The sequence below is a fragment of the Chenopodium quinoa genome, unplaced genomic scaffold, assembly GCF_001683475.1.
Source record: "Chenopodium quinoa cultivar QQ74 unplaced genomic scaffold, ASM168347v1, whole genome shotgun sequence".
Classification (NCBI taxonomy): domain Eukaryota; kingdom Viridiplantae; phylum Streptophyta; class Magnoliopsida; order Caryophyllales; family Amaranthaceae; genus Chenopodium; species Chenopodium quinoa.
Window position 1 is genome coordinate 1,988,067 of NW_018742879.1, and position 127,592 is coordinate 2,115,658.

General features: G+C 32.7%; 12 protein-coding genes, 1 long non-coding RNA gene and 1 other non-coding gene across 15 annotated transcripts; 8 read left to right on the forward strand and 6 right to left on the reverse strand.

The window, feature by feature from the left end:
• Window positions 1-9,618: 9,618 nt before the first annotated feature.
• On the reverse strand, window positions 9,619-13,844 carry LOC110726431 (uncharacterized endoplasmic reticulum membrane protein C16E8.02-like). The gene is made up of 4 exons (XM_021905910.1): window positions 13,262-13,844; window positions 10,426-10,488; window positions 10,278-10,349; window positions 9,619-9,979 (listed from the first exon to the last, which is right to left on the reverse strand). Exons 1-4 carry the CDS (start codon window positions 13,559-13,561, stop codon window positions 9,863-9,865), a joined length of 552 nt encoding a protein of 183 aa, XP_021761602.1. The 5' UTR covers window positions 13,562-13,844; the 3' UTR covers window positions 9,619-9,862.
• An 87-nt stretch (window positions 13,845-13,931) lies between these two features.
• TRNAI-AAU lies at window positions 13,932-14,005 on the reverse strand. Its single transcript has one exon. It is a non-coding gene; the product is annotated as a tRNA-Ile (tRNA).
• A 647-nt stretch (window positions 14,006-14,652) lies between these two features.
• LOC110726430 (photosynthetic NDH subunit of subcomplex B 4, chloroplastic-like) lies at window positions 14,653-19,047 on the forward strand. The gene is made up of 6 exons (XM_021905909.1): window positions 14,653-14,981; window positions 15,067-15,114; window positions 15,231-15,384; window positions 15,521-15,576; window positions 15,803-15,874; window positions 18,741-19,047. The coding sequence occupies exons 1-6, from the start codon at window positions 14,871-14,873 to the stop codon at window positions 18,867-18,869; spliced, it is 570 nt and encodes a 189-aa protein (XP_021761601.1). The 5' UTR covers window positions 14,653-14,870; the 3' UTR covers window positions 18,870-19,047.
• Window positions 19,048-25,138: 6,091 nt separating this feature from the next.
• On the forward strand, window positions 25,139-34,359 carry LOC110726432 (glutelin type-A 3-like). Its single transcript, XM_021905912.1, has 3 exons — window positions 25,139-25,456; window positions 33,073-33,793; window positions 34,003-34,359. Exons 1-3 carry the CDS (start codon window positions 25,255-25,257, stop codon window positions 34,151-34,153), a joined length of 1,074 nt encoding a protein of 357 aa, XP_021761604.1. The 5' UTR covers window positions 25,139-25,254; the 3' UTR covers window positions 34,154-34,359.
• A 1,924-nt stretch (window positions 34,360-36,283) lies between these two features.
• On the reverse strand, window positions 36,284-39,060 carry LOC110726433 (UDP-glycosyltransferase 86A1-like). The gene is made up of 2 exons (XM_021905913.1): window positions 38,291-39,060; window positions 36,284-37,315 (listed from the first exon to the last, which is right to left on the reverse strand). Exons 1-2 carry the CDS (start codon window positions 38,835-38,837, stop codon window positions 36,432-36,434), a joined length of 1,431 nt encoding a protein of 476 aa, XP_021761605.1. The 5' UTR covers window positions 38,838-39,060; the 3' UTR covers window positions 36,284-36,431.
• Window positions 39,061-44,645: 5,585 nt separating this feature from the next.
• On the forward strand, window positions 44,646-46,599 carry LOC110726434 (thioredoxin-like 1-2, chloroplastic). Its single transcript, XM_021905914.1, has 4 exons — window positions 44,646-45,295; window positions 45,417-45,599; window positions 45,791-45,955; window positions 46,072-46,599. The coding sequence occupies exons 1-4, from the start codon at window positions 45,074-45,076 to the stop codon at window positions 46,309-46,311; spliced, it is 810 nt and encodes a 269-aa protein (XP_021761606.1). The 5' UTR covers window positions 44,646-45,073; the 3' UTR covers window positions 46,312-46,599.
• A 9,452-nt stretch (window positions 46,600-56,051) lies between these two features.
• Window positions 56,052-60,190, forward strand: LOC110726435 (histidine biosynthesis bifunctional protein hisIE, chloroplastic-like). The gene is made up of 6 exons (XM_021905915.1): window positions 56,052-56,249; window positions 56,768-56,933; window positions 58,789-59,034; window positions 59,121-59,216; window positions 59,323-59,474; window positions 59,687-60,190. The coding sequence occupies exons 2-6, from the start codon at window positions 56,775-56,777 to the stop codon at window positions 59,877-59,879; spliced, it is 846 nt and encodes a 281-aa protein (XP_021761607.1). The 5' UTR covers window positions 56,052-56,249; window positions 56,768-56,774; the 3' UTR covers window positions 59,880-60,190.
• A 1,777-nt stretch (window positions 60,191-61,967) lies between these two features.
• On the forward strand, window positions 61,968-62,594 carry LOC110726292 (uncharacterized mitochondrial protein AtMg00310-like). Its single transcript, XM_021905743.1, has one exon. It carries the CDS (start codon window positions 61,968-61,970, stop codon window positions 62,592-62,594), a length of 627 nt encoding a protein of 208 aa, XP_021761435.1.
• A 3,310-nt stretch (window positions 62,595-65,904) lies between these two features.
• On the forward strand, window positions 65,905-70,076 carry LOC110726436. The gene is made up of 2 exons (XR_002512369.1): window positions 65,905-66,312; window positions 67,928-70,076. It is a non-coding gene; the product is annotated as an uncharacterized LOC110726436 (long non-coding RNA).
• Window positions 70,077-88,027: 17,951 nt separating this feature from the next.
• On the reverse strand, window positions 88,028-88,636 carry LOC110726293. The gene has a single exon (XM_021905745.1). It carries the CDS (start codon window positions 88,634-88,636, stop codon window positions 88,028-88,030), a length of 609 nt encoding a protein of 202 aa, XP_021761437.1.
• A 360-nt stretch (window positions 88,637-88,996) lies between these two features.
• Window positions 88,997-91,984, reverse strand: LOC110726294. The gene is made up of 5 exons (XM_021905746.1): window positions 90,703-91,984; window positions 90,199-90,548; window positions 89,545-89,976; window positions 89,189-89,472; window positions 88,997-89,126 (listed from the first exon to the last, which is right to left on the reverse strand). Exons 1-5 carry the CDS (start codon window positions 91,982-91,984, stop codon window positions 88,997-88,999), a joined length of 2,478 nt encoding a protein of 825 aa, XP_021761438.1.
• Window positions 91,985-97,111: 5,127 nt separating this feature from the next.
• LOC110726437 (expansin-A10-like) lies at window positions 97,112-99,592 on the forward strand. Its single transcript, XM_021905916.1, has 3 exons — window positions 97,112-97,450; window positions 97,828-98,140; window positions 99,256-99,592. The coding sequence occupies exons 1-3, from the start codon at window positions 97,312-97,314 to the stop codon at window positions 99,557-99,559; spliced, it is 756 nt and encodes a 251-aa protein (XP_021761608.1). The 5' UTR covers window positions 97,112-97,311; the 3' UTR covers window positions 99,560-99,592.
• A 9,043-nt stretch (window positions 99,593-108,635) lies between these two features.
• Window positions 108,636-110,604, forward strand: LOC110726440 (chlorophyll a-b binding protein 4, chloroplastic-like). The gene is made up of 3 exons (XM_021905919.1): window positions 108,636-109,002; window positions 109,601-110,016; window positions 110,280-110,604. Exons 1-3 carry the CDS (start codon window positions 108,788-108,790, stop codon window positions 110,414-110,416), a joined length of 768 nt encoding a protein of 255 aa, XP_021761611.1. The 5' UTR covers window positions 108,636-108,787; the 3' UTR covers window positions 110,417-110,604.
• Window positions 110,605-110,937: 333 nt separating this feature from the next.
• LOC110726438 (agamous-like MADS-box protein AGL65) lies at window positions 110,938-117,304 on the reverse strand. 2 transcript variants are annotated; one of them, XM_021905918.1, is made up of 12 exons: window positions 116,349-117,304; window positions 115,801-116,061; window positions 115,273-115,332; window positions 115,166-115,184; window positions 114,994-115,058; window positions 114,896-114,911; window positions 114,753-114,814; window positions 114,014-114,110; window positions 113,437-113,484; window positions 113,209-113,336; window positions 112,613-112,994; window positions 110,938-111,396 (listed from the first exon to the last, which is right to left on the reverse strand). In XM_021905918.1, exons 2-12 carry the CDS (start codon window positions 115,983-115,985, stop codon window positions 111,385-111,387), a joined length of 1,074 nt encoding a protein of 357 aa, XP_021761610.1. In that variant the 5' UTR covers window positions 115,986-116,061; window positions 116,349-117,304; the 3' UTR covers window positions 110,938-111,384. The 2 variants fall into 2 exon arrangements, with proteins under 2 accessions (XP_021761610.1, XP_021761609.1); XM_021905917.1 differs by lacking the exon at window positions 110,938-111,396 and having other exon boundaries at window positions 111,405-112,994.
• Between the last annotated feature and the right edge of the window lie 10,288 nt (window positions 117,305-127,592).

The window sequence follows — 127,592 nt, forward strand, 5'->3', positions numbered from 1 at the left end:
GGGTTATAGATTTGAAGCCAGTCACTCTACACTGTGATAATCAGTTAGTATTACATATAGCCAGAAATACAGTGTTTCATGAGAGGACAAAACACATCGAGATTGACTGCCATTTTACTCGAGATAAAATCCTGGAAGGGCTTATACAGTTGACTTATCTACCTACCCAGCATCAACTTGCTGATGTATTCACAAAGCCTATTTCTTATGCTCAGTTTAAGGATTTGTTGTCCAAGTTGGGATTGTGTAAAGATCCCACCTTGAGGGGGGTTGTTAGGCCCTGTTTAGTTCACCTTATCTTTGCTTATCTGAACTTATCTGATTTGGTCTGGTCTGATTTGATCTTATCTGATCTGGTCTGATCTGATCTGATCTGATCTGGTCTGATTTGATCTGATCTGATCTTATTATCTGATTTGACCAAACTTTGACCTTAAGTGTACGATAATATGTAAGGCAAAAATATATCAAGTGGGATCTTGTTAGATTCGTAATAATGTGTATTTGATTAATATGTAATTTTCATAATTTTTTTTCATTACGAAATTAAGGACATTTAGAGATAAAAAATTGCACATAAAACGATGATCTAATCTGAACTTATTTTTTCTGATCTGATCTGATCTGAACTTATTTTTTCTGAAATAAGTAAAAATAAGTTAAACTAAACAAGGCCTTAGTGCATGATAGCTGAGTTGGTAGCTTGTTGCCACGATAGCATTAGTTTGTTATAACTAATTGCATTTTGTTGTAACGGAATTTAGAAGGTTCTAGTTCCTTGCTTATGTTATAAATAGGCTTAGCTCTTGTAAGATTATTCATTCACAAAGTATCTTGCAATAAATCTCTCTAAATCTATTTAGCTTGTTCTTCGTTTTTCTTTCAAAGTTTTCCATAAATTCACTCTTTCAACAAGCAAAGGTGTAACCTAATGATAGGGATTTGACCTAAAAAATACGGAGTAGTTTTAGAATTTTGATGTTCGTATGCATTGTGTGTATCAAGTGTTAATGAGCTTAGTTAGTTAAAGTGTTAGGGGGTGGTATTCAAAACCTGAATTCAAATTTTGTCTACATCACTTGCCCTTGCGGTTCCCTTTAAATAAAAATAAAAATAAAAAATAAAAAAATAAAAAAAAAATAAGAAAGAAAAAAATGTTATAAATTTAGAAACAAAAAATATAAAACTCGTATAAGTACTACGTATTATATTCATTTATTTTCTTTCTAGAATTATATAGATGTAACATTTTGGGTACACCTACTTTGTACTATTATAAACGTAATATATGTAATATACCCTTATACTTGTGTACGTGGTTCAATTGGAATTCGCATATAATAGCTGATATATATGATAGATCTTGGTTTAGTCCTCCACCCTAATCAAATTGATATAAAACCATAAAAGGAAATTATTGGAAAAAATAGATTTCTGTTATAAAATAGAGTTATGTGTGTCTATTATATCTTTGTAACTCTCTGGCTTTATTACTTCCTTTGTAACCCCCTTATGTTTTTACTACCTTAATCCTTCACATAATGACGTCTTTACATTTTCTTTGAGAAGTTACTACTCACGTCTATATATATGTATGGGCATGACCTAATGAAGAATGGACATAGGATAAAAATAACTCTATAGATCTTTCTTTTACTCTTCCTCTAATTTCATGTATTATAACAATTTCGTGACAATTTGATAAATTGTTGCCATGAAATGTGCAAGACTTTTAGGTTGCTAAGTGAAACTATGACATTAATTTTCGTATAGACTTTATGATTTTATTTTGCACGAATGTACGACATTTGTTATAATTCATTAATCCCCCAAATATGTCATACTAGTATTTATTAGTCTAGTGGCAATATTCTAGATGACATTCTACCGAATATTTGAAGGATCGTATGTATTGGTTAAGTTTTGGAAAATGTGAAGTATTTGTTGGATCTTGGTTTGAAATTTTAATGAGCTGAGAAAGCTAGCTAGGCTCGAGTAGGGGTGAACACCGGTCCAGATTCGGACCGGAACCGAATTGGACCGGTTTACGCGGAATGGTAATAAACCTGAATCTTCCGGTCCGGGTATTTACCTGAATCTTCCGGTCCGGTTCAGGTCCGACTTCCGGTCCGGGTATTATATGTACACCCCTAGGCTCGAGAAACTCATGAACAAACTCAAAATTTTATTTACTTTATTTTAGTACATGATATATATAGCTCTAACTTATCATAATAGTAAAATTTAAATAATAATATTGACAACAGAGTAATGACAAATATAACCCTAGTTTATCATTTTATATTTTATATTGAAATTAATTATAATTTTGAAATTGTGTTGATTGAATCTTATTATTGTAATCAGAACTTGAAATTTTAAGCTCAACAAAGATTGGGATTTGGCTCGAATTTGAATGTAAGTTTCACATAGCTTAATCTAAGTGTCAACTCACTTAATTATCACCCCTAATTTTGGCCCATGCCATACATAGTAAGCCTTTCTTTGTTGCCATGAAATTCCACCACTCAAACTAGTTTGGTAGCTTTTGAAGATTTTTTCACCCTTAAATGCTAAAAGGTACGGTGTATTATCTAGTAGCAATTTTATGACTTATGAGGATCGAGGTATGACTTTAAATTCGAAGGTTCTCTGTGGAAGGTTTCATAGGATTGTATATATATTTGTATTTCTTTAGAATAGAACGAAGTCTAATACAGGCCAAGTGAAAAAGACTTATATGAAGACATAATTTGTAATGTCCTTATAAATCATTCAAATAATAAATAAAATAATTAAAAAATACATTACTTTATTGAATGCGTGTATAGAAAACACTAGTACTCCATATATGATATTGGATAGGCTGTCAAAAAATTGAATGCTGAACACTGAAAATCTAACCAACTCTCACCAACACTAGCTTATCAAGCTATTAGTATAATCTTCAATTGGAAAATTAAAATAAACTTGTTAATAATTTTGGATAATGAATTAAAAATTTCAAAAATTATTCTGTGTTTAGGTGTAAAAAGAAAAAACAAAATCAAAATTTGATGAGATTATGGTGACGTAATATATATATATTGTGATCCAATTTTCAGCTTCATGGTTAATATAATTAAATATAAACCATCATTTTCATGCCTTGTACTGATCCACGTGTGGCTGCTGACAAAAAAAAAAAAAAAAAGGAGAAATTAAGACATGATCAATTGCATCTTAATTACTCCGTAATAGTTATATTTGTTGGTGCTGGCTTTAATTTGTAATAATAATAATTGAATTTTCATATTATTTAATATTTATCTATTTAATATTTGGAAGCGGCTGCCAAGAAAATGATTGTTTTTCATTTATAAAAAATGGAAAAAGAAAATAATTGTCTTGGTATTTTCTAATAGAACAAATTAAACATATCTTAAGGTTATTATCATATAAACCTTATCTAAATCTACTTTTGATTTCATGACTTGTGAAACTTTAAAAAATAACATAAATAGATCAAAGAAAAGACAAAACTGGGGAGTATAAATTGCGTATAAAATTCACGGACCAATCAGGACAATTATATTGATAATTCTCGATGAAATCTAGTTTTAAACTACGCTTATTACGAAAAGAAGATTGAATAGAGGAATAAAAAACTAAACCCTAGTTGCCTCTCTCTTTTTTCTCTCTAGGTTCTTCAAAATAAGTGTTTTATAGGTTGGAGAAATTTGGCTATTTTCGAACTTTTTCCTTTAGTTTCTTTATGTTTTTGCTATTGAATTCAATAAAAGTACACTATTTGAAAGTATTAAGTACCATTATAGTGGGTTTGAGTGTAGTAAGTGCTCCTATGATGGGTTTTGTTTCAATTTTTTTTATAGTTTAGTATGGTGCAAGTTGTTTCATGGGTAAAAATTTTGTGCGGGATCGAAAAAGAGGTTAGTCCTTTGATTACAATCAGATGAATCAGACGAAAATTTTCTTCAGGATTACAATAGATCAATAAACCCCCTCGTCAAACAAGGCTACATATCACAACGATATGAAAAAGGGTATGAAGAATATACGATTTGCAACAACGATCGTAACTCTGCTGAAAGGATCTTTTTATTTGATTCAATTGTCATGTTTTTATTAGATTTAAATCTCTTTGTAGATGTCGTATGACTTTTTATTTATGAATCATTTATTACAATTTATAAACCTTAAATTTTTGTCTTTTCTCGACTTTTTAAAATAAGTTTCAAAAAAAAAAAAAAAAAAAAGTCAAGTTAAGCAAAAAGTAAGCTTTAGCGTTAAAAAGAAAAATAAATAAATAAATAAAATAAAATTGTTAGCCAAAGTAAATCAAATTCATAAAAAACATTGAAGTGAACAAAAAATTACCTTAATCATTCCCAATTCAAATTACATGATACGGAGTACATATATAGAGATGCATGTTTAATGTTTATGGGCTCAAGTGCTTTAAAATCTTTAGAATATGATTTGATTACACACATACAAGACCCCCCAAAATTAGTACATGTGGTCCATCCTTTCAACTAAATTTACACGAGCACACCATAATAATTCTTTATTATTGATAAAGAATGATTTCTACCATAGGAACGAATTCATGAGTGGTGCAATAATTATGGTGTATATAATCTAATTATGACTAATATGAAGTACATATTTTCTATCAACTAGTTTGGTCTTAACTCTAAACTTATTCACATTTTTAAACTGATTATGTTAGAACCTATCTTATTAAACAATTTTTGTAAAATAAATTATGGATTTGTGAAAAAATTTTCCCTACATACGTTCAAAATTCTATATTCATCTATCTCACCTAAGTGAATTGGTTTCGAAAGTATTTGGCCATTTCTTGGCCACTTTCACTTTCACTTTCCTAACTCATCCATTGACTGGCAATTCATCTTCATGCATTTAGAACCGTCGTCCCTAGAGAATGCACTCTAGACCGCTTGTGCTTGCCATTCTATCTCATCCTAGATGTTCAAACCTTGAAGAGAAAGACGAGTAAAAAGTCTCAAATGATTAAGTATCCATGAGATAGTTTTGCTTATCATGATATTATTCTATAAAACGAGCCAATATTGTTCAAACCTAGGAATTAATCGTACTTATGTGAAGGTTGCATGTTTCATACGCGTTCCCTCCACAAGATAGACTAAGGGCACCATTCGGGATACTCTTGGAATGCGCCAATTCATCATACTTTCTTCTTTTTTTAATATTGCACCATAAGGGTTGGACACAAAAATTTTTGATAGTGGGAAAAAGGAAGATATTGCACCATAAGGGTTGGACACAAAATTTTTTGATAGTGGGAAAAAGGAAGAGAAAGAAAGGTACAAGTACAAAATTGCCTATGTGATTATAAACATAAACTAAAGAATTAAGTGTTAAAAGGTAAGGGTATATAGGGTAATTGAAGTGTGAATACAAATATTTGCTTTTCTAAAATAGGTGCAATATTGTGAAACTTTCTTAAAAGACAAGTGGTGCAATATTTAAAAAACGAGGGAAGTACAAGTTTTATTTTCCTATCAAAGAAAGTTATCAACAAAATAATATAAATTAAAATAACCTGATTCAAGATTTAAAAGACTTTATCGTGATCCAAATAGAAATAACAAACAATTCGTTAGAAATTTAAACAATCCTAAGTTGAAGAACACAATTAAGAATTAGCTTCTAACGCATATTATAGGATGCAAATTGCTAACCAATGAAGAAAAGTAGAAAGAGTTTGTAAACAATTGAATTTAATTAAGGGAAAGAAGGCCCAACTTGGCCAACCGTGAAAAGCCCATCCATTGAATATATCAACTTGGGCCCATATAGCTCAATTCAACCCCGATTTATTCATTTCAATTGAACCTAAATTCCATTTGAAGTTACATATTTTATAATTCAAGGTTTTTTTTTTTTTTTTTGACAAAGGATACAAAAAGATTACATATGAATACTAAAGCAAAAAAAATTAACCACAGCTTCTCCAGCAATTTGATGAGCTTGATGAACACGCTGACGATCCGCCTTGTGTATACTACAATACTAAAAGGTTGAGCCAAGTTATTTAATCTTTCGAATGAGCCAAAGATAAGCAACGTTACCATGACCTTCTCCCGAAGGGTAACAAGATTATAGAAATCAGTAAAAACTGTGAGGGAATGAAATCCTCAATCAAAAGCCTACTGTAACCCATACATGCATGCCAATGCCTCTGCATATAAAGCTGAAGTACAAACCCCGAAGTTACTTCCGTCAATGATCTGATCATCCAACGGGTCACCATTATCCAAGCATCATCCCATCCCAGCTTGTTTAGAATCTAGCTTTCAACCAAGATCCATCTATTTGTAGAGAAAGTAAAGCACTCCCTTGGGTACCCATTCCAAGTTGAGCTATGTAAAAACCAGGCGGAGGAGAGGCACCACCATCACCCCTAGCAGCACAAGGGGTGTTTGCAGAAGCATATGTGTTGACAAAGACTATATGTGAGTCCATAACCTCCGCGAACTGTGAATCAAACGGTCGAGAAGCACTAGAATCCTTAAAGAGTCTGGAATTCCAACATAACCAAAGACTCCAAAGCGTACCGACGAAGGTACCTAAGCGAATACTAGAAGGCCCATCCTGACTAATAAAAAGTCAGATATAATCTTGAATCCAATCTGAGAGAGAAATGTCTCCATTAAATTTTGAGCGGATACCAAGGCATCCACCCCTCTAAACTGTTCGTGCACTACAACACATTCTGAAAAGATGTTGTAAATCCTTTGGTTATGAACCACAAAGGTCACAGAACACATCTTGAATCGAAACAACTCTGTGATGTAGTTCCACCTTAACTGCAAGAGCACGATGTAGCAGTTTCAATAAAAACAACTTTCATTTCGGTTGTAACTGGAAAGACCAAAGAGATGTTGTCAACTTCCACTAGTTGACTGCTCTATCAGAGTCCCACCCTATTGTTTGAGGATGGATGAAAAAACTGACAGTATGATCTGCAATATCCCAAGTTTGAAATCATGAATGCTACCATTGACCCAATTAGCCGCCAGAGTAGACCGCCCATTTTCTAATTTTCCAATTGTTTTTTATAAAGTTATATGTTTATAATTCAACTATTACTGATTTTCTGATATTTTTATTACGTGCCATTATAGTACTAATTACATATTTTATAAACAAAATATAATAAAACTAATTTTCGCTTAGTAAAACTAATTTTATTAATTAAAAGTTATTTTAAAAAAAACTGTTTTATTCAAGTGGAAGAGAACATTAATTTCAGCTTTCTTTAACGAGTAATTGTCAAAATTAAAATAACTAAATCGATCATTAAATTTATAGTTATTCAACCTATGGGTAATTCACTGAAAATAATGTCTTGAGAAAATGATGATCCCCAACTATTAAAGAACCACTGGGTTCATTCATAAACTAGGAAGAAAATCATACTTCATATTTAATTAGATCTTGAGAGATTTACAAGAAATAATAACTAATCTAGATATAAAGACCTAATTGGTAAGACAATTCTGATTTAAGTTATTGATCCTCATTTGTTAAAGATCCAAAAGGATTTTGCATATTTAACAAGATCATGAGAGACATACTAGTATCTAGTAAGTACTATAAGTAGCCAATAGCTTAAACAATTTGCTCACAACTCAATCTATCATTTGATAAATAAATTCTCCATCTTCTAAATTTCTAATTATAATTACAAAAAAGTATCCAAACAATGGCCGGAAAGATATTATATATCCCTCTCATGTTACTGCTACAAGTTATTTTGTTTTGTGGTAAGTGTTTTATTCTTTCTTTACGTAAAAAATATCATTTGTAATCACTCAAAATTTCGGGTCTATTACATGTAATTTTTTTTTAATCAATTCCAATCCAAAATATATATCGATTTACATTTTTTTTATTTGCATGAAAATATATTATAAATGCTCACTCTTACATAATGTATATAGTGCAAAATCTATTATCATTTATATGTTAATTAATTAATTTCGTGCTGTATTTAATTAAAAATAATTAGTACTTTTACCTGCAGGAATTAGTGCTAGTGCTAGTGCTGATGCTGAAAGTTCAAGTGATGATCCTCAGCATATTGGAGCAAAATGCCTACTATTGGGAGGTTGTACCCATGATAATTGTTCGACAAAGTGTGGGGGAATCATCGCACATTGCTTTACCCATTCACTTTGTTGCTGTATATAATATACTATACCTTAGTTGTACCAAACACATACTCCGTACTACATTTGAATAAAGAACTAGTATTTGGCCGGGTTCGGGTAACACCCTGAGTCATTACATTTAATATATAACTCAATCTTCTTGTAATTAAATTTGTTTTTTTTGTATTACTTTCTCGGTTTCTTTTTAGATGACACAATCAACTTAGGCACACATTTAAAGGAGAGAAAAGATTTGCTAAAACAAGTGGGTAGACCATGTGTTTAGCTTATTTAATGAAGTTTGTAGTCAAATCAATTAAAAATAAACTTTCAACTAAAAATATAGGTAGTATCATTCATCACGTATTAACTTTTTTTTTTTTTTTCAAAAGCGATGACACATTTTGGTGGTAAGACATTTAGTGTTGGAATTAGATGTTATACGTTTGGATTTTGTATGGACGATATCGTTGACGATATGGAATGAGAAACAAAGGTAGGAGAGTGTCATGTGGCATTGACACGTAGACATCCTTTATTTGAATGCTTTTCGATATCTAGGTTAGTACTCATGCGATGCACAATTTTAAACAAAATACGAATAAATATAGATGAAGGTAATTAAAATACAAAATATCAAATACAAATGAAATTGATTTGGAAAGTGTTGCAATAAACATGCATAGAAAAGTTTAGCTCCTCCGGTTTTTTGGTTTTTTTTTTTTTTTTTTTTTTTTTTTTTTTGCACCACTTGTCTTTTATGAAAATTTTACAAATATTTCACCATATTCATTTTAGGAAACAAAATATCTCTGTTCACATGCAAACACCCAATATACTCTTACTTTTACAACTGATTCTTTCGTTTATGTTTACATCACATAGATAATTTTGTATTTTTCCCTCCCGATCTCTTCATTTGTTTCCCACTATCAAAAAAATGTAGCCAACCTCTATCGTACAATAATAAAAAGAACAAAGAACGTATGATAAATGTACTCCATATTTTGGAGATGAAAACACAAAGGATTTGTTAACCTTTCAAGAATGGATTTACTCAAGGGAGAAAGACAGCAAAAAGAAGAAAAAGACCCAACTTGGTCAGCGCTATAACAGCCCATTCATTGAACATATCAACTTGGGCCCATATCAATTCAAAGTTTCAAACCCTATTTACTTGACTTAAATCTATTATCTATATACTACATCTGAAGTTCTGAACACGTCTTAATAAGGTTAATCCAATTTTTGTTTGTAATTTAAATTTGTAATTCGATTTGTGAATAAATCAAAGACAAGTAGAGAACTAATTATGAATTAATGCAACCATTTGTAAGTATTTATCACGGTAGTATTGCCATTTTAACTGAACTTTAGTAAAGAACAAAATATGAACATTTTTTCTAATCATGAATTAGGAAACAAATTAATTAAGTAAAAGTAGTACATGGTACTCATATAGTCAGATTTACTTAATCAGGTTAACAGTGTCTTGATTGCAGCAAATAAAATTAGTGTTTCAAAACTCTTAGATTTCAATACTTTACATTTTCTAGCCATTTATTTTTTGTTCTCAGAACAATTAGAATATACATTCGTGTATAAAAGACGATCACTTAGATTTATTGCACTCAGATAATTGTGAATACTCATGACCCTTAAGATGATTTCTTATGTTTCTTCTCTTGCCATTCTTTAATTTCAGCATCGACCATAACTTTCACCTTGTCAAAAAATCCTGGATATGGTTCGTACCCGAAGAAATGATGAAGGGCCTGCGAGATAAATATAATATTCTTAGTTCTCTGTATGCAGATCTTTTACAAGGTAAATCAACTTATCCACTAATACTACAAAGAAAATCCACATCATGTGAGCTAAAACAGTCTTACAGATTAACAGCAAATTTGGTTCACAGTTAATGGAGGCGAGGAAGCGGGAGGAAAAGTGACAATGGAGGTTAGGAAAAGTGACGCAAGGAGAAAGGAGGTAAGGGGAGGGGAGTGAGCTTTCATTTTCTTTCCTAATTAATATTTCGAAACACACATTAAAAGGGTTTTTATGAATGCTCACCTCAAGTAGCACAAAGAAAGGAGCCATCAAGAAGGCTTGTATGAGATTATCCAGAAGAGCAGGTGCTCGTTTCTGTCAAAAATGAAAACACGATTGTTAAGCAACAATAGTTTGATCAGAATCTAATCAGGATATCCGAGATGATCACCTCAAAGACTCCATGACCAAGGAACTGTGCAGTCCAACAAACCAATTGAGCTACCAAAACAACCTGCCAAGGTGAACAAAGGAAGCTAAATCCCAAGGAGCAAAAAATATTAAATTAAGCTAACCCCTTTTAAAGAAAAACGTTTTGGATGGGAATCAGAACATGGATATTGTTTGTGCTGTCAAAATAAAAGAAACACCAGTGTTCAGGCCATGTATAACAGTATTTTCAGCGTGCGTGCAACACTAACAATGTACAGGGAAACTTGTAAGGAAGCATAGTTCTGTTGACTCTTGATATACTTCTAAAGAATCCTGTACATGCAAAGTGACAATGCAGCTATGCAGATGGATGCAAAGGAGTAAAAGATACATCAGAGTTTCAAGGTAAAATGTGTGTTATACAATAGTGCAATTTCAGAAGATGACGTGCAATTTGTTCAGTGTAAATAGGATTATGGCCCTATAGAGTATAGACTTGCCTTAATAAATTCATTTTAGGAGAAAAAAAATTAAGATATGCTCAAACGAGTTTAGAGAAGTTGAGATAAGCTCAAATAAGTTCCAATAAAGGCTACCCAAATCCTATTCACTACTACAAAATGCTCAGATTAGTTCCAATAAGTTCAGAAGAGTGAAATTAGGTGGCAAGAACGCACCCTAACAATAGGAAGATAATTTGTGATGGCATATCTAGGTCAATATGCAACTTCAGTGGTATGTGGTTATACATTGATCTCCTTCATACAAAGAGTAAGATTAAGATAAGTTACAAAATGTTGAGATTGGTTCCATTTAGCACAGATGAGTGAAATAAGAAATAATAAAACACCCTAACAATTAACAAGAAAACATGTGACAACACAACTTGTAGGTCAGTGTAAAGCTTAAATATGCAGCTATTCATTGATCATAGAAAGAGTAAGATCAAAGAAAGTTGCAATATTCAAAGTTGTATGCTACAAAAAGTGCAAATGTCATCTTACTAACATTCTAATATTATGTTATGTATTCATTAAAACATTCAAAACTAGCGGCATAAACTTGAATACTATCATCAAATAAAAACAAAAAAAATAATTTGCTTGCTGACTCTGCTCCCTTGCATTGAAAACTCTAGGCATAGTAAACATGTCCATAGGAACAAACTCATTCCATACCGCAAGACTACAACTAACATGATATTTCCTATGTTTTGCAACTATCACAATTCACAAGGGATTATAATATACGCAGAGGAAAAGAAAATTGGCAATCAAAAAGAACGTTACTAGTGTTTAGTCAAAACACATCTGTGCTGCCTAAGAAAACTTTGGCACATGAGATGCTCTATATAACCTACCTCGATTACTAAATAGGATGAATAGCAAGGGATGTGCACTATCAAACAAAACCAACCAAGATTACAAAAATATTTTTAAAAAATAAATGTATCTTTAATTCTTTATGATTTTGGCATTGAGGGTTACCAGAGCTATGTAGCCGAATTGATGGGACCTTTGAATTTGTTTCTCTCCAACACAGATCAGTCACACAAATTTATTGATGTGATGCAATACATGAAAGACATTGCCCTTCATAGAATTGAGGAGTTCAAGGATCTATGTTAAGAAATAAGTTGGTCCTATCAGATTAGGTGTTCAGTGATTGAATAGCTCATACATTTCCATCTACTTCTACATGATTCTTTGTTGTTCCCAAGCTATATGTCTTTCGACTTATACAATTGCTTTTCAACCCTCGGGAAAGAACAATAATCAGGAATCATGCAAAAGCTACTACAACCACAATGGTGCTGTTTGTCCCTATAAAAAGATGAGGATGGCAGTTCTGTACTTATGTTTATGAATTTGGTATTCAGCGTGTAGTGTCAAAGGCTAATTAATTCTCCAAAAGCTCAGTGTATAACACATTAAGTTCTCCATACTGATTCAATATTTTCAGCACTTTAAATTTCAATAATGTTGGGAATGCAACTATGTACATGAACCCCCTCAAAATAGCCTACAAATAACATGCCAAAAATGCAAGGAAATAATAACTTGGGGATGTTGCTCCTTAGCCATATAGATATGCAAGAGATTGACACATCTAAAGAAGAGAAAACCACCCGTTCTATTAGTTTGCTTTCGCATCAATAAGAAGAGTTTTCATTATCAAAATCATATAAACCTTTTAACTACATTGCCCTCAAATAAATGAACCCCGCACCCCCCCACCCACCCAACAACAACAAGCCTTAGTCCCAAAGCAATTTGGGGTCGCCTAACTTGAGTTGTCATAAGGAAAAAGAGGGAAGGGAAGGAAGAGTAGGGGAGCTGGGGAGGGAGAAAGTGACCTTTGATTTTCCTTCCAAATCTCTCCAACAATAAAGGCATTTAGTTTATTAAAAGGGAAAGGAAAATGGATCCGCCTAATTCCCCTCTCCCTTCCTTGCATTAGATATCCAAACAAAGGATGATGCAACTCTCCTTTTCTCTTCTCTTCCTTTGCCTCCATTTCTCTCTATCCAAAGTTCCAAATATAATGTTACAAAAACTAGTCCCATCAATAAAAAAAACACCAATGGCCTACAAACCATAGTTACAAGTTGAGAGGTCAAGATATTCACAAACCTATTCCCACCAATAGAAAACACAAGTAGTCTAAAAACCATAGTATATTAATGAAAGAAACCCTAATTTGATTTCAGCCTTGAACCACAATAAACATAAAACCCTAGGTTCACAATCCAAAGGCGATAGATCACAAGTCACAACCTAACCAAGATTTATGAAAATCGCCCCAACAAATTCAACTAACATTAATTTAAAAGAAGAATTAATTTGAAAAATTACCTTCCAAGTCAAAGAAAACCCTAGCTGAGTAGAACAAGCAGAAGCTCCAACCCAACAGAGGAAACAGAGAATAGCAGCCAAAAACCCTGCTTTTTTTTCCATACCCACATAAAATACAGCATATATTATAGTGAAAAATAGTGCAAAATTAGGGAAAAATAACGTGGGTACAAAGTATAGTAGCATAAGCCCAGTATAAAAAATTGGCCAAACAAACAGCATATGAATAAAAATATTAACTGGGTTGCTATGATATGCAGCATAAAATGCAAAGTTCTTTTCTAGATCAAATAAGTCCATTTTCTATGGAACAATTTTCTTCAAAAATGGAAACTTTCACTTCAAAAATCGAAGCTTTGGATGAAAAATCGAAACTTTTTCTTCAAAAATTGAAGCTTTAGGATGAACTACTGAAGAGGAATGGAATTTAATAGAAAAAATTAGTTTGCAGGAAAATTAAATTAGGTAATTTTGGTAGTTGGAAATTCTTTGTGATGGCGTGAACTTTGCGGTTAACGTGACCAGTACAATTTACAAGTCTCCTGCTAAAATACGCCACTGGTTCAGCAAAACTTGGTTTTTTTGTTTTTGTATTCTTTTTTTTTTTTTTTTTTTTTTTTTTTTATAAATTGCAAAAAATAGAAAAAGGATTTTGAGAAAACAAAAATTATGGCCCATGCAGGGATCGAACCTGCGACCTTCGCGTTATTAGCACGACGCTCTAACCAGCTGAGCTAATGGGCCATTTGATGATAATCTATGTCCTTGGTTTATTTGACTAATCTAGTTTCTCAATAGATGTTACAAGTACTACGCATATATTTTTTGAAGAAGAAGAAACGTAACGTATATATTTATGTGTATTGATTATTTATATCTTTGATTATATATTTTCATAGAAATGAACCTCATGCAATTTTTTATTTTTTATTTATTTATATATTTTTTCTTCTAATTTTGGGGAAGTTAATGTTAGGAGCTAATTTTACAAAACATCCTAATATTTATTGCAAATGCCCGTAAAATACATCTATTGTGATAAACTAAAAACCCCTTGTACGTTGATTCGATAATTAGGGGAATTCATTAACCTTCATAAAGCGAGATTCTTGTAAATTTGATAGTTATTAATTATTATGGCATTTTTCTTATTTGTCTTGTAAACATGTCGATTATAAGGGTCAAGCAAGCATATGCATACATACTTGTGAGCATTTAAGTTTACACGTATATATACATGCCTTAATATTTTCTACTAATTTACTAGTTTAAGGGCGAAAAAAAAAAAAAGTAGTCTTGACTTTACTATAATTAAAATTATGCGGAGTATGTTTTCTAATGCGGAAAATAAATAATTTGGATAGTTTAGGTTTAATTAGGGTTATTTGAGAGAAATCATAAATAAAAACGATAGGGAATTGACATCATTTATCAACTTAATTACCCTCCAAGAAGAAGAAAAACATGAGTGGAAGAGATTGCCTTATCCAATCCCTCCCATGGAAAAAAAAAAAAAAAAAAAAAAAAAAAAAAAAAAAAAAAAAACAACAACAGAAAAGTATTACACATTTCAACACCAAAGTAAACATCTTTATTATTTCTGAAAAAAATGGTAGAGGCTGTCATGAGTTTCACCTTATCCAAGCCCATATCTCTTCACTGTTCTTCACTCCACCCACTAAATTCAAACACAATTAACAATAATTCTGCTAGATTGCTGGTAACTTAATCATATCATCACCCTCTTTGTAAAATAACTCTTAATTACCATCATTAATTAACACCTATTTATGTTTAATTTGCAGCTTAAACAATGTTCAACCTCCAAATTTGGCAATGGGCTATGTCACCAGGTAATCATAGATGTCAATTTATATATACTTGTATAAAGATTTGAACTTTAATTATTTTATATTTTGATTATAAATTAATCTAATTAATTGCATATTATATTTTAATTTGAATTAAGGTTGAAAAAAGTGGAAGAGGCTATGTTGGAAAAGTAAATGCTTTGCCAGACTTGCCTTTAATGGCAGTTTTAGTTCAGCATGCTGAAGGACAAAGAGACCTCATAACTCACAAATCAATTTGGCACTTAAGCGATAATGCCATTAAAAATGTTTGTAAGTACTATAGGTTATATTAATTCACTTGCTCAATTTAATTTTTTAATTTTTTATATACTCTTGCTCAATGTTAACTTAATCTAATTTTCTTATTTCTAATAACATAATGTTTGAATTTTGTTTTGGATGCTAGACACTTTTTATATCATGTTCACTTGTTGGGGATGTTGTTTCTTTGGAGCTACAAAAGTAAGTACTTTCTAGATTTCTTTATCCCATAGGCAATTTTACTTTAATGATTAGGAGTTATGACACGAAATAAAATCAAGAATGGATAAATTACATGTAACATTTAAAGCTTAGGTCATATTCTGTTCGATATGTAAAATGGGGATCTAATGTAGACACGTGTTGACACCAGCCATTTATTGTTTGTTGATTATGATCATGTGGAGTTGTGGACTCATGTGTGCAGGATCCATACTATGATTCGGAGCAATACAGGGGAGATGGAGGCGATGGAACGGGGCACTGGGTCTATGAGAAGGTAACATATATTCTCATTTCGGTTTTTTTTTTTAATTATTATTTTACATTACCATGGTTTAGGTTCTTGTCTAGAATAACTTAGTAATTGATTATACAGTATACACATTGAAAGAATAACTTAGTACTTCAGTAGTCTGAATTATTTTCTTAATCCTTCAAATTAAGGTTGTGTTCTACTCAATTTTTTAAATAAAGTAATTTTTTTTTTTTTTTAAAATATAAGTTCAAATACATTCATAAGTTTAGACATAATTTTGTCAACTAAGCTCAATTCAGATAATTACTAAATTATTAAGATACTTTTTCATTTTATTGAAATTGCAACCCTTACAATTGGCACAATATGTATAGACAAATGGTCAAAAGGTAATAGATAACTAGGATTGCTAAATGTATGTGTGGTCCAATACTCCAACGACATCAAATTGCAAGGTGAACCCTTTCGCGCAATTTGCAAATTGTGAATTCAAAATTGTGGTATAGATTAAATTTTGGCCATATAGAATTTTGCAACGTTATATGTGCGATTTCAAATAATTAGAAATCATACTTAGCCAAAAAAAAATTCGCATTGAATGTGGTTTAAGGCTCAACTACAAATCGTATTAGACCATAAATTATTTTTAAAAGATAACAAGTTAACAATTGATTTTAAAATTAAACACAAATCACAAACCACATCTATCATGTAATTAAACCACAAACCTTGCATTGAATGTGGTTTAAGGCTCAACTACAAACCATATTAGACCATAAATTATTTTTAAAAGATAACAAGTTAAAAATTGAATTTAGGATTAAACACAAACCACATCTATCATGTAATTAAACCTTACCATACCAAATCGTATATTATGATGTGGTTTGCTTTTTTAGGGGTTTTTAAGAGGATCTATTTGGTTTTTGATTTGGATGTCCAAGTTCAATCGACCATAAACATCCATATGCCCTAGAGACAACAAGTGGGTTGATCATCAAATAATTAAAGACAAATAAAGTAGGTATATTTTACTACGTAAGAAGAATTGAGAAGGAGATAGAAAACAAATTAAATATGTCTTTAAGTACGCGAGTATGAGTAAAGTGAAGAAGTTACTCCGTATTATGATAGAAATTACGTACATTTAAAAAAAACTGCAATTTCTTTGAAACATTTCAATATATATTAATACATAATAATTTCCGAGCCATGCTCGGTTCATAAAATTAATTGTAAATGAAATTCAAATATAAAAGTCTCAGCTCTTGAATTTTGTAAGTCAAATTTCAAGCATAACAATACAAAATTAAATAATAAAAGCTTCTATGCAAATTAATAAGTAAAGTTTCGAAGGGAAATTTCCCTCCAAAAAAAAAAAACTCTGCTTTAGTGGGTGTGTGTGAGGAAAAATTGATTCTAAGAATTCCACCTTTAACCGATTCGCTGCTAATAATCCCACCTTTGGGGGGTATTCTCTTCTAATGGTCCCTTATGACCAGTACTTGTTGTTTGGGTAGTTTTTTTTTTTTTTTTTTTTTTTTTTAAATTCCTTGGCCACGCATCAGTGCATCACCCCCCCTTCCCCAACCAATCCCTCTTCATTTGCAACCACCATCACCAACAACGGCAATTAACCCAAATCATCCCCTCATATCACGCAATCCCTTTGCCTTCGCTGCTCCTTGCTAACTCACTAACAGTCACGCCACCAGCATCCTTTTCACCAGTAAGCCACCACCCGCGCAATTCAGCCATCTCGCAATCCCTGCACTCCAATCCACCACCAATCAACAACAATTCGACCTCCAAATCATTGCAATCAGCAATTCGGCCACCAACAACTTCAATTGATGCTCCAATTTGAAGACCCAAGATGCGCCTTTGTTGGGGTGGGGATTTTCGTGGTGGGGAGGGCTGGGGTGGCGTTTTTAAGGGGTTAGGCAAGGTTGGGGTTGGCCGTTTCGGGGTGTGGGAAGGCTGAAATGAATCGATTTGGGGTGAGGATAGGTTGGGGTGGGGTGTTTCGACGGTGCGGGTGGCCGGGATAGGTTGTTTTAGGGGTGAGCGTGGCTGGAGTTTTGTGTTTCGGTGGTGGGGGTGGTTGGGGCGGGTTGTTTCAGGGATGGGCATGGCTGGCTCTGGTGTTTCAGGATCGTGGGTGAGAGTGGTTGGTTGCAGGGGGAGGGGTGGGTTGCCTAGCCGGGAAAAATGGAAGAAGGAGGGGAAAACGATAAGGAAGAAGGAAAAAGAAAAAAAAAATAATTTTTTTACAAAAAATTTCTTTTAAAAGAAATATAAAAAATATTTCGACGAATCACAAAGTGACACGTGGCATGTTAACCCATTATACCGGTTACCAACAGGTTAGGGACCATTAGAAGAGAATGCCCCCTAAAGGTGGGATTATTAGCAGCGAACCCGCCAAAGGTAGGATTATTAGAATCAATTTTTCCTAAATATTAATTAAGTGTTGTAATTTTAGTTAAACAGACAAAAAAATTAGATAATTTCAGATAACTATACGACTTGAAAATGACAAGTATGGTTTCATATCCAGGATACATATTTTTCACATCAAAATTGCATCCTATACCATAAATCATTTGGTTTTACGTGGTATTTTTGTGTGCCTATTAAAGTTGTACAAATCACATGCGAGTTCTTCCCACACAAACACATACGTACTTCATATTAATAGAGCATGACTAATACAGTAATAAGCAAGCACCAATGAGAGCGATCTCAATACTTATTCGCTGTACTTTGATTCATCAAAAATTCAAAATAGTTAAGGTGAGATGAGCCTCTTCAAAGGATGTAATAACTAAAAGTAGTATGAACTAATTAATTGTTGGCATGCATGTTATAATGTTTGAAAATGCAGCAAGAAGACATAGAAGAATCTGCAAGAGCGGCTTTATGGCGCGAGGAGCTAATTGAAGAAATTGAACAAAAAGTTGGTGGCTTGCGAGAGTTGGAGGATGCTGGTCGCAAAGAAGAGCTTCTTAAATGATATAATCATTGATTTATACATACAGTACTCATTAACAAATCATTTGTGCATAGTTTATCCTTTTTATTTCCTTGTGTTAGTTGAGACGAACACTACAAGAGGGGGGTGAATTGTATGTGAGTTCATATTGACTACTTTTGCGGAATTAAAACAGAATATAAAGGAACTTAGCAATGCACACAAGATTTTACGAGAAAACCTTCCAGGACCTAACTGGAAGTAAAACCTCGACCCTTCAAGGGATTTCAAACACCAAAACAATTCACTATAATAGGGCAAACTCTCCTAGTTACAACCTATTATAATCAGACCTTTACTCACAAGTTCCTGACCGAACTTGCTACTCGATAGGACCCTATCCTACCTAATCTAAATCCCAGACTTAGATTCTACTCGACACTCCTAAATGTCTATTCACTCAGCTTCAATCTAGAAGCCTACAATCTGTATGCAATAAGCTAAACACTCACCCAAACCAAAACAATACAAACTCTTTGACTCTAATATGTGATAGGAAAGCTACACATGGAATTCGAAACTAATATGACAAAGTTTAGACTTGGCAAATTTACACTTAAAAGGTCTCTTTAGATTCTTCACGCATAAACTCGCAAGTTGTGTAAATTATGAACTCTAATTTATATACAAGAAGTACTCGTATGTAAAGTAGGGTTTTCAAAAAGATAGAAATTATAAAACTACCATTTTCATAAAACATGTTTTTATGTAAATCATTTGTAAAGAAAATCTTTTTAGAAAACTTATCAAAGATATAATTTATAAAAAGAATGATATTTTATAAAACCGGATTTTACACAACAAAATCTTTAGAAAATCTTTTCATAAATTAAAACTTAGCTTTTATAAACTTTCCATTTATAAAGTTTGCCAAGCTTTGTCACGTTTCTAATAAATTCTATGCATAAAACTTTCCTAACATATTTACAACAATCCTTAGAAAATAAACTTAACATAAACTTATATTCTAGCAGGATTGTCTCGTCAATTGCTATAGGTTAAGGATAATTGGGCTTCACGCAGTCCAGGATTGAGTTCCTTCTGTCCTTCACTCTCCAGCTCCTTGCTGGAACTTCGCAGACCAAGTTCTTATGGAACTTGCTGTCTTCAACGCAGACCAAGTCAATCTTCTTAACTTGCTGTCAAATCCTTGTTAGGGAACTTCTCTTTATGTTCCTGTTTAGGGAATTCAGTTAGTTCCACTGAGGAACTCTTCTTCTACTTTCTTTAACTTTCCTTGGAGTCTCCTTGTGTCTTCATAATCAGATTACTCTTCCACTTCCAAAGTCAACTTCACCTGTTCTAGTTACAACATATAGAGAGAAATCACATTATTTGAAGTTTGTTTTTATTCATCATCATCAAAACTCTTAAGCTTCAATATCTTGTATAAATAAAATCATGTTAATTACATACGTATATAAAATTACATATGGCATCAAAGTGCTTATTCATTTATGTTCGCATCAACTTGATTTATTATATGGGCTGATAAGAGTATTGAGTATAGGATAGAGGTGATCAAAGTTAGCCCGGCCCGATTTTGGGCGGGTTTTGGGCGGGATTTTTTTGGCCCGAAATTGGGTTGGGCCCGGCCCGGTCCGAAAATTTAATTTTTTTGGGCGGGTTTGGGAATGCGTTTTTATGTAGATTTAGTTGATTTTTTAGGCCCGACCCGAAAATTTAATTTTTTTGGGCGGGTTTGGGTATGCGTTTTTATGCATATTTAGTTGAGTTTTTAGGCCCGGCCCGAAAAGCCCGCACAACCCGACCATTTTGGGCGGATTTGGGCACAAAAATTCCGGTCCAAGAAGTGGGCATAATTTTTTAGCTTTGGACCGGCCCGGCCGCCCAATAATTAGCTCTAGTATAGGACTATAGGAGGGAAAGCTGTCAACCTCGAGATCATTGGTACTAAACATAGCGTAAATTCTACAGTAGTTTATACTACTAAGAAATATTTCATATATCGGTACTATCTTACCAACTAAGTAAAATTTAGTATCAATGAAGATAAATTTACAAGCTAGCTAGAGGCACATTATTTTTATTTGAAACAAATCAATTCATTAATAAAAAGTCATATGACATCTACAAATGAAATCTGAATTTACAAGTACATAAAATTGAATCAAATAAGGGTTTTCGTCATCAAAGTTATGATCGTTGAATAGATCTTGTAATGTGGTACATCTCTCGCTTACATCACTGGAATATACACCCTTTTTGGAGAGACGGTCTAATAATTTGTTGTAGCCATAAGGATGATTTTTATCCGATTCACTTAGCTTGAACTAACGTATTTGAAAATTTGACAATCGTTGCAATTCTGGGTAAATCTTTACCAACGAACTGATAATAGAACACGTTTTTCCTTTGCCTTATTTACTATTTTAATTCTAGAGTATTTTTCTATACATTTAATTACTACTTGCTGATAGTTTATTCTTCCCAATTATTGATTGACTCAACTATTATAATTAAGAGTAGTATTCCAATATATAGTCCAAATTTTTCTATGCATGGGATCAGCCTTAATTGAATTACTCTAAATTTACCCGATTTTTACTTATTTGAACTTATTTGATCTTATCTGAACTTATCTAAAGTTACCTGAATTTATCTAAACTTACTTATTAGACCTTATTAAAACTTATTTTATTTAGTTGTAATTTGAACTTGGACAAACCCTTATTAAAACTTATTTTTCTTGAACTGAATTTATCAGAACTTATTACACCTAAAATAAGTGAAAATAAGGTGAACAGAATAAGCCCTACCATACATAGTTAAAAAGATTAATTAGGTATTTGTTTTTGTTAGCTTAGGTGTATGTGTGACTGCCTATATCATCATACAAAAACTTAATCACCATGGTTTTTATTAGGGCTGCGCAAAACTACCCGAAAAACCAAAAACCCAAAAACCCGATCCATAAACGTTCTAAAATTTAGGATACCCGATCCGATAATTGTAACGTTCGGATACCCGTTCCGATAATTTGTTATCGAGTATGGTTATGGGTATCATTTTAAAATTAACGGTTACCCGAACCGATCCGATAAGTAATTTATTATTTTTTTTTTCCCTACTTAAATCTATTTTTCCAAAATCTAAACTCTTACTCTACTTCATAATCACTTTATAATATCAATGATTAGTAATATTATTAATAATTTGGTCAAGATCATGTGGTATTGTTGTTAATTAGTGTTAAATGATATCATAATAACTACATTATTAAGTTTAATTATCATTATTGGATATCTTATTGGGTACCCGATAACCGATCCGAAAATCCGGGTACCCGAATTTATTAGTTCAGTTTATGGATATCACTTTAGTGATATTGGTTATCGGTTACCCGAACCGTTAGTACTAACGGTACGGGTACCCGTCCCATGCTCACCCCTAGTTTTTATAGCCTATCAAACATGATATTATGTCATGAACCAAACACACACACATACAAACAGTGTTGAGGGATTACGACCCTATTTAATTATTTTGTAAGCACGAACAATTCGGGTTAGTGTTGAAAACCCAACACGAGTCAAATCAACTAAGAAAAATGATGACCAATTTTATGTATCAATAATGATTAAATTTTTTAATGAGCTAATTTTTTTAAAAAAATTCTAAAATTTTAACAATACGACACGTATTGGACATGGAAAAGTGTGTCAGTATCAAGGGTTCTGATATATTTGATTAAATGAGTCAATCGATACGACACGACATATCTAGTCTAATGGGTCATGTAAGTGTTATATCTCCTATATTTCGTCTATCTTTAAACACGAAGACGATATGACACAGTAATATTGAATAATTGATAACAACGTGATAAAATTCACATATATATAGTACCCTGTACCCCTCAATAATAAAAACAGAAAAGACCGATCAAGTCCAAATCGGATTATCCTCAATGCTCCCATAAGGCCAAATGGTTTATTTATTGTCGTTGAAAACTATAATACAACAATTTTGTTCTGTTAGGCAAAGGTTACGTATACACTCAGACTAGGGGGCGGGTGTTCAAAAATAGATCCAGGCCACACGACACTGACCGAACTGGACCAAAAAGTAATTTATTGCGTATAAAACATAAAAAATGGTAAAAATAGAGATTAATTGTGTAAATTGTTAAAAAAAATCTAATTAGACCCGATTATTTCACCTAATTTTTGCTGAATTGAAGTTATTTTTACCGAACTGAAATTATGTTTGCTGAACTGAAATTATTTTTACTGAATTGCTATTATATTTCTTCTTTAAGTTTACTGATTTTTACTGAACTGAAATTATTTTTTTACTGAACTGAAATTATTTTTGTTGAACTGAACTTATTTTTACTGAATTGAAATTATTTTTACTGAATTGAAATTATTTTTACTGAATATTATTTTTTTAAGGTGACGTGAACAGGGCCTTAGTGTGATAAAAAGAATGGATGAAGTATTAAATGTATGGAGTAGTTACTTGTAAAAAAAACAGTAAATAAGGAAAAATTAATACTAAAAAAAGGGGAAAGAATATAGAATTTTTTTATAATACGGATGATTCTATGATAGTCATCTTTAAAATGACTACTATTATATTAATTTTTTATTAGCTGATTTTAATTTATTTTTTAATGTTAAAATTTACATAAATCATGTATCTAAATTTTTAAATCTATTGATTAATTTTGAAATAATTTTTGAATTATTTTTATAATTTTCCTAATTAATTTTCAAATATTCTGTTTTTATTAACACCGAAATTAAAAAATAATTCATAAATTTATTTTTAAAATATAAAAAAAATTAAAACAAAATATTAACATATGAATCAACATTTATAATTAATTTTGACATAAAAACTAAATTAAAAATCAACCAATAATAAATTTGTATAATGGTAGTAACTTTAAGGATGACTACTATAGATTTTTATCTTCTTAAAAGGAATTTAGCTTAATAATTACTCTAATTATTTTATTTTTTTTGGTGTTCTCGGATTCACCCTTTGGGCTAATCTAAATTCGAGGATCAGTTCTGGGTGCTTAGGTTCCAGTCCTCTCCCAATTGTTGTTGCGAGGGCTCGAACACGCGGTCCTCCCTATCAAGTGTAGCCCCAATCACCACTACACCAACAATCATTTGTTATAATTACTCTAATTATGAATGACAATATAACAATTGTCCATTAGTACTTTATTACTCCCTCTGTTTTTTTAATAAGCTAAAGTTGGATTTGCACATTTGTCGAGACACAACTTTGACCATTAATATCTTTAATTAGAGGTTAGTAAAAATTATGAAAAAAATAATTTATAAAATTAGACATTATAACAAATTCAACAACAAATTATATGATCATATCTATATATTATATATTGGTAAGAAAATTAAGTCAATGATGACCTATGAATAGTGGAATTTCCAACTCTAGCTTAAAAAAAAAATGGAGGGAGTACTTGTATACCTCATGTTAGTGTAGTATTGTACCAGCATAAGATCTTAAAGTACCAATAAGCTTATTGGTATTCTTAGACTATATGTTGGTACAATCATTGTACCATCGTGAGGTTTTAATAGAGAGTTGTTATTGTCATTAATGACGAGGGTAATTATAAATTTAAACAGCCTCTATTCTCATCCAATCATAGTCTTTTTTTTTTTTTTTTTTTTTTTTTTGTGCACGGTTTCGATTTTTGTCAATCCTCTTCTTACCCAAAATTATTACTCTAGTATAAGAATTAGGTAGAAAATATAATAACTTTTATCAATGCTTGCTAGAAAATTCAATAACACAAATCGAACACGAAAATAGCAGATTCTTGTTAAGGGTCTTTATTCAATCTAAAGAATAAATTGATGATTGAAGCCTATAATTGAATTGGTTTATAGACTCTGGTAGACACATGTAATTGAATTGGTCAACACAACACGCACGCACAATTATTAAATGGATTGTGTTAGTGTTGAGGTTTGCCAGCCTATTTAACTTCAAACGCATAAACAAACACGACACCACACACATGCCAACTCTCGTTAAACTAATTCATTGACATGTATATCAAATTTGACATTGTATCAATTATTTTGAGTCAACAAATGATTGGATCACCCATAACTAGACACCTAGTCCATCCCCTTACACGCGGCTATAATATATGTGGCTTTATTATTTCCATGCTTTCCATGCCACTATATAAGTGGCCCACTATAAGATTTCCATGCCACTATATATATATGGCTAATGGCTTGCAAATAGAGAATACCATATCGATATATGTATACTTACATTAAAAGCTAACACAAAAATAATTTATTTTTTTTTAAAAAAAAGTTGAATCCTTTTTGTTTTTCATTCAAATATGGAAAATATGAGCTTGATGCCAGTAGAGTTGCACCAAAAGCTGACCGATGGAGAAGGGGGAAGCTACTATGCATGGAACGACGTCGTATTCCCCTTTCTAGGTGCAGGGCAGGTTAGTGGTGGTAAGCTTATAATGAAGCCTCGTGGGTTTGTTGTCCCTCATTATTCTAATTGTAGTAAGATTGGTTATGTTATTCAAGGTATGTAATAATTTTATTTAATCACTCTCATCGTTCTTTTGCCTACTTCTATATTACTTCCTCCGTTTTAGTAATATTGCAACAACTGGACTTTTACACTATTCATCATGCTTGTTTGACCACAAATTATGATTTATACGTAAAGTAAAATATAGTCATGTGAGGTCTTATTAGATTTGTCTCGTAAAATTCTTTCACTATATCAACTTTTTATAATTTTACTCTTATATAATTATAGATAATTAACATATAAAATGTGTTTTTGGATGTATAATTTCATCCTTGTTGCAATATTTGTGAAACAGCGGAAGTAAATCTTTCATACTGTTTGATTATTTCATTTGAATACATCTATAATTTTTGTTTCTATTTGTTTTTGTTGTTGTTGTGATTTATTATATGATTCTAGCTATTTTTTTATACTACTCATTATTATTAAGTAGTGTTTAGGGGTGACAAACGGATCAGGTCAGGTTCGTGTTCGGGTTACCTACTTTTGGGTCAGCTAAACCGCAACCCGTACCTGATCCATTTAAGTTTTCGGGTTGAAAACCCCAACCCAAAAATGACCTGATTTGACCTGATTTTTTTAAAAAAAAATTTAATTTTTCCTTTGGACCTGAATAACCTGATTTTTTTAGCCTGATTTTGAGTTTTTGACTACTTAACAGTTAACAAAACCTAATTTTTATTTTTACCTAATGTTTTCAAACATGATTTTCAAACTTAAAGTTTTCAAGAAAACCAAATAAAGTATAACAAGTCTAAATGCCTAATTATCTCTTACATACCAAAATAAAGTCTTAACAAATTACAAACCACAATTAAAAAGAATAAATGTTTTTAAATAAACTTCATAGTCTTCATGAGTCAAACAATGTTTGAAGAAGCATTTGGACTCTCATCTAAGTGTTTAAGTTCGGGCGAGGTATGTGGTGTGTCATCATTGTCCCCCACCTTAAGCTTCATAACTGATCCACATAGCATTTCCATTTCAGGATCCATATTTGCTACAAGAAAAAAGATAGCAAATTACAATCAATAATATATGACATGTACTAAAAATAAAAGTTAGAAGTATTGTATTACTTCATTACTTGTATATTAAATCATTTATTACCTTCCCCAAAGTCCCAATCCCCTAAGCAAATGATAGCCTCCACCGTTTCTGATTTTAAAGAACTTCTATAACAATCAAGCACCCGACTTCCAGTAATAAAAGTTGATTCGGAGTCCATGGTTGATATGGGGACAGCAAGAAGATCCTTAGCAATTTTAGCTAATGTAGGATAACGGACCGAACAAGTTCTCCAATAAGACAAAATATCAAGGTTGGTGCCTCGATGGATAAGTGGCTCCTCATAATACATATCAATTTCAGATTTGATTGCCACACTTGATTGCTCCATAGAGAAACTATCAAAATCCTATATACCAAGATTAGATTACATGAGTAGCATACTAGCATGACACAAAAAAAATCAGAAAATAAAAATCAGATTATAATACAATAAATTTAGATTATATGAATATCAGATTATTATCAAGACATGCAATCAACATCTATAACTTCTATAATTTATGATTTTCATATAATAATCTTAATTCTCAAGTATAAGGGAACAATCGAACAAGTCACAAGTGTTTACCGTCATATAATCGTCACAAGCTTCATTAGCGGCATCGGAAGCATTAGTAGTGGGAATAGCTTTGCTTGATAAAGAATAAGAGGAGTCATAAGCCTCGTACAACCCCGTAGAGCATCCTTAACCTTAGAGAACTCAAGCTCATATTCAACACTATGATGACCATATATCCTCACGTAACCCTAATTGACACATTGCAACTTATATCGTGGATCCAACACCACAACAACATCCATAAATGTATTGTGACCAATATTTTCCAAATTTCTCATACATCTTACAAGCCATTCTTTGCATAAAAAGATCTGAACTTTTCATTTCATTTTGTAACAACAACTTAACCTGCAAGACTCTATAAAAGTAGAGATTGGAAGTTGGATATTTGGTCCCGGAAAAGGCAAGTGTGACATCATGAAAAACTTTCAAAAACTTGCATATTTTCTCTACTCTACCCCATTCTGGACAATGCACATAATTGCCATCAACTTTTTGAAAATGAATTAAAGCTTTTTTAAAATACAAAGCACAATCAAGCATCATGTAAGTTGAATTCCATCTAGTAGAAATATCTTGTTGTAAACTTCTAGTAGGGATTTAATTTCAACATATGATACACAACTTAAAAACCTTTGTTTCCTAGCTTGTGAACTCTTACAATACTTGGCACTCTCTCTAATCTTATACACAGCCTCATCAATCTCTTTTAAACCATCTTGAACAATTAAATTAAGAATGTGAACGCAACACCTTACTTGAAAAAATTCCCCACCACTAATCAACTCAAGTTCCCCTTTTAGATTTTCAGCAAAAACAACATTTGAAGAAGCATTATCTAATGTAATTAAAAAGATATTTTTCTGAATACCCCATTCCTTTAACAAACCATACACATGATCACATAAATGAATTCTTGTATGGGGAGGACTAATGTAAGAAAAGTTCAAGATCTTTTTTTGCAAACACCAAGACTTATCAACATAATGAACTGTTAATGAAATATAACCATCGGTGGTTATAGAAGTCCAACAATCAGAAGTCAATGCAATTCTACTACAAGTTGAGCCCAAAACCGCTTTTATTTTCTCTTTCTCTCTTTTATACATCATAAGCACATCAGATTTGATAGTATTTCGAGTGACAGGTTTGAAATCAGGATGCAAATAATTAAAACATCTCCTAAAACCCTTGAACTCTACAAACTGAAATGGCATATCATGCTCCACAATAGCAAGAGAAAATAATTCACAGAAATAATCAGCATCAAAATCAGGCAATCTATTTCCTAAACTAGAGGATGTTTTCTCTAATATCATTTGACCAACATCCCTAAAAGACCTTCGTTTACAATTTTTCAAATGACGATGAAGATTCCTAGTTCCATTCTTACTATCAGCATTAAAACGTAAACCACACTTTTTACATTTGCAAATAAGATTACCATTTTCATCAGGCTCGTCTAAAAACTCAAAATGCACCCAAACACTAGAAGAAAGCCGACGTTGACGTTTCTTACCAATAAGAATCACATGAGGTTTATCAGAAGAATTTTTCTGGTTTTTACCCTTTCCTTTGTCTTTTATTGTAGAGTCAATCTCCTCCTCTTCCCCGGAAGAAAGTTGTTGAACATGGATGTCCATAATTACTGCCAAAAATTACAACAAAATAAAACATTTAAAACAAGACAAAAATTGATCTAGTAGTAATTAGTGAATGACTAGTAATACAAATATACAATAATTACATTCTCACAAACTTGCAAAATATACTACATAAATAAAGTAATAAACTACAGAAATGAACAACATGAAAAAATATGCTCACAAATTGTACGCACTATAAATTAAACAACAAGTCAACGACAACAAGTTACCAGGAACATAAATGCAACATAAAGTATATGAAAAATAATATAAATTAAACATATAATCAGAAATTATATGAACAAGAACAACAATATAAATTAAAAATTACATGAACAACAATATAAATCAAAAATTATATGAACAACAATATAAATCAGAACTAAAAATCAAAAAATAAAGACATGCAGAATACCCTTTCCCGTAAAAAAAATAAAATAAAACAAATCAACAATAAAAATTAACAACAAAAATTTTAGGCATATTAAGATTATTATCAAGCAAGAACAACAACAAAAATCAAATACAAAAACTGTATTTAAAAAATAAAAAAAAAATCACCATAACCTGGCCCCGAAGCAGTTACAATGCGTTCCAAAGAAGCTTGAAGGCCCATATCAAAAGAAATCTGGGCCGCTGTAAAAAGACGAGGAGGACAAGTGTGCATAGAAAAGTAGAGTTTTGAAACCCCAGTACACGCACGAAGTAGTAACAACTTACGTTGGGGATCATCAAGCTTAGCAACAGCATCCATTAGCACAATGGTCTTCGACATTCTCTGGAAAACAAGCTCATCACAGAAAGAGGAATCCGCACTGATAGGACCACCAAGCAATTTAACACCATGTACAGGACGAGCAATATTTGGAGGAAAGACTACGTAGGTTATTATTATTATTATTATTATTATTATTACTATTATTATTATTATGACAAATTTAAAGCCTCGGGAACTTTTTTAGAAAATATAATTTTATTTAAGTTCATGTAATGCTTAATAAATTCAGATAAGATAAGTTCAAGAAAAATAGGTTCAAATAATGGCATGGTTATCAATTTCAATATAGAACCGTAGAACTAAAGATTAGCATTTTCGACCATATTGAATAAGATAAGTTCATATAAATAAAAATTAGCAAAACAGTAAATAATACTTTCTTTTTTTTGCAGGAAGCAAATAATACTCGCATATACCCTTTTTGCCAAATTATCACCGCTAGTAAAGTCGTAGCAGTATAGCACCATTAATTTAGCGGTCTAGTATACCACCCAATAGGCCAATAATGCACAAGCTAAATAAGACCAAATGGATCATCCTCTTTCATTTTTGTTGAGACGTTATTGAAGAGGATTTAAAAAGTTTGAGTTACCTACTATAAATAATATTTGGAAAATTATACTATACTCTCTAAATATTTATTTACTTATTTACTCTCATTAATGTTAATTGTCTCTTTTTTGAACTCTTAAAAATAACGTGCAGACATTTATATCCCTTTTTATATAGTTTCACTCATTAATCCTATCAACAACTAAAATTATAACATAACACTAAATCGAAAAAATTTTGAGGACATTACTAGCTAAGCCATGCACATCGCGCACGTTAGCCTCCCTAATAATTAAAAGAATATGAATATCAACTTTCTTAATTAGTACGGAGTACTAGAGTAGTATAATCCTAGACATGGTACAAGAACTCTAGAAGTCTAGTTAGTGATCGATCAAGTATATGAGTACTATGCAATACCAAGCAGAGCTTGGTCTAGTGGTTAAAGTTTGCATTTCCTAACCACGAGGTTGTGGGATCAAATCCCCACTAGAGGCAATTTGGGGTGGGAATTCCCTTATCCCCCCCCCCCCCAAACTCCCTAAGTGCCTAACCCGCTAATTCGTGTCGGGTGGACCTGTGAGAGGTTCTGGCCCAATAAGGCCCTTCTCCTTACTAACCAAAAAACAATAAATTGTACGAGTACTATGTACTCCGATCCATATAACTTATAAGAGAATATTGTCGTTTGACAAAAGCTAACGAACGCCCCGAGTGCATTGAAATAAGACAACTAAAAGTAGAAATATAAAATCAAAATGAACATTAATTACACTGATCGGTGCGTGATTTTGGCATGCATTCCCAAATTAGTACCACTTTACGAAGAATTTTAAATGCTTATCTTACGCCCACGCCCCGGGGACGTTCATTAGCAAGATCCTTGAAGATTTTATTTATTTTATTTTTTGCATTATCAAACAGTGTTCCATAACTACATGCGGTACATGAACATTGCAGCCTTGCTAGGGTTTACATCGTTATAATATCCCACTGCACATAATAGTCGACTCCTTTACAATACGCACAACAAAATAAAAGGTTCTGGGCAACTAACAAATTCATCGCCCATACTTCATTTAACAAATTAAACGGATCGTACATCATTCGACTCCCACAATAAATGGTCGATATACTTGTAAAATTTAAGGAACAGAGTTGCGAATAATATTTTACGTCATTTGCATTGTTTAGGTTTTATTATACCGTGTATATTCTAAAATAGAAATATATTGAAGGTTTCAAATTCAATCAATTTTGGAATATTATTGGTCATATAAACTCAGGACGAAAGAGACATGTAATGATGTAAATAATTAAAAGCGCATTATACAAGAGGGAAGGGCCTTCATTCCGTTGAAACAAGAATAAGGCTATGTATCTTCGTTGGAATCATTGTTGAACAACAAAGTTTTATTTTTGAAAAAAAGACTTTCACTACGGAAATGTGCACAATGCGCGGTAGTGCTGCCGTGGTCCTTGAGAAATCCTTTAGGATACCGCAATGTAGAAAAGAGAGGACAATTGAAGGAATATTGATGAAAGTATAAACGAATTTTTTGAGTTTTAACCGCAAAAATAACTACTACTCGTACTTATGAGTAATGAGTCAATTCATGGCGTGGATTAACTTAGTTGGTTAAAACATGTTGATATTGAGACTAATCTAACTAGATTTTATTTACTCCGTATTAAGCATTTCCTTCTTGAACCTTTTCCTTTAAGCGCACCCTCCTCTTTCTAATGGACCTGCTCCACTGGAAATGACTAAGGTGAGGGAGGAAAGATCAAAGTACCGTAATGGGATGATTCTAACCTTATATTGGACCAGCATGTGTAAAGACTAAAAAAGGCTTGGCCACCCATAACCCATGATATTCATTTCTTTTAGAATTATTTGTTAGAAATTACTTAATAAAACACAAATTTTGTGTAAAACTACTAAATGAAAAAAATGTTGTAGGAAACTACCTAATTAATAAAAGGTAAAGGTAAAATGTTGTAAGTTCCGAAAGGTGTTTGAGGTGGATCAACGCCAAAAACTTAGGTCAACGGTGGAAATCCGACCGGATGTATTATCTTACAACTTTTTTACCTTTTACTCGTATTAGGTAGTTTCTTACAACATTTTTTTTAATTCGATAGTTTACCACAAAATTTGGGTTTTAGTGGGTAGTTTCTTCCAAAACAAAAATTAAAAATAAATTAAATAAATAAATAAATTTTTATACAATGCAAATATTTGATATTTTATTTTTACTCAATGTAAAAGATATACGAAGTAATTAACATAATAAGAGCACAAACAAAGGAGGCTTTTACTTATTTGCATTTTGCACCACAAAATAAATAAATAAAAAATAAATAAGAAGTTATGAGCTGAAAAAGTGCTGAACCCTCTTAGACATTACAGTAATACAAGTAGTAGTTAATTTTTAGCTTATTTAGAATTCTAATTCTAATTATGTAAGTTGTATAATGTATGTCAAAGCTAAGTACTCTCTCCGTCCCATATTATAGTTCCTGTTTTCCTATTTAGGAGACCCAAAATGTTGTTCCTATATGTATTTTTGGATAGTATGTAAAGATTATTATATCCTCATTTTTTTAACTTTATTCATTGAACTTTCTAATTAACCTGTAAATTATCCACTTGTCTTGTACTTTTTTCCATTTTCTCTCTCTAACTTTTGTCTATTATTGTACCTTTTATTTTTTCCCTCTTAAATTATCCACTTGTCTTATACTTTTGTCTAGCTTTTTCCACTTTTAATGTACTTCATCTACAAACTCCTCCCATTTTTTAAATACTGTGAAAAAACACAAAAAAACTATATATTGAGACGAAGGGAGTAGTAGATTAAATACGTTAATATTAGGAAATATCATATTTATGATACTTAAGGTGGCAAATTAATAAAAAAAAAAATTACATCTAGTGTAATCTATTTTAGATAGTACGAGTAGATAATGTATTGATCAATGTGATCCATTGCACAGGTTCAAATGGGGTAGCTGGTTTAATGTACCCCGAGTCTAAGGAAGAGAAGGTAGTCAAGCTCGAAAAAGGAGATACAATAGTTGTACCAAGTGGTGTTGTTTCATGGTGGTTCAACGCCGGAAATGATGAACTCAAAATCATATACTTAGGTGAAACACATAACGCTATCAACCCAGGTAACTTCACTTACGGCTCACTAGCCGGAGCTATCGGAATTTTAAAGGGTTTTTCAAACAAAACTATAGCCAATGCTTATGGCATTAGCAATGAACAAGCGAACGAACTAGTTAATACCCAAAAAGAAGCATTGATCTTGAAGCTTGAACAAGGGTTGACCATGCCTAAACCATCCAACTATGATTTGACCAAAGAATTCGACGAGGGTATACCGCATTTTCAAGTTAAAAAGGGGGGCTCTATAAGATTTTTGACAAGTGAAAAGCAATCTACACTTGAAGGAATCAAGCTTTGTGGTAAGCTTTTGAAGCTTGATCCAAATGCTATGTTTGGACCAATTTACTATGCACAAGATTCAGGGGTTGAGCTAAGTTATGTTACTAAAGGAAGTGGTTGGGTTCAAATTGTGGGATTAAATGGACAAATTGCATTGGACACCAAATTAGAGGCTGGTCAGTTGTTTGCTGTCCCAAAGTTTTATGTGGTTGCGGTTGGTGCTGGTGAGGAAGGAATCGAATGTTTCTCCATTGTGACAACTTCCAAGTAAGATTATGTTTTCCTCGCTTTACATATATACGTTCTAGTTGCAACGATTAGTTTTTCTTCAACAAAAATAAATTAAGTTCGGTAAAAATATATCTTTGTGAATAATAGCACGTAACATTTTTTATTTCTCGATGTAAATTAAAACACATTAAGAAGCCCTTATCACAAGTTGCGTAACAATATCTTTGTGATTGTTGATGATGCAGGCCTATACTCGCTCAAATAGCTGGGAACATGTCATTTTGGAAAACCATGTCTCCTCAAGTACTACAAGCTTCTCTCAATGTTAGTCCCAAGTTCTGCGAATTGGTCATGGACAAGATTGAGAACACAACCATCATTATGCCACCAAATTGAGAGTTTTATTCGAGAATGAACCCTCCATGAGTAATTGAGTATGCTATGAATATGACTTAGCTTGTATGAGAATCATCTAAATAAACTATCAATATAATGAGTATGAGCTTGCTTCTCCTAAGGTTCTTAATTAGGAATGATGCACCAAGACATGGATATGAAAATCATTTAAATAATTTTACCGTTTTTTGTAATTCTCAAATAAATATTATCGTCCATCTATTCTCAAATAAAAAAACATGATCTAAATAATATATCATCATTATTTGTTTTTGTCAATGTTAATAAGCTACATGATTTATTTCCTTTCAAAAAAAAAAAGCTACATGATTTATTTTATTTATAATATGTTTTAATTTTTCTATTCAATTATTTAATAGTACTTATAAAGTATATTTTATTCACAAACTATTGGGTGTGGCAATTTCGATCTATTCAATTATTTAATAATACTAATAAAGTATATTTTATTCACAAACTATTGGGTGTGGCATGCAGTTTCTATTCTATTATTTAATACTACTAATAAAGTATATTTTATTCACAAACTATTGGGTGCGGCAGTTCGCACCCAATAGTTCGTGCGGCGAGAAGGTAGCGGCAGCGGCACTCCATCCTTCCACCACCTGCAAAATCAAACACATTGAACCACAATCCAGATCTACATCCCCAAAATCCCCAAATAATACTAAGAAAAAACGAAATCCTCAAAATCAAAATAAATCACAAATTAAAACAAATAAATAACCCTAAATCAAAGAAAAAAAGAAAAAAAAAACCTTTACAATTGGAGGTCCTAATGGCGCGGCGTCAGTGGTTGGTGGGTTCGGCTGGAGTTGTGGTGGTTGGTGGTGCGGTGGGATCGGTGGGGTGGGGTGGCGTGAGGATTGGTGAGTGGGGTTTTAGTGAACCGCCATTGAAGTGGAGGAGAGAGAGTGGTGAAGGAGATGAGGAGGAGGCGCCATTGACGGGTGTTTGGAGAAGGTGGAGTTTGGTTTGATTTTTGTTTGTTTTTTGTAATGGAATAGCTTATACTTTATTTTTTTGTTGTTAATGAGCATATCAGCCAAGAGGAGAGAGAAGGAAATGAAAGTATATTGTATGTTGTTAATCATATTAGCCAATAAATGACGCATATCAGCCAATTGATGTCTGATATCAGTCAACATTAAGGACATATCAGACATTAATAAAAACATATCAGCCAACAAAAGGAATATATCAGCCAACAAAAGATACATATCAGCCAACAAGAGAAATATATCAGCCAACAAAAGGTACTTATCAGCCAACAAAAGGATGAAATTAAATCAACCAACAAAATGAAACATATAAGCCAATAATTAAAATATACATATCAGCCAACAAAATAAAGATATCAGCCAAGTAAAGAAACATATCAGCCAACTGATGTTTGATAGCAGCCAACAAAAGGAACATATGAAAAATTAAAAAAAAAAAAAATAAATAAAAAATAAAAACATATCAGCCAACAAAAGGAATATATTAGCCAACACAAAAACCATATTAGCCAACACATGAAACATATCGGCCAACAAGTGAACTATATCAGCCAAGCCTGCCGCACACAAATTTTCGTGCGGCAGTCCGCACCCAATACCTTCTCTATTTTACTAACTTAAATTAGCCTAGTAAAAGAGAGAAAAGGAGAGAAAATGCAATCGATTGATGATTTATTTCTTAATAGTTTAGGTTCATGAAATGATTAAATTTCCAAGAACATATATGGAAAATTGCTTCTTATGTATATAGGCAATTTATTTGGTATGTACAATGTAAATTTCCTAGGGTATAATTTAGGGGCATCGTGCGGTGAAATCTAATTTTTTGTATTTTTGTGGGTGTTTAAATAAAATAGACGAAAAAACAGGTGGTTATTACAAGAAGGTGTTTTGAAGGGTGGTAAAATACAATTAATCCTATTAATAATTCACTCTAAATTGTAAGGGTAATAGTAATAAGCAACTAACTATCATCGATAGTTGATACATTCAAAGCAAAATTTCTTATTGACACGAGAAAAATTGGTCGTTAAAGGAAAAATATACGTAAATCATTAGAGAAACATATACATAGTAAAATGTAAGAGAAAACAAACATCATAAAACATCGAAGAAAAAATATTAGGAACATTAATTAATACAAAACAAAGGAAGTACAACTAAACACAACCTTAAGATACAACAACAATAAACCGAATTCAGTTACATTGAAATACAAACAAGCTACATGGCCAACAATTTCTTCATCTACTAAATTAAATCAATTGTTCAATAAATAAATCTATATTTTTGCTTGAAGATCCATCAGCTTCTAATGCATTTCCTAATATTTTCCTTATGACATCAATATTTTCCCTCAACTCGTCTCTTTTTTCTTTACTCATAAATATCTTAATTTGTGATGCAATCTCCATCCTTTTTAAAGGTTGTTTGTTGCCAAAATTAATCCCAACCTTCCAATCATCAACCACTAATTTCCGATTAGTAAATTGATCAGTAAATATTGGAAAACACAATGTCGGAATTTTATACCATATACTTTCTAACACAGAATTCCACCCACAATGTGTTAGGAACCCACCAATGGCCGGATGAGATAAAACCACGATTTGGTTGGTCCAAGGAACAATGATCCCACGACCACTAATGACTTCCTCGAACCCAACGGGCAATAGATCAGCCTCGTGAAGCACTGTACGTGGGCGAAGCACCCAAACAAAATCAACATTGCTTTCAATAAGACCATAAGCAATTTCCATAACATCATCTTTTGAGATATTAGCAATGCTACCAAATGACACGTACAAAACTGAACCATTAGGCTTGGGCCCTAGCCATTCTAAGCAACTAGACTCGGTCCACAGACTTGTTGGCACGGCATGGTCCGGTGACACGGGTGGAAAAATTGGGCCAACCGCGTAAAATGGCATGAGTGCTTGTAGGGCTGAGATAGTGTCCAACTCGAGCTCTTGCACGGTGTTACAAAGCACATAGTCTGCTTGTCTAACATCTTGGTATGCTTGAAAAATTAGCTTATGCATGTTTGTTGAGACGTCTTTATCTTGGAGATATGACATTAGGTCATGTGGTTCAATGGATTGTACTCCTGGTATGTAATCAATTGGATCCTTCCGAGTATCTAGTTGTCATTGTTGGCAAAAAAAAGTTGAAATATCAATTTATGTGGTGGTAGTAGTAGTTAGTCCTATTCTCAATTTTTGGTAACATTTGAAATTAGAGGAAAAAGATATTGTACAATAACCATTTTAGAGAGTAGACACCACATAGTAAGGACGTATGCTAGTTTGAGACGAGTAATCCTTCTCATAATTGCTTTATAATAACGAATTTGACGAAGTACTCACGCTAACAGGAAACATTTTTCTTCTACGAAACTCATGCTAATAAAATAATTTATTGTTAAACATGTTTAGCTAAGAGTAGTCTTATAGTGCACAGATGATTTTACAACGGTCATTTGAAAAATGACTATCATATTATTTTAATGATATATAATATGATCGGTTCATTTTTTCACGTTATAAAATTGCCATAATTAGTCTTATAATATCTACAATGTAAATATAATTTTTGAAAATTTTAGTCCAACATAAAATAAATATTTTTTGAAATACTATAAAATAAGAATAAAAACTACATAAATGAAACTAAAAATTTGATAAATCATAAAAATGTTGATAATACTAATTAATACCATTAATAAAGTAATATAATTATTTATTTGGAAAAAAAATATGTTAATTACAACTATATAATCATTAAAACATTATGGTAGTCATATTTCAAACGATTAGTATAAAATTTTCATATAGTGCACTGTGTGCACATGAGTGGGGACACAATGCATCGAAAAAGTTTATTTTCTGTGAGGACAATTATTGGTCCTTGATGCACATTTCATGATAATATATTCCACCTAATTTGGGTTTGGATTGTTAAATAATCCGAAAAATTATCCTTTCAAAAAACAATCATGCAAAAATTGCAAAAAAAATTAAGCAACGCATGTATATAATTAGATAGAGATAAAAAAAATTAAAAAAAAAATAAAAAAAAAAAAAAGAATTCCCGTCAAAAAAAAAAAAAGGGTTACCTGGGCAATCAAAGTGGCCATGCTGTTTAAGTAGATTAACATGATAATAAAGATTGAAAACCAAAGCAGGCTCAGTCCAAAACGAAGCCAACCGAAGCCCAAACTTCTTAGCAATCTTAGAGGCCCAAGGATAAAATGTGTCAATAATTAACACATCAACTTTGGGCTTTGACTTTAACACTACCTCCTCAATTTCCTTCTCCACTTGGTCAAACATGCCACCATCCAAGTACCACCCTACGAACTCCTCCAACTTACCCGTACGATCAAATTCCAAGGGCAGCCCATCGGAAAACACCCGATATCGGATGTCAACCGCATTGGGCCCTTGTCGTACTCGAGAAAATATATTAATATGGGAGTCTACGCAGGGACGGGCTCGAGTTATATCTTGGTGAAGGAATTCAAAGGTTAAGAAAGTGATAGTGAAGTTTTTTGATGAAGCAAGTTTTAGTGACAAATTGACTGCTGGATTTATGTGACCTTGTAGTGGTAGAGGGAAGATTATTGCATGATGTTTTTTAACATTAGTGTTTTTTGCTTCCATATTTTATTTTTTTTTGGGAGTGTTTTTGTGGCTGAAATTATAAGTGATGGAAGATTTAAGATACGATTAGTTAGCAAATTTGAAGATATATATAGAAGAAATATTAGCCGTTTCTTTATTTTTTTTACTGTTTACTTTTTAAGAGTGAAAGCTAAAGAGTATATTAGGCCCTGTTCTTTAGAGCTGCTTTGCTTTACTCTGGATTAAAAATAATAATTAATAATATCTTTAAAATAAATAATTAATATAACAATAATAATAATAATACTTAATAATTCACAATAAAAATTATTAATATTTATAATAATATTAATTAATAATAATTTATAACAATTTCTAAATATATATTAATCATAATAATAACACATAATATTTTTTCCCGAGGGAATAATAATACTTCATATTTAACAATAATACTAAAATATTATTTTATTCGGATGCATACGCTTGGCATACCAATCATTCAACATGATGCGAATATAGAAGTAGCAGATTCAACTATGTTTGCACAATGGCGCAAAGATAGTACGGCCAAAGTGCAACACCGTATAGTACGCCGAATTTGGAGGGCTAATCGATCGGAAAGCGACAATGAAGGTGATGACAATGTAGATCAAAGCGACAATGAGGATGATGAAAGTGAAGATCATATGGAAGTAGATGGTTAATTCACCACGATATTAAACTCTTATCTAATTATGTTCCTATTTTGATATGTAGTTGTAATAATTTGAAGATGTTAAACTATTGTCTTTTATCTTTCTACTATTAACATATATTAAAGATGGTACACATCTATTTATGTTTTTATTCACCTAAATCAATGATATGCACTTAATAATAATAATAATAATAATAATAATAATAATAATAAAAATAGTATTACCGAAATTTACTCTGCTATGTCAGAAGCTCAAATAACAGGGTCTTTGATCATTGGCAAATACTTGTACTATATTATGATGAAAACATTAGAAAAAGCTTACTTGTAGTCTTGTATATGTTGGGAAATGTCACTAACGGTTAGGTAAGGTTCACGTGATCTCAATTTTCAATACGTTTGGTTTAATTTGTTTGTCTTTTCTTACTCCTTCCTTCTTCAAATAGAAGTTTCATTTATCTTTTACCATTTTGTTTTAGAATATTGAAAAATATACTATATTAAAGAGTACCTCCTTTTTATATTATGTGTGACAATGTATTAGTACGAACTGCTAGGCAAAAGGAGAGGTAGTGATAGTGTAAAAGTCAAAACGAGTCAAGTAAAAAAGAACGGAGGAAGTATTGTCTAAGCTAACTAATTGTCAATGTCGCTTACCAATCATTTGTGTGGTATGATTAACTTCATTTATTCATAAAGATAACACCGTTTTGCCAAAAGTAACCCAAATTCATTATATGAGGAATATCAATTAACTAATTTACCCAAAAAAAAAAAAAGTAATCTCATTTGTTCATTCAAGTAATCCTTATTATTTAGTTTTGACTAATAAATTAATAATTTCACTTATCTATGAGAGTAACCCACTAACCCTATTTTTCAATTGGAGTGTAACCTACACCCTTTAAAATAATCCCATTTTCTCATCATTATAAACCTTATTACGGAGTATTTAATTATACCTTATGTGTGAAGTAGTCACACCATGTGGCTAGCATATAAGTATTATCTAAAAAAAGATAAAATAGGATAAAAACAAAAAGACCTAACAGAGATAAAAAAATAAAAAAATAAAAAAATAAAAAGAAGAAGAAGGTGATCATTGGGCGGGCCGAGGCCAAAGCCTTAAAAATTAGCCCATCAAGTTGGGCCGGTCCAAAGTGCGGGGCGAAAATGCTTGCCCAAACCCGGAATTTTTGACTGGGCCAAGCAAAAAAAAACAACTAAAAATGTGTAAAATGCATGTCCAAGGCCCTTCTAAAAAAATTAATTTCAGGGCGGGCCGAACCTTTCATGGCCATAACCTGCCCAAAATCAGGCCGGGTCGAGCCGGGCCTATGTTGATCAGGTCTAAGATGAAAAGATTACCAAGGCAATCAAAGTGGCAATGTTGCTTTAGTAGATGAATGTGGTAACATAGATTGAAAACCAAAGTACGTAGGTTCAAGGTGCGTTTTATTTCCTTGATTTCTACTTATTTGAACTTATTTATCTTTTTTATTTTTTAAGTTCTTAACTTAGCAAAACTTTTAGTTGTGAAATTTAGCTTGGGTAACCCTTACTATTTTCTATTTGTGAAAAATAAAAAATACGGAGTAAAAAAAATGAATTGATCAGGGCCACAGTCCAAAAAGAAGCCAATCAAAGCCCAAACTTCTTAGCATTCTTAGAGGCCACATGGAAAATAAGTAACATATCACATTTGGGGTTTGAGTTCAACATTATCTCCTCAAATTTCTCCACTTGATCAAACATACCAGATACCACTACCCTACGTACTTGTCCACCTTACTCGTTTGATCAAACTCCAAAAGCAGCCCATCATGTAACATACGATACTGGATGTCAAGCCCATTGGGCCTATCATGGGCTAGAGAAAAGATATGATCCTGTGAGTGGTGACTCTATGCTCGTTGCCGTTGGTGAAGGAACTCAAAAGGTCAAGTAGGTGATAGTAGGGGTGAGCATAACAGGGTATCAGTTAAATTTTCTGGAAGCGGAATTAGAACCTGTTGTAATAGGTTTTGGTTCTGGTTCGGTTCCTCAAAATGAGAATCAAAACCTGTTTAACAGGTTCCTGAAAAATAGGAACCGGAACCTGCAAGTTCAGGTTCCGGTTTTGATTCATGGTACCTCGTCTTTTACTATATTTCGTACTTTTTGGGTCATAAATTTATAATTCTTACAGTTTGCAAATACAACAAACCAAAAATAGTTGTTTACCAAATTTAATACTGCTCCCACTGGCCCAAGTTACTTACAACATTTTGACTGGACACGCTTGTCGATGCACATGTTTGACCGTCAATATCTTTTATTTTAAACTTATATAAGCTATAAAAAAATTATAATAAGAAACTATACATTAAAATAGACCTAACAACATCTTACATTATTACATTGGCTTTCACATAATAGTTAAAAAAGATGGTCAAAGTGAGATTTGTGAATAGTGCAAAAAGTCAAAATGTTGCGAGTAATTTGGGACGGAGGGAGTACATACTAGGGTATATAGTTATAACAATTAATTTTATTTATATTTAGTAAAATTGGGCTTAAATTGATATATGATTTGGGTTTAAGTAATAATGTTATTAGGTTACATGGTACCCTATAGGTTTCCATTCCTAAAAAATCGAAAACCTGAACCAGAACCTGTTGCAGCAGGAAGCAGGTTCTCTATTTTATTACCCCAAACTGAAACCTCTTGTACAGGTTCCGACTACGACTATTTCTAACAAGTTCCGATTCAGATTACCCTGAATTTTTGCTCACCCGTAGTTGATAGGGACTCATAGGGTATTTTGTTAATAAAAATACCTATACTTCAAATTGGAGGGCTGATCAAAAACAATTGGCATCAATAAACTACCTAGACTTAAATCAAGGGGCGTTCACCATGCACGCATTTTAATGCTGCTTTAGCAATTATGTACTTCCATCTTATCTTTGCCAAAATCAAACTCTCATTTTGTTACCACCACAAACATGTCTTATCTTACTTCATTATTTCATCTGTTTCTTCCAAATCCTATTCATACTTTCGTAGCGTGTAAGTGTGTTATATTCGTTGTATAAATCACTTACTGTACTTTGTTGCTAAAAAATGTCACAAAGATAAGAAATGTAAATTTCCGATATTTCTTAATTTAAGCGAGTCTAATTATTAAATTGGAGTGTGTTATATTAGCTATATATTTCCTCCGTTCCTAATTAGATGACACGTTTCTTTTATCACGTTTGTCAACGCACAATTTTAACGATTTATATCTCCCATTATCAACATTGTAAAATTATAAAAAGTGAATATTAAAAAAATATATATTAAGGCGATTCAAACAAGATCTCACATGATAATATTTTATCGTAGCTACAAATCACAAAAGCTAGTCAAAGTGTTGTTTGTGAATAGTGCAAAAGTCAAACCGTGTCATCTAAAAAGGAACGGAGGAAATATATAATTTACATATTTTGAACTAGTTAGCCATGGTCACTTAATAATTAGACTTACTTAGATTAAGATTAAAATTTCACTCGTAAACTATGAAATTACTCACTTAACCCTAATTGTTCTACCTTTGTTATTTTTGTATTTCTCCCCGATAAATATTATTGGGAAAGTCAACAATTTACAAAAACCCTTATGAAAAAAAAAAAACAGAGTGCACCACGGGCCGCGTTTTATGTACATGGGAGTGTCGTTTTGTTCTGGGTGTACCATGCTCATGGTACACCCGGATGTACGGATCAGGCATTATAGAATTAGAATTAACTAACATTGTAAATATATAGACACATAAAGAAATTGTATGTATAGATTTTGATTTTTTTTTTTTTTTTTTTTAGTCTTTATTTTTCCTTTGGTTTTAGTCATCCAAGTAATTCATTTTTCCATTCATATGAACCTAGCCAACCAAAATGATTGGGAAATGATTTTTTTTTTTTTTTTTTGGTGTTCCACCAGGTTCACCCTTTGCGCTAATTTGGATTCTGGGCTCAGTTTTGGGTAGTTAGGTTCCACTCCCCTCCCAATTGTTGTTGCGGGGAATCGAACACGCGGTCCTCCTTACCAAGTGTAGCCCCAATAACCACTACACCAACAGCCTATTGGTATTGAGAAATGATTTAAGCACAACAAAAAATTGATATTGGCACATGCCACGTGAGAAAGAGCATTGAAATTTATGCTCTCACAATGAGTGTGCCAAAATCAATTTTGGTGTGCTTAAATTATTTTCTAAATAAGTGACAAGTTGGTTTTATTTTCTTCTCAACCAAACAATCACTAAAATGTGTTTAGTTAAACGAGAGTGACAATCAAACCCTAAAGCACATATTAGTAGTTTAGTGCGTACTGGTTGATCACTACTTATGAGTGTCTCCACAAGAGGCCAAGATAGAATTTTGTGATGTCAATTTAATTGCTTAAATTCTTGCAAAATAGCCATATAATATTTTAATTATGGAGTGAAATAGGACACGTAAGTACATTACTAAGCGATCACCTTGCACATTATATATTGCGATCGACACTAAAGTATAGTAAGCCATTAAAGCTCTATCTCCTCATCTTATTTTCAATTATTTTCTCAGAAAATAATGGAAAATAAATTTAAGTTGGGAAATTCTCAAATAAGTCCCATTAAAATCTCCTAAAATATATTACTCGTAATAAGGTTCAAGGTCCAACAAGTCCAATAAAGTTTGACTCACCTGGTGCTATTATATGTGGTTGAAAATAAATACTCCGTAATATTCTTTTTACCCATATTTTTTATAAACTCCAGAAGAATCGAAACTATAAATTAGAAAATTGAAATAATATTACAAAATGATCCCAAAAAAAACCAAATCATTGGTGTACAATTTTCCTCAAGACATAAAAAATTGCATGATACACAAAATCTACATTCAACAGTACCTTAAAAAGAGGATCAGATAAAAAAGAAATGGATAGAATTACTCTACTCGTGTCCATTTTATCGAAACCCAATTATTTTTTTTTCGAAACTGACATCTATCCAAGTCAGCCACACGCACTTTCAGCCCTTCTATGCCATCAACTTTCTCAAATAGCTGCCAAAAACTCCTCTAAATAAATAAAAACATCAACCTAATTTTTTTAAAAAAAATTTCCACATAATATCTTACTCATAAATTAGTTGTCATCTTTATTATCATCATTCATATCCTCAATTATTAATATTTTTATTTTTTTTTCCAAAAAAAAAACTTGGATAAGCCTATACTTATACCCACCAACTTTTGGACCCCTTCTTCATCTTCAACCTTCAAAATTTCTCTCTTTTGCTTACTTTGACACTTTCTACCACAAAATTTGAATTGAATTTTTTTTTTTCTACCTAATCTCTTTTTAATTTTTCTGATCTTTGAAATTTGAAGGTTGGAAAAAAAAGTCAAAAAAAAGTTTAAGAGAACTTTAATTTGTTCGATTCTAGCACTTTTTGATCCAAAAGTTGAAGTGGGTCTAACTTTAAAAGACCACAAAACCCCATAAAAAAAATACCCAACCTTTTATTTTTCTTACATTCTTAAAAAAAAAATAAAATAAAAAATGGCATCTTCTTCTTGTTCTTTGAAACATGGAATCTCTGTTTCTGGGTTTATTGAAAAAACCATTGTTAAACCCAAAACCACTGAACAATTCCCTCAAAATTATGACTTTAAAACCACCCAACAACAATTTCCAGATTTGAACTGCCAATTTCTGGGACAATCCCTTATTGTCTCAGATCAGAAGAATTTACCAATCTCAACTACCAAATTCTCTGTTCAGGTATTCATATTCCCCTGTTTTAAATGTTGAGGTGAAATTTTTGTAATTTAAGATAATGGGTTTTTATTAATTTGAAATTAGGATTAATGGGTGTTTTTTTATTTTTGTGAATTAATTTCAGGCACAAGCATCATATTGTGTGAGCAAAGCAATGAGATGGTGGGAAAAGACATTGAAGCCTAATATGATAGAGATCCGTTCAGCTCAACACCTTGATGATGAACTTAAGAATGCTTTTGATAATCTTGTTATTGTTGATTTTTATTCTCCTGGTTGTGGTGGTTGCAAGTCCCTTCATCCCAAGGTACTTTATTCATTTATATTCGTCAGACTACCTCCGTTTCTAAATGTTCTTAGCGTTAACGTTTACGGTTAATACGGACTGTGGTGTGTCACCAAGTATTAAAAGGACTTTTAGGAATGGATAATGTATTTGCTTAATCATTCATGATAATTATTGATAAAAAATGTTAATTGTGTTGTTAATTTTTTCAGATTTGTCAGCTGGCTGAGTCAAACCCAGATGCAATTTTCCTGAAGGTCAATTATGAGGAGCTGAAACCAATGTGCCATGCTTTGAATATACATGTTTTGCCCTTTTTTAGGTTTTACCGTGGTGCAGAAGGCCGTGTTTGTAGCTTCAGTTGTACAATATCAACAGTAAGACATTTTAACCCTTGTTAATTTAATTACTTTAATTGAATTTATTTGATTGGGAGTTTTTTAATTTATTGGTTTTATGTTACTAATTAATTGCAAATGCTATTAATTTGCAGATTAAGAAGTTTAAAGATGCATTAGCAAAACACAATACAGAAAGAAGTTGTAGCCTGGGAGAAGCTAAGGGGCTAGAGGAATCTGAGATGATTAAATTGGCATCAATGGGTCAATTATCCCTCGATTCGCGTGTACCGACATCGATTAAGGATGGATTATTAGAAGAATTGATGTTAGAGAAGATGGATTTCTCTAACTCAAAGAATGTGACTGCAAATAATGCAATGTTGGTTAGCTGATTTAGGTTAACATGAAATGTTGTTAGCCTAAAGTTTATTTCTTTAGTTTAGGGACGTAAATATTTAATTTGGTGGGTTTGATACAAGGTTAAGGGGGGTTCTGGGTTTTTTTTTTTTAATTAATCCCTTGTTAATTTTAGATTGATTGAAATTATGTCATTTTTTATAATGTAATTTATGATCTGGATGAAATGGGAAAAAAAAAATTCAGATCCCCAAGATCATACAGTATTTCAGATACCAGACTGTCTTAATCCCTAACCAACTCTTGGTTGATGATTACTGCCATACTTCATGATTTTTGGATAATGCATTTTCCATACTTTTTCCCTTATCCGTTTTCAATGATGTACATCAGTTTAAGGGTCCATCTAAAGCATGGAAAAGTTGGTGCAATAATAATAATAATAATAATAATAATAATAATAATAATAATAATAATAATACGGAGTAATATAAGTTTGACATAGAACGTAACAACATAATTTAGTGAAGAAAGCACATTAAGATGAGGCAAGTCCTAACGTAATTTAGTGAAGAAAGCACATTAAGATGAGGTAAGTCCTAACGTAATTTAGTGAAGAAAGCACACCAAGATGGGGTAAGTTCTAACGTAATTTAATGAAGAAAGCACACCAAGATGAGACTAAGTCCTAAAATCACTCCACTGTAGATGTTTTAAGAGAATAATATAGTGTTAAGGTCGAATTCGATTTAACTAACAAGGATTAAAATGCGATGCCGAATTGAAATAAGTACTTTGTCATTTGTAATTATGGTAGTTGCTGTCTTGCTGAGTATATATGGCACATTGGCACATGATATACTAATTATAAAGTGGCTGTTCCCGAGTGGATACTACTTACTATTGGCGTTTTCTTGAAAAATAAGTGATTTCCTCTTACCCTTTCGAAAATCTTTAGTATAGAGTTGAATACAATTATACAAGTCTACAAGAGAATAACATTAGTGCCTAAAATAAAATAAGAGAATGGTATCATAGAAGATTTGAAGCACCTTCACAAACAAGTGGCAGAAGTAGATCGACAAATCTATTCTTGTAGTGTCTTAAGAGTTATGACAGAATACTCCTTCAATATACTTCGTCTTTATTTATTTATTTTTAATATATATAATTGATAATCGATTTAACATTAACTAAACTTTAATACGGAGTAACAAAATGATAACAAAATGTAATACAATGTTTTTTTAAAAAAGAATTGTGCAAAAGGATTATAAATATTGTACGTACTACGTATCTATTATTTCATCGGATATTAAAAAAATTTCCAATAATTTATACTTCTATATATCATAATTATAGTGATTCTATTACATTTCAAAATATATATTTTTTTATTATTAAAGCAATCACGAAACAAGTCTTAAAATAATTTGAGCTGTTGATTGATCGCATGCATGGAAATGTGTGTATTTGTTTATATCATCTTATAATGAACCCTTTACAAAAATTCTGAAGTAGTCGAGTCACTTGTTATACTCCCTCCATCCCTAAATATAATTCTCATTTAATTTATTTGGGTCAAGCTTTGAAAACTTTTACCATAAATTCCCGTTATTTTATAAAAGATTATATGTTCATGTGAGATCTTGTTAAATCTGTCACATTGTATATTTTATTAATATCAAGTTTTTATAAATTTTACGCATATGAAAATAGGGATATAAACATTTTAAAACACGTCTTGAAAACTTTGACCATAAATTCCCGTTAATTTATAAGAGATTATATGTTCATGTGAGATCTTGTTGGATTCGTCACGTTGTATATTTTATATCAAATTTTTATAAATTTTACACATGAAAATAGATATATAGACGTTTTAAGACACGTCTTAGAGACCGTAAAAAGTTAAACGAAAACTATATTTAGGGACGAAGGCCAGAGGAAGTATGTATTATAGGCTTCTAGAAAAGTAGGCAATACTCATGACTTCATGAGTCATGGTCTAATGGATCCTCATGTTTCATATATACAAGTAGTTCATCAGATTCAAACATTTAAGAGTGTGTTTGGTAAGTGGGAATTAAGGGTGGGATTGGGAATTTTAATCCCAATCTACGGTAATTCCCATGTTTGGTTCATCGGAATGGGAAAATAAAGGAGGAAGGGGAATGGGAATGGGAATAAAATGCTTCTATTCCCATCATTTTATTACCTAGGGGGAGTAGGTAATAGAGATGAGAATTGAAAACAAGTAATGAATTGACTAAAATGCCATTAATGAAATAGAAAATGGAATGATTTTTGCAAGTGTGTTTTCGTAATTGTAAAATGTTATTTCCTATCTATTCCCATCTCTTTCCAAACAAGACATTGGACATATTTTTATGAATTCCCACCTTCTAACTCCCATTCCCATTTTCATTCCTATCCTATAATCTCCAAATTCTCATTTCCACTTGTCAAACACCCCATAAGTAGTTTTTAGCCTTGAGCGTTATCTCAAGTTTTTACATGAACCACAATTATTGTGACCTTAAACTTATCTATCTTAATTTTTTTTAATTAATTTTTCTTTACAATATTATTAATATTACATAATTGTTCAACGTTAAAATAATAATGTTCAAGACTTATGGTGATCATATATGTTACACTTTTTTTAAAAAGGAAAATATATGTTACATCTCGTATTATTTATTACTATAGATAAATATGAACGACTTTGAATGGGTTAAAGAGAATGTCATGTGACAAATATTTTTTTTTTTTTTTTTTTTGTAAAGATGTGACAAATAAAGTTTTAATATACTATTATAAATAGATTTAATTTACATTTTACTGTTCTATCCTATGTACTAAAAATAAAGAATTTAAGTACACTAATAGTAAATATTTTAAGTATAATACGTAGAAGAAACATGTTCACATACACACAGGTTTTTTTTTTTTTTTCTTTTTTCTTTTTAAGGAAGTAAGAAACATGGAGTAAAGAGGTACAACAACGTAAAAAGATTCTAATTAATATTTCCAAATACCCTAAATAATAAGAGTTTTTATTAAGCATGAAATGAAATGACAATCTTAATGTACTAGATATTTAGACTTTGATTATGGTTAACAAGTGTATGTAGATCAAATTAACACATAAAAGAACCTTTTATAGAACGTTTAAAATGAGATATAAATCAAGCATCCAATGCATTATGCATAAAGAATTATATAGGCTTTATTTGGCAAATGGCAGTTGGTTGTTGGCGGTTGATTGGTTCACTTGACTTGTTTGACCAGCTGCAATATTTGGCTATTTATAATGGCTTTTGAAATTGGTTGTTTAAGCTGACTATTTATAAAAGTGTTAGGTAAATTTAGTTGGTGGCTGTTGACTGTTTAATAGATAATTTGTGAGCCAACAAGTCAAAAGCCAACAAAAAAAAGCTACTCATAGCAACTTTTTATTTTGGCTTAAAAGCCAGTTTTTTCGCTGAATAAAAAGTCAATTACCAAACACTTTTTTATTTGCTATTTGACCACATAGAAAAAGCAAAAGCTAAAAGTTAACCAAAAAGCCATTTACCAAACATGAACATAGTGAGGAATAATGCAACAAGTAGTCCAAATATGAGGCTGCCTATAACTCTGAAAGATCACCGACTACCTAACACTATACGTCAATGTTCCAAATATTGACTGCGTTGGCCGTTGAGGGAATCAAAGCTTGGTCGACATGAATTATCATGATGAATAAAATGGAAAGATGCATTGCATGGACCGCCTTTTTGTTTCAATCTTTCTTTAAAAATTGAATCTAATATTTTTCACATTTAAAACTTCCTCTGTTTTTCAGTTGTACACTTCCCTATTTAGAAAATTGTTAATTAATTGCAACACTTTTTATTTTTGATCGTAAACCAAAAAAAAAAAAATATCGAATAAATTGAAATCAATTCATGTACAAGTAGATTTTTGCCCTTCGGATGCGTAGCAAGTGGTATACACCCTACTCCAATTTGACAAATAACATAAGACAAGTGGGATCACGTAAAAAAGGGATTAACATAAGTTTTTGGTGTACAAAGAGTCATAAAAGATATTTATATGTAGATAGGATTTGACCTCAAGTCTTAGATTTCACTCTCAAAATTTTAACTAACTAAGCTAGTTGGCATCTACAAAATAGAGTATATTAATGTATTATTTATATTATATGCAGACTATTAAATTAATTAAAGATTTGAATGGTATTTAAGACCTGAAATCAAATATCATCTATTGGTATTGATCTGCAATCTGCGAATGACAAAGATTAACGATAACAAAAACAAAACAAAAAAATTTAAAACTATCATCAATCATGTATAGCCCAAACCCACGTGCTTTGAGCATTTTAATGAAAGAGAGCGAGTGAGGACAAAGTTATGTAGCAGAGAGATGCGGCGGTTTGCTAGGGTTGTTCTTAGATAAATCCAATAGAACATAGATTATTTTGGGGTTCATATTCTGGATATATTTTATCCTTTCTTATAATTCTTATTCGTATTAAGACACTGAAACCACTTAATTACATAATTATGATTTGGCTTTCGAATCATTGCGATGGATTAGGAAATCAAGAATCCTCCATTGCATGTCGTCACACTCTCCACATTTTTTTTTTTTTTTTTTTTTTTTTTTTGTGTCGAAGGCTTCCACTTGATTTATCTCATTTATTGTATATTTTGTTTTTTAAAAGAATCACAAATTCTTATATGTGGCTGACCAAACCGTGTGACTAGTAATTATGGGGTTACTTCGTTAGTGTTATAGGGGTTGTTTCGTCAAGGTTATAAGGGTTATTGGTCAATGTTACAAGGGTTACTCGGTCAGTATTACAACGATTATTCAGTCAGTGTTATAGAGGTTACTTTGTTCTTTTACAAATGGTCACATGGCGTGACCAGCCGCACACAGTACAAGATGCGGTAGAAAGAAATTTATTGGACCTTGATTGAAATACATTCGGGTGCGTGCAAGGTACACTCAATGGTATTTTTGCCTCATTATTTATTTATTTATTGTATCAAATGAGCAAAAACACACCATTGGATACACCTACCTCTATGTGCACCTGGGTGTATATGGTTTTGGACCTTGTTGGTTTAACTAAATAAATTAATTAAGCCGAATTGGTTGCAAATAGAGTAATAACCTAATACTTTCCTTGTTTATCAATGCGACAATGTATGCATGTATTATTTTGACTTTTTTATACGAAGTATATTGTATATATTGTATATAACTAGATGAAACCAGTGCGATGCACGGTTTGTTTGTGTTTTTTTTAAAACAAATATTTTTTGTATGTATGTGATAAAATTTGTTATTTTATTCATTATACATAAAATATCATTTAATATTTTTATTAAAATAAATTGTGAATTTCCTTTCATTCGTTATATATTTAGATAAAATTCCTAATATCAAAAGATAAAATTTTATATTTAATTAATTTAAACTATAAAATCTCATTTGCCAATTTTGCTTATGTGGCATTTGAATTATTTAATTCTAAAAGAAATTACAAATCTCTTATTTAATTGGCTATAACTAACATTTATATTCCTACATGGCGCGTTAAGAAAATTTAATCCTATGTGGCTCTCTAAAAACTCGGAAAAAAACTCTCCTTTATATATATATATATATATATATATATATATATATATATATATATATATATATACTAGTTTTGTGCCCGCGCGATGCCCAAAATGTTAATAAAATTTTACGATAAACTTTTTGGTTTGAATGTTAAATACGGTCCTATAATCCTTTTTGATAATGTAGAATTTTTTTTTTGAAAGAAATAATGCAGAATATTTAAACATACAATATCATATTGTTTATTTATATAATAGTTTAATTTTTGTAGTTTTATTTGTAAATAGATATCCATGTTATTATTGGCTTGAAATTATTTTTATTGAACTTAAATTATTTTTACTGAATTGAAAGCAGTTTTAGCAAACTAAAATTATATTTACTGATTAGAACTTATTTTTACATATTCTCTATTTTTTTAAAATAATTAAATATATTATAAATGAATCTTATTTTAAAGAACTTTTTAAAACGAATTTAATGATTAAAATAGAATCTAGTTATAGGATATTTATTAAAAGTTATGATAAAATTTGTATATATGAAATATTAGAATTATATTGATAATAAAACTCCATACAATATTTTATCTTAAAAAATCTATCCAAAATTCGTTTGCTTAGCATTATATGTGTCACAGTAATACCTATTTGTTGCTTGTGTGGCGCGACACTTGGCAAAAAATTGGAATGCCAAGTGTCGCTATCTCGTGGCCTGGCTGCGAGACCGGCTTTATTTATTAGAGAAGTGATATGATATGATATGATATGATATTAGATTGCTAATATGTGAAAAAAATATATATATTTTAATTGTTGTCGAGCTAATATGTGAAAAAAATTATTTCTAAAAGTATTATTGTCTAAAATTATAAAAGTAATAAAAACCACAATAATGCATCTATTGAGAAACTAAAGAAGTTTGTTTTATTTTTTTATTTTAGCACAATCAACTTAATCTATAGTAGTCTACCTTTGAGTCTAGTCAAGTTAATTGGTTGTGAAATATTAACCCATTTCTATCTATAAACCACAGTTAAAACACTAAAGGCCAAGTACTTTAAGAAATTTTCATCAGATATAACCTAACATTCATAGTTAGGAGTGTCAAAGTACCAAACTCATTCAAAAATTTAAGTTTATGGTTGAGATCTAAGAATGAGTTTAATTAATATGCTAAATATTTTAGGACAGGTGGATTAGCTATTAACCCGTGATCGTTTAGTCATGTTGGCTCATAATACCATGTCAAATAGAGAAATAATTCTCCTCCGAAGCACTATATTAAGCTTTTAGTTGAGACGATCTTTTAACATGATATTTGAGGTACCGTAATACAAAGGTCCATTACGGGTTCAAATCTCATCACTTTTTTTTTTTTTTTTTTTTTTTTTTTAAGTGGAATAGATTTAAGACTTCACTTTAAAAGATGGTGTTTAATGGAAAAATTGAAAATCACAGAAAATTAGGTAAAGTTTAATTTGTATATGCCTTAATTATTTGTATGACAAACTATAGTTTTTTTTTTTTAATTTGTTTTTTGTTCAACCCAGTTCACCGTTTGGACTAATCCAAATTCGAGGATCAGTTCTGGCTGGTTAGGTTCCTATCCCCTCCCAATTGTTGTTGCAAAATTGAACACGCGTTCCTCCCTACCAAATGTAGCCCTAATCACCACTACACTAACAACCAATTGATACAAACTATAAACTATAGGAGTAATATAAGACATAATACTACAAGATGTTATGGAAATGAAAGCCGATGTAGGGTTGATAAAGTTCCTAAAATAAGTGATAGTTGGAGCATATAGTTGGAGCATATATCGTGGCAGTGACGAGGATGCCATGAATATTAATAATCCATAGTATAGTCCATATGACAACATTACCCCACATAAGTATTGGTGTATCAAAATTCATTACTGTCCTACTCATGCAACATTGCAACATTTTAAATTGGTATAAAAGTTAATTGAAGGTGTGAAAGTTAACACCCTTGTGATATTTTGGTATAAAAATTAGCAAATGATAACATTTGAATCTTTTTTATGTTGTCGGAGGAAATGTGTTTCATATAATTATGTTTTTATTCTATGATTTTTTGTTGCTAATACACATTAAATATTATATACTTCTCCATTCCACGCCCACCACTATGATTATTGACAAATAATAACAACAAAATTTTTTAAGAGCAAATAGAATTCTCAAAAAGACAAAATGAAAGAGAAAGATATAAATCTAAAGAATGGGAAAGAGGAGAAAATGTGTGGGAGAATAATTATAGATTAAACATCGTTCATATTGGCATATTTGTAGAAGTAGCAAGTAGCTAATTTTTTATATTTTGTTTATTTCATGTACTCTAAGTATAATTTGGAGTTTTAGAGGTGAGAATTGCTATTATTCTAGAGAAGGCCTAAGATTTCATGTCTAAACACTATTTGAAATTAGCTCTTTTATTTTATTATTATTATTAATTTATTTTTTTTGAAGAAATTTGAAATAAGCTTATTAAAGGTTATAAAATAATAGAGATTAGGAATAAATTTATTTATATATTTTTTTATATTGCAAAAATTGAAAGCTCGATGTAAAGCCAAAAATGTGTAATTAAATCTCGAACTTACAATTTTTCTTGAATAACTCTTTTGCATAGTCTTCAATTTTACTCTATTTTATTTAATTTCATTTTTTTTCCTCATTTGGCTTTTCTCGGCTTTTAATAGAGTTATAAAAATATTTGAAAAATATATTTAACACCAAAAAAAAAATTAATAAATATAAAAATAATATGATACACGCTTACTTTGACATGAAAAATGGCTAATTGTCGCCTTTTACTAACGTTTATACCAATCTGCCACCTTATGCGAATTTTTATACCAATTTGTCACATTTTGTTAACTTTTATACCAATTTGTCGCCGGTTATAATTTTTAATACCAATATGTCGCAAGGGTGCTAAATTTCAGGGGCAGAGCTACAAGGGGGGCTGGCAGAGGCTCGACCCTGTAGCCCAAACCCACGGCCCATACTTTTACTAATTGGTCCCTTGCAATAATTTAGTATATATACTAATGATTTCATTTATTTGTTGCTGAAATTATGGTGGCTTAGGCCTTGTTTAGTTCAACATAATTTAACTTATTTCAGAAAAAATAAGTTCAGACCAGATTAGATCAGAAAAAATAAGTTCAGATTAGAAAAAATAAGTTCAGATCAAATCATCGTTTTATGTGCAATTTGTTAGCGCTAAATATCTTTGGTTTCGTAATGAAAAAATTATGAAAATTACATATTAATAAAATACACATTATTACGAATATAACAATATCCCACTTGATATATTTTTTCCTTACAAATTATCGTATACTTAAGGTCAAAATTTGGTCAGAGCAGACAATAAAATTAGATCAAATCAGATCAGATCAGATAAGATTAGACCAGATCAGATAAGTTTAGATAAGTAATATTAAGATGAAATATACAGGGCCTTAGTGGTAAGTGGGCTTACAATAACTCCTCTAAGTCTAAAGTTCGATTCCTAAGTGTACTACATTTTTTTTAATCTTCTTCATAAGTTCAACGATATTAGATCTTTTATTTTACCTTTTCCTCTCTTTTTTTTTGCCCAAATTCTATGCTAAACTTCTTCAACTTTTCAATAATTGATTTATCTTTTAAATTATTCAATCTTCTACTTGTATTCAATCAAATATTTTTGTTTTTTTTTATATAAATTACCGCCTTTATTTAAAAAAAATTCAAATTTGTACTTAAGATCATGACTTAATTTGTTTTTCAAAAATTAAGTAAGGACTTGTAAAAAAAAAAAAAAAAAAAAGGTAAGGAAATTAGCATAGTTAAAGGAAGCGATGTAGTTCGCTGCTTAAATTCTAGACCTGTTCAAAGTGAGCCTGGCCCGATTTTAATTTTTTTTTGGACGGGCTAGGGAATGAGATTTAATGAAATTTGAATTGTTTTTTAGCCCAGCTTGAAACTGACCCAAAAAGCCCGTATGACCCGGCTAATATGGGCACATAGGCCCAAATCTTAGCCCAACCCGGACCCGCCCAAAGATCACCTCTAAATTCCTTCACAAAATAACATGTTGAGACTTCGTGTGATTTGTGAGGGCAGTGAGGTTCGAACACTCGACCTTATTACTATCTTGAGTTCGTGTCATGAGTCTTCCTCCTGTATCTTCATTTGGAGCTTTTCACTCACTGTTACGCTGCGCCTCTGTCTCTCCTCCATTGAAGCATATTTTACCAGGTTCCCTTGAAGTGGCTTCTGATCTTTCTCTCCTCCATTGAATCATCTCAAGTAAGATTCATTTTTAATCATCAATTATCAATTACATAATCTAGGGTTTATCGTTGATTTATTTGTTCAAATTGGGGTTTTTCTAAGGTGGATTATTGAACTATTGATTGTGATTACTGAAATTAGGAAAGATTATAAAGAGCTATTTTGTTGATATTCTTATGCTACAAGTACTTTATGTGATTTTTTGGAGCTTAATTTGATAACTGGGTTCAATTTGGTTGCCAATGTGTAGCAGCCTTTTGTTTATAACCCTTCAATGTTTGATTAGTAGCATTATATTGACCTATGATTTAATGAGTTGTTACTCAATGTGTGTAGTTTAGTCGATTAGTTTATGAATGTATTGGGTTTTGATTAGTTGGCTGTTAATTTTGGCTTCATGGGTGTATCTAGATGAAGAAATTGATTGAAATTTGTAATTTGTAATCGGTTTATTTGTTATTGTACTCACAAGAGTCGCAACCCCATTGCTAATTTCTAAATGCTAACAATGAAACTTGTGATTTCCTTTGTAGTTCATCAATGGCAATTTCCTCCCCTCATTGTATACGAAACTCCATTGTTCCTCGCGTTGCATTACCCAGGGGCTTGAATTATAGATGTGGGAATTTAAAGAAGACGCGGTTCCAAGTTTTGGCATGCTCTTCTGTGGCAGACAAAGGTCTTTCCTTTGACAAGAGAGTAAGTTCTCATTTCCTGCTTCTTGCTTGTTTTGGTACTGGTTTGCACTTGCTTTGGCTGCTTACATAGCCTGGTGGGTATTTTTGGTTGTTTACAGCACAAATTTAGACTAAATGCTGTTTAAATTTATGTTTCTAGACACTCTGGTGTAAATAAGATATTTTATGATCTAGTAACACTATAATAAGTATTAACCTGTTGTTTCAACAATTGTACATTACACCAAATTATTTGCTGCAGTACAGATTATTGCTGTATACTCCCTCCATTCAATGGTGTATTTTGGTTGAACATATTCACCTTATTGTACTATGAAATTTGATTTGTCAGTTTTGATCTCCAATGCAATAATTAATGACAAATTTTTTGAAATAGACTGTTAAGACCACATTGTAGGTGAGTGGGGCCAAGGGGAGAGAGAAGCTAGAATAGAGTCTTATGGTTGCAGTGGCACACAAAAGTGGTCTTATGATAGTAAGACGGTCTTACACAAATATTGGACATAACTAACAAGTTCTTAAAATGTGTGCATAACCTTTAAAGACAAAACATGGGAGCAGAGGGAGATGTTTGATGTAATTTCGAATGTTTTAGTCAGACAGTGACCAATTGCATTTTGTGTTCTATTGCTGACTGTTTATTAGGAGTAGAAAATCATTCTAAAACAATTTAGAAGTTCTTTCCCCACTTCTTATTAATAGTTTTATTACATGCTCTTTTCCTACAATTATATACTCTTTTCCACGCTTTGAAAATGCCCAACGATATTTACTCATATTTGGGTAGATTCTTGGATGTGTTGTAGTTGACTTATATTGAAAATAATGCATATTGCAGCAAGACAGAATGAAAGGATAAGGTCATGATGTCAGAAGATAAGTTTCCTGCTCATCGATAGAAGTTTTGTATCTCTCTTTGATCATCAGGGATCCTGCCATGAATGTTTAGTCAAACTTCCTGTGAATAGCTAGATTTTGTAAGAAGTGTCAGCAGTTATGAGCTTTGGACTTTAGATGAGATCCAAGCGCAGGTCTATGTACATTGTTTTCCAGTAGTTTGCATTGGTAACCATTGAGTTAGAGCTTGACTGCATACCTCATGATTTATCTCTCACTAAATTCAACATGATTCTCCGAAGATGCATTATTCCCTATTTATTGCATCAGACTTTCTTTTGCCCCTTTGCCCTTCTGCTTCTGACAATAACTAACTCTGGCTTGCTTTATCCTGTTACCCTTGGGGTCTTTCTATGTGAATAAAGGTGGATGCCTAGGGTGGTTTGTAGCAGTAATATGGTGACTTAAGTTGGTGTTACGGTTTCCTATTGTCTTCCAGTAGTGTGCATTGTTTTTATTGAGCTGGAGCTTAACTGAATACATGGTTCTTATTACAATATGCTGCTATAGGATTTATCTTTTTGTTTACCTTGTGCATGACTGAATCATACAGTTGACCATTATTATTCACCACCTATATTGTCTTCAGAAGAAAAAAATATTGCTAGCAAATTGTTATGTTCTAGTTGCTTCTTTTCTTCAAAATACAAGCTACTATATAAAGATTGGCTGCTTGTTAAAAGTCACCTTTGGTTAGCTTCTAGCAGTTGCCAGGAATCTTTCTAGATCTTGTGTCTTTACATGATTGTTTTCAATTCTTTGATCTGACACCTCTTTCAGTAAACCTTTTTTTTTTTACACAAACTGCTCTTGTTGCTTGTGCAGTTTGAACTTATTTGATCATCTTTGTTGATCATTTTGATGGCCCGCCAATAATTTTTGTGATGACATCTCTATCCTTGAGGTTTGTTATCTGATTCTATGTGATGGAGATTAATTGGTAAATGTGACTATTCTAGGTTGAGACCTTGTTAGACAGTGTCAAGTGGGATGATAAAGGTTTAGCAGTCGCTATAGCTCAAAATGTGGATACTGGAGCTATTTTAATGCAAGGCTTTGCTAACAGGGAAGCGCTTGCCACTTCTATTTCTTCTCGCAAGGCAACTTTCTACAGCAGATCAAGGAAACAATTGTGGATAAAGGGAGAGACATCTTCTAACTACATTAATGTACATGACATTTTTCTAGATTGTGACCGTGACTCGGTATGTATTGTGTGTACTGCCTTTTTTTTTTTGATAAATCTTCTATTATCTTATTGTTTGCTTAGAAGCACTAATTTGTGTTTCAGATTATATACCTGGGGAAGCCTGATGGACCAACTTGTCATACTGGAGCAGAAACTTGTTACTATTCCTCCGTTTCCAGCATTGTGGAAAATCCTCAGGTATACTGTGTGCCCATGGCACCACCCTGTGGCACATGCAACTTTTCCAGGCCAGAGTTTTATATTTAATTGAAGAAATTTTGATGCATTATGGCGTGGTCTTTAGGTTGAAAAAGACATATTGGCCATGACTACATTGTACTCACTTGAATCAACAATTTCTGAGCGGAAAGATGAAATAGTAAGAAAGATGGAAAGCAAACCTTCATGGACGAAAAAGTTATTGCTTGATGAAAAATTGCTCTGCTCAAAAGTCAGGTTTGTGACCTTACCTAATATAACTTCAGGTTTTCAGCCATATTAGTCTAATTAGATTCCAAACAAGTAGAATGACAGGCTCAATGCTTTGGTAAAATAACTTGGGTGACTTGGGTGTACGACCTTTAGTCTTCTCATTAATTGTCCTTTTTAGAAAACCTGTAAAAGAAAATTTATATAGAGGGTTCTTGTTCACCATTTTTATATCTCAGGGAAGAGGCAGATGAGTTGTGCCGCACACTAGAAAATGACGAGGAGAAGTCTCGAGCTGCTTCAGAGATGGCAGATGTGCTTTATCATTCTATGGTTCTTCTGGCACTTAAAGATGTGAAGATGGAGGATGTCCTTGAAGTCCTCCGAAAAAGATTCTCCAAATCAGGAATAGAAGAGAAGAACAGTCGCTAATTATGATACTAAGTATCAAGCTTTTTGCAAGCAGATGTTGTACTGACTAGACATGTGATCTACTCTCTACCACCTCTTCTTCTATCTTATGGAAATTGACACTGATATCAGGCGAGCCTTGCTTTGATTTATCATTTGGTCAAGAAAATTATTGATTTTTGTAGTGCCATGGATAATTTCATATGGACATGTGAAACTCTACATGTTGTATTTCTTAAGGTACACTGTGAATATCTGAATAATGTTAGTTACTCTGTATCTAACTTTGGTATATGTACAATGGTTTAATAAATACGTAGTACTATTGTCTATGACATCGTCATTTGCTCCAATATGATGCAGATTGTTGGTGAGTGAGAATTTGAGAGATGCTTTCATAAATGTATATATATATATACTAGTAACTGTAATTTATTTCATTTCCAATGTTGTATGTCACAGGATACAATGAGAGAGGGATATTCTTACCATATTATGCTTAAATATGATGTACTTCACCATATTCTTTGTTGTTTATGAAGAATATGGCAATTTATAGCTTCTTGGGCTAGCAGCCGGAGCATTTGGCAGCTCATCTCCTGTGCAATTGGCCAAACATTTAAGGTTTGCTTGTCCACAGCCAGTAATACAATCGAATATATCTGGCGTCGCATCCATGATACACTTCCCTGCACACCCAACAATGTCGGTTCCACAGTCGATAAAGCATTCAGGCATTGGCTTAGCAATTACCTCAGAGAGTATCACTGAAGTCATTGCTAGAATGCAGAAGACGAATTTTGCTTGGGAATTCATAGTTCAACTCTTTTTTTTTTTCTTGAACTCCTTGGTCTTTTTGAATGTGTTTGTTTTGTTTTGCTTTGTGTTGTTTTGTGAATTCATCCCAGTTTTACGATATGTATATATACTATGTCTTGGGATGACTATAACTGTATCTAAGCATGTTGCATATGGGATTATCCTTTGTTTGATTATCTTAATGGTGTGATTAGGGATGGAAGTTTTGGTTGAACTCTTTTTACATTGCGTATTACACTCATAACTCAAATCATCCAATTGACGTGATAATTTATTCTACATTAAAGAATGAGAAGAATGAATTATTAATCACAAATGAGAGGTATTAGTGTATTACTGTGTAGTGTGTACATTCATATAAAATACTCCCTACGTATCATATGCCAAGAGCTTAATTTGCAAGAAGTTCCCAATATTTTACCAACAATTTTTCAGTGATTAAGTTCTTTGTACCAATAATTTCTCTAGCGTTAAATAAAAACAATTTCGACGATTTTGTTGCGACAAAGGGAGTAACTGAATAAGCGATTTGGACCTAGGCTAAAGTCAAAACAAAATCGTGCTTTCACTCGTATAGACAACAATATAATTAATGGTAGACACAAACAAGGCTAATAATTTTGATGGTATTGGATTAACACTCAAAAAAATTGATAGTATCATATTAAGGGTTACGATTGGCCCTATGAAGGAAATGTAGAAATGACAAGGCCTCAAAAATCTTGGAAAGGAATGTAAGCGATTCATTATAATTAACATTTTAGTACAACTAACCTAATTTTTTAAAACTTATTTAAATGATTCATATATTGGGTGGTATTTGTAAATCAAACTTAGATTTAAGGTGAAAAGAATAGGTGATGACACCATATTTGTTTTCACAAACTATACTCGCTGTAATGTGTAACAAAGGTTGTAGTCAATGGATATTGCTAGTTGTGGAAGTAACATAAGAGGAGAAAGAGAGCATGACAATAGGAGTGTGAGTTACCCCTTTTTTCGGATTGAAGGGTTAATATGAGATACGAGTACCCTGTAAGGGAAGACCATCAACAATTTGATTACCACCTCTGCTTGTACTAATCTTAAAAACATCCTAGATTCTTTTTGTGACATCTCTGGCCATCTAGTAAATTTTCACAAATCTTTAATTATTTTCTCAAGAAACATCCCTAATGGCCGAAGAAACATCCTTAGCTCCAAATTTTAACATGACCCCTAAAGCCTCCCTTGGTAGATATTTAGGCGTTTTCTTTAGTTCTTATTATCCAATGAAGAAAGATTATAAAAATGTCATGCAAAAAACTAAACAGCGTATCCAACATTGGGAAGTCGGTTTCTTATCAAAGGCAGGTAGACATACACTTATCCAAAGCAATTTGGAAGCTAAAGAGTTCGTACCTCCTTCCTAGTTACCTCTGCTCATCTTCCCTCCTTCCTAATGATGTAGCTAAAGAGTTAGACTCCCTTCACCGAAAATTCTTTTGGAGACAAGAGAAAGATAAAAACTGCATCCCCCTTATCGCTTGGGATAAGATTTGTAGACCAAAAAATGCGGGTGGGCTAGGTCTCCGACGAACAATGCCTCTTAACAACGCATTCATTGCAAAGTTAGGGTGGAAAATTATCTCCGAACCTAATAGTCTATTGGTTAAAATCATTAGAGATAAATATCTCTGCAATAAATCCTTCTTTGAATGCATTCCAAATGTTAAAGATTCTTATATTTGGAGGAAAATCCTTGCCCAATGGGAAATTTTAAGAAAAGGAATTCGATGGAAGATTGGAAATGTAATGGATATACACTTTTGGATTGATAATTGGGCCACCAACCAAAGCTTACTTGAACTGCGTACTTCATATGGATCCAAATCAAGTAGAGTTAGACACAAAAGTGTCAGACTTCATTCTCCCTAATAAACAATGGGATAGACAACAGCTATGCTCCTTCCTCCCAGACAATATCATTTCTCAAATATTAGGAATTCCATTACCAAGTAGCACGATGCTAGATATGCCGGTGTGGGGTCTTACTTCGTCTGGCAAATTTACAGTAAAATCCGCCACATGGCTTGCCCATAATCTTGACCTTGATGATAAATGGGAACATCGTTAGATATGGAAATTAGATATCCCTCCTAAGCTCCAAATTTTCTTGTGGCAAATTCTTCATAATAGTCTAAGCGTTCGTGATACCCTTCACAAAAGAAACGTAATTCCTTTTAGTGACTGTGGTTTGTGTAATGTTCATAGTGAAATAGTGAACCATCTCTTTCTCTCGTGCATACATTCTAAAGATGTTTGAAACCATACCTTAGTTATGAATTGGTTGGATTGCACAGTTCCCTACACTAATTTAGTTGAATAACTTTTATGCTTAAAAAAAGACAAACTAATCATTAGGAAATTTATCTTCCTTACTTGGAGTATTTGGAAAGAGCGTAATTCTATAATTTTCCGTCAAGAACCCTTTGATATTTCTAGAATTTACCACCGAGCGCAATTTGCATTCAATGAGTAGCACTTCAGAATTCTCACCAATGTCTTTTCTTCATTGGGATCTCCGATCTACTCCACCTTCTCATTCTCCAACAAACACTATCATGGTTGCCTGGGAGGCGCCACCAACAAATTTCTACAAACTCAATTTTGACGCTTTAGTATTCAACAAGTCAGCAGCAGCAGGGATTCTCATCAGAGACAACAGTGGGATAGTTTTAGGAGCTCGCACTTTCAACCTCGGCACCACCAAGGTTTTCATAACAGAGGTCATGGCTCTTCATAAAGGCATTCTTCTAGCTCTTCATAAAGGCATTCTTCTAGCTCTTGAGCGTGGGATCAAAAATATTATAATTGAAGGTGATAATCTTTTAGTAATCAACTCTGTTAAAGGCATCTGGTCAACACCATGTCAAATTGATCATATTGTTAAAGACATTTGTTCTCTTCTTAGAAATTTCGATAACTGAAGCATTTGTCATATTTTTCGGGAGGCAAATCAAGCAGCGGACTGGATAGCAAATGTTGGTCATTTAGTAAGTGATAGTATGGATATAGTTCCTTGTAATAATTCTTCTTTATTTCCCCATCCTTTCTTCCAACGTATTAGGAATTCCCCTCGTGTGGAGGGTTTCCTAATGTTTACTTTTTTCTTACCATTGTTAAAAAAAATAAAATTATTTATTCAATTTCTTTTTCCTTCATGTAGAGAATAAGAGATCTTGACTTCAAGTAGCAATTTTACAAGTAGTTATATAGACATCGGTGCTTTAAAAAAGTAGCTTTGGAATGAAATTATGCTCCTACTTCTTATACGATCTACACACGTTTACAATATTGTAAAAGAAAAAACACGAATATCTAAACATGTATGAAACATGATGAATGCGGGTTTCGTCCTCTTCATACTTTTTTCAATTTCAAGATATCAATAGTCAAAATCAACCCTATTTTTTACTTTTCTTTTAACATTCAAGTTTATTACAAAACTTATTAATGTTTGTTTTTAAAAATTTGATAACCAAAAATTTAAATCTAACATTCCTACTTAATGTATCTATGGATGTGACCGTGTGAATGAGCCAATATGTTCACAAACTACTGATGAACAAACTTGGTCAAAACTCGTTTGTTAAATAACAAACAAGCTTAAACAAAAATCTTAAGCTCGTAATAAAAAAGAACAAAGCTCGAACAACATCATATTCGACTTGATATTGCGTGTGAAAAACTCGATTATAAGTTTATTCATGTAAATTCTAACTCGGTCAAATCTCACTGAAGCTAAAAAATCTCTATTATATTAAAACTACTTGATTGTATTATACATCTTAACTCATACATATTTGTAAAATTACAAATTATTTCATCCTATATAGGCATGAAAGCTCTTGCATTACCTTTTGTCTATAAAGAAAGCAAACTTCTCATATGAAATTAACTAGATATATTAATACATTATAAAATAAAAATAAATTAAAACATTTAAAAAATAATTTCCATAATAGATTAGGGCTCATTTATTCAATTAAGATCGATTTAAGCTTGTTCAATCAAAATACAAACGAGCACGTTCATGAACAAAGCTCGAAGGCCTCGAATAAGTCAAATCCTTAACGAGACAAGCTCGAACAAGACTTTTAAAGCTTGAACAATAATACTCTGTATTATTTATCAAGCTTAGATCAAACATATTATAACTTAGCTCAACTTGGATCGTTTGCGACCCTCATATAAAACTAACCTAGTGATTATTTTGGATATTCCTACAAGTTGTAGTCCTTGACTCTTGAAGAATCAATAACATAATACTAAAAGTTGTAGTCTCGACTCTTGAAGAATCAATAACATAATACTAAAAGCGAATCTAACATGACACTTGTCATGTTCTGATTAAAAGTTTTCCCGCCATTTTTTATTTATTTTTTAAATTATAAATCTTCATGAGTATTAATTTATATATCCCATATTATTTGACTTTTAATTTGGCAACTAAATACGAAGTATATTCTATACGCATTCAATGAAAATATTTTAACATATCTTTTATATATTTTATAATAGATATTTGATAAACAAACATATATTACGTATACATTAATATATATATTAGAATAATGTACTCCTATATTCCGTATCATTCTACGTATATTTTCTTTCAAAGTTTTTTTTTTGCTACAATCAAGATTGACACTTTAGCCTTTATTACATATTGTTGATTTATTTATAATAAAACACTACAATTCACTAATTATAAATATATATATAAAAAATTGATTATTAATTGTCCCAAAAAATTAGTCAATTAAATTTGTATAAAACATTTTGCCGATTAAATTAAGTATGCGATAAAATATTATGCCGGTCAAAATATGCCAATAAAATAGGGACATATATATAAGTACATTGCATGAGTTATAACTAACATAAAATTTCATTCTTATATAAAACGCTATAATTGTTTCAAAACAAATATAAACCCTATAATCATTAAAATTGCGTTTTTTTAAATTTTTTTTTGATATTAATATAATATGAAATTCAAGTTAGTTTTTTTTGAAAAGAAGTTCAAGTATTTGTTTTAATTAAAAAAATTAATTTTTAAAAAAATTTATTGTTAAATTGACATTGTAATTCATAATTATATTAAATAAAAACCGTGCGTTGCAAGGGACTTAAACTAGTGAAGATTGTAAAGTCAAGTCCATATTTGTTATGTTATAAAAGGAGTGGGCTGTAAACCAGTTACAAAGTGGAGGCTTTGGCCCAAAAACAACAGAAACCGACTTTTACCACCTCAACAATTAAAACCCAGTCAAACCCTAGAAAAACCCTAACTCCCCCAATCTCTCTCTCTCTTATAAATTCGATTCCCAGATCCTTTTCAATTCATTGTCTCCGCCTCTCTTCTATTCATCAGATTTCCTCTCTCTCTTTCACCGATTTTTCTGGTATTTCTATTTTTTTTTACGATTTTGGTACTTCTATATTATTTTACGAAAATTAGGGTTTTAATGCTTCCGATTTGGGGGAGAATTACAGTGACGACTTCACAAATTCAAGCTCAACAGACCGGATTGCAGGAATTTCTCACTCTTGAGATTTCTTTTGCGTGTCGAAAACCCCGCTGAACTGAGTAATTCTCTCTCTCAATCATCTTTATTTTTTCTTATTTGTTCAATTTTTTTTTTTCCAAATTTTCAGATTGAAACATCGATTTTATTTAGTTTTATTTGATTGATTGGATTGTTTAGTATTTGATGAGGATGATCCAATGAAATATATATAATCCAACACTTGATCCGACTCTTTACGAGTATGAAGTTCATTTTCATTGTTCCTGAATCTTCTTCTCAAATTAGTATCATTGTTTTTTATAATTAATCCGTCTTTTAAAAATTTAATGAATGTGACGGAGATTTATCCGAAAATCTCATTTACATAAAATTGGGGCAAATTAGATGATATTTGTAAATCCCAAAGTAAAAACGTCACAAAGTAAGTTAATTTGATGTTGAGGATCTTTCGGGATTTTCCGTCAAATTAACGGTCTCATATTCCATTGCCTTGAGTAGCGGCGTTGCTGCCTTAATCTTTTGGGACAGGCCATGAGAGTCGACATTTCTTCAATTGTTTTTAATTACTGTTTTCAAATTTAATTATTTTTTTTACTATGTTTAATTATGAATTCATATTTTGAAATTAATTAAATTTATTAGCCAAGGATGAAATCAGTTAAAAAACACCATCTTTCGGGACTGATTAGCCTAAAAGCTTTGTTGACAAAATTCTGCAATTCTGAGGCTTTTTAAATTTTAAATTTGTTCCAAGTTTTAATTTTAATTTCATTTTTTTTAAAAAAATTTGATTTTATAATGCCCTTTTAGCCTGTGATGGCGATAAATATACTTTGAGTAGTAAAATACAATGAAACTAATTTCAATCTGAGGCTTTTTTGGGCTTTCCTAGCAAATTCTATTAGTTTTAATTGAATTTAGTATAGAGTATGTTAATACTTACAAGTGCAGATGATGATAAAACTAGACAGGGACATCAGAAGCTCTTATGAGTATATCTATGTTGATTTGTCTTAAATGGGAATCTCTTTGATGCTACTAATCATGATTTAATTTAATTTCAGGATAGAAAATCATAACTTTACTAATTAAAGCAGTCTCTTTTCTTATTTAAAATTGTGTTTGCCAATGATGTATTGAATGAGAATGTATTATATCAGATTAAAAACTGATGATATCTCTAAATTGTCACTACCTCTGAGGCATTCTAAATCTATAATATGATCAAATAAAATTAAAATTACTTTGATTTTGGAAATTGGTTTGATTTTAAAAGTATGGTTTAGAATGCCTAATGATTGCAAACAAGAACGGAGATATGAATGAAGTCTCTTGTAGTAGCTAAGCGTAATTGATTTTGGCTCCAAGAGCTTCACATGTAATAAAAAATCTTTTGCATTAAGCAATGAAGGCTCTTCATTGTTAAATTCAAAATTTGTTTGTAAAACATGGTATGATTTTATTTGTTGCGGCAACAAATTAGAGTCTCTGATTCGCTTTGATAATAGCGTCTTTAGCGCTGTACGTTGCCAAAAGTATATGGAGTTGGATATTCTGGCATTACCATTATTTACAATGGTTAATGCATTCAAATGTTCCTACATTTCATCAAAATTGGTAAACCATAGTATTACCTTTGATTAATTGTGTAATGTGTTAAATTTGTTTGTTAAGGTGATGGAAATGATGATTATTTCCCCAGATGATCGAAGCTGAAATCACTGAGCGTTTTAATTTCTCATTTATGAGAAGTCAAGCCAGTATTCTGATCCATCTCTTTGACTATTATTCATTGTAGCTGTGTATTTAGTTTTTTTTTTTTTATTAGTTGTTTATGTTTCTTTTGTCATCGGAAATTCTACACTGGCATGAATTGGGACATGGGACTGTATCTCATTGAACAGAACTTGGGACATGTGACATTATCTTAATGAGCATGAACATGGGACATGGACATTATCTTTGAGCATGAATGACTGAGCTATAGTTGTTGCATACATGGACTTTGGAGCAATATCTTCCGTGAAAAATTGAAGGTGGTTTTAGTGATAATCTGGTATATTGATTTTTAACTTTTGATTGGATAAATGATGTGGTAATTAAACTGCGTTATCTTCCTGCAATTTCCTATTATAAAGGGATTGAAGAAAATTAAGTTGCACTGATATCCAAGTAACCTGGTGTATTTTTACAAGTTTGTGTTGTCTTGTCAAACAAAAGAGAATTGGGCATCAATGAAGAGTAAAATCCTATGTTATCCTTGCACATTGATATACAGTGATGAAATTATGGGGGAATTTGATCTGAGATGCTTTGAGTATTTTATTTCCTTGTTGATTTTACAGTATTTTTTCTACTATCAATTTTTATTAAATTTTTTTGCTACTAATATATTAAATGTGACGGAGATTTGTCCGAAAATCTCATTTTCATACTAAAAATTGGGGCAAATTTGTTTGTTAATATTTGTAAATCCCAAATTGGAACGTCACAAAGTAAGTTAACTTGATGTTGAGAATCCTTCTGGGTTTTCCGTCAATTTAACGGTTAACGGTTTCATATTCCATGATCTTGAGTAGCGGCGTTGCCGCAATTATCTGTTGGGTCAGGCCATGAGAGTCAACATTCCCTCGTATTTTATAAAAATTTATTTTCTGAAATTATGATTTTCAAATTGTTTTTGTTTTCTTATTTCTAACTGTTGTTACTGTACATTCTATGGAATTTAAAATTTTAGTATAAGTTGCAAATGATGATAAAACTAGACAGGGACATCAGAAACTCTTCGGAGTACATTTGTGTTGATTTGTCTTAAGATGGGAATCTCTTTGATGCACTTTAAATCAATCTAATTTATCTATGGCAACAAATTAGAGTCTCTGGTTCGCTTTGTTAATAGCGTCTTTAGCGCTTTACGTTGCCGATACTAGTTTGGAATAAGACATTCTGGCATTTCCATGTTTTTCAATGGTTGATGCATTCAAATGTTTCTACATTTCATCAATTAAGATTTATGTAGTAGTATCTGGAATAGTTTTTTTTTTTTTTTTTTTTGTGCTAGAGTGATCTGTGTTGAGGAGATGGAAGTGATGATTATTTCCCCAGATGATCGAAGTTGAAATCACTGAGCGTTTTTAATTCTCATTATTGATAATTCAAGCCAGAATTCTGATCCATCTCTTTTTCCATTTTTAATTGAAGATCTGTTAGGTTTTGTTTGTTACTGTATGTTTTTCTATGTGATATAATATGTCACCAAGTCTCGGTACTTCAGAGGCACGACTCAGGGATACGAACATTATCTATCAAGGTTGGGTATCAGGACTTGAGATGGACATTGCAGGATTTTTAGTGTATACAGTGTAGGAAGTTTGAAATACTATGAGTGTTCTGACGTCTCGGACCTCGGTGTCTAGTTCTGCTTAAGGGGCCCTGATGATTAGTCCTTGGATCATATTTCTGTGAGCAAATGTACGTGCATAACCTGAAAAATGAAGAGATGTTGCTTTGAAGATAGCAGCATGTTTCTCACTCTTTAGGAGTTTGTTCTAGTTTCATTAACTATGTTTACTTACTAGGAAGTTCACTAAGTAATGAAGTGTGAAGTATCTTCAGTTGGGCTAGTGTTCTGATATCTTGGACTTTGGTGTCTAATTTTGCTTAAAGATTCAATTGCTAATGATGATCATTTTCTGTGAGCAATAGTACATGCATAATCTGAGATCTTGATTTGAACATCACTAGCATATTTCTCCTCATTAGGAGGTTGTACTTGATTACTTATTTATTATGATAATTCAATTCATTTGTAGTTGTTGGTTTACTTTGACATGGACATCAGAAGCTTTAAAGTGAGTATTTTATGTCGGAGTTGTGTTTAATGGAATTTCTTTGATGTACTGTTTGTTTATAACTTAATCTTTTGTTATCTGTGTTCTCTTCTGTCCTTACCTTTTCGACTTGCTCTGTAAAGCACAACACCCATATTTTTTTGGCAACACTTAAATGAAACAAATTAATTTAGGCTAATAAAAAGAATGATTTGAGTGTTTAATTCATTAGTAGAAGGCGATTTTACTTAATTATAGATTCAAATTAAACTAACTTGTATATTAATCAAATTAATGTGGGGCTTGTGGCCTATGAGTTATATTTTGAATATGTTTTGTATTCTAATTTCTCAGGGTCCATGTTGATGGTCCTTGTCCTCCTTGATACTTCAAGCATTTAATAAAGTTGATGGTCGAAATAGATTTCCAAGATGAAGTCTTGAATATACACTTCGTGCACAACATACCTGCGGTGCTTTTTCGAAGGAACTAGAGTGTTCAGTATGACATGGCGCACATTAAGCATTCAATTTTTATTCATATTGAGGCATGACATGGAGGCCAACAATGTTTAACCTTCTTGAAAAACTTTTCATATGCGTAACCTCTCTATAATAATGTTCAGTTTAATGGAAAACTCTTCATATATATATAACCTCCCTATTTAATTTTTTTTGTAATTCCTTAGTAATTGTACAATAATAAATTTAATTAGCAAGTAATTAATTGCACTAATGTGGTGATTCATTGGATACTCATACTTTATATTCAATAAGCATCAAACAATTTTACTAAGTAATATTTCATCATTTATTATTTGATTTTATAAACGTAAAATGAATAAAATTGAGATGTTATTAATCTGATCTTATTCTTTTGTTTCTCTAACTCATACTTCCATTAAAAGAAATTGTATGCTAAAAGTTTATGTTTTCGTACTTTTTTCTTCTATCTTTTGTATTGGCTTGGGTTTTAGCATGTGCCTATATATAATTTATAGGTCTCATTCATAATACACGTACAAGTAATACAGTTTCAATTACTCTTATGAGTAAGTGTGTATAATTTATATTTGAAGGTAGTAAGTTTCAATTATTCTCATCTCTTACATCGAAGATAATACGGATTTTTCATCATATACCACTGAGTTAATGCATAATTCATCATATACCACACGAAACTTTCTAATACACCAAATACCACTGAGATTTTGGTAAATGTCACAACATGCCCTTTTCGTTAACTCAGTTTGTCATTAACGTTAATTGTGCCACGTGATAGCTTGTAATTGGTTCTTATTAATATTATTTATTTAATTAATTAACTTTAGAAAAATTATTTTAAAAAATAAAATAAAAATTAAACACCACCAACTTAGCCACCGCCGCCCCCAGCCTAACCCCGACCCCCACCCCTGGCTAGATGGTAGGCGACCATTTCCCCCCGCCGGCGACATTCTCGACCCCTTCCCCTGACGCCGATGACCATCCCACTCCTACTTCCCTTCCCTGAAAACCATCCCCCACCTGTAACCCCTCCCCTGCCGGAAGCTTCCCCAATTCTTGATTTCTCAATTCCCGATTCTCTAACCCAATTCCCGATTTCCCCGCCGGCGACATTCTCAACCCCTTCCCCCGACCCCGGTGACCATCCCACTCATACTCCCCTTCCCCGAAACCATCCCCCACCTGTAACCCCTCCCCTTACTTGACCCTAATCCTCAACTCCACCCTTTACATGACCCGAATTCCCAATCTCACCCCTTAACTAACCAGAGATTGCGAAGATGACATAGGCTTAGTGGTGAGGTGAGGAAAGAGGAGAGAGGAAGGGTTTCGGTAGAGAGTGATGGGGACTTCAATTCAGATGGGGGTATGGTTGTTCACGGGAGGGGGGCCGCACCGATGCGACAAGGTGGTCGGAGTTTGACGGAGAAGGCGCAAGGTGGTCGAAATTTGACGGAGAAGGCGCAAGGTGGTCGAAATTCAACGGGGAAGGGAAGGGGAGTTGGAATCTGGCCTGGAAGAACCATAACCTTCGATCTCCGGAAGCGGCGTAAAGGGAGTAGTATTGGTGGTTGAAATTGGGCTACTATTGTTGGGCGGAGTTGCGGGCTGGTATTGTTGGGCGGAGCGGCGGTGCCGGCGAAGGGGAAGGTGGTCTGTGCGCCGGCGGGGTTAGGGGGCAGGCTAGGCTTGGTGGGGAGTAGTTGAGGGTTGTCGGGGTGGGAGGGTACGGTGGATATGGGTTGTGTGTTTTTTTTTAATAAAGTTTTTTAATTCTTTATTTAAGTAATTAATTAAATAATATTAATAAGAGCCAATATGTGACAGCCACGTGGCACAATTAACTTTAATTACTAACGGCGTTAATGGCAGACTAACGACAGTTACCAAAAAAAGTATTTTGTGTTAATATACATTAGCTCAGTGGTATTTGGTGTATTAGAAAGTTTCATGTGGTATATGGTGAATTATGCATTAACTCAGTGGTATATGGTAAAAAATCCGAAGATAATATTTTTTAGGTGGCACGTTGCAATTATAATTGATCCGGGCCCAGCAAATAACTAGTTTCTCATTCAAATCATCTATGTTAATACCCTTAGTACCGTTACTTTTCGAATGACTTGGATACATCCTTCTACATGCATCTGTTTAATGTTTCATCTTATATGCATCCCTCTTATGGGTCCCTTGATTGGACATCCAACCGATTTACCGGAAAATAAAAATTAGAGGGTAATGATTCTTGAAAATATTTTCTTTTACTATTTAATGAATTTTCAATAGTTTATATATGTTTAAATTAAAAAAAAAAAACCCTACTATTTTTATATTTTCAATAAAATATCCTTTAACTAGGTGAAATTTATATATTAAAAATACACAAAACAATTTATAATGTAAAATCATATTACTTGTTTTTTTTTTTTTTTTTTTTTTTTTTTTTTTTTTTTTTTTTTTTGAAGACTAAAATCATATTACCTAAATATATAGGTAAATCCAAGTAAGGTTTTAACAATAAAAGTTTAATTCATCCTTTCAAAAAAAAAAAAAAAAAGTTTAATTCATTGATTTTGCAACATCTTCATTGACTATGTTACATTGTTAAATATTTTAGTTAAATATTTGCATTTAGTCAATTTATTTATTTTAGAATTAAATACTCCGTAACAGCAATAGTGCAATATTCCTTCAACACCTAAAAGTAATAGTTACTTACATACTTTTCCTTTTTATGTTCTTTGAACTCTTACACACGTTTGACTATTATTATTCTCTCTGTGTTTTATAAGTGTTACACTTTTTTTTTTTTTTTTTGGTAAAAAGTTACATTTAAATATAATATCTCTCTTCTTTCATGGTCCCCACCCAAACCCACTATTAATTTTTTTTTATTATTTCTTTCCTCTTACATTCATTGCTTTTCAATAAACTATTAACCCCACTATCTTTCTTTTACATTTTTTTAATACTCCAACTACCCCACTTACCTTTTATTTTATTTAAGTCAATTATATTGCCTAAAACTATGTGCCGGTTAAAGTGTAACACTTATTAAAACACGAAGGAAGTGTATATGTTCAAAGATCCAAGATGATTACATTATGTTTTATATTGAATTTTTTTTTTTTTGGTGAAGTTAAAAGTAACTTTATATATTCTCCCATCTAGCTTATTTCAAATGAGAAGAACAAAATTAAATAAAGGAAGTATTTACATGACAATTCTAAAAACGGGCTATTGAATTCAATAGGATAATCTGTAAATAACCACCATTCAATATATACTACTTAGAAATACCCACCCATTTTTCAATATTTTAAAGGAGCCCACTTCTTTTTTATTTTATTTTATTTTATTTTATTATTTCCCCTCCTTTTTTCTTTACTTTTTCATGATTCTTTTTTTTGTATGCCGCTGCTGCATAGCCTGCATTCACCTACACTAGAGAGTACCCGTGTAAAATGCACGGGATATATATTTAACAAAAATATATTAAATAAATCTAGTATTTACAACATATTCCTCATACAATTACTAGTTATACCTCAACTTCATTCCCTCTCTTTTTCTCTAAAACGATCAAGAGTTGTCCAATTTGATGATTATTCAACGACTTATTTCACCCACATACAAGAAACCCTAAAGTATTTACTTTCTACCTCAAATAATTTTATGAACATTATATATGTAAGATGACAAGGAACCCTATAAAGTGCAGTGTGACACCGTTTTAAGTTAGAAATCAAATTACTAAACCTATTTGGTGCACTATGTGAGATATATGTTTATTTTATTGCTCATTCTGTTTCTCCACAAAATAAAAGTATAAAGACTTGTTCGATCATTATCTTATTCATTTTTCCTTAGCTTGGTATATGTAAAATAGAAAGAATATCATGAACGATGGTAGTAAATCATCAATATTTTTTTCTTGGCTTTTATAGTTGTATCTTAAGATTAGTTAACTTTTATCAATGAACTCCCTAATTGTAATAACATTAAAGAAGAGAATTCATATTAGACCTCCTTAATTAATCTTAGAGATTCAAAACATCAACTTTATGTCTTTATAATTGGGATAAACATGCACATGGGGTTGTTATGTAGAAAATTACAAAGACAATTAACTCATTGGTTGAAATTATATTAGCAAAAGTGAATGACTCAAAGACACCTAATTGTGAGTCCAAATTAACGGATGTCTTTGTTAAGAACGTTAGTTACGCAACTTCAAAATCATTTTAAATCTTTTTAAGGACACCATAATTTGCTTGTTCTAGCTCTTTCTTTAGTAACGGCAAGGTTAAAGAAATTGTATGCACTTTTATTATTCTTCTTTCATTAGATTGGCCTGGGCCGAGTTGATTTAGATAAAAACAAATACTGTATAATGTAGTACGAGTACAATGAATTTTAGAGGCTTGGTCAATTTGTCACCTAACTCTTTTTTTCCCTATTTTGTTTGTCAGTCAACTTTAAACATTAATATCTCTAATTAAAATGTGGGATTAATTAAGACATTATTTTCAAAATTCTTATTCATATACTTATCCGAGTCATCTCGATTATCATATATGTGGATGTTTACATTATTATTATCATTTGCCTTTTTAATGTGGCTCTTGTCATTGTCTACTCCAAAAATCTTTCCCCGATTTTTTTTTTTAAATGATGTGCATTGTCACTACATTTTTTTTATGTTGACTTATTTTAACTTATTTCAAAAATAAGAATGAGTGAGGAGAGATAAGGCGATCAAGGATAGAAAATGAAGGTGTAAAGTGTAATGGACCCGAACTAAGTTGGATACTACCATTTCTATTTAACTTAGGAGAGTATAAGGTCAAGTTCAAGATTTCAAATCGAGCTTACAAGTTCATCCAAGCTTGGTATGTTTGGTTAGTTATGGTGTTTGTGAACATATTAATCAAACCTACTTCTTAAATGATTTTTTACATGAGTTTTTCTTATAAATGGTTTTTTGCTTTTGATATTTAATTTGATCTGAAATTTATGAGATTAGTTTCTAACCTAAAAAAAAAAAGGGAGTATATATACTATACAAGGGTTAAGTGAGAATTAAAAATTTAGAATGTTTGTTCAATTGCACAAACAGACAACAAAAGAACATATTATTCTCTCTCTCATTTCAAATTGGCGCCTCTCTCCCTGAATTGAGGAAGATTAATTCTTCCTATAAAGCTAGCATTGGTGGAGATTTGACTAGTGCTTTTGTACCAATACTAGAGGAGCAATGTCATTTGGGGCTTTAAATCTCTGCAACAAGAAAATAAAAGCTTCTAAAATCATAACGAATGTTGTTTTTTATTCATATAATTGAATCGTATATGTAAATTTATGTGTGTGATCCTATTAGGTATTATGATTAAATATGATTCACATAATTTATCTAATCGTAATTAAAGCCCTACGGATTATTGGCTTGGTACGATTATTAGATTAATGTCAAACGCTATATTTGATAAGCCATATAACTTAAATTAACATACTCTAGCCAAAACTCCAGCTTGAGATAGATGTTTAACAAGTATTAGACTATTAGCTCATTTACTCCCTCAGGCAAAAACCTAAAAGGACCTAAAGTTAACAATTGGAATTAATTATTGCATTCTTAACCCCCTTCTCAAGTCACATCCTAATGAGTAAAATAAAATAATGTTTTCCACCAAAGCTATTATCTCCATACTCCGTATTCAGTTACTACTAATAATCGTATTATAGAAATAAAGATTAAAAAGTGCCTAAGATTAGATTAATCTTATCAATTGAAATTACATAGACTTTGGTCAAAGTACGCATAAGAAAGGATTAAATAAAACACGAAAAAGTAGAGAAAATGAGAAATACGAGGATGAAATACCTGACAAAAATGCACAACAGAATCACCAATTAGCATGAAATTGGCAGTTAGTTTTTGCCGAACAGTTAGCTGATTTTCCCTCCAAATCAGTTCTTACGGTTATAAAAAAACATGTAATATGATGGAAGAGTGCTTTTTACAGTCAGAGTTCCAGGTAACACGCATTGTTTGTCGTTGTAATTTTCGAGTATTTTGTAGTCTATATTATGTAAATGTTGCTGAGTATTACAGACTACACTCACTACTACACTATGTGCTTAATCACCACTTCACCAATTTTTGGAGTGGCAACAACGTGCTTCATTCTTTACTTGATTATCATCCTAAATTTAATTTTATATGAAGTATATTTGTATTATTTTAAGACGGTGATAGTATGTATAAGTAGTTTAAGACGGTGAAGTATACTTTTATTATACTTGTATTATATCCTTCCCCGTTTTTAAATACTTGCTTCATCTCTTCATGCGCGAGTTTTAGGAGAAATTGGAGAAAATAATAAAATATGGAGGTAGTGGGATAAAAAATTGTAAAAAGCAAAAGTAATTGAGAGAATTAGAGGAGAGAGAATATAAAATTAATAAAATACTCTGTATGATTTATGTTGGGTCCACTAGGTGAGTGAAATGAATTAAATATTGTAAAAGATTTTCAAATAAGAAAATAGAACAAGTATTTAAAAGCGGCCGAAAAAGAAAAGTGGAACAAGTATTTAAAAACGGAGGAAGTATTATTATTTTTTTTTCTTTTGACAACAGGTTGAGGGAGGGAGTATTATTTTCGAACAATAAAAATGCATGTAAAATTGGAGTATACGCATGAATGGGTCTAAAAGGGAGGAGCCAAGTGGCCCTGGCTTGGACCATCTTACATTTCTGGTTATGAGCTCATGGCATGATAAAAGAGCACATATGTTCATTTAACCGTATTTAGTATTCTTATGTCATCACACATATCACTCTCCTCCATGTGCTTCCTCTCTGTAAAAATATTCCAAGTTAGTAAAATAACCTTCTCATGATTCTTTACTTTTTCTCAAATTAATTCTCCTAATTGCATAGAACAAATCCCACGTCTAATAATAGGAATTGATATAGATAGATAGATTAAAAGTTTATCACAATCACTACAAGAAAATTGTAGCGATTATTTTGTAGCGATTTTACATTCGCTACAATACGCACATATATTTGTGAAATAGTAATGAAATCCATATCATTTTACAATCGACATAGTAAACCCATATGAAATCGATACGAAAAAATAATAATATTTATTCACCATTTTTATGCACATTTATAAAATTATGGAAAAACGTATCGTTTACAATCGCCACTAAAACCCAAAAATCGATACGAAATGCCTTTTTTACACTAGATTTTAAAATTTTGTTTGACAAAGAGAACATAAAATATGTCATAGCTTCTTGGAGCTTGAGGTTGCATGTTTGAATCTTGTATAGATCATATGGTTTTTTTTTTTTTTTTTTTTTTTTTTTTTTTTTTTTTTTTGAGTTCAACATTTGAATAATCACCATGATTGAATGATGTTTTCCGTATCGATTAATAAGGACAACCCCAACGAAAGAGAAAAACACTACTAAAGGCTATGGCAACGGCGGATATTGTATCGAATAACCATTCGTTGGAATTTTTTTTTTTGTAGCATTTACAATCGATACGAAATGTTAAAATAATCGCTACGAAAAAGTATTTTTCTTGTAGTGAATTTTTTATTCTTTCCCCTATCCTATCACCTCTATATTTTATTACTTTATTCAATTTCTCTTAAAACTCCACGTATAGAGAAATGGAGCAAGTATTTAAAAATGAAGAAAGTAAAGCCTAGCTGAATATGATTTTAATTAACATGGAACCCCTTTCAACAGAGTCCTAGACCCCATATTGGCCATATATATAACAAATACGAAATGTGTAATTTATTTGAATATCTTGGAATAAAGAGTTGTAAAAAGTTATTCGAAGCTTGGCATACAAAATTTGGGCAGCTATCTTAGATACTCTGTATATTTAAATTGTAATTTGTAGGCGCCGATTTTCAAAACTGGTAACACTTGAAATGAGTGCAGATTCGTAGGCTGGGCGTTGAGGCTGTTACTTGGTCATGCGGTCCATGCTCCTTCTCCCCTTTCCATTTTTAGGGCAAAAATTTAAAATTCTAAAAATTAGTCTTCCTTCTCACTCTATTATCTTACTAGTTTAGTCCCGTGCGTTGCATGGATTAAATATCTATTATTTGTTTAAAATGGTTGTCAATATTCTTTATTTGAAAAAAGTGTAATCATAATCTCATTAATTAATTTTGAAAGAAGTACTATATTTATTTGGAAAAATTGACAGGAATAATCCCAAATTTGCTTGATTCGTTCAATATAATCCCAACTTTCGATTATTTTTTAATAATCCGAACCTTAATATGAATTTGCTTTTAATGGTCCCAACCGGTTATAAAACTTGTTATAACAAGTCACCTGACACGTGTCAGGATGTGATTGGTCAAAATTTTTAAAAAAAATTAAATTAAAATAATTAATTAAAAAGTAAAAAAAAATTAATAAATTAAAAAACTTTTAAAAAAAAAATTAAAAGAAGCCTCCACCAGCCTAGCCACCGCGGCCCAGTGCCTGACCCCTACCTTGGCTGTCGGTGCCTAGCTGGCCCACTCCGCGGCTAGCGGATCCCACCGGCGCATTTTCCCTCTCTCCCGCCGACTCATTTCCTCCCTCCCTCGTCAGCGAATCTCACCTCACCCCTTTCCCCTTCCCACGAACAACCTTAATAATAATAAATAATAAGGTTTCTGGTGTGTAGGGGGTGTTTCCGGCGTGCAGTTGGTCGTTCCCGACGGTCCAAGCCTGTTTTACCAGCGGTGCAGTCGGCTAGTTGGTTCTTGCAGCAAGCATTTCAGCGTCGTTAATCGAGTGTAGGGTTTTCAGCGTCGTGTTTAGCCATTTCTTTTGCGAGCGTGGTTTAGCAGTGGGTTTGGGCGTGGTTCAACAGTCGGCGAAGCCCGCTGCTTCTCCTTCCCCAAATCCCCCCACTGCGACGCGCCACCGCATTAACGCCCCTCCCTCCCTGAAACGACCTTCTCCCCCAAAACCATAAACACGACCCCAAAACAACCTAAAACCAAACGGAAAGGGGAGATTGGTGGGGTGGGATTCGCCGCCGGGGGATCGAGGGGGGAAATGAGCCGCCGGGATGGGGGGAATGGGCCAGCTAGGCGCCGATAGTCGGTTGTTGGGGTCAGGCTGGGTTGAGGGATGAGCTAGTTGGATTGGTGGTTTTTTTTTTAATAATATTTTTTAAGTTAATTAATTAATAATTAAACCAATAATATAAATAAAAATTAAAATTAAACTTATTTTTAACTAATCAAGTGATGACACGTGTACATTTTTTTTTTTTTTTTTTAAATTTACTATTCAACAGGTTACTAGTCAAGTGGGACCATTGCAAGCAAATTCATATTAAAGTTCGAATTATTAAAAAATAATCAAAAGTTGGGATTATTTTGGGCGAATTGAGCAAAGTTGAGATTATTTCTGTCAATTTTTCTTATTTATTTAGTCTTGAAACTTAGGGGGAAAAAATAGAGAAAAATAAGGATGATGTCAAAAATAGTTTAGGCGGGAAAAAATTTCTTGAAAAGTTGACATGTGTCCCTTAATGATGTCAGCATGTTTTGTTTTAGTAATAGTTAATAGATTTTACTCTTTCCTAAATATTTCCTTATCTTCAATCTTCTTCTACAAGTCGTACTTCCAAGTTTTTGTACTATGTTCAAGAGAAGATCAGATTAGCAGTTGCATATGGAATTACAATTTTGCATTAATTTTGCACTTAGCCCGTACCCCTTATAATAATATTAAGGTAAATGAATCAAATGATATATAAAGCGCCAAAGGTTGTATGATTGCAATATAAGAAGTTAAACGTGAAAGTATTTAGGGATCTGAAGTAGAATATTCATCATACAGTCTCATTGATCAACATGTGATTTTGTCATGAATTCCTATACTAATACAGAATACCAATTTAAGAAAGAGAGCAAGTGTTAGTATTAATGCTGTTGTGTAATAACACAATATAAGAAATGTGCACAGTACTGCACTCAACATTACAGTCCAAGAAATGTGCAATCAACATTCAACAATAATACCTATTCTTGCCATTTCTTTTTCTAGTACATACATAAATTCAATTATATAAGTATTTATCATTATCTTAAATTTTAAACTAGTTTAAGAGTAGAAAATTGAATGTTAAAACGTCATACTAGTATAAGAATATAGTGTTTTTCTTTAAACTATATAAGCATATAGCCTTGCTATTACATTAGTCCAGTAGTGCCACATGCAGTGCCAGTTACAAAAATGGGCAACTGACAGTAATAAGGTGTATAAATTAAAGTAAGCTAATCCTAGGTTTATTACTTCAAATTTAAAATCTATAAATGGATTAGGCGGTTTTCGGTTTTGGCAGTTGACAACTTTGCATGTTGTGTCATGAAGGAATAAATACCAACATTAAACAAACCAAATATATTCTGACAAAAGAAATAATTCCAGTCATTTTAGAAGATGCTACTTCTAAATTAAAGCAGAGGTGCTAATACCATCTTTAAAGATTTGCTAGTCTAAAGTTAAAGTGGAACAACAAATGAAACGCGATGAAAATATTTATGTCTACATAGAGTTAAATTGTCAGCCGAGTATTGTTTTAATTGATATAGGAACTAAAATAGATACAACATAAGTACGTAAAATCATATTATATCTTTATTCAAAGGAGGATGTAATGTGAGTTATGTGACGACTAATTTTGAATAGAAAGATGTAATAATTGAGATTAATTAGTATCAAGGAGCTAAAAGCGGTGAAGCCTGACGAAGAGGATCACGTAAAGGTCACTAAAATGAACTAAATAAAAGAAGAATTGAATTTGAGTTAAATTAAATTGATAGCAGTCATCAAAGTTGCTTTACAGATAGAAGCGGATAATTAAAGCGAGCATCATATTGTCTCACTTTTGCTACCGCATTTGAGCTCATCTTCCATATACGTAAGGTAACTAACTAACTAGGAATATCTTCTTTCAACGGGTCTGGGCCCGCAAATCAGTAGAGAGAGTTCACTTCACAGATTCAAAGGAAATTCCATCCCAAAATCATATGATAATAGGAGGAGTAGCCCCTTAGCCTTATAAAGTGTTTTAACTCTCTCTTCTTTTCTCAATGTGGGACACTTACATGTGTTATTTGGTAGACTATATTTCAACACTTTTTACTTTAATTAAAGTAAAAATTAAGTTAAATTCAAAGTAAAAATAAGTTAATATTAGCAAATAAGTCAAGTTCATTAGAAAATAAGTTTTACAAGTACTAATTAATACAGTATTATTCAGCAACTTCAAATTAAAGGACAAATATAATGACAAATCAGTGTAAGAAATTACATTTTTCTCTTTGACAAGAAAAATAATTTAGTTTTAACTTAAGTGATTTAGATTTATTCCTACCTTTTAAAAAGTATGAGTAAATTCTTATGAATAGTGTTAAGACGATTATACCCTTAAAAACGTTTATTTACGTATTTACCCATTTTAAAAGTATGACACACTTTTTTGAGTAGTGTTGAGACGATTATGCCCCTAAAATGTTTAATTTCACATTTTCCTTCATTAATGTTAATTATTTTTTTTTTTAACTTGAAAATAGTATGTGGACGTTTATACCCCTAAAAACATTTGTTTTACGCTACTAACAACTAAAGTATAACGCCAAATCAAAAGAACTTCCCAATCATGGCTAACTATGACGAGCGCATCGTGTGCGTTAGCCGCCCTAGTCTACAAAATAAATTGAAGTCTATCAAATATAAGGTGAAGAGAATGAACGTGATAAGTAAGAACCGCATTTTAGTAGTTGGTCTCACGTATTGTACAATGCATGGACTACTTTGCATATTGTTCGTTGATTTTAAGTTGAAACTCACTGAACTTCTATATTATATCCTATCAAAAATCATGCATACCTTAAAAATTCAATAAACGTTGATTTTGATTTCCAATGAATTGAACTAGAGTATAATAACAGATAGAGGAATATATTGCTTGCTAGCTTTAGTTTTGTTTCGCTGACTTTCGGATTGAAAAGATATATGGACAATATGGTATATATTCTTAGATTAAAGATAAATAAAATGGAGGAATTTATACCAAAATTATCTTATATATTGTGATAAAATCATTAAAATTTTATCCAATTGACGGTCAATCTTTATGCTGTAATTTACCAATTAAAATGAAAAGAGAAATTAACAAGTCTAGTGTGTCAATGTGTACCTTTTATTTAGCTTAATATCTCATATTTGGGCATATTTTAACTTATTAGAGCTTAACAACTTATTATATAATTGTAATAGAACTTTGATAGCATGCAATAATTGGGCATTAAACTCAACTTATCTAAACTTATTCAAATTTACAAATCTAAAACTAAAAAAAAAATGACAGTTTATGAACTTTGAAATAAAAATAAGTGTAAATTAAAAATATTAGTTAATGTTTGACAGCAAACAATGTAAACGGAATGATGAAACCGATAGGCCAGTTAACTCATATTGAAATTTTATGTAGGCTGTTATATGTAGCAATTGATGAAAATATATATGCACTGGAAACTTAATCAAAAAGCTAGTTAGCCTTTGTATGGGTTGTTTGGTAGAAGATGTTGTTTAAGTAGGTTGCAATTGCTAACAATTTTTTTAAATTAAAAATATAATCTTTATAGATATTATGGTAAACATACTATAATGGTAAGCATTTTATGTGCTCCAAAATATACGAGCGATTAATTCTACTGAAAACCAGCAATAACTAAACCATCTAATATATATTAATATAATCCAAAATAATGGGGCAAGTATTTTTCTTATAAAGATTCAACAATTCATCATATGGAGTGCTTTTATGTAGGTACATACTCTGTAACAAATAGTATTATACTACGTACGTAGTAAGACTGATTGATAGGAAAAGAGAGACAAAAGAAATAAATTAGGCAGTAATGACTTTCTTCGTGTTAACTCATTGTACTCAACCGTTGTTATGTTGCCATCCAAAAACTCCTAACCCCCATACGAACAGGTGACAATCCACAGTGTAGGGGACCTAAATGTTAGGCCATTGCACCTATGATCACATAATTGTCATATTCGCCTGTACAACTTTTTCTAGTAACACAACCCGATGTTATCTCTACGAACCAACATCAAAAGCTCTAAACAACAAATTCACTATACAAAGCACTACAACCAAAACATAATGAAATCACGAAACCGTAGTACTTGTGAGCTACTTTGGAATTAATCGAACAAGAAGCTAAATATCCAGGAAACAAAATCGGAATTGAGTTTGAATGTAGTAGGGTTACTTCATTTTTGATAAGTGGGGCAATAACAAAATGAACATAAAATGTCCAAAAAACACTTTGCAACTGAATGTGCAACAGTTGTTGTTACAATAGGGAAGTCACGTTGCAAAGTTTCATGCACAATAATCAGAACCATGTCAAAAGGCCAAAGTGTCAACTTATGCATGTACTCATGTTCACTGATCATTCAGGTGTAAACACCTTCTCTAATTTTTGCCACCTTACTCTCAATTATAATGGTCACACCTCAATCAATTGTAGATCTCTGGGTTTCTTGTCCGTAGAATTTTTACCTAAATTAATAATATGGTACGGAGAATTGAATGACCTGATTCGATTGAAACATTACACTGTCTAATTAACCTATTTTAGCTACATATAAAGGTTAGACTTTTAAAGGATCGAGGTGAGGGTAGGGAGAAGTAGGTTTATGATATGCTCTTATTTTGCAAGGGTAATGTAATATCTTTGCCTATCTTTGGAGTGTTTTCCATTAATCAATATACTTGTATTTTCTATCGCCATCTTCACTTCCAAAAATCGAGTTGTAGGCTCCAAAGTCCAAACATATGACCTCTGACTTTCTTATAATATGGTCACAACTAACTCACAAGCCTCAAGGTAGGCACAAGTTCATAAATCACCTCAGTGGCTCAACCAATACATCATACGTACTTAAAACAGATATCAATTATCAATCAAAGCTTGGTGGAGTTGGTGGGGAACTTGTGTATTTGAGGTCACAAGTTCGAGTCTCACTAACTACATTTGCTTGGGAGTATGGGAATTCCCTTACCTCCCCCCTCTACTCCCAAGTGTTGCCCTGCGGAGCTTGGATGACTTAACATGTGAGAGGTGCCAATTCAGTAGGATCCTTCATCTTACATTTGAAAAAAAAATTAAAAAAATACACCATACGTACTTAACCAAATGCTATTAAATTCAAGTAATGACTTTATTATTGATGGTAAAATTTATAAATTGTATATATGAACAAGGCGCGTCTCCTTGCAACCACGACTAAATAGGATTAATTGTATTTTTAATAATATTGTTTAAATTGTTTTGTTAAGCTAATTTAAAAAAATATACTTATATAAAAATTGTGGGATAATAAGGTTAGAAAAATGATACAACAATATGCGAAGTACTCCCTCCCTGTTTTAATAAGTGTTACAATTTGACCAAACACGCATGGCGAGACACGACTTTGACCCTTAATTTATCTAATTATATGTTAGTAAAATCATAGGAAATTTTATAATATGAAAGTATACATTACAACGATTCCAACAATGTATTATACAATAACATTTGTTTTTTTATATACTAGAATGTGCCCGTGTTAATGCACGGGTTATAATTAAGGATAGGATTACAAAAATACACAGTATATAGATGCAGATAATCTTTAATAAAACAAAAAATAGTAACAACAAATACCACAAAAAAAAATGATGACAAATAAAAAAACCAAGTGTTGATGTCCTAAACAAAAAAATAAGTCTTGAAATATTATGCTGAATGAATCTAAGTCTTCAATTTGATTATCCCCGCATCTCTCGTTTCAAGTAGTAGAATTCTTCCTCCCATCTTACTTGTAAAATAGATGCAACTATGATATCATCATTTCTTATCTCAGGAACATTTAGTATGAAAGTGAATGTATATTTAGATACTCCTCTAAAAAGTAGTCTCCAAATTCCTAATCATAAATAACATATTTAATCATTATGCAAGTGTGTAATTCCTTAATATATGATTAAAGGGTATACTTACATTATTTGTTATCGCTTGAATACTTGATATTGGACAACCGATAATCATCTCAGCATATTGGCCAAAGAGTACAACAGATAATGTATTTGTAGCGTCGTCAATTTAACATTGATTCTATATATGTTATTATTGATATGATATAATTAGGTATAATGATGTGTAAAGCAGGTTATAATAATATTTTTTAAATAAAATAAAAAAGTGAAAATACCTTGACCTACTAAAGGAGGGGTCATACTCCACACACATATCAGCTCTCCTTGAGTGTCGAGCACATGATTCATACCAAATAGGCATAGAAGAATCAATGGATAGCACTTTTTCTAGTACTCGAAAGTATTTTACCTAAAAAAAACACATCAAATATTAAATACCTCATGTATAAGAAAATGTCAAATAGCTCATAATTAATGGTTGATATACATACATTATGAGCAACTGAAAACTGATTTAACTTGATCCTTTTAGCATTAAACACCATTTTCATTTGAGAGATACTATTGGCTAATATCTGACTCCAGCTGATATGTTTTTGGACATTTCCATCATCCGCATACCTATATGAGTTATATAAATACATAAGTATGCAACATAAACTTACATTGTTGACTACGGTGTTTTTAGGCTTACCATCCATGTTGATCATCCGTTTCATCAATATCAGGATCAATAAAAAGCCTAGTACGTCCAACAGTCAAAAGACATGCACCTATTGGAAGGTTAATAAAAGTATTCAAGCAATGATAATAAAGTAAATGACAACATAGTCTTTCTATGGTTATCTAATTTAAAAAAAGTATTTTACCATAATAGGAACCAACTGATACCATGGATGCACCCAACACATGATCCTGATTAAGCTCATGGAATAAGAAGCGACCTTGATCATGAGCAAACCCTTCCCATAAAGTTAGCCTCATTGTATCCATGCTGTAAATCAAAATATGTTTTTTGATTTTTTTTTTAAAAAAACTTAACATTGCATAAGTTGTTATAATTACATAAACATATTGTAAATTGTGTAAGATGCTCTTACTTTGTGTTGCAGAGTAACACATCTCTTTTGAATTGTTGTCTCCCACTTGAGACTCTATATGATTCAGACACATATATAACCAATCCAATAACAACTGTGTACATTCATCATCAAGAAAAAATGATATGACCATTAAAACTCAAAAATAATTTTAAAAATGCAATAAATATTCATGTTATGTATTTTAATTACTAAAAGGCGCATACCGATGAGTGGAGAATTGGACATGTGAAGGTACTATGGAATGTGGCAAAATTCAATAAGCCCTACCTTGGTTATCATCACAATCATCAAGAATTTCAGTTATCATGGTCTTGTTACCAAATTTCAACCTCATTTGGTTATTGGCATATTTGTAAGATGTATCTGGAGGCATAAGTTCTAGCTGAGCAATTGAAAAAACCTTTCCTTGTTTCAAAATCTATTTATATTTATCAATATCGGTATTCAATAATGTGACTTGAACTTCATCCCCCTAGAAATTGAAAATTTCATACATAAGTGTCAAATAAATGAATATATTGGAAAAACAAATTAAGCACTAAGTAAAAATATAGTTCAAACCTCTGAGTCAATGAATACCATACTCCATGAACGATGGACGTAATTTGTACCTCTAGCTCTAGCTTGTTCATTGACCATCCATAATAAATGCACTCTCATATTCACTTTCAATTTAATAAGGGTAATAAAACGACATGGTGTGTATCTTGTGTCCATTTCCTGTATTTTAATATCATTGAACTGGGCATAAAAAATAATTTACATAATATATCATTATCGATCCAACCTTGCACATGTATAAAGGTTATATAAATAGTATAGATAATAAAATAAATCTTTCATAAAGTAAAATGGAAGCATTAACATGACAAAGAGAATTATAAAAAAATAAAAATAAAATAAAAATAAAAAAAAGTATAGCTATGAAATTACACTAAAACAAACATTGCTAAGAGTTACTAAATAAATGTTATAACAAAACTGCATACATAGCTAATTTACACTGTTTAATACTTTCTTATACACAATATTTTTAGTCAAATTGTTAGAAACATCCTTCTTATTTTGTAGTAAGATTTTTAGCCCGAAAGAAGATGTAACTCGTGACATAGCAACATATAATTGGCCTTGACTAAACACGGGCCTAGGGAGAAAAATGCCAACTTTGCTCATCGTTTGTCATTGGCTTTTATTTATTGTCATGGTAAAGGCTAATTTTAATGGAAATTGCCTTCTTTTGAGAGGAAGATCAATCTTCTTGTTAGAAGGTGTTAAATCAATTCACGGAATCAGAACTGATTCCGTAGCTCTTGAATTAGTGATCACTTGTGCTTCAATCACCCTATAACCCAACTTCTTGATTATAAGGCGTGTTCCATTGCACAACCCTATGGATTGGTTCATATTTCGCATTAATATTACCGGGGCACCAACTTTCAACTCTAAGTAATGATTAGGAAGACTTGACAAATTTAATGAGTTTAATAATTCCATAGGCTCCATGTTATCAAAGAACCCACCATCTTCTGTATGACCCAAAGTATCCGAACTATAATATCTCTGCACATTTCCTGGTAGCATTGATAAAATTTTCAAATTTAACTCATCTACATCATTATTTGTTGGTGCTAGAATTCCGCGATCCTTGAGGTACTCCCAATCTATGTAATTTGAAGGCAAGTTGGGGTAGACAAAGTTAATGAGATTTTGCAAACCATGTTCATCATCAGTTATCAAAAAATCATGTGGCATTTCAATCCAATTCGGTTCCCCTTCCTCTGTAATGGGAACTCCTGCTATATCTCCTTCTCCAAATTTTATTATCCAATCAGCAAATTCTTGAATTTGTTCAAGGGTATTGGAGGGAACTTCACTTCGACATAAACGCATGTTTATCCTTAGGCACATAACTTGGCGCTCTTTCCAAAAGGACGCTCAGTGCAAGGTAGCTGCAACAATAGATTCTCGTCCTTCATCTGGCACCATTGGAAGTATCTACCTAAAGTCTCCACCAAGAACAACTAATTTACCTCCGAAAACTATATTTTCATTACAAATGTCCTAGAAATGTTGATCTACCGCCTCAAATGCTAATCGATGGGTCATTGGAGCCTCATCCCATGTAATTAATGATGCTTCATGGATCAAATCAGCACGGGTTGAGTCTTTTTTGAAGTTACAAACCGAATGTTGATCAAGATCGAAAGGAATCTTGAAAGTTGAATATGTAGCTTTACCCCCAGGCAATAATTAAGCAGCAATTCCTGATGAAGCCACAAAGAGCATGATCTTTCTTTCGGATCTAATTTTTTCAATAAGAGTGTTCCACAAGTATGTCTTTCCTGTCCCACCACTACCGTAGACAAAAAAAACAGCCCACCTACATATCAAGAATGAGCATCAAGTTTTTCAGCATATACTCTATATTGATCTGTGTTTAACCCTTTAACTAAGGTATCAAATCTATTGGCCTCATAATGTGAATCATAATCAAGTTCATCACTTATCAACCGATTTAAGGCATTGCGTGCTATCTCCAAAGAAGGTTGTGGCATGTCAAGGAAATTTGACAATGACCTTCCAAGTTTATTCAAGATATGCTTAATCTCTTGTACTCCTTGGTTCTGCATCTCTTCGGGAGTTAGTCGTAAATTAGGGTTTCTAGTTTGACGTTGCATCATTCTCTCAAGGTCATCAGTAAGTTCACCCCAATGCTGTTCCCTCAACTGTTTCGGATCACTTACTTCTGAAAACATCAATATGGCGCAAAACAAGTTTCTCAATTGTGAACCCTATACCCAGTTAGATGCTTCTGACAAAGTTGCAAGCCACTCATTATCGTCGTCAAACAACCCTAAGGCATGACATGCAAATCTGAAGGTAGGGTGGATGACACCATCAATAGTTTGTATATCTTCAAAAGATTTTGCTCCAGAAACCTTAGTTAAAAGCATCCGTAAGTAATATCGTTCCCCCGAATTTGGATGAACAAAAGGTAATATACCAATGCAAGGTCTATCAATTTGTCGTTGTGTCCACCTTTTTAAAGAAAGATCCCATCTGAATCCCGTTGGAAAATTTTGGTAAGTGTATTGATTTGCTTCTGGAAAATCCTTGTTAGCTTGAAACCACATATTTAACATGGTTTGTTGCAATCTCGGTTGTTCAAGGATTGTATGCATATCATCATTATCATTAAAAACCACAAATTGTTCACTAGGTAGATGAAACTGAAGTAGTTCCGTTGAAGGATATTGATGTTGCAAATCAAACTCAAATATTCTCCATCATGCTTCAATGGATGATACATACCGACAATCTAAGTATTTTTGTATCTCATCCACCCTACTTGCTTGTCGTACCTCTTGACCACGTCGTGTGGTTGAATTGTTTTCAATGACAACCGTTGCTCGATCTTGACCTTTAGCAACATACTTTTATAGATACTTCACCACACCTCTCGCAGCAACAAGCTCAACATTTATGTGTGCATTGTACTTAACACATAGATCTCTGTTGTATGGCACCACCCAGCGATTATCAACCTCCCTTCCATTAACAATGATAGGCTCTCTATTTTGTCTACGTCTATACTGCACAAAGCCATTATCATCAAAGGTGGTTTCCTCGAGAAATTTCTTCGGGAAATGCTTTGAATACTTTCCATATATTAAACATGGCCCACATGGTCCATGGAGCATGTTCTTGGTAACTGTTTCATATGCCAAAGGATCTGTATCCTTGTGAGGGATTTTCGCAGAAACAAGTACATCGATATCCTTTGGACACTTAGGCTTATCTTCTGGAGCCAATGTTATGAGAATATGCGCATGTGGAAGTCCTCACTTTTGAAATTCAATGACATAAAAATCTAGAACATGAAATATAACACATGTTAATTAATGTAATATGTCAAGAAATATAGTACGATTGTATAATTAACCTAGAAACCTCACCAGCAATGACTTTCCCAAACTTCCGTTCATCCTTCAAATCGCGAAGCATTCGTTTCAATTTGATTTTGAAAACACGCGCTATAATGTCTGGTCTATCTTCAGTGCGGCGACTTCCACGTGTAAATATCTCATTTACAATCTTAGGCCAGTTTGGATTGTAAGTGAAAGTTATAAATAAATCAGGTGGACCCAAAAAACGGACAATTGCTATAGCATCTTGATAATGATGGGCCATATTACGGGGGCTTCGTGTGAAGGATGATGGTAATATGAATTTTCGGCCTACACCAATAGCATTCACATCTCCAGCCGTGATTGCATCTTGGAGTCCATTGTATAAGTCAGAGCGAAGCCTACCTTGATTTCTCCTTATAAAAAGCAATCGATATTGTTCCATTGCAACATATGCATCAACAACAAATTGTTCCAGTAACCGGCCGACATCTATCAAGGTGTCACCCTCTTCTTCCTTATCATGTATCCTAAATGCATAGAATTGTTGCATTGTCACGGTATTTCGACTGTTACTTGTACCGGACACCTTAGGTATCTCTGCTCTCCATCCATCGGTGCCATATGGGAACAATAGTGGGTATTGCAAAGGCATATAACTTGGATGAGTTTCATCAATCCTTTGTAACCCACCATCTACTTTTTGCAATATGATATCTCGATTACATGTGTCTTCAGTTTCATCTCCTACCATCAATGCTGCCACTTCACTTGCGGTTGGTTGGATATATTGTCTACCTTCTCTTGCGAAAATAAGTTTTATTCTTAAATCTTGATGATCACATTGATCGAGCAACATACTGCCAGCATTTCTGAATACTGCGACATAAGGATTTATATCATCAAGCATCGTTTTTAGTCCTTGTAAAATTTTTGGATCTAGGGAAGAAGCCTCCGTACCCCCCATGTAATGTAGCCGGATGGATGTTTCATTATCAGTGTCATAGATGTACAACTGTGCAGATTTTGGCCCAGTTCCAGGCTCAGGGAGTAAAGTTCCAATTCGATGGTAATTGCTACCACTTATACTATAGACATAGGGGCCTCTACCATCATTAACGGTGTTATCAATCCGACCGCCCATAGAGGTGAAAGCTAACATAGAGTTAAAAGCTCTAATATTGCTTCGAAATTGCTGACATGGCAAAATTGACATTAGAAATGGCGGTGTTAAAGGTAAAAGCGGCAATATAACTTGCCCACTTTGACAGTAGTGATTGAACCTTGGGTGTGTTTTATTGCTACTCTTTACCCATTCTTCTATCCACATATGGGCCTTGCAATTAGGACACACAACCGTTCTAGGTCTAAACTCCCATCGTCTATCAAACTCATCTCTACGACATTTATGAGTCACTTTTGCATGTAAATAATTTATTTCAGTGAATATCAATTAATAATATTGATATCAATAATATGTGTGGTTAAGTAGCTTGGCAAGGTGGTTATCTCTCCCTCCGACAATTTTCTCATCAGGTCTAGCATCATTGTCTATCCCATCATTAGGTGAGCTTTCTGGGATGAAAGTTTTTATAAATTTAATAGAATCCTTTATGCAAGGTATTAGTATTATAATATAAATATTAATGGTTCTTATAAGTACCATTCATATTAATCTCATTAGAAAATTATTCTACTTCATGTGTCCCATCGTGATATTGATGTGTAGATCGACGTAATTGCATCATTAATAGTCGCAAGGATCGTGCTTCTTTAATATATGTAGTTAGTTAGATAAACATAGGATTGTATTGTGTTGAATTGATGATGGCCTTTGAAAAGTTTTACAGTATTAAAAATGGCAGAATATGATGAAAATAGTACTACTAACTATTGAGTAAGAATGATGGGTAGTTAAACGGGTAACTCCAATAACATTGAGCAAGTGCCACTCAAACTCATTTTAATTTGGTAATTTTCACACAAAGGAGGGGAACATTCAGCAACATACGCTTAAATTTTATGTATTTAAACTCAACACAACATCATACCCATTAATTTTGTGCAACCAATCAAGTGTATGTAACATTGACATAATAAGGCTATGAAGATAAAACTATAACGATCATTCTTCATAATATATACTTCATATTAAGTTTTGAACTACTATATATTACATGTACAGTAACCCTCTTTGCTCTATCTAATTTTAATACACTTGAGTCATATTAAACTTGACCAATTAATCCATATCTATGTATACCTTGTCTTCTTTTTTCTTCTTTCTCTTAAGCTCTTCGGCGAAAGAGGTACCTTAAAATCCTGCAAATTACCAATTCAATGAATCAATGATTCAAATCCCAGCAAATACTTTGCAACTTAAAATTGAAAAATAAAAGTTCAAAATATCAATGCATCAAAATAAAACAAACAATAATCAAAATGCCAATAAACTACTATTAATAGTTACAGACGAAATAGTTCTTATGGTTGAAGGTTGGTAAAAACTAAAATAATAATCATCATTGACTAAATTATATTATCGATAACAAATAAACCAAAGAGAAAATAATAATTTTTTATTTTAAAAGAGATATAAATTGAAAGTTAAGGTATTTTTCCACTCAAAAGGAATAGGTGGATATAAACATACTTTTAACCGTAATTGGCAGTAGCAGTAAGGTTGTGGGAGGCATATGTATCGCCGCAAAATGTCACAAGTACGCTAGCGTCCAGGCGTCTAGACGGTGATGGGTTAAAGTGTGTAATTTTTTTGTTTTTTCCTTCAAAATGGATTAATTTGGGAGTATTGCATTCAGATTTGAGATTATGAAATGGAGAAGAATATGTTTAGTGGATTTATTTTAACCGTGTAATTGTTGGATAAACTTGCCTTCAGTTTTTTTAGTGGGTAGTTTGTACTTTGTAGTGGTAGTTATTAGCTGATTTTTTTTTTATTTTTTTTATTTTTTTTTGTTTAAAGTTTAATTGTTTTTAGAATTCTAAATTTTAAAGTAGGTATTTTTGGAGGGATTAATGTATTTGAGCGGGAGTGAATGTGAGACAAGTATTTGGGTTTTGGAGGCTTCTCGTGAAAAACGTTTCTTAAATTATATAAAAGATTAGTAAATTAATAAAGTCAAAACCATTATATAAATAGTAAAAAAAGTCAAACTATAACACTTATTAAAACACAAAGGGAGTACTTGGTAACAAATAACCCTATATAAAGTCAATGTCTATTCAAGATGAAGTAACATAAAAAGTTGATGTATAAGCTAGCTTTCTAGTAATTATGCCGGACCAATGTCGCATGAAGCTTCAATCGGTAATATTATTATTAAAAAAAAAAAAATTAAATAAATAAATCGGTTATTCACATTAATAAATTTGTGTGTAGGTCGAAGTCGTATTCGTGTTAAGATTAGTAAACCTGATATATATACTTGTATGTCAGATCATCACCTTTAGAAATGTCCGTGACATGGACTTTATATGTTAGTGTAGTTTTTTCTCCCTCCATTGCAAACTATATTACTTGTATTTGTTTTAACGGTGCATCTTGTGTGCGGCTGGTCACATTATGTAGCTGCTTATTAAAGAACAAAATAATTTTTATAACACTGATGAGTAATCCCTGTAATACTGACCGGATAACCCTTATAATATTGACCAGATAACCTCTATAACACTGATGAAATAACTTATATAACACTGACCGAGTAACTCCTATAACATTAAGAAGTAACCCTTATAATGATTGCGCTGGTTGACGCCACATATAAGAATTTGTGTTGTTTTAAAGGTGTGCACTCTCCATTTATTTATCCGTTTTGAGGTATTATTATTACCTCCCAATACATACACATTTTCATCCATTAATCTTCCAAAATTTCTTACACCTCCAAGCCGGCCACCTTTTAATTCTATCAACTCGTCCGTAAATATTACAAGTAGTTTAAAGTAACCAATCTAACCATTCGCCCCTTTTCATTTACTATATCTTATTACTTAGGTGTTTTTTTTTTTTTTTGCCTTATACACTTTATTTTACTTTATTTTCATTTTTCTTACATCCACCAACATTTCTAGAAACAAGAGTTTACTTAATGTAATACGGAGTAAATAAGTAGTGTGAAAACCTTTAAAATTGTTCAACTATTGCTATAGTTGGGCATTCGTCAGGTCGGCCCGTAGGCGGCACGAACTTTTGGCCCGCCAGCACGACCATAATAATAAAAATAACAAAAATAAAAATAAAAATAATAAAAAGAACCATAATAATATAAAGAACTATAAATAATATAAATAAAAATAATAAAAATAGTAAAATTAATTAATTAATAATAAAAATAATGGACTGGCCCACGGCCCGACCCGCCAGGCACGTAGGGCATGACGTGGGCTAGGGTGTGTAATTTGAAGGCCCGGCACGGCATAGCCCGCCTTCACCTCGTTCCGGCCCTTCCTTCGGCTCGAGGTGGCACGGCCTCGCCCGAATTCCTGCTCTAACTATTGCATTGACATTTAAATCGAGAGTTATTACTGCTATTATTATTATTATTATTATAAACTTAATTACAATTTTCAAGCAAAATTGCAGGTACGGGATAGTATTTAATATACTTTATAATAGATAAAATAGAATATGAAAAGGAAATTAATTATATATATATATATATATATATATATATATATATATATATATATATATATATATATATATATATATATATATATATATATATCACATTGAACAAAGGTGTAGTCAAGAAAAAACATTAGAATAAGATTTTTATTTTGAAGTATTATTATTTCTACAACAACTCAAAAAAAAAAAAAAAAAAAAGAGGAAGGAGCACGATTGTTTTCCAAATAAATACCCATAAATAGTAGGCAACAGAAAATAATTAAATACGTCATATTGATATAAAAAAAAAAAAAAAAAAAAAATCTTATCACTTATGAAAGTATGTACATACGTTGGTATGGAGTCGCTAATCTAAGGCTACAACGAAAAAGACAGACGACAATTGATGAAAGGGTTGAATTACAGAAGCTAGTTGTGGCAACTAGTCCTTGTTTGGAGGGCCATACTTGAATTCATAACATAACATAACATATATAGCACATAGGTGTGTGTGGCTGCATTCAACTTTGTCTTTCTCTCCTAAAACCAACGGCTGATCATAAACTTGGTACCATTTCAATTCTTCAATTTTTTGAAATACGAGTTGAGTACATACGTATGTAGTTGAAATGATAAGGTTATTTCTGTGGATTCATTTATCATTCTTATTGCTCAATCTTTACACAAAAGGATGTATAATTAACGCCTTGATTTTCAAGGTTAATATAATAACTACAATTTGAGATTTGCAATAAGTAACTAGGGAATTATGGCGTTGGGGTATATGTATATTTTACTAAAGCTTTTCTGTAGGTATATTGGATTATATAATGCTTATATTAATTGGTGTAGTGTTAAATCATCTAGAAATAAGAGTTTACATAATAAGTCTTTTCATTTAGGTTCGGATTTGGGTGAGTTGGTTTATGGATCAAATATGGGTTGTGTTTGGTTCATTCAACTACGGTGAAATTCATTTAAGGAGACTTTTATTTGCAGTGTAGGTTGACTATTCGAATTGGGTTGATTTTTAGTCTATTGAAAATGAGCTTATCATGTAAAAATAAAAAAATTCAACTACATTTGATTTTGGTCGATTCAAATCTATTTGGGTTGGGTCAATTTTGATTCGAGCTAGTTTCACTCATCCAATCATGTTTAACTTGGCCAAATATCAATTCAAATCAGTTTTAAATCAAGCAATTTTGGGTACGGATATGAGTTGAGTTAGGTTTATTAAGAATGTATAATTTCAATTATATAAACATAAGAGTATAATACAATAAGACTTTGCCATGAATCAGGTTGACACAACACATGAGAATTTGGACCCAAATGACATGAAAATAGCCCAACTCGGTATGAACACGCTATAAGCTCGACATGACAAAATGCATGCGTACAAAATAAAGGCAGAGGGTCATAGGTTGTGTGGACACCATTTTCAAAATTTGCAACGAGCACAATGACTCGCTTAATTTATTTTTGACCAATCTATAAAAATATAAAAATTAATGGGACCTGCTGACCCAACATGTGGACCAAGCTGCACGCGGGCTCTATTTATAAAATCAGCATGAGTTTTATACAATACAACTTTTTTCGTGACCCGTTCTCTAGACATGACCTGCTAAAACATTAGACATACTAACTGTGCTCGGCCAGCTCTAAGTGCCATTAGTAAATAATTGTAACGATAACAGAGAATATTCATAACATTAAAACATATTAATTAACTTAACTTTGATTATAATCAACTTCTCGATTGGGGAATAAGTGAACCACACTTCTAATCATTTAGTAACATGACTAGCAACTTTTAATTAATTCTGACCTCATCGAACCCCTAGTATTTGTGGGCTAATTAAGTTTCAACTTTGTGCCTCTTTAGTCCAAAAAACCAAACCCCACACTTCACTTTTTCCCTCTATTTAATCCCCCTTACCCCGCTCCCATTTTAGCTCAACTCACTTCCCAAACTTCTTTACTCCTTTAGTGCATAAAGTCTTACACTAAAGGAACCAAACATGTCTCACGTTGTCTACCTTGTCCTAACCATTTCCTCTCTTCTTTTTTACTCTTCCTTTGCTCATCCCCATGCCGGGCAAGGTTGGACAGAAGCTCACGCCACCTTCTACGGTGGTGGCGACGCCTCTGGCACTATGGGTATGCCATCTTTTTTTCTTTTTTTTTTTTATCTAATTTATTCAAATTTTGAAGTATCTATCCGCTCACTTACTGTAGTATATCATCCCACCTCCTCTAGCTGATACTCTAGCTCAATTTAGTAAGTGAGCGGATAGATACTTTATTACGAGGAGGTGGGATGATACACTAATTAAAACACCTTGTTATAAGAAGATATAGTCCAATTTAACGAGACAAGCCATAAGACGGTCCAATAATTCATATAAAGTACTCCGTACATGAAATTGATTATTGCACACATTATTCTAAAATTTGTGTAACAAAAAAGTTATTTCCTAGTTACTAATGTACATGCATGTTAACTAATTGTTGTATATTTGATACAAAATTTTCAGGAGGGGCATGTGGGTATGGAAACTTGTACAGCCAAGGCTATGGTACAAACACGGCGGCATTGAGCACGGCGCTGTTCAACGGAGGGTTGAGCTGCGGGGCGTGCTACGAGATGCGGTGCGTGAACGACGCGAGGTGGTGTCTTCCGGGGTCAATTATTGTGACGGCCACCAATTTCTGCCCACCAAACAATGCGCTGCCAAACAACGCAGGAGGTTGGTGCAACCCTCCCTTGAGGCACTTTGACCTTGCTCAGCCTGTTTTCCAGCAAATGGCTCACTACAAGGCTGGAATTGTCCCCGTTTCCTTTAGAAGGTTAGCTAATTATACGGCTCACTGATTGCACATAAGGAGCTAAAAATAAAATTACGGAATATTAAGTTAAAATAAATATTAATTGTACTATATTGCCATGTGATTTTATTATGCATATATCATAACCCACTAATTCTTTTTGTTAGTTTAATTCTAACTGTCGTTAGCTCTTTTCTTTAACTGTTTTGGGGGTTGCTTTTCTTAATTAAGTTGGGGGGGGGGGGTATGGGGTTTAATTAATTTACTGATTTTAATTTTAGAAAAAGTAAATGTACTTGGTAGTAAAAGAGTACACTAGTGCCCATCTTTTAGCTAGTTCCATGTTATGTGTTTTGAGTTTATATTTGTGAAAGAGAACATACAATAGTTGTTTGATAAACTTGGCTAGTTACATCATTCATGCATGTATAAAAGGTCACATAAATGTATGCACCTGTTGTAAAAAATAAAAAAAAAATGTATGCACCAAACTATTATTCTTAAAAAATATTGATATTTAAGGATAATTAACCTTGATTGCAGGCATATAGAACTTGGGTTAATCACATTGATTTTTGTCTTCTATGGTAACACAAAAGACTCTCTAGACTATCGCATGTACTTCCTCAGTTTCACAATAATCATAAAATACACATTTGGCATAAAAATATATATATTAATAAAGTTAAAGAGAGAACGCAAGACACCACTTTTGGCATAAAAATATTGTCCCTACCTTATATTACACAAGGGTATTTTAAGTATATTTTTAGGTGTTATAATTTGCCAAAAATAGTACTCCGTACCTGTATGTAACAATTAAGTATTACTCCGTATGACATTTTCATTTATGCAGTGTGTAACAACTAACAAATAATATGAAACAGATGAAATACTTATTACAAGACATTAGTCTAACAAGTTAGGCTATGATTAACTTATTAATATACCAAACTTTATTCCATACGAGTATACGACATCAAAGTCATAAACCTATTTTTCCACCTTGGAAAGGTACCAAACCCTAAAATCAAGAACAATTACTCATATCTTTTATGTGACATGTCCAAATACTGTGCCATTAAATTTAAAAGAAAATCATAATATTAATAATAATCCTATGTATGTAAATGCAGAGTACCATGCCGAAAGAAGGGTGGAATCAGATTCACAATCAACGGTCATTCTTACTTCAACTTGGTTTTAATCACCAACGTTGGAGGTGCAGGAGATGTTCATGCAGCCTCAATCAAAGGGTCTAGAACTAATTGGCAATCTATGTCAAGAAACTGGGGGCAAAATTGGCAAAGCAACTCTCTCCTCAATGGTCAAAGCCTCTCCTTTAAGGTCACCGCCAGTGACGGCCGAACTGTCACCGCCCTCAACGTGGCACCTCCTAATTGGTCGTTTGGCCAAACTTACACCGGTGGCCAATTTTAATACATAAATATCACTAGAAAAAAAAAAAAAAAAGAAAGTCATATTTTTACTAGGCATAATTAACTAAGTGTAGTTTTTTTTTTTTTTAAATACAAAGTGTGGGGTACACAATAATAAGGGTTAATTTTATTGTAACCCTTATTATATATCAGTCCTGAATTTAAAAAGGAAAATTAAAAAATTGATTTGGGCCTTTTTTGTAACACCAAGCCCATTTCATATTTTTATTTTTCTAAAAAAAGAAATTCAATTATGCGTCATGGGTTATTTTATTTCTGTCCTGATATTATAATGGGACAGAATTTAGGCAGAGGTGGGTTTTTACCACCCGCCAATATTTAATTGGTAATTTTAGAAGTGGCATTTTTTTTTTTTTTTTTATAAAGTATTTAGGAATAATTAAGGTTTGGTTTGAGTTGAGTTAAGTGATTATTGTCTGTTAAGTTTGTGTTTAAGCAAAATCAAGTGTAATAACTGCATTAGCAGTTAAATTATGTAGTTTGTTGTGAGTGTGTTTTAAGTGTTACTAAATTATACAAGTATGAAAGGATGTTATTATTATATTTTTGAGTTATCATTGAAAGTTATTTTTGTTATTGTATATTTGTATTGTGTTTGTTGTTACTTGTTATGCCATGATATTAGTTCAAGATACTTTCTGCCTGCCGATGTGCACGCCTGCATGAAGATCATGTGGCATGTCAATGATTCGACAGCCAGATATAAAGACACTTAAATGACTGTATTTATTCTTGCTTTCTAAGTGTGATTGTACATAGGACTGCCCAGCGTGCGTCGTAGCTAATACTTTCTCCGTTTTATATTTGTAACATCATACTGAAAATATGTACTGTAGTAAACTAGTAATTGCTTATAATTTTTTTCGAGAGTAATTATTCAGGTATAGAATGTTGCTTACTTTGCCCCTTCATTGTGATGTTCAACCAAACATCAATTGCAATATTAAATTAAAGCTACACGGCTACATGAAAACTATTAAATCATACGGAGTACAAGATTATTTTCTGTGGTCAACCAAGTAAGAAAGTTGTTTAGCACTATAATAATGTCATAATTTTAATTCAATGGATGGTAGACTTTATTCTTTTGAACTTATTTTAGAAATTATTCTTAATAGAAATAGACCAAACCTCTGCCAAAAATTAAAAAAAAAAAAAAAAAAAAAAAATCTTGTGTAAGGCGGTGTATGTTAATTTTATTGTAAGACGGTCAGTTTGAGATTAACTTTAACTATTTTTATGGTAACCTTAATCCCTTAAAGGGTAATTTTTAATTTGTTGTTAATTTGATTTTTATTTTAATGTGTAATTTTTTATAAATTCACGATTATGTACTATAAAGACTAATATGATTAGTTTAATAAATTATAAGTTTTTGTAAGATAAAATTTATTATTAGAAAAATAATAACTTTTGTAGTATAAATGATAACTTAAAATACTTTTAAAATAATTTTAAACCGTCTTTTATAAATTAACGTACACTTGCCTTTTTGGAGAATTTTTGAAAAAAAAAATTTGAAATTTGAATAGATCAAATGAAAATTGGTAAATCTATACTACGTTGGAATAGTAGATCATAATTTCTTAAAATGTCTATACTTTTGCATTAATTAGTAACATTATTAAAAGTTTTTTTTTTTTTAAAAAAATACAAGAGTAACATTATTAAAGTTGGATACTACCTCGTTAAGTTTTAGTTGCAAGTTTGAGGTGCAACATGGATCCCAAGTCAAAAATTGTTAATGGTGATTATGAGATAAATGGGTATGTGATTAAAGAGGAGAGAGATAAAATAAACTTGATTAATTAACCACCCAAGCCACTCACCACACCAGGCCACCACCACCAAAACCCCCCTAAACCCAGACCACCCACCACCACCGAACCCCCAACCCAGACCACCACCACCACCGCACCACCGAAACCCCCAAACCCAGACCACCACCACCGAAACCCCCTATACCCAAACCACCGATCGACACCACAGAAACCCAGACCACCGATCGACACCACCAAACCGCCACTGAAACCCCCGATACCACCTAAACCTACCAACACCGACACCATCGAAACCATCTACAAACCCACGAAAATCACCAAAACCACCCACAAACCCACCGTAAATCACCAAAACCACCGACCAAATTTATATTCAGATTAAGTTGTTAGTGTAATTTAATTAATTATCTAAGTATATGTTTAATTTTTTTAAATAAGGGCAATATTGACATTTTCAGCAAAAAAATTTATCAAAAAGGGAAATATTTGGAAAAGTTACAACTAATACTAAGCATTTAATTATAGTAAAAGTTGCAACTAAAACTTAACTAAGAATATAAAACTATGCACTTGTAATTTCTTTTTTTTTTATTTTGATAAGTATAAACTATAAATGAATACAAATATGATCAAAATTCAGTAGATCAGATTGGTTCGTCATGTAAACATTTTAGACTCCAGACTATTCTTCATAAATTCAAATTAGAATTATGGATTCAAAAAATTCAGCAGGCTGGTCAAAAAGTATGTCCAGCCCAATGAGGATGACATGGGAGATTGAGCTTAGCTCTTTTACACAAACATCACGGTTTGTTCACAAATTGACCAGGCCCATTACTCGATGTCACCATGACTTCATTGGGTTCTATTCACCAAACAATCACGGATTAATAAGTGTTATGTATAACGGGTGTGCGTTAATTTATTGTTAAATAATCAGTTTGAGTGTAACTTTAACTATTTTATGGTAACTTTAATCACTTAAAGGGTAACATTTAATTTATCGTTGGTTTGAATTTTTATTTTAATGTGTAATTTCTTATAAATACGTGATTACATACTATAAAGACTAATATGATTAATCTAATACATTATAAGTTTTTTGTAAGATAAAATTTATTATTAGAAAAACAATTACTTTTGTAGTATAAAGGGTAACTTTAAATACTTTTATAATAACTTTAACCCATTTTACAATAAATTAGTGTATACCCGTCTGTTTAAAGAATTTGTGATCACGGATTGAGTTCTGACTCGCATCCGGTACAAGAATTATGGTGAGAGCTTAAGCTCAAGCTCCGACCCTTTTATCACAAAACCGTCAATTTTGGATAATTTTCAATTTTTTTGGACTAGGATGGAATACTTCCCATACATCCCACGGCACCTAAGATCATTTAGGTTGTTGAAATCAACCATTATTTTTCCTTTAAAATGCAAATTAGCCATTTATATATTAACACCAATTAACTCAAGGCCATTATACTAAGATGCATCCTATACTATCCCAAAAGTCCTTAACAAGTGTATTATATAGACAATTTTGGACATTTTCGACTTTTCCAGATACGAGAATTAAAGAGGTCAAAGCGCTTCCCATTAATCCCACGACAACTCAGGAGATCATTTGAATTGTTGGAATCGTCCGTCAATTTAATTGTTTATGTACACATGTCCCTTTATTAATTCGAGACCACTGCAGGCCTTTGTATGACCTACTAGCGGTCGTATATGGTTCAAAATAAATTTATATAATCCCGGGTTGCATCCCCTGCCATCCGGAAAATTTTTTACACTGAATCTCGAAACTTTTAATAATGATCCAATTTCGTATATTATAGTCTTTTGTTTTGAACAATTTTTGATGACTATTGATAACACGCTATTATACATGATTTATATATTATATTTGATTCTATTTTATTGTGTTTTCTCCATTCTCTTAATCTATTAGAGCTATTATTCTTCATATTTCGATATTGCTTTCCTTAGTATGTTTTATTTTGTTTTTGTAGGAAAAGGGCTTGGTTTGCTAGATGTTTTCCTTGGTTGTGGTTTGATTTGTTAGAGGAAACGTTTAGTGCGCAATGGGACGTGTGGCAGCCTACTCCACAACCCGTCTGTGGCAAATTATTCCCCGCCACAACCCGCTTGTGGCCGTTCTTTTAACTATCATGTATGTGTTTAGATTCCTAATATGATAGAATTTCCTAGTTTTGTACTAGGATATAAATAGGCTAATAGGAAGATAAATAAGGAGACTTTTCATATTCTTTATTTTCAGTTTTACCTTCGTTATTTTTTTCTCTTTTGTTCTTCCAAGTTTTGTTCATTGAAGATTTATTTTCAAGCTTCCATTAATTCAATTCAAGTATTTTCTCCTTTACTCTCTTATTATTGTTGTTGTTATTATGTTTTCTCTTGTTGTTTATTTTATTTATTTAATTATCATGTTTGAGTAGTTTTACAATCTAGGGTTAGGTTGAACCCTAATATAGATTGATGTGTTAATTGATTCCCAATTTCCAATTTAATTAATTTATAATTCTTCTTTGTTAGGGTTGGTTTTATTATCAATAAACGACTAGAAATAGTGTTATTGAATATGATTAGGTTTGCAACGAGAGTTGATTCTTAATTGATTATAAAACCCTAATTAAAAGTAAGAGCCTTTATTTATGCATGAGAATAGCTAATTGTTCGACTTATAGGATGTTGTTCTTAATGTCTTTAATATGTATGATTTCATGAGAATAGGTATGATTGCATATTAGGGAAGATATTAGTTGATCGAAAGAAACTCTTAGTATTGTTACAAGGAGCATTCGTCCTTTGGAATGTTGATTGATTTAATTGAGGGATAAGGGATGGTTTTTGTGCATTGATTCGTATTAGTGGGGATACTTAATCTTAGATGTCTTTTAGTTCTTGATTAATTCCGTATTATTTCCGTTGATTAATAGTTAATATTTGTTTTAGTTTAGATTTCTCGATATTGATTGGTTACTTGCTTAGTATTAATTTGAGTTAGTTTAATTAGTTAGTCCTTAGTCTTGTGGGATTCAATCCCTACTTGCTCAACTACATAGTAGAGTTAGTTTGGTTATTTTTGTTAGGTACGCGACACGCCTATCAACTATTATGGGCTTGGAAATGAAAGAGGTTGGGATGGTTCACATGGATCCCATGACACACCAAGAGGCCATAAAGGTGGTTAAAATCATCCATTTTGTGTAAACCAAAAATTAGTCGTCTATGTACACGCCTCCTTTAATCAACTAAGGCCACCACGTACATTTGTGCATGACCATATATGGTTTCAAACAACATTATGATTTTTAAATACGCTCCCCACCATCCCGAAAGTTTTCAACACCAAGTTGCGAAACCTTCAACTTCAAAATTGATTCAATTTTGTGCATCATATATCCTTCAGTTTTGCACATTTTTTGACTTTTTATTTAGAACAAAATGAAAGAATTCAGGTACTTCTCATGAACCCCATGATATCTTGAGAGCTCATTTGGATGCTTGGAATTGTTCATTTTGTCTTCTAATCGTCAATTTAGGCATTTACATACGCGACTTGCTTTCTTAATTAACTTGCTTTCGATCAACTAAGAAAGAAACTATGATTTCAAAACTTGCTTTCTTATATTATATGACCAATTAGTATTTGTATATGTCTATGATTTCAAATAACATTATGTATATTATCCCGCGATGCATCACTTACCATCTTGAAAGTTTTCAACACCAAGTTCCGAAACCTCTATAAATGATTTAATTTTGTGTACTTGTATTAGTTTTCAATTTTAGATAATTTTTTACTTTTCTAGACCAAAAATGAAAGAGGTTCGGATGCTACCCATAGACCCACGACACCGCAAGAGCCCATTATTTGATCCCAGGTTGCATCCCCCATTATGCCAAAGTTTTCGATACTAGGTCCCAAAACCTACGAAAATGATACGATTTTGTGTGTATAGCTTTCGCATTTGGACAATTTACAAACCCGGAAATATAAAAGGTCGGAGTGCTTCCCTTGAGCCCACGATACCTTGATAACCTATTTGTGTGGTTGTAATCATCTATCTTGCCTTTACACCGTTAATTTAGCCATTTACGTACATGACTCATAACACTCATTTAATTAACTAAATGCTATCATGAGCCTTTAAGGGACAGAAACAATATAGGGTTGAACTCAGTAAATGGTGACAACAAGGCCACTCCTTCACTTACAATTTATGTTTTCTCTAACACCATTAAGAAATATTAACTAAATTAATTAAATTTTAAATTTTAGCCACCGCCGGTAGTGTTAGAGAGAACCATATTGTATACAATTAAATTATTAACTAAAAAAAAAAAAAATCATTGACCACAGTTTTCCCTGCCACCACAACCAGCCAACCGCCAGCCACCACCCGCGCAGCCTCGATCGCCCTTCCCCCGGCGCCGGCCGCACCCAGACCCTCCGGCGTCGGCGACGCACGAACCACCATCCCCCCTCCCTACTCCCACGAAACTCTAAATCCTTAGGACGCAACCCCAACCCTCGAAAAACCCCAACCATCCCCAACCAACAATGGCATCGGAAAACCCTAAACCCCAAATATCATCTGAAATTTCAACTCCGATGCCGACGAATTCCCAACAACCTCGTCGATTTCGACCTAGGGTTCGTGAAGTTAGCTCCAGATTCATGTTACCTGCGACAAAACCTCCGACGAACATCCAGAAGCAAATCTGCATCAAAACCACGCTCTCCAACGAATAAAACACCGATTTCTCAAAATCGCAGTCGAGATACGCCTACGAAAATGATGATGATGATAATGATGGTGGGTGCCGCGAAAGAGAGAGAGGAAATGACCGGTGGGGTTGCTCCGGCGTCGGCAGTGGCGGACCCAGGAATTTCCGACTGGTGAGTCACAATCGATAATCGAATATGTAAAAAAAAAAATTTACCAAACAACCAAGAAATAGTACTAAAAAATACATCCAAATATTTCGAGCAAAAAAAATCAACTTTTCTGAGCGACTCATATATTGAAGTGAGAACTAATCAAAATTTAGAATTCCAAATACAAGTAAAATCATTTAAACAGTAATAGTATATGAAACAAGGAGATGAAAAGAGAGAATATTCAACTGACCTTAGAGACCACAACAGTTCATCAATCAAATCAACATCCTTAATTATATTTCATTATTATAAAAAACACAAGACTTTAAACTTTGCAAGCAAAACCTTTATCAAATTACAAGTTATAAGATACAAATTACTGCAATAATTAACATAACAAGCATAATTGTTCCGACATTCATATATAGTCTTATAAAAACTACCCATATGCATAATTCACATAATTTGATCACCAAATATTCAAATTACACCAAGAAAAGCCAAAAATGCTTCGAAGATTCATATTTAAAAACAAACCCAGATAAATATTTCACAAAATTTGATCATCAAACATCCAAATAACACGGAACAAAAGTACAAAACCAAAATTTTCAGGAAAAAAAAAATCCCAAATCAAGAAATTGTAACAAACCAAGAGGGTGCTCGAATTTGAATGAACTTTTAGCCATCTCAGCACTCAAAAAGGTAGAATTGATACCAGCAGAGTAAGAGTCTGTAGGCATGAGCGAACTAGCGAAGAGGAAGCGTTAAGCCGTTAACTAAAAATCAACCAAAGTTTCAACCAAAGTTTAATAAAATTAACTAATTAGACTGAATTAAATTAAAGATTAGAATTTTAAACTAAAAATTAGAAATCAACTTACTAGCAAAATGAGAATAGGAGATTAGAAGAAGGCTAGGGCTTGAGGAAGTCCTTGAGGAAGTCTGGCCGTCTGGTGAAGAATGAAGATGAGGCGAAGTATTATTATTATAATGCTTTTTTCTAATGTTCAATATTCTTATTTATAGCCACAACCCTTAAGCTAGCTTGTCCCCTACGATAACAATACAAGTATGCGTTTCCAAAAGAAGTGGAGTTGGAGATGATTGATGAAGGATTGAAGAAGTGAAGAACTGGAGTTGGAGTTGATTGATGAAGGATTGAAGGGAAGAGGCGAATTGGCGATTTGGCGAAGAGAAGAACTGAAGAAGGCTAGGGTTTGAACTGAATTCGGGATTTGGGGAAAACTGATTTTAGTTTTTTTTTATTTTTTATTTTTAAAAAAATAACTTAAATTTTTTTTTGGGCCTGGTGAGTCACTTGACCCACCAGGTCTAAGCCCAAGTCCGCCACTGGGCGTCGGGGTCGTGGGTAGGTAGGGGCTGGGCTGGGCTAGGTTTGGGGGGGGGGGGGGAAGAAGTAGGTGGGTTTTTTTTTAAAAAAAAATATGAGTATTTTAGGCATTTCACTTTTCCCTTCCTTTTAAAACATTAACCATAGTTAATATTTTCTTAAAATGTTTAACTAATATTACCACTTAATTAGTTTTATAACTTATATATTACCAGAGATAATTTGATATTTTAGTGTTTATCATTGGAAAAAAAAAAAAAAAACTGATGAGTACCATTGAGAATTTCCCTAATTACTTTAATGTTCGATTACTTATTGCTACTTTCCCTAATTGTGTAAGAATAACTTCTGAAAATCACATATTTGAAGAGTAGACAATGTGACGAATCTAATAAAATTCACTTGACTATGTTTTTTCTCATACATTAGTGTAATAAGTTTAGTCAAACTAACACATTAATTCAAATAGACTATATCAGATTTTAATATTTTATTAAATACAAATGAATGACTTTATTTTAAGTGAAGATAAGTTTCATCAACTAAAAAAAAAAAAAAAGATGGCATTATAATTCATTATTAATTTTGCTTAATATTTCTTTGTTGTTTATACAATATGGTTCTCTCTAACACTACCCAAGTACTAACTCAAATCCTACTTATTCCTCATCATACTAGGGAACAATAGAACATATTTGATCACATTTTGATATCATGCATAATATAGATGGTAAGAAAGAAATACAGCCTACCAGCTGTCAATTGCTAAATGGGTAACTAAGATTCAAGCTATGAAAAATCTTCCTACGTGGCATTAAAATGGGACCCATATAATCTTTAAAAACCAGCAAAAACAAAGCAATAGATATATGGATATAACATTAGATAAGGATAGCAAAAACCATTTCTCATTGGCTAATCTCCATCTCTATAAGACTCAAAAGCCAATCTTAGCCGTTGGATTACCCCACCAAAAAAAAATCCAAGTCACCAAAATAACATATCATTCCCAATAAACAAGAGCCACAAGACATGCACTAGAAATGAAATTACAAGGGATAGTGTAACATAACATCAACATTTTGTGACACATCTTTTTTTTTTTCCTGCCTAGCTAACAAGCTAGTTTGGTTGAATTAATATTTGATTGATCAACTGAGGATGGCAGCAGTGACTACACAGGCTTCGATCGCCGGTTTCCGCCCGTGCGCATCGAAATCGAGGTTTTTGACTGGTGTTCCAGGGAAGCTTAACAAGGAATGTGGTCTTAGCAATGTTAGGTTGCCCTCTACTACAACTACTAGTTCTCTTAAGGTTGAGGCTAAGAAAGGAGAGTGGTTGCCTGGTTTGGCTTCTCCTGACTATCTTACTGGCAGGTAACATTTAACACTTAATTAAATTCTTTTAACTATTGTTGATCAAGTCTTCTAAATTAACAACGGAATTATTAAGTGTCAAGAGTATTTCATGCATGGTAAAAGCAATTTATTTTATTAAAATTGTAACCCCTTTACTTGTAATAATTAGTTACATGATAGTACGGAACATGAAATGTTTAAAAAAAAGTTGTCGTCTTTAACAAAAATTATGTAATGATTAATGATTGATTTTGTATTATGTTCTTGTTAATATTAAGTGATGAAGAGTAGATAGAAACAAGTATCAGCTGTTATAATACATATTTAGGCAAAATAATTTAATCATAAAAAATTAAAGGCCAATGCAATTATGTACATTAAACATTTAAAATCATGATTGTTGTTGTTTTTAACTGAGTAATAACAAAGTTGAAAGAATCTAGCTGAAAAATTATTAATAACAAGTTGCCTTAAGAATTGTGACCTTAGTTTAAGCCAATTATGTCAGATGTAGATGATTAGATGATATTTGGTGAAGTAGATAGACAATAATTTTGTACAGATTGTGTACAAGTTGTAAAGAGAACATAACACTTTTGTGTACAATATAATTCAGTCTTCCAGGAGACAATGGATTTGATCCCTTGGGACTAGCTGAGGACCCAGAGAACTTGAGGTGGTTCGTGCAAGCCGAGCTAGTGAATGGCCGGTGGGCGATGCTTGGAGTGGCCGGTATGCTGCTACCAGAGGTGTTCACAAGTATCGGAATTATCAACGTGCCTAAATGGTATGATGCAGGGAAGTCAGAGTACTTCGCCTCATCATCAACCTTGTTTGTGATTGAGTTCATCTTGTTCCACTATGTGGAGATAAGGAGATGGCAAGACATCAAGAACCCTGGATGTGTTAACCAAGACCCGATTTTCAAGCAATACAGCTTGCCTCCTAATGAATGTGGTTACCCTGGTGGTATATTCAACCCTCTCAACTTTGCACCTACTCTTGAGGCTAAGGAGAAGGAGCTTGCTAATGGTATCGCCTTTTTCCTCTTCTAATGCTTATAGTATGCAACTGTTTTTTGTTCTCTTTTCAGTAAGTCGATTTGTGGAACCTAGACTAGGCCAAGATCACTACGTACATCCCTACCTTCAGAAATTATACTTATGGCAGGAATAATAATTGGCTGTTTTAGCTAAATATGCAGTTGCTTAGTGAAGTAGGACTAGAACTTGAGGTAATCTGATGGAAATTTGTGTCAAAACCGAGCTGATCTTTGTATGATTCATTTTTGGCAGGGAGATTGGCAATGTTGGCATTCTTAGGATTCATCGTGCAGCACAACGTGACCGGAAAGGGGCCTTTTGACAACCTTCTGCAGCATCTATCAGACCCATGGCACAACACCATTATCCAGACATTGTATGGTAACTAAGTCCAACTCGACTAGTAGAAGGAAAGACCATGTTATCATAGTTCTTTTGTAACAATCAAATCTTTTGTGGACTGTATGATATTGAGCTTCTCTGGTAATTATTGAAGGGTTTTCAATGTACAGGACAACTAAAGTTGGCACTTCTGTTTTTACCTACCTTAGCTTTCATAAAATGATATCTTTACCCCCCTTATGAGCAGCACACTGACATTCTCAGACTCCTGAGCTACTTTCAATTCAGAATAACCAACTCGCATTTAGCATACCCAGTATCACTCGATTCAAACTCAAACTATCTGAAAATTAAAATGAATACAAAGATCGGATTTACCATACAAAACTCTGAAAATCATAATTCGACCTGATCCAAACATCTAATAACTCACCACCCAAATGTGAATGAAATTGAAAATACCCAAACTGACCCCGTTTGTCATCATTGTAAATGTGATTACCAGGTTACATCAATTTGTTGGAAGGTTACAAGTCTAGTAGTTCCTTGGAGAAGACCAATCTCGATATCTTTATAAGCAAAAAAGTGTAATGTATTATGTGATTCGGAGCATGTTTTAAGTTACAGTAAACTCTGCAGAGTGCAGAACTCTAATTTACAGGATCGGTCACTAGAAACCTCAGCAAAATTGCCCCAAAATGGGAAGAAAAACCAAAAAAAATGAGATAAAGGGAGTAAAAAGGCCCTATTCACAGTTGACATACTTTGTATTTTTTTTCAAGAATGTGCTACATGTATCCACCTATACTTTCTATACATAATATACTATACAGCAAGTGTTATGGGAAATCAGACAACCCACCAAATCAGACATCCACAAATGTATCATCCAGAACATAAGATTTGATTAGTTGAGCTTTTATGCTCCCATAATTGACATTCATCGCAAATTTAAGCTTCTGCTAACATGCGCCCTATTCTTTTGGTGGCTATCGTGGATTAGCCAATACCTCAGTCACAAATTAAGCTGCAGCAAGATTAAAACAATTATTAGTTAAATAGTATCATGTCACAACATAAATTTTTTTAAACACATACAAGTACTAGTTTAGAAAAGTGTGTCAGCATCCTGATTTTGCTGGCTTTTTAAAAAATATCTTTGCTGTGACATTGTATTCTCACGTTAAGATGTTATCAAGCAATTATGGAGCTATTAACCAATATATAACCAAAAAATAGAAATCATAAAAGTGTAAAACTAAAACTTCATAATATACAAAAGGCTCATGCCAGAAAATTTTTCCTTTGCTTATGAAAGGATCAAAATAAACTCCCAGGATAACATCTTTCACAGGCAACCAACACACTTGACAGTAATTAAATTAGCCTAATTCAGGTGAACCATGTAAAATTAAAGAATTTGGATGATAGGGAAGTAGAGGTATCCATTTCCCCTTGTTTGAAAGGAAGGAAAGAAGAGGGGAGAGAGAGCAGGATCAGTTTTACTCTCCTTTAAATAAACCATATCCTAGGATTTGGTAGGAAAATGCACTAATGCACGGGTACACATTCCCTTGCCTTGCCCTGCCTTCCCTTCCCTTACTCATCCCCTCCTTCCCTTCCCTCCCGTCTATTTACTTTATAATTGTTACGCTGTATTTGACTTCTAGTCCAATTGAAGCTTGGGTTGTCAAGTCCATGAAAGATTATTTGCCCAAGAATTAAATGCCATCTATCTGCTGCATTCTTCATCATAAGTTAGAATTTTTTTTTTTTTTACCATTGAACTTGTAGTGGTGATTGGCAGCTAGAGGAAGATGTGCAAGATATAAGGAGTAAGTGTTAGCCAAGACAGGCCTAAAACCAAAAAAGGGAATGCGAGTCATATGGTGTACAGGTGACAGTTTAATCCCCGTGGTCTTTGGTGAATAACCAAATAACATGATTTTCACAGCATGGCTATTGGCTAGACAGAATTTCAGATTCTTGTGGCTTGGCAAATTGTTTAAATAGCTGTAACTTGTTCGAAGGAAGAAGAATAAAGAAAGAAAATTTTTGAAGACAAACCAGAGAGCCATATGACAGCATTTGAGCTTCAAGAATATTCTTAAGACCGCATTATCATACACCATTAAAAGCAATAATGAAACTCTTTTAACAGGGAACCTAGAAAAGAATGGCAAAAATCAAGATATCGGACATGGAATCAACCAACACAATATCAGATGCTATTGAGAACCAACCTGTGGGTATGAATTTTCATTGAACATAGGAATGGGACATTGCAAAGCAGCAGGAGCCCATGGTTGAGGCCTTGTATCATATATAGACCTAGGCATATCAAATTGACCAGGAATTTGGTAATCCATCGGATTGCCTTGAAAATTGATCCCATTATCTGGCATCACTTTCTTCTCCTCGGGCAGATTAATATTTCCATATGGGGAGTATGGATATTGCTCGCCAATTTGAACTCCCATGCATGCATTTGCAGTCAGCTCATTTAAGCTACCACAATCTTGTCTTGCGTTCTCACATTGTCTGGCATTTTCCATTTCTAATTTGGCATCGCCGTAGTATCCAGAGTATCCAGGTAGAGAAGCATCACTGGTACACTTCATGTCTCTAAAGAAAACATTGATAATATAGAACAGACATAAGTATATTGAAGAAAAGGCAGAAGAAAGATACTGCTGCTGTTGAAAGAATTAATCATGATATCAATTTTACAACACAACACATAATGATAACTTATTAACAAAATCATGCAAAGTACTGCATGACTATTTTATACAATTTGGCAAGATAAATTTCAAGGAAGTAAAGGAATAGGACTCACCTATGAGATAAAAAGTTTGGGTCTTCAGACAGCAGTAAATGTTGATTGTCATTACTCGAAAGCCATGATAACGGCTGACATTCTTGCATACTACCCATCATCAAAGGAATATGCATCCCATTCTGAAACTGAAATATGAACAGTAATTGTATGATCTTCCAAAGACAATGAAAGTATGCTAGCCAGTAAAAGAATGATTTCCATCACAATAAATGTGTAGGTAGTTACCTGGTTACTGCAGTCTAGAGACATAAATTGGTGTTTTCCAATATTTTCCTGTTAAGTGAAAATTCCATGCATTAGTTACAAATGAAGATCGGCAGTTGGATTATAGGATTAGTTATGACTTATTACAAGATTGTAAGTATATCAACAAAAGAATTCTTTCCTCTAAAATTTATAGTAAGGAAGTTTTGCAACAATTTTCTAGCACAATGTCCATATATACTGACATTAGGAAACCTTCGCCCATAACTTCACCCCACCCTCCAATTCTTTTTGAAAAAGTCAACGTAATGATAATGATAATGTTCCTTCTATCCTGAAGCTATGTTAACGTTTATCATTTAGGGATTCATAGCTATGTTACAGTTTAACATACTGCCTTTTGTTCTCTCTAATATATCTCTTTAGTTGGAACCACACCCACCCACGTTCTCGGCCTACTTCTTCTCCCTCCTTACTCTCTGTGCCCTAAAGCAATGTAAACTTAGCTCTAATATGGAGGTAGTAGTAGAATTAAGCTATGATGAGGTAAAGTGAATGGGAAAATAAATAAATAAATGCAGGTGCAACATATCTGTACCTTGTGTAAGCGGATTTGGTTAATTGATTCCTTCAAGGAGTTTTCCATCTGCCGTAAATGCTCCACATTGTCAATCTTATCAGGATTACTCCAACAGCTGTCCAATAAAAGAACCATGGGAAAAAAAAAAATTATGGACTGAAATTATGTTCAACACACAATGCCTTTATTAACAGACAGACAACATGATACTATCATCCTGTGCATCCAAACATGGTACAATTGAGGTTTACAGACTCCCCTATATCATTTCCATTATAGTAGGCCAAACAATGCAGCACATCAAAAAGGATAATATATAGGAATTTCACTGCAAGTTCAACACAGCTTCATTTGGCAGTGGAAGAAAAGAAAGCTCTAGCATTCACCATTTTTGTGAAATTAAAAAAACTGCCAAGTTTTCTAGATAGCAATAGAAACCTAAACAAGATTACTAAATACCTCTCAAAACTAGAAACATATAAAAGACACATTACGAATAGCATTCATCATATTAGATCAATGGCACAAGTGGATAAGACACAGAGGCTATGCATAAAGCATAGCAAATACTTCGTATAATATTGGCAGGTTGAGCTAGAACATTGAAAACCTCAACAATAATGAGGGAACTATATTTAAATACTTTCATGTACACTGCAACAAATTTGGAGCATAGCCTACATGAATATGTGAATGTTCCTGCCGGAAAACGCTTAACAAAAAGCAATACTTGTATAGTTAATAGTCAAAGGTGCACCTCAATCGCTTATGTGCTTCTGTAATCTGTGCTTGCAACAGCCCCACTTGGTTAGCCAGTTCCTATTCAAATCAGCAAATGAAGCACAAAGAAAGAGCTAGGTCTCATGTAAATCATTCAAGTGAATGAGCAACCAATCATACCTCAGCCGTTTGACCACTGCAAAGCAAAATATAACATCAGATCCTTTCAAAGTTTGTTCTTTTAATGAAGATACAAAAAAAAACTTATAATTGCATACCTTGAAGCAACAAAGTCTTCTATATTTACATCATGGTCACACTTCTTAAAAGTTTTCTTTAGTGCCTATGTATAAAAGAAAGAGAAATAAAAACGCATGCATAAATTCAGAATACAAAAATACAATATAAAAGACAGCTAGACCTTGTAACTTGAAGAAAGGGAATTCTTACTTCAAGACTCTCCAATTTCCTGTTGCAACAAATAAACAAACATTCAGACACGATTTTCAAATCAAAATCTCAAAACTGGTGTTAATTATGCAAAAGTTAATTCAAACCTCTTTGCCCTTTCTTGTGGAGTTAATTGAGCAAATTTGGTGATGACTTCTTCAAGGTTGCTGAAAATGCATACAGGTACAAAATTTCAAAAACATAATGATAGAATACACTTCGATAATGTTTTATATATTAAAAGACTTGGGTAAATGATTGCCGTTCTCTACACAACACAACTAGTTATCAGCAGAAGTAATATCGACATTATAAAGTTTAAATCAAGTAAGCACTACTATACCCTTCACAAGTCAAAGTGGCTTCATAGCAATTTAAGAGCAACCTTCGTAACATACATAGTTAATAGTTTCTTACTTTCATTATAATCCTTCCTAATCATGTCACTAATTAAATTTTCAGACATTTGTTCTTCCAAAGGAAACATGATTAGATACCATCTCACTTTATCCCCTCTTCAAAATCACAATATTATACAGTTTAAACTTTAAAGTCATACATACATACATTGATGTAACATTGACAAATAAGAAAAACCAAGCAAATTAAACAAGATAGTAACAATATAATTATACCTACGCTCTCCAAGGAACAATGTTGGCTTCTCTGTGGGAGAGAACATGAGCAAAACAATGTCTATGTCACATAAGATAGCTAACTCCCTAGCTTTCTTAATGATTCCGGTGCGCCGTTTCGAGTAGGTTACTTGACGGTTGCTACTGCTTTCCAATCTTTTAATCTTTAGTTTAACCCTTCCCATTCTTCAAGATTATCAGCAAATGCTCTCCGGCCAAACAACCGCCAATCACCTTTGCAACTTCTTTTTCTTATGCATCCTTAACAACACAAACTTGTCAAAATTAGCACATTTGTCAACAACATAATATAGCAAATAACCCACAAGTTTAGCATGTTAAATGGTCTCGCGGGTGGTACCCAACACCTGAGATCGAATCCCGTCTACATTACATAGATTAATAATTTGAATTTGGATTGTAAACAATGAAGGGTACGTATCAATATCATTAAAAATGATGAAAAATTGAAAACCCAGATGCAAAAAACAAAGAAAGACAAAAATTGCAATAGTTAAAAAAAGAAACAAAGGAAAAATAGGACCTACCATGCAAGATAGATATCCAAAAAAAGAGAAAAACCCAGAAAAAGGGGAAATGAATGAAAAAATTAGAAACCCAAAAATGGTATAGATAGATAACAGAATTAAGATGATGATGAAGAAGAAGAATATGGAAGAAGATTATGAGGGAGGAGAGAGAAAGAGGGAAGCTGGAAAAAAGGGGTTGACAGGCAGAGCTGTGATTACGGGGGGTAGAGGCTGGAGAATCGGGCGGTGTTAGAAAGTTCTATGCGTTGGGTTTGCGAGTGAAATAGGGAGATTGGAGATTCACAAGGAGAGGAAGAGAGAGAAACAATTTTATCAACCATGAAATTGTATTGTTTTTGTTTGTTTGTTTGCAATTGCAGAGGAGCTAGCTTTGATTTTTTTTTTTTTTTGAAAATAGCTAACGTTGATTTATGAACCCTTTTATGCTTCATTTCTAGGCACCCATTTCTTGTTCCAATTTCCCGATTTTCCCGGGGAAAACACTCGCTAGTGTGATTTGTTTAGGGGGTAGTGGGTGAAAGTTCGGCTTTCGGTTTAGGTTTGATTCGCTTTGAAATTATATGAATTAGGATTGTGGTTCAATCTGATTTAAAATTAAGTAATTCAAATTTAATATCAATTCTAAATATTTTTTGTTAGTGGACCTTACGCATTACTAATAATCGAGTTTTATGAGGTGTTTAATAATGATCTTCATAACCTACAGAAATTTAAAAGTAACTTTTAGAGTTTTAGTGGTGGTAAAATTATATGAATTAGGATTGTGGTCCAATCTGATTTAAAATTAAGTAGCTCAAATTCAATATCAATTCTAAATATTTTTGGTTAGTGGACTAGTGGACCTTACGCATTACTAATAATCGAGTTTTATGAGGTGTTTAATAATGATCCTTACAACCTATAGAAATTTAAAAGTAACTTTTAGAGTTTTAGTGGAGGTAAAATCAATTTTTTTAAAACTTTTCAATGGTGTTAAATTATTTTTTTTATTTTTATTTTTTTTATTTTTTTATTTTTTTTAAGTGTTAAAAATCATTTTCGTATTTTTTGAGGTGTTAAAAATAAAAATTTCCTATTTATTATACACCCAATTTTATAAAATAGCTTGATTAGTCTTATAAATTAACCTTTTTTTTTTGGAAAGATGGAAATAAATAATCTCACCTTTGCGTAGTCTGACAATAACAATCCCACCTTTTGATTATTAAGAGGCAATCCCACCTTTGTATGTCATCTTCTTTTAACAGACCTTTTTACCTAAAACATGTTAAACAGGTTAAAATGTTTTTTTTTTTTTTTTAAAGTCACGTGTCGCTCAATAATTGGTCAAAATAAAAAAAAGTTAAAAACAAAAACAGGTAAAAATAATTTTTTAAAAAAAAGAAAGAAGAAAAAAACCCACCACCCACCCCCAGCCACCGTGAAACCCTATCCCTTACCCTAGCCTCGCCAAAAACTGGCCGGCCGCCGCCTTAAACCCTTGAAAACGGCCGGCCGGAACCCCCCCAAAACCACCCCGCCGACCAAAACCCACCCCCGACATCACCCCATGACCCTAATCCCATCCCCGAAACCACCATGACCACCATAGGCCAAAGCCACCACCCTGAAAACCCTACCTAGCCGCCGTAAACCCACCGAAACCCCACCCAGCCGCCGAAAACTCCATCCCTAACCACCCCAAAAATCCCCACCCCTAGCCCCAAAAACCCCCCCTTAAACACCCTAAAAACACATCCCTGGTGCCGGTCGACCATTTTCGGAGGTTAAGGAGGGTGGCCGGTCGTTTTTTGGTGGTGGCTGGGGTAGGGGCTAGGGTTTCACGACGGGGGCTGGTGGCTAGGTTTTTTTCTTTTTTTTTTATTTTGTTTTCTGTATTTTGTTTTTTTTTTAATTAAAAAAATGAAATAAACTTATTAATTTTTGACACATGGCATATAACCTATAAAAATCGGTCACTAACAAGTCACGGTCTATTAAAAGAAGATGACATGCAAAGGCGGAATTGTCTCGTAATAATCAAAAGGTGGGATTGTTTTTGTCAGACCACGCAAAAGTGGGATTATTTATTTCCATTTTTCCTTTTTTTTTAAAATGAGTATTCTATTCACCTGATTTTCACTCCATCTTAGGTTATTATATGAATTTATCTACCAATAATTGATTGTTGGTGTAGTGGTAATTGAGGCTGCACTTAATAGGGAGCTAGGACTGTGTGTTCGATCCCCCACAACAGCAATTAGGAGAAGACTAGAACCTAAGCACTCAGAATTGAGCTCCGAATCCGGATTAACCCAAAGGGTGAATCGGGTGGAGCACCAATTTTTTTATTTTTTTTATTTTTTTATTTTTTATGACAAAAAAAAAATGAAAAGAATAACATCGACCTATTACAACTTTTCAGGGGTATTCCATGTAATTTTTTTTTGTTTTTTGTTTTTTGTTTTTTTTTTTTTTTTTCTGTTTTTCTTATCAAAACATTCTCAATTAGGTAAATTTGATAATCCCGTAATATTCATGCCTCTCCAAAGAGCTTGTTCATCACCTGTCTTGCTCTGAGGAACAAGCTGTCAAGCTAGTTACTAAAGACATGATGCAATCATGGAATATACAATGTGATCCTGGTTGTTTTTTATGTGCTCAAGAGCTGGAAACTGTCCAACATTTTTTTTTTAGTTTCCTTTTGCCAAGACCAGGGGAGGACCCACGTGTAGTCATAGTGTGTCACAGGACAACCTATTATTTTATAAAAAAATTAAACACTAAATGTCAAGAAGTTCAGCTTGCAGCCTAGTGGTTTTTTTACCACCCATCACACGCGAGATGTGGGTTCAAACCCCATTACTGACATTTTTTTCTTTTTTTTGCTTTATAACCTCACACCCAATTTTCAACATTTAGAAATTAAAACTTGGGATTCAGAACATTTCCCCCAAATTGTAAAACCCTAAGTCTCTAACTCCCCTAAATCGAAATCCCGAGACCCCACCCGCAGGCCCGTAGCCCCGCCACCGTTCACCGGCCAGTTTAAGCTCCGTACTCCGTCACTCCATTTTCTCACCGTCGCCAATATATGGTTCATCCGTCAATGTCAATATGTGGCTCATACTTTGTGGAAAATCAATACTTTGATGTATGTTGCTCAATTACAATCCATTGTCGCTTCTGCTGCTCACAAATTTCCCGATCTTCTTCTCTGTTTTGATCTTCTCTCCGATCTCATTTCCGCCATTAATGACGAGCCTAAGGTTCCATTTCTTAGTTTTTTTCTCCTTTTTATCTTTTTTCTACTTGATTAGATCTATGTTGCTGCTAATTGTTCAAAATCATGGAATTTCAGCATGTTTAAGTTTGTATTGAAATCAATTTAATTATTTTTAGGTTGTTTAAGTTGAATTTTGAGAATTCTAGTTGCAAATTATACTGGCATTTGGATTGTTTTAGAGAATTATTAAGTTTTGATTGGGAATTCTTGCTTAAATTATGAATGGGCTTGATATGGATTGAATTAGGAACCTATTATGTATTTATGTTATGGCAAAGAAAATGTGAAGATACATTGTTTTCGCTGCTGGTTTTGGGTGGGCGGAGGCCGGTGCGGCACTTGACATAGTTAGCTATGGTTAAAATTATCTGGAAAGGAGATCCTAGTTCGATATACTCAAGGGCTAGTGCTCTTCAAGGGTTTCTTGCTGACCATTCACATGCAGGAGGGTGGTTTTGGTGGTGGTGTAGGAGGAGGGAGTGGTTGTTGGGGCTGGGCTGGGAAGTGGCTGTTGGGCTGGGTGGGGAATTGTTTAATTAATTTTTTTTAGAAAAAAATAGACCATTCACATGCAGACACGTGTCGAGTAACCTGCTTTTTTTATGTATTTTTTTTTTGCTAATCATACAAGCTTTGACTATTTTTTAATATTATATACGGTCAATAGACAATGATGGGACAACCTATTACTCAAATCCTGGATCCGCCACTGGCCAAGACTGTGTGGTTGAAATTGAAAGTGCTTGCCTTATTTGACTACAATATATCAATTTGGACTTTTGATGCTTAGATTCATTAGATTCTAGAATTTGCAGAAAGACCGGGTCTAAAAATAGGTTGCTAGGTATGTGTGGTTGCTGAAGCTGTGTATCACATCTGGTTGTATAGAAATGCTTTGATCTTTACAGGAGGCTGCAAACCTACTTATACAGTTTTTAGAGATATTTTGTTTGTTGTTGCTTGTAGGTGTTCTGCTAGTCATAGGCATCTGCTAATTTGTGATTGATTTTGTTGTGTTGTTTAGTCCTGGTTAAGAGTACCCTTCCTAGAAGGTGCCTCTTACTCCTGAGTCCAGTTAGGTTTTTGTCCCTTTCTCTTATGGGAACCCTCCCTAGAAGGTGTCCTTGATGAATTATATTTATATGCGATTTATAGGCATGTTTATGCTACTTTATATTTGCTTTTTAGGTCTTTTAGTCGCTTTTTAAGTCGCAATGCATAAGTAGTCCATTTTGTGCTCAATTACACTTCATTTGTATTTTATTAATGTTTCAGGTAGTTTTTATAACTATTTGGACACTTTCAGAGTGGTTTTGGATGAATGGGACAATGAAAGGATAAAAAGTTGATGAACCGAAGTCATTGAATGAAAGATATGTGTTTATGGTGGCTTAGGTCAAGATTTATATGCATACAAATGAAAGTAGCATCCACAAGGCTCGATATGCACCTTTCGAGAATGAATTTGAGTTAGAAACGAAGTTAAACGACGATTTACAACAAAGTGACAAATCTGACCCTTGTCCACTCTTTTAATCATAACTTGATCTCTACACATCGAATTGAGAAAACCAAACTTGAAAAGCTTTCCAACAAAATAAATAAATAAATAAATATATATATATATATATATATATATATATATATATATATATATATATATATATATATATATATATATATATACACACGCTTCTTAGAATGAGAAATTTGGCATATTCGAAATTGTCCTACGCCTGTAGACCGTCAGACGCCCCATATATTCATGCTAGCTTATTATCATCGCTTCGTCATCACCGTTGGCCAATCACTATGCTTATATACTTCTTTATTTTTCTTATTTCTTTTCTTTAATTATTTTTAGATTAGAATTTAGAAAGCTTATAAATACGTACTCCAAGGGATTATTTATTTTCCCTTATGCCTTTTATTTTTTGATACGTCCGTTTTCTTAGCCCTAGTTTCTCATAGACAACTCCATGGATTGTCCATGAATTGTTCTTGAGTTTATTGCTTTTATTTACAAAACTATTTTATTTCTCTCTTTTAATTATGTTTTCTTTATTAGATTTATTTTTAATAATTATTTCAATTCATGCTTGAGTAGTTTTTTTTTCTAGGGTTTGGGTGTAATACCCGCATATTTTATATCTTATAATATATAAAAATCAGATTTTATGTCACATATTTATGCTATTAATAGAGGTTTAAAACCTTATTTTAATTTAAATATAACTCTTTTTTTTAAGCTTATATAACTATTTTAACCCTATTATGTTTTTGATACATAATATTGTGCTGCCGTTTTGATATAAAATTCCTAGCTTTCTCTTCTTTCTCTTTACTCCATTCTGTTCGTGGGTTTATAACAGCAGTCTGCTATTAATCTTTAGAATGATCATCATTTGGTCAAACCAATTAATTTTATTCCAAAGTTTCTGAGTCAGGCGCATAGGCTGTGATCAAGCAGTCAAAACCTTTCTTTAATATTTGGTTAATTATTTCCGAAAGGTAATCACACGCATCTTTTGGTTATTGTTTAATTATACCACAATCATGTTTTTAATTTGTAATCTAATATTTTGAAAATAATAATTTTTTTTTTTTTTTTTTTTTTTTTTTTTTTTTTTTTGTTGTGTGTGTGTGTATTTGATGATCTGTGACTTCATGGAATTGGAGTGATATTGATATATATGATTCCCATAGCAATTTAGTTTATATGGCTTTATTTGATGTGAACTTTTGGATTATCATAGAATTATTACTTTTGTTATTGGTTTGAGGCTCGGCGTTATATACCTTAGTTCTGCATGTTGGTAAGGAGATGATAATGATGAGTTAAGAATAACGTACAATCTTTATTTATATTTTTCTATGGTCCCCTACAGTGGGATTTGGCCCGTACGTTGGCCATGGTTATTCAAGGTGTTTTCTAGTTAGTGAGAGTATTCAAATTTTTATACTTGTTGGTTTATTTATTCGAATTATCCATGTCCAAGACTAGGTATAAAACAAAGAACGTGGCACACTTTTGGGATATATGAGTTAATTGAGTAAATTAAAGGTTCGTACTATTCGAGGTTTAGTTGATAAAGATTATTTTAAGAGTATAATGTGTAATGTAGTTTCGAACTACATTGATTAATTCATGAGCTAGTAATGTTAATCATTCCATTATTCTTTGTATTCTGATATGTGGTGATTACTCAGCTTTTTTGCTGACGTGTGTGTTGTTTTGTTGTGCTACTTGTGTTTACGGCCATGTTTTTTTCTTATGGTTGCCCTGCGACGATCTATCTTGGAATTTTCCGTAATGGTGAGCGGTCAAGTTTGTCTAAACAAGTTGATCAAGTGATTGTAGCTAAAGGAGCTCAAGTGTTTCGATTAGTATGCTATAACGAGTTTGTAAAGTTGTACAAATAGCTCACTTAGATTATTGAGTTGTACAGTTGGGATTTTGTAAGCCTTAGCACTTGACAATTTGTTGAGTGTGGTGGTAATACCTGCGATATAGGTGTATGCTTCTGCAATTTTATTTAAAGGTTGTTTATTTTCGTTCCTTTAATTCTTGTTTATTATTAGTTAGTAAATCGGGGGAGTTACATTGGGAATCCATGTTTATATTTGGAATCTTGATTGATATTATTGATATATTGATTATTGATATCTCTAATTGATAGTGTTTTGTTGTTATTCTAGCAACCTAATCAATTGTTATGTTTGATTAATTATTGTTAATAAGAGTTTGAATCGAAAGATCGTACTTTTAGAGTCTTACCTACAATTAGCAATTCTAATTATGTTAGTGACCAAGCTACATATGTTGAATCGAGAGCGTTAAGACCCAACCGTAGGCTTAGCAATTGTTCTAGATACTTAATTGATTGAATTATTAATTGATTAAATTATTAATGGCATTTTGATAAATTTAGAACTATAAGCATGGTGAACCATAACCCTAGGCCTTATTTTGTTTTTATATTAATTTAGACTACTTTTCTAACCCAATTTCGTGACATATTTTACTCTCTCCAATTCCTTAGAAGTTAGATTGAATAGCCATCTCTCTGTGGATTCGACCTTACTTACCTTACTAGTTGGTTTTGTTAGAAATTTATCTTTGACAGGTTTACGACAACCTATTTGGCCTGTAAGTGTTAGGGGTTGTTTTGGTGGTTAATTGGTTGCCCTTTATGGCCTGTGTAGCTTGGGGGTTACAGCTTAGCTCTCTTTGTAAGTTGTAACTTTTCTCTTTTAGTAATAAAAAAAAAATTTATTTTACCAAAAAAAAAATAATAGTAATAAGTCCAATTGGAAAGGAAATTCTAACCACCTCAGCAATCTCCCATTGTGGTTTATTTAATTAGCACAACACAATTGCTTTGCAGCTCGCACATGATATTTTGATATTGAGTACTAACTGCGGTTTTTTAACTTTTATGTAGTCACATCCAAAGATATATATGCATATAATATATTGAACAACATACCATCTACGGTCCTACATATAAAGGTTGAAATGTATACATAAAATGGTGGTTTCAACTTGTTTCATAATTCATTTGTTGAACTTATAAATTACATATCGGCTATTTTACCAAATGTCACTGAGTAATTGTGAAATTCACCAAATGTCATTCAACTTTTTAAAATTCACCAAATGCCACCGAGTTTTAAGAAAATTCACCAAATACCATTAATGACTAACGGTTGTTAATTGACCGTTAGTTGACCCACCACTTGCCACGTGTCAGCTTCTGATTGACCCATTTTTTAAAAAATAAATTAATAATAAAAAAAAAAACCAAAAAACCAAAAAATTGAAAAAAAAAGAAAAAAGAAAACCCCAACCCAGCCACCAAAGTGCTGCCACCTGCCCACCACCACCCAAACCCCCTTACCGCCGAAGCCAGCACCGGAAGGCGCGCCGGCGGCAGGCGGACCCCCACCCCCACCCCTTCCCCTCCCCTTTCCCCGTCGCACAACCCACCCTAGCCCAAAACCCTAACCCACGAAACCCCACCCCCGAAACTCCAGCAGTTCGCTGTCAACCCTCCCACGAAACGTCGGCCATCGGTTAGAATCCACCGTAATTCGTGTTCGTCGCTTCCCGTAATTTATGTTGAATTCTTGTTTGTTAACGTTATCATTCAGCCGTTCAATTCTCGTCAATTCGTGTTCAAGTAAATACTCGTCGGCCGTCAGTCTCATACTCTCGCCGTCGTTCGTCGCTGTCATTCTCTTTCATTGTAATTCGTGTTCAATCGCCGCTTCCTATCACCGTCACCTGCCTCCGTCAGTCGCCTCATCGTCGTTTGTTGTTGTCATTCTCTCTCACCGTCGTGCAGGAATTGAAGGGGGGTGGGGTTTCGGGGTGGTGGAGGAAGGTTGGGTTAGTGGTTAGAGTTAGGTTGGGTGGCGCGACGGGGAAAGGGGAGGGGAAGGGGTGGGGGTCTCCGGACGCCGACAAGGGGGTTTGGCTGGTGGCAGCAAGGTGGTTTTTTTTTTTTTTTTAATTTTCATTATTATTATTTTTTTAACTTTTTAAAATATTTTTGGTTTTTTTTTTAATTTTTTAAAAATTTTGTTTAATTTTTTTTAAAATGGACCAATCAAAAGCTGACACATGGCAAGTGGTGGGTCAACTAACGATCAACTAATAGCCGTTACTCATTAATGGCATTAAGTGAATTTTCTTAAAACTCGGTGGCATTTGGTGAATTTTGAAAAGTTGGATGGCATTTGGTGAATTTCACAATTACTCAGTGGCATTTGGTGAAATAACCGAATTAAATATACATAAATGTGACGGAGGTTGACGCTTTTCATCTTATTTGGAATGACATTTTTTAAAAAAAGAAATGAAATATTATTTATTTGATATTTTAAGCTCATTATCGATGGCTTGTTACCGAATTTAAATAGTCACTCCATTTAACATTAACGATGGTACGATTTTGGTAGCCATCGGAAATTTCCAATTGCTACAAAACTGTTCCAATGGCTAAAGTCGTTGGATCTTTACCAATGGGTTTAGCGGTGGCCAATAAACCCATCGGAAAAATACTGAAACTATTCCACCCTCTGAAGAAGGGTCTCATTATTCCTATTAATTTTGGCCATATTATCAAGGATATAATTAGAATATAGAATTGGTATAGTGAATTTGTATCTTCTTTTCATTTGTAAAAAGGGATGGGAATAAGCTAGGTAGCTCATAGATTAGCAAAATTTAGTGTTAATGATGGAGATATGTAGGTTTGGCTTGAGTAACATCCTCAAGATGTCCATTAATGTGAATGGCTGATTTGGGGCATTATCTCTTTAATAAAGTATGTGCGGTTCTGTTAAAAAAAATGTAACTTTATCTTTGTTATTTAAATAGAATTTTTCCTTTATTTTTATATTCACTCGCTTTATTTAATTACTAGGTTAGAATTCGTGCGATGCACGGTTATTTTTATAATTTGTACTTCCTCCGTTTCTTAATAGATGACACGTTTCTTTTATCACGTTTGCCAGCGCAGAAGTTTCACGAGTTATATCTCCCATTATTAACATTGTAAAATTATAAAAAGTGGATATTAATAAAATATACATTAAGACGATTCAAACAAGATCCCACATGATTATGTTTTATCGTAGCTACAAATCACAAAAGCTAGTCAAAGTGCTGTTTGTGAATAGTGCAAAAGTCAAACTGTGTCATCTATTAAGGAACGGAGGAAGTACATTTTAAAGAAAATGGATAAATATGAATAAGAATTATGAATTTTGTACAAAAATATTTGTAATTTTATAATTTTAGATTTTCATCAATATTATGATACCCTATTCAACGTCGTCTAATACATATTTCAATGTAGGAGTCCTTTTATTTGTGTGCTATTTACAATTGTTTCATTTTTTAAAGTTAAATTGATAGGTTATAGTTGTAATGTAGAAGCTAATAATATTCAAATTTCAAAATTGTTAAATATGGTAGCTCCACAAAAAATAAATAAAAAAAAAAAAAAAGACATCATCCTTGTATTTAGGCGGGAAAAAATTAATTATATGAGTGACATGTGGACAGTGATGAAGTCAACAACGTTTTATTTTAGTAATAGTTAATAGATTAAATTATGTTTTTTTTTTACTTATTTTTTAAATTGATTATATAATATTATTTAATTTTGTAGGTATTTGTACAGGTATTTTTGTAAGTCACAAAACAAAAAACATGTCATTTGACATTTGATATAATACATACATATGGTGCGAATTATATAAATTCAGCCCTACCAATAAGAGAAATTATAGTTTAACCATTAACTCTCGAACACGTACCAGCTGATTAGGGGATTTTTATCCACCAAGCGCCGTTTGACAAGTGGACCAACCAGGTTCCGCCACGCGTCCTCCACGGACCACTTAAGACACGCCACGTGTCCACCCATGCCAAATGGGACAACCGGCCATCAAGGCCCATTTCAGTCTAGAAGCCCGTTCGGCCCTAGGTTTACCTTAAACCTAGAGAGTTGCACGCTTCCCAAGGCTATAAATACTCGATTAATCCTCATTAATCAAGGGACCGAATAATTTACGGAACACACTAATAACCGGCTGATCTCGCTAGCAAAGCAGATTACCTACATTAAATACTCTCACCTAGAGAGACCTTATTACTTTAATTTCTGTATTAATTACTCCTTAATCAGGTACTAACTTGACCGTTGGAGGCGGAGCTCTCAGGAGTCTCCGTTATTTTGCAGGTACAGGCGTCCGGTTCCAGTCTCGGAATTGTAGCTCTCCCGCAGGACATCAGAAAACCCCGAAACATTTGGCGCCGTCTGTGGGGAGAGTACTTCAGAGATGGCATCCAAGTCTGTACCGACCCCAGAAGAGAGGCGTCCCCTAGACGACCCTCAAGTTCAGTCGGACCATGATACCGAAAGTGAATTTGAAGTTGAAACTCATACAGCTCCAGACGGGAC

What these genes read in the sequence shown, in the direction of transcription:
- LOC110726434 (XM_021905914.1), top strand. Translation starts at nt 45,074, where the DNA reads ATGGCATCTTCTTCTTGTTCTTTGAAACATGGAATCTCTGTTTCTGGG. An exon ending in GCAAGTCCCTTCATCCCAAG is followed by an intron (nt 45,600 to 45,790) that starts GTACTTTATTCA and finishes TAATTTTTTCAG; the next exon opens with ATTTGTCAGCTGGCTGAGTC. An exon ending in TCAGTTGTACAATATCAACA is followed by an intron (nt 45,956 to 46,071) that starts GTAAGACATTTT and finishes ATTAATTTGCAG; the next exon opens with ATTAAGAAGTTTAAAGATGC.
- LOC110726430 (XM_021905909.1), top strand. Translation starts at nt 14,871, where the DNA reads ATGGTAGAGGCTGTCATGAGTTTCACCTTATCCAAGCCCATATCTCTT. An exon ending in GCAATGGGCTATGTCACCAG is followed by an intron (nt 15,115 to 15,230) that starts GTAATCATAGAT and finishes ATTTGAATTAAG; the next exon opens with GTTGAAAAAAGTGGAAGAGG. An exon ending in GTTTCTTTGGAGCTACAAAA is followed by an intron (nt 15,577 to 15,802) that starts GTAAGTACTTTC and finishes TCATGTGTGCAG; the next exon opens with GATCCATACTATGATTCGGA.
- LOC110726292 (XM_021905743.1), top strand. Translation starts at nt 61,968, where the DNA reads ATGTCATGCAAAAAACTAAACAGCGTATCCAACATTGGGAAGTCGGTT.
- LOC110726431 (XM_021905910.1), bottom strand. Translation starts at nt 13,561, where the DNA reads ATGGACTTATTTGATCTAGAAAAGAACTTTGCATTTTATGCTGCATAT. An exon ending in TTGGTCATGGAGTCTTTGAG is followed by an intron (nt 10,350 to 10,425) that starts GTGATCATCTCG and finishes CATTTTTGACAG; the next exon opens with AAACGAGCACCTGCTCTTCT. An exon ending in CTTTCTTTGTGCTACTTGAG is followed by an intron (nt 9,980 to 10,277) that starts GTGAGCATTCAT and finishes TTTATCTCGCAG; the next exon opens with GCCCTTCATCATTTCTTCGG.
- LOC110726432 (XM_021905912.1), top strand. Translation starts at nt 25,255, where the DNA reads ATGGAAAATATGAGCTTGATGCCAGTAGAGTTGCACCAAAAGCTGACC. An exon ending in GATTGGTTATGTTATTCAAG is followed by an intron (nt 25,457 to 33,072) that starts GTATGTAATAAT and finishes TCCATTGCACAG; the next exon opens with GTTCAAATGGGGTAGCTGGT. An exon ending in TCCATTGTGACAACTTCCAA is followed by an intron (nt 33,794 to 34,002) that starts GTAAGATTATGT and finishes TTGATGATGCAG; the next exon opens with GCCTATACTCGCTCAAATAG.
- LOC110726433 (XM_021905913.1), bottom strand. Translation starts at nt 38,837, where the DNA reads ATGGAAGCAAAAAACACTAATGTTAAAAAACATCATGCAATAATCTTC. An exon ending in TGGCCACTTTGATTGCCCAG is followed by an intron (nt 37,316 to 38,290) that starts GTAACCCTTTTT and finishes AATGACAACTAG; the next exon opens with ATACTCGGAAGGATCCAATT.
- LOC110726437 (XM_021905916.1), top strand. Translation starts at nt 97,312, where the DNA reads ATGTCTCACGTTGTCTACCTTGTCCTAACCATTTCCTCTCTTCTTTTT. An exon ending in CGACGCCTCTGGCACTATGG is followed by an intron (nt 97,451 to 97,827) that starts GTATGCCATCTT and finishes CAAAATTTTCAG; the next exon opens with GAGGGGCATGTGGGTATGGA. An exon ending in GTCCCCGTTTCCTTTAGAAG is followed by an intron (nt 98,141 to 99,255) that starts GTTAGCTAATTA and finishes ATGTAAATGCAG; the next exon opens with AGTACCATGCCGAAAGAAGG.
- LOC110726293 (XM_021905745.1), bottom strand. Translation starts at nt 88,636, where the DNA reads ATGCGTTTATGTCGAAGTGAAGTTCCCTCCAATACCCTTGAACAAATT.
- LOC110726294 (XM_021905746.1), bottom strand. Translation starts at nt 91,984, where the DNA reads ATGTGGATAGAAGAATGGGTAAAGAGTAGCAATAAAACACACCCAAGG. An exon ending in TTGTTGCTGCGAGAGGTGTG is followed by an intron (nt 89,977 to 90,198) that starts GTGAAGTATCTA and finishes GAACTACTTCAG; the next exon opens with TTTCATCTACCTAGTGAACA. An exon ending in TTTGATACCTTAGTTAAAGG is followed by an intron (nt 89,127 to 89,188) that starts GTTAAACACAGA and finishes CTTGATATGTAG; the next exon opens with GTGGGCTGTTTTTTTTGTCT.
- LOC110726435 (XM_021905915.1), top strand. Translation starts at nt 56,775, where the DNA reads ATGGCAATTTCCTCCCCTCATTGTATACGAAACTCCATTGTTCCTCGC. An exon ending in GCATTGTGGAAAATCCTCAG is followed by an intron (nt 59,217 to 59,322) that starts GTATACTGTGTG and finishes CGTGGTCTTTAG; the next exon opens with GTTGAAAAAGACATATTGGC. An exon ending in TTGCTCTGCTCAAAAGTCAG is followed by an intron (nt 59,475 to 59,686) that starts GTTTGTGACCTT and finishes TTTATATCTCAG; the next exon opens with GGAAGAGGCAGATGAGTTGT.
- LOC110726438 (XM_021905917.1), bottom strand. Translation starts at nt 115,985, where the DNA reads ATGGGAAGGGTTAAACTAAAGATTAAAAGATTGGAAAGCAGTAGCAAC. An exon ending in GAAGCACATAAGCGATTGAG is followed by an intron (nt 114,111 to 114,752) that starts GTGCACCTTTGA and finishes TTTATTGGACAG; the next exon opens with CTGTTGGAGTAATCCTGATA. An exon ending in ACCAAATCCGCTTACACAAG is followed by an intron (nt 113,485 to 114,013) that starts GTACAGATATGT and finishes TTCACTTAACAG; the next exon opens with GAAAATATTGGAAAACACCA.
- LOC110726440 (XM_021905919.1), top strand. Translation starts at nt 108,788, where the DNA reads ATGGCAGCAGTGACTACACAGGCTTCGATCGCCGGTTTCCGCCCGTGC. An exon ending in CCTGACTATCTTACTGGCAG is followed by an intron (nt 109,003 to 109,600) that starts GTAACATTTAAC and finishes AATATAATTCAG; the next exon opens with TCTTCCAGGAGACAATGGAT. An exon ending in GGAGAAGGAGCTTGCTAATG is followed by an intron (nt 110,017 to 110,279) that starts GTATCGCCTTTT and finishes CATTTTTGGCAG; the next exon opens with GGAGATTGGCAATGTTGGCA.